Raw genomic sequence first — 120,469 nt, 5'->3', positions numbered from 1 at the left:
TAGTATTTTATTTCCTAATATGGAAGTCAATGGGGTACATCAACTGTCTGATTACCAACATTTTTTCATCTTTTGTGTTTAGCAGAAGAAATATACTCATACAGGTTTGAAACAACTTGAGGGTGAGTAAATGATAACAAAAGCGTACCTATATGCCATAGATAGTGCCTTGATTTGGTAGACACAATGTACCTACCTATTTAGGCATGAACATTTGCCATATTATGCTTGTTAGTGACATGTTGTCTATTTCAGTGCTTCTTTATCCTATCTCCACCCTTCAATGAGGACCTCCACCCTGGTCCTCATTCCACCCTTCAAGTCCATCCAAAAGTTACTCCTGGAACGTGTCATTTGCCAGCGTACCTGTAAATAAAAAAAATATATATGAGACCACACAAAAATGTCATATGGATACACAAATAGCTCTTCTTGTAATTCTCATACTTATTTTAATATATAATTAAATCAAATCTAATAATAATAAGTCAGTAAAGTCACTTCTTTACCTGGGATGAATCTGTTAAGGTGCAGGTGAAATGACTGCATCACATAATGATCACATTTTAATCTTATATATTATGCTATGTGTCTGTATATGTTTCCAAAAGGCTAAAAATGTTGGTTTACATATCAGAATTTCAGAATGATCCCAGAGTAAGAGGTCATTTTTTCAATAATTATTATGCGATTGTTATACCACTATTTTCCCTCTTTGAAACCATCTGCTCTATTACAAGAAAATGTCATACCTTTAAAAATGTTAGCCTACTTAGCTAAAACAAATAAGTTTAGCATAAAAATATACTAAAAGTACTAAAAAGGGGGTTCTTGACGTTGATTGGTCAATTCTTGGTGAGTTACTAAATTGAATCCAGAGCCATGTATTGATTGAATCATGGTAGCTAACGATACGAGCCGTGATTGGCCATAGCATACGAATCTTGGTTACAGCCTGGAATGTGATTGGCTGGCATAACCACGATTAAAGGATTAGTTCACTTTTGAAAAAAACTTTTGCTGATAATTTACTCACCCCCATGTCATCCAAGATGTCCATGTCTTTCTTTCCTCGGTCGAAAAGAAATTTAGGTTTTTGATGAAAACATTCCAGGATTTTTCTCCATATAATGGACTTCAATGGGAACCGGATGGTTCAAGGTCCAAACGATAGTGTTTATAACAGTTTCAGATGCAGCTTCAAATGTCTTTAAACGACATCAAACGATGAATAGGGGTCTTATCATGCGAAACGATCGGTTATTTCAAAGCTTATTCCAAAAATTTAACTTTTCTAAGGACAAATGCTAGCCTTGTAATATATTGTGAGGCGCGTTTGCAACGTCACGTAATACGTAATTACGTTCAAAAGGTCACGGGCGACGTAGCCGGAATTACAGAATCAAAATCGTCCGACATTGTTGTTTTACCTTTTAATTCCTTTTTTGTAAACGGCGTTTTAGTTAGTTTTCACGCGTTCAACTTGTAAACACTCTGACTCTGTACTTCTGGCTACGTCGCCCGTGACCTTTTGAAAGTAATTACGTATTACGTGACGTTGCAAACGCGCCTCACAGAATGGAGAAAGGCTAGCATTTGTCCTTAGAAAAGTTACATTTTTGGAATAAGCTTTGAAATAACCGATCGTTTCGCATGATAAGACCCTTATTCATCGTCTGGTGTCGTTTAAAGACATTTGAAGCTGCATCTGTAACTGTTATAACTGTCGTTTGGACCTCGGTTGGACCTGGTTCCCATGGAAGTCCATTGTAAGGAGAAAAATCCTCTAATGTTTTCATCAAAAACCTTAATTTCTTTTCGACTGAGGAAAGAAAGACATGGACATCTTGGATGACATGGGGGTGAGTAAATTATCAGCAAAAGTTTTTTCAAAAGTGAACTAATCCTTTAAGGAGACGGATTCTATAAAATATATGTAAATATCTCCAAACTCCCAAGTCTGGTACTGGTAACGTTAGAGACTTTGCCTGCTTCAAAGCAATGAAAACATCAGCGGGTGTCGTGTATGGATCACACGTTCCAAGTATGTTCATCTTTTCTTCAAATCTAATTGTAACATTTCGGGGACATATGGTCTAAATTGTATTGAAAATTTGCAAGGCTGCAACTCCCCTGGCTGGGCACTGTTTACTCTCCTTTCCATAGTACTTGTATTTTAGATACCTATTGGTATATAAAGAGAGTTCAAACAAATTTGGGGAAAGGTATTTTAGAAACAAACCGCCTACCCTGTCTTACACACATTTTTTCTTGCGATTCTTTTAAAACTAACGTTACATACAACTCGTGGGCGTGGCTATACAACAAAATATTTAATTTCGGATCAAAATGCCGAAACCCGGGATCGAACCAGGGACCTTTAGATCTTCAGTCTAACGCTCTCCCAACTGAGCTATTTCGGCGGTTATTCTCTCTTTTTTTGTGAAGTTTCTCTGTATAAACTCCCAGCAGGGAACTACTCATCTGTACATGTGGTTGTATACAAAACGATGTTCCACTAGAGAGTATAACTCTCTGTGACTGACTGACCTGCCATATATTTAAATTAAACGACAATCTACCCAATTATTTTAAAGGGATCGTCCGCCCAAAACAACTGTCGTGTCATTTAACGTTACACACTTTCATGCTTTCTGGAAACCTCTTTGACTTGGTTTAAAATGACCATACCCTCAATCTTTGGTCGCTGTTGCTCATTTCAAAGGCTGCTGCGCCCTCCAGTGTTCGTATTTGTCGGCCGTATACGACATCGAGAATGTTATATAAATTTGACAAATTATTGTAATTAAAATTGTTATTTATTATTATTATTTTTTTGTGTAATTTCTTTCTTTGAGATGTAATGGTTCCTTTTCTGAGGCAGTCTCGATAACGTTTACTGTGGACAAATACGACCACAGGAGGGCGCTGCCTTCGAAATGAGGCACAAATTAGTCATACTACTTAAAGTCACGTGATTTCTCCCCAGTCAACGGGCCAGTGGCGCAATGGATAACGCGTCTGACTACGGATCAGAAGATTCTAGGTTCGACTCCTGGCTGGCTCGCATCTTTTCTTCATCCTATTGATACTTTGTAAGCATAAAATCACGCATTTCCTCACATATTGTGCCGTCTGTAAATCGTGGTTATTTTTGGTTATGACAGCCAATCACGTTCCCCGCCGCAACCAAGATTCGTACTATTCTTGGTTATGACAGCCAATCAACGTTCCCGGCTGCAACCAAGATTCGTACGCTTATGGCCAATCGCGGCTCTTATCGCTACCATGATTCAACTTAGTAACTAACCAAGAATTGACCAATAAACGTCAAGAGTCACCTCCCCCCCTGAGACATGCGAATTGGGACCTGGAGAAGAGGATGACATAATGGATAACGCGTCTGAACGGATCAGAAGATTTTAGGTTCGACTCCTGGCTGGCTCGCATCATTTCTTCATCCTATTGATACTTTGTAAGCATAACATCACGCATTTCCGCACATATTGCAGTACTTTAATATTTTATTGGGGCAGCAAAGAATGAGTTTACAGAAGTGCATTAATCAGCAATCAATCATTTTATCACACACACTATTGTAGCAGTTTTACTCTGGTTGTGGTTGTTTTCTATTCAATGAACACAAATATGAAAACAACAATAATTAAGTTTTGATGAAGTGCACTAACAATCTTCATTACATTTCACATTTTTTTAAACCAGCTACACTATGTTGCATTACTTTAATACTTTATTGTGGCAGCAAAGCCGAGCTAACAGAAGTGTGCATTAATCACCATTCAATCCAATCCAAAAACAAAAAGCTAACAAGCTAAAACAAAAAGCTAACAAAGCAAGTATTTTTTTTTCTGTTGGTACTGGTAGCATATTTCACAATATTTAACTGCTGTGAACAACAGTTACTGTGAACAGCGACTGGTCCTCTTGTCTTCAACAGCTACTGGACTCTCTGCTCAGTCACCCTGATAAAAGTGAGAATATGCAATTAAATTAAAATGTATTCAATTTAATTAGCTAAAATTAATATGCATATGCTATGAGCGTAATATTACAACCTTATCCTTGCACTCAGGGACATTTTTACATGGTTTTCTCTGTGTTTGATTTTCCAAACCCGCACAATTCAACTTTGGCTTCCCTGAGAATATATTGAGGTCTTTGACGCTATGAGAGATAAAGAAAACCAAAGAATATGTACACTGACTGATTGTGAAACAATACACACACCTATAGCATTTATGTAATGGAATTGCACCCTTGTATGATTTATTATAGACTGAATTCTCTTTCATTTAGTAGCATGAGATGTTTTCCCCTACCGGTATTCAGAGATGTCAGGAACACACTTTTTTTCTCTTGTTTGTACAGAGTCTGGTCCACAGTCAGGTTTGCAATAAGTCCACTGGCTCCACTCTGACAAGACACCCGTCACTGAACATAGTAAGAGAGTGTTATTTGTTTGAAAAACTGACCTTCCACCTGTGATGTTTTGGAAAAACTAGAAGAAACCATAATCTATTCATCATCCTTCACAACGTAATGAATATCCATTTAGTTTGAGATGTAATAACATTAAGTTTGTAAATTTGTAAAATGTTAGACATATTGATGCTAAACAATAAAAATGACCATGAGTTGTATTTATGCAGCTTTCGAAACATGCGCTGTGTCCGAATATGCTACTTATTTACATTGTATTCAAAAAAAAAGTATGCCAAAAGTGTAGTATCTCCTAATTCATAGTATTCGTAAAACAGTAGGCGGAAAGTACACGGATGACCAACTACCTCTGCCAAGTGCGCATCCAATGGACAGTTTACAATACCATGAAGCAACAGCTGCAGAGGAATTGTGAACGCCAGAGAAGTGTCGCAACTGACACCAGTAGGTCACGTGACGGTGACATGGCAGAAATACTTCATCCGAAATGTATTCATACTCTACAGGACATACTTTTTTAACGTTTGTGAAGTAAGGTTCAAACCAAATGTAGGACCTACTAGAGAGAATGCAATTTCAGACACATGTATGAATTTTCTTTGCACTCACTTATACAGCCATCAATGTCATAGCAGCTGCCGTGTTGAATAATCTCTCCATCACAGAAGTTTCCCTCGTATTTTCTACCATCACAGACCCTTTCTCGCCTTCGGGTTCCATCCCTGTTTCTACAATTGATGTTTCTAGTGGAAGGTGACTTACATTGTCCCCACTCACTCCATTCGGTCCACATTCCATCAACTGACAAAAAGAGAGAGAAAAATTAAGTTAAAAGGTTCACCCAAAAATGAAAATTCTATCCACCCAAAACGTTCATAAATGGAATATAAAATAAATTCATATGAATCGAAAGGTTTATCTTCTGAAGAGACATGATCACTTTATTTGATGAGTAGATTTCATTTAGGCTTTTATTCACATAGCAACATGGCATCATGACTTTTGCGTAAACATACATGCCACTTTCAAGTCCACCGACTTTCAAGTTAACGTTAAGTCAACGCGTTCATAAACACGCTGAAAAGCTATTATGCGTGTTGATACTTGATAGCACGCCAAAAATGGAAATACGAATTGGTGTGTCATACATACGCCATTTCATGAGATCAGTCTGCACATATAAACATTGATCAGCTAATATAAGCAATATATATATATATATAATGTAAACATATGAATTTATTTTCCGATTTTACAATCTTTTAATGAATAATGAGTTTTGGGTGATTAAACTTTGAATAGAGGGCCAAAAATCTTCATTAGATTTCATTAAAAATATCTTCATTTGAGTTTCAAAGATAAACAATAGTCTTATGGGTTTGGAACGAGAAGTGAGTAATAGATGACAGAATTTAGATTTGTGGGTGGACTATCCCTTTAAGAAATGAATACCTGTATTATCACACATGCTTTTTTGTGCGTTTAGATCAATATTTCATTGTCACACCACTTACTTGGACAAGGGACAGGAATGGTGCAGAGACCATTTTTTAGCTCTTCACCTCGACACTGTCTGCCACCATGTGTGGGTTTAGGAGAATCACACAACCGTCTTTGTGTCTGCAGGCCCACTCCGCATGTCACAGAGCAGGGTGTGGAACCTGACCAACTGCCCCAATTTCCATCAACTGTGGAGTAGAGATATAAAGCTCTGCTTTCTACAATTCTCATCTTTTAGGGAGTTTTGTAGAAAAAAAAACAAAGTATATTACTTGGGCAGAAAGGTAGTCCGCTGCAAGGGCGGGTGTCTGTGTTAGAGCCCTCGCAGTCTCTGCCACGTGGAAGCATGGATGGAGAGGGGTTGGTGCAAGTCCTAGTACGACGTTCTTTCTGAGTGTTATGTCCTTCAACAATACATGTAGCTGGACAGGGACCCCAGCCTCCCCAACTGGACCATCCACCATGAGCTAGACATTGAATGGCAGCATGTTCTTAATTTTTAGTATCTTCAGTAAGTAGAAAAAAGAAAACTACTTACTCGGACAGATTATTTCAGTGTCGCAAGAGACGATTTCTTTCTCTTCACCGCTACAGGAGCCCCCACATTGTGGTGATGGGTTAGAGCAGGTTCTTTGCCTTGATTTTAGTCCCTTTTCACAAGTGACTGAACATGGCTGCCATTTCCCCCACTCTGACCAGCCACCTTCCACTGGACAACACAAATGTAATTCCTTAATTATGAGAAAGCTCTTTATGTCTAAATGCAACAATTACTTAATGTTCTTTTTACCTGGGCAGCAGTTTTCTTTCACACATGGTTCAGTTTGAACAGTTCCTAGATTCTTAGGGTCTGAGCAATCACCATTTCCGGAACAAGAGCGTCGCCTTTGCCTTACTCCCTCTGTACAACTCACCGAGCACTCGCCCCAGGAAGACCACAGAGTCCATGTTGCTGGCCTGGAGGTCAACACACAAGACTCTTCTAGAGGATATGGGCGTCATTTGATCTCATTCGTTTGAGATCAGCTGATTCAGTAGCTTGAAGTCTTAGATTAAAGTCCCCATTAAATTTTATGGAATATTGCAGTACCTGCCAGCGTTTTAAATAATACATAAACATGAAATTCTGAGAAATAAACTCACAATTGCAAGTTATAAAGTCAGAATTGTGAGAAATAAACTTAAATGTATAACACGCAATTGTGAGTTTATATCTTGCAATTCTGACTTTATAACACGCAAAACTCTCCAAAATTTATTCGTAAAAAGTGCATTATGATTTGAAAAGGTTTCCTCAAAAAAATGTTAACGTTGCATTATTTTAAGTTGCAATGAAACAGAAGTACAGATCTCTGCCGTATTGTGACGTACATTTTGTGACAGATTGTCAAAAAAGGTTGTCGGTTGGATTTTAAATTGAAAGCTTACGGTTCATTGTGAATGGGCTGGGATTAAGTCAATTTAATGATACATAAGTTAATGATCCCCCAGAGAGAAGTTATTGTCAGTGTCATATTCACTGGAAGATCAAGTGACATTATGATTAACATCCAAAAAGTAAAAATTAAAACATAAATGAAACAGACATGGATGAACCGTTAACAATAAAATCTACATGCATTTACAAAATTGATGGGGTGAATTTTCATTTAATGTCATTTAATTTAGGCTAATATGAAAATGTATGCAGCGTTACTTTCTTTGTGGAATGAACGGTTTTATGAATGAACAATGAACCAATGTGTTAGGAAATAGTTCTCCCATCTTAAGATCATCATCTGGAGTTTTTCTCTCCATTGAAGCTCAATGTGGCCTTTATCATAATAGGATTTTGAACATGAACATCATAAGCATCATATCAATGAAACTTACCCACAGGACCTACACACTCCATCTGCCTCTGTGTAGCCATAGTTAGGGTTCAGGCAACATAAGTCTTTTTCAACCTGACCCAACAGACCATCACATTTCCCAGTGGATACCAAAAATGATGAATAACACGATATCTGTGAAACTTCAGAAAGACACCAAATGAATTAATGACAATTAGGGTATAATACAACTTATTACACATATTGTCTGCTATCTGTTATGGCACATAATTGCATTATATTCAAACAATTAGCTTGATTCAGCTGTTTCAGAGATTACATTTTGATTCTGATTCACAAACACAGTGAAGTTACACCAAGTGAATTTAGTATTCGGTACAAAGGGAAAATTTAGTCAGCAAGCCATATTATTTCTTAATATTAATTTACATATTACTACATATTTATATATAGTCACAAAATTCTCCAAACCTGATTGCTGGGGATAAGTCCCAAGTAGCACAATCACCCACAAGATCAGATTCATGGCTGAATCTGTGTGACAGAAATTCTTGATTCTGAATGTGGAAAGTCTTGTAAATTAGATTTAAGCCCGTGAGTAAAACACACTGGCTATTAGCAAAATGTTATCAGCAATTGTTGTTTGCAGTTTTTTTTTACTAATATGACAAGTCAATATGCAAACAATAAATGTGGTTGTGGGTATTGATTAATAACGTTGATCAAACAAATCTTTAAAGGTAAAAAGTTAATAGTAAGCTCAAATGTAAAAGTTCATACATTATAAATTCACTATTTTAACCACTTACCTCACACACTTCCCTTTCTTATGCAGTTAAGAGGCAGTAAAGGCGAGTGGTTTCGCCTTGCCTCAGTGACTTTCAAAAACCAGAGACCTGTTTACGAAAACAGGAATTATTAATTGTGAAACTGCTTAACAGTTTCCCTTATTCGAGTATGATTTTGCAGATTCATCAGCATGTACCTGCTGTAAAAGAATTAAAGTAGTTTCAGTTCAACTTCCACCATCCTTTCAGCATTTCAGCACAACTGTCACATACGGTCAAAAGGTTTCTCTGGCCTCGTTTACACTGCAGGTCTTGATGCCCAATTCTGATTTGTTGCCTATATCCGATTTTTTTAACTGTCTGTTTACACGTTCTTTAAATTGTGACCCGCCATATCCGATTCTTGTGTTTACACTTGCCATATAGGCTACTGTTTCTTCAAATGTATAACCCCCACAAGGCCCACATGCATCCGTATATTTTGGTTAAAAGCCAAATACTGAAATCAAGTTTTAATGCAAAATATGTGCAAGGCTACGGGGTGATCGGTCAAGAACGTAAGACCTCCGCAGACCTAAAGCCCATTTACAGTTATGATTATTATGTAAATATAGCAAATGTAAAAGATAATTAAAAAACATATTTAGCCGTTTGCCAAAACGTTATTTTTTTTTAGCTTATAGGCTTGGGCCTTAAAAACATATTTTTCCACTAGGCTATAGCATCTAATTAGCCTATTTTGGGGAAGGCAGAAGTGCTACTTTGTCCTCGGGTTTCCTCTCGAAGTGCAGAGGAAGAAAGCACATTGTTTTTTTTATGTTTGAATGAATCAAGAACAAACAAACCATCACAGCCACGCACAAAAAGAGAAAGAAAAAGACTGCTATACCAAATGAAAGCTGAAAGTTTTTTCTCTTGAGCAGCATATTGCGCAAGCCACTTTTTGTCTTTTTTATGCATTGTGAAATCATTTGTTTTCTTAGCGGTTATGCGCTAAAATAGGGTGACCGCAGTCTTCTCAGGACATGTTCTGACATGTTTTCACGTCCTGTCCTGGCAGTAGCCTACGGCATGGCTGTTTTTATAAAGTGTTGAAAATGTCCTGATTTTCAAAAACTGCTGGGAAAGATCAGCTCTATACAGCAAAAGATGGGCAAACCAGAATAAAGAGGAAGAAAACTAAAGATATAAATATATTTTTGTTAGTTCGTTTTTGTAAGTTTGTGAGCTATTTTTGTTCAATTTGGAGGTATTTCTTTTAGTTATTTATTATTTATATATTTATTTTTCTAATACAGAACAGACATTATTTCTATCATTATTTCATTCATTATTTTTTAAACCTGTCATAATAAAACATGTTGAGTAACCTTGAGAAGCCTATTTGAATTTGTGTCTTGTATAGCCTAACAATTTTTTTATCCATACAGAGGAGGCATGGCCTACTTTAAATGTACTGAAATTAATAAGGCATCTTTGAGTAACTTTGAGTATCATTTGAGTATCTGTTGCCGGGCCGAGTGTCCTGGTTTTTGTTAATCAAAATATGGTTACCCTACACTAAAATATAGCACCACAAATTTCAGCCCCATTGCATGATATGACGTTAAATGTTTAAGCTAATTTGATTATTTATGTAACTAAGACGTTACATAATGTACTTTAAGAAGCCTATAGCATATATATATATATATATATATATATATATATACTCTTTAATGTCTGTATGATATCTGAATGCAGTAACAGAGCTTGCTCATTTAGCCCGGCTTCCAGAAATGAAATATCGATTTGTTTTGTGTTTGAGAAAGGTCTCCAAAGTGTTGAAACATAAAGATGTCATTGAAGCCAATAGTCTAGGGACCATTTCTTTGGTAAACGCCTTACTTTCCAGTAACTTTCCAGTTACTAAAGTTTACCTATCCTTGAGAGAAAGAAGTCATTATCTTGATGTTTTGAGACGACTCTCCTGTTTATAGTTAGAGCCTGGCCAAATCCAACCTTGGAAAAGCAGTGTGTCGCTGTGTGTGTTAGTCTTCTTGTTTGCAGGTTAAGGAACCGGCATTATTGGAGATGGACTGAGTTGTTGTCCTGGACATGCTGGTACCCAGCAACCCAAATCTGCGACCTTGAAGGTCATGACGAGCCTCTGAGTCTCAGCTGCATAATCGATGGATATATGCTTCCGTCTATCTGCATATGTGTGGAAAATTACTGTGTTTATCTATTTCTTAGCCAATGAGAATCATTCAACGTGTAAGCAATGACATAGCTTAGACTCAACTGTGATCCTTGTAACTGTTAGAGAGGCGGCCTACGAACTCCTGTGTGAGTCTTGAAGCTGACTTCTGCTGATGAAACTGCAAACTACATTCAGTAAAACTTTTCTTTCTTTCTTTTTTTTATTACGAACGAACATGGACATCCAGGTAACTCTTCTTGATGCACGATCACCTAACTATTTCAAACCATCTGTTTGATCAAGTCCATCGACTCCTGTCTAATGGCCCCATCTACAGGAGCACTTTGGAACTACGATCGTATTAATACATTGAATTGAACTTATTTGTTAATTTTACTCATAAAATACTGCCTAAATTTAATTAATCTGCATAAACATTTAACAACTTTTATTATAAGTAATTTTTCAGTAGTTGAGAGCACAGTCACAGGAAATAACATTTATGATTCATAGAGCGTTATTAATTATTATTGAATCTAGCCACCTTGTATTTGGAACCTTTCACGCCATGCTTTTTCGTAACTGTCAACCACATAAACGCCTGTAATACCCATAGACGGTAATGCCAAGGAAAACATAGTCCCCTGACTATTAAACCTCTTATAATCGAGCTGTCATTGGACAAACAAATATCACCTCATTAGGTCATACGTCAAAGGAACATGTTGCACTCAAGTGGATTTTTCTACGCGTATTAAATATATAAAATTACATTTTGAATACTGTGGAATTTTGAGTACTAAATGTCAGTGGTCAAAAGAGTTCGATGTTTTGCTCCTTATTGATTAGTGAGTGAGTGACATCGTGGACTACTTTGGGCCGAGGAGCGACCCCTGCAGGTAAATTTTATATACACGTGGATCTTTTCTAGTTCATTTATTTCTGTCATCCCTGACAACCGAGTAATCAAAGTGAATGGAGTTCCTAGACCAGATTGAGCAAAAGTGTAGGAATATAGCTCGATGGTCATAGCTTCATCCGTATTCTGATTTGATTTTAGAAAAATGGATATAACAAGATATGAAACGAACCGCCTGTTATTTTAAACTTAGCCCTATTCATAGTAGCAATTGTTTGACCTGGAGAAATTTGAAAGCGTGTAACGTTACAACAAAATAAAAAAAAAACATGTTAGCGTTAAGCTAGCTAGTGCTAACCTCGGACTAGCATGTGGAATAGTAGACACGGGGACACAGTGATGACAAAACTGATGTAAACCGACGGACTATGGGCTCATTTGAGTCTCAAAACAACTTAACTTCACGTAAGAAGAGTTTATTTATATTTGATCGACCGTTGGGAAACTTCGAACCTGGCCCGTAAACAACAAGGTAAACCAAAACAGCTAACTTAGTTAGCCAAAGCTCGCTGTTTTTCTGAAGTAAAGTCTCGTGTGTACTTTATCTGATTAACGTTATTAGTAAACTATATGTGTCGGGTCCATATTAATAAATGTATGTTGTAGTCTGTTCTGTGCAAGGCAGATTTGGTGTGTCTGTCAGGCTCTATCTGGCTAACGTTAGATGCATGGCTATTTTGGATTGTGTCAACACACATTTGTTAAGGTTAATCAGCAGTGGGTTTCATCTAATTCATTGTATCTTGATTATTTTTAATTTCTCCACGTGCATTACATGTAAGCTTTGCCGCCTCGGCTAAGCGTTGTTCATAACTTAAATTAAATTTAAACCGCTAACTATTAACACACAGTAAGCCCAGGAATGGATTAGTCAGCACATGCAACATAGAAAAGTTGTTTGTATATATTTGAAATATTTGTTTTTTTAAACTAAAACGTTTTTGCTTGCAAATATTAAAAAAATGGTGACTGGCAAATTAAAACTAACCAAGTTACATATCATTATAGGAACATTAGCAATTGCTTGCAGTACTGATTTCTGGATTAAACTGACACCATCACGTTTAAGAGATTAAAGTAAGTTTTGAGGAAGCTTGTTGTATTGTTAAGTGTTTATTATTTATACTGCTTAGAAAAAGTGAAAATTTTGTTTTTTTCTATTTGAAAGGCTCTTTGTAGAAGTATGAAGTGTGACCTTACGCAGAACACAGACTGCATACTTTCACTCTGATTGCAAAGTTAAAGTTTTTACAATATTGGTAAATATCAACTGTCTGGTCATGGTCAGCAGTTGTTTTGTACATCTTGTCATAATGCATTTTGTTGTGCCTTGAGTTTTTTTTTTTTTCCTACCTTTTATTTTTAAGGCAAGACTCCATAACCTAATATATATCACCATACATCTTTAATTTTGTGAATAATAATGTTTTTTTACATAGGGGACTTTACCTCTTTTTACCATACATAAAATCAGAAAATGTCAGTAAGGAAAGGAAAACACTAAGGAGTAAGGAAAACATTTTCACCATATTTTTAGGAATAAAGTGATGTATAAATCAGGTGAATGATAAAAAACCTTCAGAATATAGATGGGAATAATACTGAAGGTTTGTATACTGAAGTTGAGACTACTGGCTCAGTGAATTAAAATCTACATATGCAAATACATGAAGTGTAATAAAATAAACTCTTAAATGTGTATTTTAAATATTTTCTTTCCAATAGTCTAAAAGAAGGCGTGTTATGGAAGCAAATTAGTCCAACATCTCAAAATTGAGCAGTGCATGGGGGAAAAAAATGTGCATTGGTTTTGCTTGTAGTGTCTTCCCTTAAACGCAAAGCAATTGAGAGATCCAGAGGCTGGTATGTGTGTCTGTCATATCCTCCGCACACTGACTCATTTAGTTCCTCTGTGTGGGTCGCCACTTGTTTTCAACCTTGGTACAATGCAGATAAGCTGAAAACCAGAACGACAGGTTGAATGCTGACAAGTCTGAACACTGGCTCAAAGCATTTCTGATCGCTTCATTTACTGTGCATCTTTCCCATGTTACCCAACTGGGATCTTACTAAATTACTTTGTCTTTGTTTCGGGCTAGTCACATCGATGTCCACATCGTAATCCTCTTGTCAGAATCCACGGATTACAGTCTGTTTGGTAGTGGTTTCCATCCTCTGTATGACCCTCACTTCTGTTCTCATTGTCTGCCTTGCTGAGTGCTAGACATGGACATGACCTTATTTACCCGAAGTCGAATAGCGTTGTCCCTCATGTCATTCCAAACCTGTATGACTGACTTTCTTCTGTGGGGAGTTTCTTTTGTCCATACTATGAAAGTCAATGGGGTTCAATGTTGTTTGAACTCCAATTTCTCTTTGTGTGTTCCCCAGAAAGTTTAGCAGGAGATGAGGCTGAGTAAATGATGACAGGGCTTTCATTTTTAGGTGTACTACGCCTTTAAGACATTTTATTACTTGGTAAGTAGAGTACACTGTCAATCGGAAGCAACGCATTATTTCTTGACCTTTGTATTGACTGATTTTTTTTTTAATTCTGTTTGCTCATGCAAATAGGTCTTTCGCCATTGATACACCATTCTCATTCAGTCTCTTGATTATATAAGTTTTGAACAACCACATTTTTTTTATATATATTTGTCATAACATCTTCCTACAGGAGCTTTCTTCACAAGGTTATCTTATCTTTTTAAGTAAACAACCTAGTAGTCTCTCATAATGGATTTATCACCTCTCACTCTATGTAGACTAAATATACCACAGACCTGTAACTGCTGACTGTACAGTTTGCGACTGCATGGTCTGACTGCTTCAAAAAGATAAAGGTCAAGTATTCGGAAGTGGTGAATGAATGAAAAGCCAGGTAGTTAAGACAAAAGCTGCTTTCTTTTTTTCTACGTTTATGGATTAGCTTTTCATAAAAAGGTTTGAGCCAGCCCTAAAACAGTAACAGCAACTGTAACTGCCCACTTTTTCACTGGCCTTGGTTATGCATTTTCCCATGAATTTGTTTTCATAGGGATTTAATAAAGCTCAATGACATGAACCGAACCAACCAACACTGAGATAACAGATTAAAACTTATATTTGAAGCAATAAGAAAGAACTAAATTAAATTCAAGGTAATTACAAGTCTTTTATGAGGGTGTGAACTACTCATTGAAGCTGCAAATATTGTAGTTATAATCATATAAGCTACAATTCAAAAGTTCTGGGCTCAGTAAGGTTTTTAATTTGTTTTTTTATTTTTATTGAATGCGTCTTATGTGTCACTACGGCTGTGTATTTGATCCAAAACACATTAAAAAACAGCAATGTTGTGAAATTGCAGTTTAAATATTTCAAATGTGATTTATGGTGATGGCAAATCTGAATTTTCAGTCTTCAGTGTCACATGATCCTTCGGAAATCATTCTAATATTCTGATTTGGTGCATAGAACATTTATTATTATTATACTCTGCTTCGCATGGTGCTTAACAACGCCCTTCAGCTGTTACTTATTCACGATACAGCACTTGTCTCGAGTACCTTATTGCTTTTATAAAAAATGGTAACCACACAATAAAAATATTAAAGTAAAAAAAAAAAAAATGTATTAGTGCAAGTTTCATGAAGTAAAATCACTAAAAGCCTTCCTTCCGCTAGAAAAAAATAGTCCCTGACCGTGAACAGCAATAACGTTCCAATGTGTGTAACATGCATGAAAGCTAAAATAAAAAAACAACAGGAACTGTAGTGTTGCGCAGTGATAAATAGAACCATTGGGTGAAGCGGTCACAGTCATGTTTTATCATGAATAAAGCACAGCTATTGACCAATCAGAATCAAGGATTGGAACTAACCGTTTTATGATTCTGCTTAATATTTTTGTGTAGACTGACCCCAAACTTTGGAACAGTAGTGTGTCACCATCAGCTTCTGATTGGTGGATCTCATGTATGTTTGTTTGTTTTGTTTATTGTTAACAATTAATACATATGCAGTGAAAATGTGTACTTCCAGAACTCTACTTTTGCAGTTAATGTTTTGAAATATCAGACCCTGCAATCAGATTTTAAGAAATAAATTGGGTTTCTCTTCCAGTGTCAATAAGGCCTTCCTGTGCTTGATATTGATGCTGTCATTCATTTTTGTCTTTAATTTTATTTTTGAGTCAGCAGAGAGGTGATGGGGGTTGGGTGGAGTCAGGAAATGAGACTAGCAGTATTGGATCTCAGGTCAAATTCAGGTCACCTGCACAATCTCTGGAGCATGTGCACTACACTCTAGGTCACTTCTCCAACTGTGATGGTCTTATTCTGATACGGTGTTGTTGTATTGAGGCACTGTTGCAATAATTTACCTCCCTTTTCCTGTCTTTTGTCTTTGCAGAGGCAATGTCACTTGATGGATGGTTATGAGATTTAGCAGCCAGACGGGAGAACCATGGAACAGGTTGAGCAACCTACCTCAGAAATGAAATGTGATGGCCCATTAGATGGAGTGACGAAGGGCCAGTCGTCTCCACGGACAGATTTGAAGTCTGTCCCGATTCTTGAAGAATCAATATGGAAGGCAGTTCAGGAGGGTCATTCTGCATCCTTGGACTGTGAAGGGATGTCAGACCTACAGGAGCCGGGCTCAGCTTCGGGTGAGGAGGTTGAAGGCAGCGAGACGTCAGATGCCACAGGATTAGCGCTCTCGCCCGGCAGCAAGGGATCATGGGGTGCGAATCTACAGAATGGAGACGGAACTCTGCAGGAGAGTCCTCAACAGAATAGTGACACTTCTGTAACAGGTAATCTTGTGGGTTTTCTGCAAATAGCTCTTTTTTATAGTTTCATCTGATCATAGAACATGTGTCTGACATCTGAATATGCTGGTGTTTGTTTTTGGATGAGAGCAGAGGATTTTTCTGGATACCCTCCAAAACAACTTGTGGGGATGTAGGTGCTGTTAGATCTTTTTTTGAGGCTTTCTGACCCCAAGACTTAAGTATGCTGCTCTGCAATTCTCCAGCTGTGATCCTTGGAGAGTCTTTGGCCACTCAAACTATCGTGCATTAAGACAATAATATAGACACGCGTCCTCTTCCTGGCCGATTTGTAACTTCTTAATTTTATTGCCCTGCAGTGGTGGAAACAGTAATAAAATATTCTACTCGTGTAAAAGTACTAGCACTTTAATGAAATTTTACTTAAGTACAAGTAAAATGTAGCTCATTTGAAATTTACTCGGAGTAAAAGTTACTGCGTTACTTTTTTAACAGCGGGAGTGGGGTGGGGAACTCTCCTGTATAGGGTTGTAATTATAGGAGATTTTCACAGTATGATAACATCTCAGAATATATAATGATTTCCAGTATTAAATAATCAATTATTAAATAAATAAACGTTATTATTAAATTATGGTTATTAATATTATTATTATCATCTGTTAAATTGGTTGAACAAATGCTTTTAACAAACTTGAAACCATTTGTTAGTTTTGTTTATTCAAATTTCAGTAAAACATGTCTAATCAATTAAGTTAAATAATTGATAATGAATTAGATTAATAATAATTTATTAAAATGTTTAAGAATAATATAGTCCCATGAAATGTATTTTATTCAGAAAATTATTTTCTTTTTATGATTTAATCTAAATATATTATCAAAAACGGTGGTGATCAAATGAACATTTAAACTTATGTCCTTTTATTTTTGTGGGAAGCGCTGCAAAAACAGATTTACTAAATGAAACCATGGACAAAAAATATATGGTTTAAATGGTTTAAATAAATTGTATTATTGTTGTTGTTAGAGTTTTCTTTCTTGCATTTCAATAGACAATTTGACTGATTTATGGCAGATTATACAATAATGAATAGTTAGTTAATGTTTTATAGTTTGCTTTGTTTTCTTCATAAAACATATACTTTTGTAGTGCTCTCATAAGAGATGCTTTAAGTAGTTTCTCTCTGTTTCTCTCTCACTTTTATAGATCCATTACAGACACCCTCTCTCTCGTTGTCAGACCAGTTACGGCTTGGTCGAGATGACCCCAGTAGTTTGGGCCTGAACGTTGAGTGCCGCATATGTGGAGATAAAGCCTCGGGATTTCATTATGGAGTTCATGCTTGTGAAGGCTGCAAGGTAATTTTCCTGAAATTTTGCAACTACTGCAGTCAAGGTTTTTCACAAACCGTGGGAGCATTTATGGCCTAAAATAGACCATTATCTATTATAAACCAACAGAAAACTTACCGTAAGCGATAGGCCTACTACCTGACATATATTACTGAAATAGATATCCTGAGAAATAACACCTGTCTCTGTGACAGCCCCAGTTTCTGTAAACAGCCAATACATTTTTTTTTTAACCATTCAGAAATACAGTCTGTATGATGTGATTTCACTGACATAACTTCTTAGAGGGAGGCAGGGTGTGGGTTTCATGGGATGAGCCTTCTAATTAAAGTCTAAAATCTCTTTCAGCATCTTTAAAGGGGTCATATAATGCCATTTTCAAGTTAATTTGATTTTTTAGGGTCTAAATGAAAAGTTTGTAATATACTTTAAAGGGACACTTCACCCATTTGCATTAAACTTTGTATCTTTAGAAACCCATTCATATTTTTGAATGGTCATGGTTTATTCCCTTATTTTCTCCTGAGGTGGGACAAATAAGGATCTTAGTGTTTTACTTTCTGGTTATTATGCGTCAATTTGCGTCATAAGCAGGAAGTCACATTTCATTGAAAAGTGAAGAGACTACAAACTTAGCTCCTCATTATTCAAGGGTGTGGGACCCACTCATCATACAGGCCTATAATGTGTTTCTTAGAGGTTGAATTCATATCAAAATCTGCCAAACTTCCCATACTACTTCTAAATAGGATGCCTACTTCATAAATTCTATGAAAATTGTGGAAATAATGGTTCACTCTAAACACATATGGAAATGGAGGTGCCCTTATTGGGCAGTAATGGACTCTGGTTGTCATCCAGTGAAAAAGTTTGGTACTGCGCACAAACAAAATCTTACTTTTTTTTAGATTAACCCTAAACCAACTTTTTTTAGTTAGTTAATGAACTGTAAGAATGGCTCTTTATTAATACCAGTCATTGATTCGAGTAACTTTTTTGACATTAGTGTATAAAGTGTTTTATTTCTACAATATATGGTGTAAAAACGTCTTAGTGCTGCCCTCTTCAGGTTGAACGGTGGCTACTGTAGTTGAATTTTCCTATTGGATGTTAGCGGTTCTTCGTGACGTAAGCATGTTTCAGCTCACCACGCTCTTGGTACAAGCTACGCTCTTGGCAGTATAAAAACCAGCTTGTTTCCTCAAAACCACTGTAGCGAGTCAGGAGTTGGAATTGCGAGTATTGAAAACGATCAACGATTTCATCCCCTCTATCTCCGCTGGGGTCTGCCCACTTTTTCGGCATTTTTCAAATATTGCCAGTGGGTGGAGTCAGGCTCTGATCATGGGGTCAGTTACCCTTTAATAAAACCACTCTGTTTCTTTACCTTTACTCACTGGGCTTCCTAATGCTCAGTTGCATTTCCATAGTGAAATAATTCAGCAATTCAAGCACATGTGTGCCTTGCTGTTTTTCAGTGAGTCATCTTTTTTTTTTTTTAAGGGTTTTTTCAGACGCACCATTCGTATGAAGCTGGAGTATGAGCGCTGTGAGCGTGCCTGTAAAGTCCTGAAAAAGAGCCGGAACAAATGCCAGTACTGTCGCTTCCAGAAGTGCCTGGCATTGGGCATGTCCCACGATGGTGAGAAGCCTACATGCTGCTCTTTTTACATTCACTTAAAAAGTGCAAACTTCTTATTGATAGTCATGCTCAGCAGTTACTTTTTTGGTGTACATAAATTGCTTTTTGAATATATGCTGAGCTTGTTTTTGTTTCTTTGTCTCAGCAATCAGGTACGGACGTATGCCAGAGGCAGAGAAGAAGAAGCTGGTGGCAGGGCTCCTCGCCGGGGAGAACCTGAAAAGCTCTAGTGGGGCTGACCTCAAAACACTGGCTAAGCACGTCAACACCGCCTACCTGAAAAACCTCAACATGACCAAGAAAAAAGCACGAAGCATCCTCACGGGCAAGACGAGCTGCACAACGGTATGCACTCAGCTTTTAGTAAGATGCCACCAATGTTCTCATTTTATTTTAGTATATAAAAATTCAATATTATTTAGATGTTATTGTTGTTTTTGAAGTATTATTGTTATTTGTTTTGTATTTTACACAAAAGGCATTTTAGTTCTTTTTAATTGTGTTCTCATTTCATCTCCAGCCTTTCGTGATCCATGATATGGACTCGCTGTGGCAGGCAGAAAACGGGCTGGTCTGGAATCAGCTTAATGGAGCACCACCCAACAAAGAGATTGGGGTCCATGTCTTTTACCGCTGCCAGTGCACCACAGTGGAAACTGTGCGAGAGCTAACAGAGTTTGCCAAAAACATCCCTGGCTTTGTGGATCTCTTCCTAAATGATCAGGTGAGAACCATCAATAGCCGTAAAACGCAACATTAAAGACGGTTTATGTTATTATTAGAAGTTTAAATATGTTTTGGGCCGCCACAATCTAGTTAATGAATGGGAAGCACTGAAATCTATTTGTGGAGGTCAATGTTGATATTGTGACGACACAAAAAAAAATCTATTTATTGGAAACAAATACCATAGTGAATCAGGGTAAGACAAATACACAGAAGAAGGTTTTTGAAGAAGAACTGATGTATTGAAATTTTGGTTATTTTAAACAATAGTTACATATTGTACCTTAATATTAAGTATTAATGCATACTCTTCCACTAAATTCGTCTCACATCCTTTCAGGTAACTGTTTCTGGTTAGTTAACTCTGGTACTCTTTCAGGTAACACTTTTAAAATATGGAGTCCACGAGTCCATATTTGCAATGCTCCCATCTCTCATGAACAAAGACGGGCTGCTGGTGGCCAATGGGAAGGGCTTCGTGACGAGAGAGTTCCTGCGTAGTCTACGCAAACCTTTCAGTGAGATCATGGAGCCCAAGTTTGAGTTTGCGGTGAAATTCAATGCCCTGGAGCTGGATGACAGTGACCTGGCTCTGTTTGTGGCAGCCATCATACTGTGCGGAGGTAAGGCCATGCTGTTTGATTGACCAGCATGTTTTCTTATGTCCTTTGTTGTTATTTATACAATTTACATCCACATCTGTATTTGTTATGGGGTAATGTCTGGCAAATGAAAACACAACAAAGAGATAAACAAACACTTGTTTATCATAACAGGGTAAAAATAGCTAATGGAGAAAATGATGGCTAAAAGGGGTCTTTCTTTGCTCTAGATCGTCCTGGGCTGATGAACGTGAAGCAGGTTGAACAGATTCAGGATGGTGTCCTTCAAGCTCTGGACCAACATCTTCAGGTGCACCACCCTGACTCTTCTCATCTCTTCCCCAAACTGCTCCAGAAGATGGCCGACCTCCGACAGTTGGTCACAGAGAACGCCCAGCTGGTTCAGATGATCAAAAAGACTGAATCTGAGACGTCCCTTCACCCGCTTTTACAGGAGATCTATAAAGACATGTACTGAGCTTACAGACTCAAGGACCTTACTACAGAATGCTCTTCAACTTCCCTCCTGAATGGAGAGTGCACACACCTTTATGGCGCTGCGGTGCCATTGTTTTTTTAAAATGAATTTTTGTAAAGGACTTTTACAAATATTGACTTTGAATACTGACATTTTCTCTGATTTTGTGGAGTGTTTTTTTTTTATTTAAACTCAAATCTGTTCTTATAGGCCTATACAGGATGCAGAACATCTAGTCATTGTTTACTACTTCTACTAGCTTCATGTTATTCTTCATGTGCTCAATGAGGCTAACACATTATGGTTTTAGTTTTGCAAGTACATTTAAGTAATATCTAGGATGTTTCTTTAAGGAGATCAGAGTGCAGTCAAGCCCTTGAAATGCCACTTACTGTATGTGTTTAACTTAGTCGGGCTTTTATTTTTGTGATTGTCCTTGTCCACCTGATTCTGTTTGATTAGGCGCTTTTACTAAAGTAAAAGGTACTCCACACATCTGTACAGAAGTCAGGTACAGCAGTCAGGTATATTATTTTGGAATTATGTTACTTTCTTGAGGATGTTGTTTTCAGCGTCAGCTGCTACAAATATATATTGGTATTGAAAACTGAAGACAAATCTATGTTTATTAATTCACTTTAATTCTTTGGGATAAACATGCAAAAGTGTGATCATTTCGGTTATATGGAAGGAAATGTTTTTTCACTTTGTTCATCATAATAATTATATATAAGTGCTGATCCCTTTGTTAAGCACTGGTACCTTAATGGTACTTATATTTTTGCATACTGTCCAGTAACGGTCGTATTTCATATTCTGGTCTTATTTACCGAATTGAGACACGACTTCAATTATGTTTAATTTCTCCTTGATACACAGTTATATTAAATTAGGTCTTCCATTAGTATGTTGATTGAAAATGTTTATGATTATATATTGTGTGATTGAAAACAAACAAGCAGGATGTGGTTACATTAAGGTCTAGAACATTATGGTCAAATTGGTTTATAGTACTCAACTTTAATTCATTCTCTAAATCAGTCGCATTAATTAAGTTGATGATCATGTCTTGATGGTTATGTTTATTGAGTCAGTTTGAGGAAAACTTGTGTTTTATACTATAATTTGGAATATAATAATTTGGAAGTTAAAAAAGCAGTTTTAATGTTAAATTAACATTAATATGGAAGTAATATGATGTGCAACACATCTGCCGTTTCACATCCAGGAGTATCTCGGAAATATTTGAAATGTTATCTTATGGCTGATATTTGCTTTTCTGATCTGTTTATTGAAGATAGAACTTGATGTCAGAGATATATGGTCATGTAGAAACATGTTACTGTGAAACTAGAGCACAAAAATATGAAACATTTTTTTTCTTCCTTCTTATTTTTAAAATGCATTTTGCCACCCAGTTTCACTCCAGACATCGGCCAATATCTTTCTACCTTTCTGGTCTGACCTGGCTCAGAAATTTCTTGCTTCATTAACAAGATCAGACATAATGTAGGCTACAAGTGGTATTGTTTGTGAAATATTATTTTGGATCAAAGTAAAACAATTCCTGACATCACTAAGTTTCTTGTGATTTATGAAAAGCTTTAGATATACCAATATTTCACTAGCGTTTTGCAGTCATAATAATCAAATATTAATGTTTAATCTTTAATTTATGGTTTAGCAAACTATTTAAAATGTGTGAATAATTATTAAACATTTTAATAAGAAACAATTCGTGTCAATGAATAATCCTTTAATTAGAGACCAAATCCCATTTTATTCGGTACTTATATTTAACAATTTACTTTACGTATATGGGCCTACTGCAAGTCATAGTAACGAATCGTTTTTTTTTTTTTTTTTTTTTTTTTAATGAATCGATTCAACCACTTAAACTAGTTTGGAATACTGAATAGTGGTCTCACTCTGAATGATTCGGACTGAAGCGGTCCTTGCGGTACTCGAGTGATATTGAATTGAGAACCGACTTATCAGAGCTCAGATATATAGAATTATTTATTAGCTATATAAAATTTGTATTAACCATAATAAAAGTTTATTTTTAAAAAAGTATCTCGTGCGTGATGTCACTAAATTGACTTTCTGAACCCTTGCTGTTTAAAACACGAATTTACTGGAATTGATTTGGACCATCACCAAGCATCACGTTTGAGATGCGTCCCTGTCCATCACGTCCAAATGGGAGGCCCCTCCCAACAATTATAAAAGTGTGTATGTCATTAGCTATTCATCAGACAAAGAGGGACAGGCGCAAGATGGAAAGCGACGCACAATCACCCAAGGGTTCAGGAAACAACAGTGCAGTTTGCAGGTGGGTATGTTCACCAGCCCCAAGTATTTGCACTAGTGTGCAGATCAGTGCCTCTAAGCAAACAATTAGGATAAAAAACATATCAAGAAAAAATGCAGTGTTAATTTAAATTTAAATTAATTCTGCGATCAAGTGTCATTTGTTTAGATGTCAGCTGGCGAAGTGGAAGTTTTTTTTTTTGTTTGTTTGTATAGAGAAGACACGGACGTCCCTGGTTGGCCAGCGCGCGTTCTGCGTGACGTGGGTCTCCTGCGCTTCACTCTCGCCAACTCTTCTATCCGTTTACTCGCTCAGACAACTGAATAAATCAGTTTTTGTAGGCTTTAAAAATGGATCGGTATCGCATACCTTATAGACATTCGAGAAAAAACAGCTCAAATGTCGAAAGAGAAGTTTGCAGGTAGTTTTGTGGTTTAGATTGGATGAAAAGTTCGTTTTTAGCTCCGATCATCTGTTTGAAAGAGTGACTTTTCCTGCTTTAACGTTTCTCGGCGCTGATGTTTACATCCGGTTAAGGCAGCGAGCAGTTTCAAACTCCTAGTAGAGAGAGTAGTTCTGTTACAACAAACTATTACAATATACTTTTGTCCTAACACGTAAAGTAGAAGGAAAAAGACCGTTGTAAGATTAAAGTTACTGAACGTGTAAAGACCAACAGTTTGAGTTTACGTTTAGTGCCGTGGTCAATAACAACACGAACGATCGAGGGCTCAAAACGACTCCATTGTTTCCCCTTTTTGCTTTTTTTAATTAAATGCTGCTGCTTTTCGATCATTTGTGAAACCTGTGTGCTGCAGTTGTCAACAAATGTTGTGTTTTGCAGGCAGTTCATAAATGGATCGTGTCGCTATGGTCCGAGCTGTTACTATCTCCACGAGTTTCCTGCAGCACCGTCATTCCAGGTTCATTGTAGGTACTTCCAGAAAGGTGGCTGCTGGTATGGTGATCGATGCAGGTAAGCACTCACTCAGCTGCCCTTTTTTTCAAATACTGTATAAGAACAGCAGGATCCAAGAGTTTCATCCTTCAAACTGCAGGTATCTCCATGTCCCGCAAGGGGGTGAGGGCTCTTCAGGGACCAACAGACGTGGTTCAGCTCCTGCCGTTTTCCCCTCTGCGCTCGCAGGCCGTTCTCTGCCTTACCGGCGGGGATCTGAGCCCTTTCTTCCTCCTCAAGGAGCTCACAGCCTGAATCGGAGGGGTTCTGAGCCCCTGGTCACAAGTATGAGTGTGCTGCAGCAGAATTTTGAACGCTTGACCACAGGAATTGCTGAGGAGGAAGAGTTCGGGGCAGTGGAGGATGTATCTCACCGGCAGGGTATTACTGTTTATCCAGTTTTTTTTCTTTGAAATTGCACATCACATTTTCCTTGTATTGTTTTAATTATGTTGTCCTCTACAGGGGCATTGAGACCTCAGCAACAAAGCGGTGCTACGCACTCCACTTCACATAATGCCTCAGCTGCCTTCGTTTCTGGTGCCGCACCTACTGAAGTCCAAGAAGTAATCACATCTAAATCTAAAACACTGGTTACAAAGCCGATGCTTTTTTGGGTTTCATCAGTCTGGGTTTAATGAAGTGTTATTGGATTATAGGTGACCAGTTCAAGTTTGCCAGAGAGACCAGATCAGGGTGGTGCTGGAGTGTCAACGGAGCAACGACATTCAGGGGATGTGGCTTGTGGCATCTGCATGGACAAGATTTCTGAGAAGACCACCGCTCAGGAACGGCGTTATGGCATCCTACCCAACTGCAATCATGCTTTCTGCATCAGCTGCATCGTTACCTGGAGAAAAACGAAGGACTTCCAGGAGGATGTCATCAAGTTAGTTTAGTCTCACTCCCTTCTCCCTTTTTCTTTTATGAATGTTTAGATTAACTAAGTATTTTCTTTTTTTTCTTTTTAACAGGGGCTGCCCACAATGCCGAGTGAAATCCTCCTTTTACGTTCCCAGCAAGCACTGGGTCTGTGATGAGGAGGAAAAGGCATCGTTGATAGCCTCTTTTAAAGAAAGAAGCAGGTTAGACTGGTTCACATTCATGCTGTCAAGTCTTCTGTAATGGTTAAATTGACCCTTAATATTGATTGTGGAATTGTTTCTCTAGCAAATTAAAGTGCACTTTCTTCATGCGTCACGGATGCTGCCCCTTTAAAACGGAGTGCATCTACAGTCATGACATGCCGCCTAATCACATACACCGTCGCAGGCGCTCGACACACAGGGTAATCGTCTTTTTTTTTTTTTTAATGGAAAAATGTCTGCTATGATGTCTTGCCATGCTATCAGTTTTCATCAATTTAATCTGTTTTTAGGACACAGCTGATATGTTGGAGGATTTGGGGATTGATGGCCTCCAAATTTGGAGCTACATTTTTGCCCTAACTCTGTTGGATGAAGACGATGATGACTTTCTGGATTTTCTTGATGACTAAGGACCTTCTGGAGTCATGTATATGTTGGCTCAGCCTTGAGTGAGCTCTGCTTATCTTCTGCACTGAAACGTAATTGTCCCTTTTAGGGTTGGTTTCTCTTTAGCTACCCCTACATGTTTGGCTAATTGTTTAGCCATGTAGACTTAGTATGTGTGTTTCTGTATGAGTGTGAGGTCTTTTGCCTTAAGTTTAAGGAGGTTGGTGAAAAGGTTTGAATGCTCAGATCTCACATTGAGTCTGCATCTTCAGGTTTAGTTGGGGAAGGGACTATGGTAAAAAAAAGTTGAGGAAAAAAGTTAAAATCAAACGCATGGTCACTTATTTCAGCTAGCTTTTTCACTTGTTGATCTAATACTTAATCTGTGCTGCTTCCAGATTTCTGCACCCTCTTTGTTTGATACCTTTTGTATGAAATCAGATTTTAATATTGTGTACTTCCTAGTTTATATTATTGCCAGTATTCTTTCAAACACTAAGTGTGCAACCTGTCAGCAGGCTTTTGATGTACTGTTCAGCAGTGTTAACAGGTCATACCAAGTCTTGATGTCATATTTTATGACTTTTAGTACATGTTTGTATTCATTCAAAGAAAAGTGAAAATAAAAAATTGTTCCACTGTTTGCCTCACTTACTTGATCCTCTCCTTTTTTGTGTGTGAGCTGCCAGTCATGTAGCAACAAATTAATTGAGGAAGGTGGAGGATTCATTTAATGGTTTTAACCTGTATTTTAACAATTCCGTTTTTAAACGGTTAATTCAAGGTATCAGTTTTTCTTTCAGAATGTCGCGAGCTAGGATTTTTTTTTCTTTTTTTTTTGTAATTCACCTCCAAACCTGCGGATGTCGCCTGTGTGCAATGAGTGCTTGTTTAGAGCCACAGAAAAAACTCATTCGAAACATTTCACACTAGTTTGTATCATGTTTCTGCTGTATCTGGGACCGCTACGATTTTAGTTTTAAAAATGATAGTAACTTAGCAAGCTTCGTCGTTGATCAGATCTAGTGATGGATCGGAAAGCTCTAATGCGGCGTTTTGACGGACGGTCCCGGTTATTGATTCACGCTCTGCATCTAGGAGTAACCGGGGCGAATAATGCGCTGACAGTTTTCAATAAACAGCGCAGATGTGATCCAGATTTCACCCTTACTCCGTTTTTAGAGACTTTGTGCCAGGAGGAAGCATCTGTGCGCGAGGACGCACTGGTTCTGTAAGCAGAGTAAACTGTCTGAGTGTTATGCTGTCATAAATGATCAGAAAATAACGTGGTTTTCCACTTTCTGTAAATAAATACCTATCAAAAAAAGGTTAACTTATAAAAAAAAAATGTGCACAAATACCTACATTTGCACTTGTCAACAAGAGTTTTGTTTGTTTTACAGGAGACCTTTGGTGTGCTTGTTTTCTGAAGGCTTTCAGCGAAATCTGCTTTGCTTTCTCCATCTGATTCACCCCGGACTTCCTAAAGACCGTGTTCTCCATCTCCTTCACTGTCTGACTCGGGATGACAGGGAAAATCAGTGGGCTTATGCCTTAATCAAGCAGCTTCGAAGAGATATTGAGGGCACTAGGGAAGGGACCCTCCTCACCTCAGACTGCACAGAGACACTAGAGAGTCTCTGTGCGAGATTCAGGAATGCTAATGCAAAGGGAAGATGGGCCTCTTGTTTTGAGGGGCTTAAAACAGAGGGTAAAGAGACCGACATGTCCATGAAAAAAAGGAAAAGTGACAACATGGATCATGATGGAAATGCCCTGGAAAAGCATCAAAGTAAAAGGGTAAAGGTGGATTACTCTCCAAGTAAAGATGAGAGCTTGACTGAAGAGGAGAAACAAAAAATGACAACAACACAGCAGAACCAGAGTGCTGCCTCTGGATCACAGGCTCATTCTGATCTGTTGGGGTCTTCAAAAAACCTGCCAGACAACATGAAGGTAAAGTGAAGTGCAGTTAAATGGATATTTAATACCTTAGTAAAATCTAATTTCAGTTAATCCATCAACTAACATGAACTAACAATGAGCAATATGTTGTTACAGTATGAATGTTCATGTTAGTTCAAAGTGCATTAACTAAAGTTAATAGATACAACATACAACCTTAAAATGTTTTAGTAATTGTTGAAAAATAAATATTAACTAATATTAATAAATGCTGTTCATTTTTAGGTCACTAAATGAATCCTTATTGTGAAGTGTTACCATAATCTGCTCATGCATGAAAAAAATTAATTATGTATTCATGTTCTTGAATTAATGGGTGAATTTTTATCATTTTACATTCCATTTTATAGGCTGCCATTCCTGTGATTAAAGAATTACTGGATCCAGAGTCAGTGGTAAGATTTTTTTTTTTTGTTTTTTTGTTTTTTTGCAAATTTAACTGCTATAAATCATCCCATTTATATAATTTAAATTATTTTCTTCACAGTGGGATGAGAGCTCTCTGTCCGCTCTGAAAGTATTTCATGAATGCGACTCCAATGAGGTTTGTGGTGTTTCCGTTGAAAATGAAGTACTTTTTGGATTTGTTCCTCCATAAATGCATTAGTATAAATGAGTTGTATCTGATCACAGGTGGAGGTATTGTGTTCACTGCTGGGTTTGTCTGAAGCATCTGAACAGAGTTTACCTCAGTTCTGTAGCTGCCTGTTGGAGCTTTCTCCAGACCTCAGTCACAGCACTGCTTCTGCTGTGATCACACACCTGCTGCTCGACAAGGTCAGTACCTTCATTTGCCATAGGTAAAAGATCTTACAATGATTTCAATCATAATATTGAGCCTCGGAACATCAATAAATGAGTAATATATACACTAGGGGTGGGCGATATAGCCTAAAAATTATATCACGATATTTCAAGAATATTTGCGATAATGATATTTATCACGATATAGAAAAAATATATATGAAACAATGTTTTATTGGTGATTGCAGCTGGCTGGCAGCAGCATTAGTGCAAAAAAAAAAAAGTATAACATAACTCCTTATCATTTTATTTTAACAATAACTACAGTAATACATTAACAATATTAACAATAACTTCAGAAGCCTGCACAATATTGTCACCTAATAAAATTTACCTAAACTTTGAAGTACAAAAATAATAGTCTAATAGTCTGCCTGCATAGTTTTTGGATTAGCATCAAATGAGGTATACAATACCTAATTTATACAATAATTGTATAAAATTGGAACATTTAGGGAAAAAAACATTTAGTGGGGAATAAATAAGAGACAATTGTAACACTAAATCTGGTAAAACTTTACACATTGCTCTTTGTATTGTACATTCATGAAAAAAAAACAAGGTAACAAATCAAAAGGATTAATTATTATATAGCATAGTCTACTATAAAATTGAGGCATGTTTAAAATGTATAGCACAGCTGTTTAATGAGGCAGCAACATATGATCGATAGGACAGAACAAAGGCTATTAATAATCTTTTATTGCGCAAAAGTATTATGATATGAAAGGCTCCAATATATCGCACAGCGCTTATGCGCATCCCGAGCGCTGAATGATGCGCTTGAAGCAACACGGAGTCACAGCGCGCACGCGCAGCGCGTCGAATACTCCGCACTGAACAGTTCAAAGCACAAAGTAAATAAATATTGATGCGTAGCGTCGTGTATAATATACAGCATCTAGCTGTGCAATCGTTTATCGAGTCCTTTCTTTTAACAGTTTTACATTTCAGTTACTGTGCGCGTGATGAACAACAGTGCTCTGACTCTAGTGTTTTGCTCTAGTCTAACAGACACCCGGCCGGTAGAAAGTAACATGATGATTTAACGTTACAGCAATAAAGTCCAGCAAGATAAAGTTGTGTTATGCGAAACCATAGACCTTTTATTTACAAATATAATAATAGTAACATTGAATCATCTTAGAAAGAGTTTAATCGTGTTGACTGTTGTACCCGAACTGCGGAAACTCTGAAGGAAGATTAGGCGAATGCAAAATGTACGCTAGTAGGGAAGTGGTGAAACGAGTTTTCATGCATATTTGACAAAAAAATAAATAAATAAATTGTGTTGTTGGAGATCTGACCTCTTGTACTCAAACAACTTCCATACTATTGAAGTAGCGCCCTTTTTAGGAACTAAATCTTGATCTGATCCGGAGGCTTACATGCTGCTGTGTTGTGCACGCGCTAAGTAACGTAAATACGCCATACGTCATCATATCATCAATATCGCGATATGACAATTTTTTATCATGTAAAATTTTATACCGGTATTATCGTGGACGGTATGATATGGCACAGCCCTAATATACACACGAATACAGCATTGGTAAAAAAAATAAAAAAATAACCAGTAAGATCTAAAAATCTTAAAAAATCTTAAATATCGTAAAAATCTTACCCCCAAAACTTGGTTTGTTTCCTTTTATGATTCGTACAGAAATACTTTAATATAATTTGTAGGTGTTATGATTTAAATACTTTTATTTTATATTTGATAATTGCCAGAATAAAAGCTTAGTCACACTTATATTTATGTATTTCTCTGTCTCAGATTGTGTCCCTTGCAGAAGCTGCCTCTCGTTGTTTGGTATCAGTTGTAACGTCTCTTTGCACTCGTTACCCCAGACCGACCTGCCAGGCGCTGATAGAGCCAATTTTACGGAAGGGACAAACTGGTATGATTTTGTATTGTTTTTTTTTACCTGCATATCAAAGTTAGCATGCATTTTGTTTGTTTTAGACCTTTTTCATTTAACCCAATTGTATGTTTTTTTTTAGGAAGCGCCCAGGCAGAGTTACTCTGTAGACTGGTAGTGGACTGCCTTGAGCCACATCACAGGCTTCTTGTATTTCGGTCAGTCTGAACAATTTAACTGTCAGAAAGAAATTGATGGAATATACCATGTTGGAGTAACTTAACAGGTTGACAGAGTTTTACTAACTATAGAAATTTGCATTCAAATCTTAGGACAATACTTGGAGTGTCCTGGGATGAGGGTGTGTTATCAGTCATCCATGCATTGTTGGATTCAAAGGTACTTCAGAAATCTTTTTTGAATCTTAAACGATGGTTTTGTCCTATCTTAATGGTTTCTGTTGTAATGCTCACAGCTTGATCTGAGTGAAGAGGATTTCTCTCTCTTCACCGACCAGCTTTGCAAACAGTCTCCACATTTTAGCAAATCTATGAAGTTTGCCAAGATGTTGCTGAGTGTCTTGACCAAATATCAGTCACATGTGAGTATAACTGTAATATGGAAATTGAAAAACACCTGACCATAGCCTTCAACCACACCAGTATAATTAGATGGTCCTTGGCATTATTAATACTAAGAAACATAATTATTCTCCATACACAAATTACTAAGGCATATGATATTAACTAATAAACATCACATTAATATCTACATGTTATTTTTTTTAAAGCTAGTAAAACTGCTAATTAATAAGGTTTTTTTTTTCATTCCAGGTGAATTCTTCATGCCACCATACACTTTCCAGTTGCCTGTCTTTCAATGAAACCTTCCTCAAGAAATCATTGCAGGCTGCATTAAAACGAATTTCTCTTTGAAACATACTATTCTCATGTTAAATGGCACTTGACTTTCTTTTGATCTGATTGTATTATTTTGTAAATAGATTTTGTAAATGTAATAAAAATGTATAATACTGTATAGTTTTTTTTTTTTTGGGGGGGGGGGGGGGATAAAAATATAAATTTGCAATGGGTTAATTTCCATATGTAATTTTCAGATTATTTATAAAACTTCATATTTTCAATTAAATCTTAATTTGTATTATTTAAATGCTTTGTACTGGAGACATTTGAACGATTAAAGATACATTATTGTGATATGTTTATAAATTAAATATATATATATATATATATTTGTTTCCATCGTACTCATTTTGTTACATTTATTGTTATTGTAAATGGCGAACAGACTCATTTGACACTTTACAAAATAATAGTTTGTGAAATGTAAAGTTTTCTCTTATGGTGTGGCCACAACAATCATGGCGGCTCCGGAAGTCCTTTATTCACATCTGGCGGCGCATATATTCAGCGCAACTTCCCTTCATTCTTCCTTTTTCCGAGCTCCGTGTGAAAGGAGAGACATCACGGCAAAATGAGGCACGTGAGAAATATTCATCTATATTTATATATAACGTGTTTAATTCCACATTAATTTATGTTTCACTGTTTAATGGGCACATGAGCAAATATATCATCAAGCATAGCCAGTCAGACATTGTAACATTTCTTGACAATCTCAAACAAGCTTGAAAGATGCCACGCTGTTTAGCGGGCCATCTGCAATGCAATCCGGTTTAATCTGCGGATTATTTAACTTCATCTGAAATTATAATTATTTTGACAGCTGTTATTTATCGGTAACATGATTTATATTGAAATATTGAAGTGTTAAAACACTGTTTGGAGGTATGTTAATGATGTATTCACTGGTCAATCATCAAACACAGTCATCGATACATTATGTGCTCGTGACACTCGGAAGTAAACTGTAGTCATGCTATTAATCATATTTTTGTATTTTTTAACAGCAAGGTCTCGAGAGACACTTTGTACGAGGCTGTTCGGGAGGTCCAGTCTGGTTCCCGTCGTAAGAGGAGAAAGTAAGACTCGGACAATGTTGTTTTTCCTAGCCACTGACGTCTAAAAAATGTTGTAGTGCAGGCTATTCGCATTATACTTTTAACTTTTTTCGATTATTTATGTCGCATTCATTTTTTTTAAGAAGCAAGTATTTTAATGGTGAACAGTGCGTTTCAATACTTACATTGTGGAGAAATTGAGATTGGTGCTAGTATCCTATTCATCATACTTCATGACCGTATACATGTACTAGTAAAGCTTGAACATGAGGTTATAGCTAAGTTATTGTTCTTAGTTAGCCAAGTATGTAGTACTACCTAATGAGTAAAGTTGGCAACTACTGATATAATGGGTAGCAACAACAGTTGGAATTCATTCATGTTGGAATGTAAAGTTTATATCCAGTAGTAATGTCTTGTCACTATTGGGATAGGGATTTGTTTCAAAGCAACTAGTGCTTTTGAAAGGTAACTTCTGGTGAACAGATGTTGGATTACTTGATATATAGATAGATTACAATTAATTAAATGGAATAATTGTTTAACCTATTGCTATAATGTGTAGAAATAAGCCTCTGCCTAAACTGTATTTTAGTTAACACCACTATGTGACCGTTACTTGCATATGGGATATTTATAGTGACTTTTATATTTAAGGTTTCTTGAGACTGTGGAACTGCAGATCAGCTTGAAGAACTACGATCCCCAGAAGGACAAGCGTTTCTCAGGCACCGTCAGGTTCGGACCTTTACTGTATCACCCAGCCTTCCCACTGCTTGCCCTTTGATTTGCCTTAAATCTCTGACTTTCTTTAATGGATTAGTTATCCACTTGATTAAATTGCATGAGCGGGCAAGTTAAAGGCAGGCGTTGGAGAACAGTCTCGGGTAGTCTGTCTGAACCACCCATTCTCAGGGTTGGTGAAGCAGGCGGACCCCTACCCTGGGTCTTAAAACATGAGGGGAGGCTATAGGTGACTGCTTTCATGCAGTCATACCTAAGCCGACCATTTTGTTAAATGCCTGTGCAATCAACACCTGATGCCAGCTCAGGTGGTATGGGTAAGACTCTTCTGATCTGCATCACATGGGTCGAAAGGGGTCCGATATGCTTATGCTTTGTCTGTCAGTCTAATCCCTCACTCCTTGTAGGCTGAAGACTACCCCACGCCCCAAGTTCTCTGTGTGTGTCCTTGGTGACCAGCAGCATTGTGATGAAGCCAAAGCCGCAGAGTTCCCACACATGGACATCGAGGCTCTTAAAAAGCTTAACAAGAACAAGAAAATGGTCAAGAAGCTGGGTGAGTTTGCTCTGAAGATTTGCGGTCAACAGCACATTAGCGAGAAGACGTGCATGTGCTATAGCTCGTTCTGTATTGAGTCTACATATTGATTTTGTGGTTCTTTTTAGCAAAAAAGTACGACGCTTTCCTGGCCTCCGAATCTCTGATCAAGCAGATTCCTCGTATCCTGGGACCTGGTCTTAACAAGGCAGGAAAGTTTCCTTCTCTGCTCACCCATAACGAGAACCTGATCACCAAGGTGGATGAAGTAAAATCCACCATCAAATTCCAGATGAAGAAGGTATGTTTATTCATGACATCGTATCACTTTTTTTTATGCCAGCATGCATTAGCGGTCAAAAGTGTGGGCTGCCTTTTCTTTTCTTTTATTTTAAAGCTTTTTACCACATTGATCAATTGATAGTTTAGCTGTTCTTTGGAACTTTCTTTTCGCCAAAGAATCCTGGGGGGAAAAGTGCTGTTTCCATGAAGCAGCACCACCATTTTTAACATTGTTCAGAAAAGTTTGAGCACCAAATCAGCATATTAGAATGATTTCTGATAGATCATGTGACACTGAAGACTGGATTAATGATGCTGAAAATTCAGCTTTGCCATCACAGGAATACATTACCTGTTATTTTTATCAAACTGTATTGTTCATGAAAATGATTCGAGAACAAAATAAATTGCATGCTCTGAAGCTGAAGAGAATGAGCACTGGTAAACTGAAGTACTTTTCTAGCAGGTTGTTTCAATCAGCGAAAGCTCTTTAGGTTACTCTGCATTGTTCATTAACTCAAATTAACGCATCCTATGTTAGATTAATTGGATATATATTCACAAAATAAACATTACAGTTTACAATGGCACAATTCTCAAGCGAACTTGACTGTGCTCGTCATGAAGGCTAAACTTCATAGATGCACTCTTTTCGCCACAACGCGCTCGTCGTGATGAAACACTGGCAAACAGGAATTCTCAGTTCTTTTACAGGTGTGTTATAATGTTATGAAGCCTATGTGACAGATTTGTGCTGCACATGTTTTACTGAACTATATTTTCCTTTTCGAAGTGATTCCAATCGTGGCAAACAGTGCCCATCTCTCAACTCAAGTAAATCGAATCTATTGGCTTTGATATATTGACCTAATTTTGTTATCATATTAATAACTATAACAAAAAAATGACCATTTGTCGGCTGATATCATCAATATGGGGTCTGTATTGTGCATCCCTGAAATATAAATTGTTTATTTTGAATTTTGGACATGCATAGTATTGTTTTTTATCTTCAATCAAATGTATGCAGCCTTGATAAACTATTATTATTATTATTTTTTTTTTTTTAGATCGTACTACCCCCCTACATTGTACATGCTGATGTATTTATCCAACTGGGAAAATTGGGCTTGAGTTTATATCTGTCATCTGTCTTGTTCAGGTTCTGTGTCTGGCTGTGGGAGTTGGTCATGTCAGGATGACTGAGGAAGAGCTGGTCTACAACATTCACCTGGCTGTGAACTTCCTGGTGTCTCTACTGAAGAAGAACTGGCAGAACGTCAGAGCTCTCTACATCAAGAGCACCATGGGAAAGCCACAGCGCCTCTATTAGAGACTTTGTTCCATCATTTTTCCATAAATAAATGTGGAGTTGGTCCAAATCTTGTCTTGTTTTAATGTGTCATTCATGATCTTTAAAATAAATTGAATCTGTTCAATCTGCACCTAGTGCTCTTTTACAAAACATGGGATCAAAATATCTTGTCCAACTTAAAAAAATAGTTAATCAAAGGTTTTTAGCTTTTTTATTATTATTTAAAAAAATAAACTGATTTGGTGCGAAAAGCTTCATGTAGTTCACAGAAAAAGCTTGATTATAAGAGGCTCCATGCATACAGTATGTTTTTGCAGTTGTTTTGTAGTGTTGAATTTTTGTGAATGGCATTGTCATACTAGTATATGTGGCAGCCATGACATGTCTGAAACAGCCTTAGCCTCATCTATCTCTTAATGAGATTATGCAGTGTCTGTCGGGAGTAGGAAGCGGAGAGCAAGAAATCACGGTAAATGTCATGGTAAGCAAGCGTTTGTCTTCATTTACCATACTTTGATTCATTGTGGTTATCTTGAAACCGAGCAGTAAATCTTGTCCAAATCCAATTATTGTGGTCTGAATGAATCTGTAATGTTGGAGAGCCTTTGTTTATAGATGACAAGAATATGTAGGCAGAATGTCAGATCTTTATTTGTAGAAACCTTGGTGTTAAGTGTACTGATTCTCCATGGTGCTGGAGAAATAAGAATGCACGTAAGTTGAGCTTCTATATTCCGTATATAGTGTAGACAATTACAGTTCTTAATTATTTTGCAACTAATATGCAGATAAGTTGATTAGATTTTCATTAACTCAGATTGAGATTTAAAATGGAAATTAAATCCATTTATTAATGGTGTTGGTTTTTTTGTGTTTGTTTTATGTTTTTTGCTTACTATGTATTACAATTTATGTTCTTTTAACGTTAATGGTCAGGCCTGTGAAGACCAGCAAGTGCTGAACAACATCCAAACAGAGGATGACTCTGAGGAAGGTAACACTTAAACAAAACCATTTAGGCTGCTCGCAATACATTCTGCTTATTCTTAAATGGTATATTATCTATTTTCTTCTGAAGGACTTAAACATGAGGACCAAATTTCTTTAGAAGAGTCAGTTATTGAGAGGCTGGGTCCTAACAGGTGATTAAAACTAGCTTTGAATAGATTGTTAGTGTTATTACTATTGTTATGTTTATTTTTGTATCATTTACTGTATTTTGTTGATATACATGTGAAAATTTTATAAAAATGTAAGTTATAAAAATAGCTTTGAAGTCCCCCTATTAATTTGTATGGATATACAAACATTTAATTCTTGCTTTGTGGACATAAATTCTTATAATGTCTTATTTTTCTCCTTCATAGTGTTGATATGACAGCGGAGGAACTGGAGGTCAGTTCATTTTTGATTGAAATTCAAAAATGTTGCCCCGGTTTCACAGACAGGGATAAGATTAAGCCAGGATTAGGTCTTATATCAATTAGAGCATTTAAGTAGCTTTTAATAAACATGCCTTTGAAAAAAATGAGATAAAACAATGGCAGCGACATATCTTTAAAAATGTCAGAGCAAGTTGCTTTCACTTAAGGCAGCTTGGTAACACTTTAGAATGTGGTTCATTCGTTAATGAATAACAACACAGGAACTATTGAGGAACACAATATTAACAGTCTGGTAACTATTATTAACTAACAAGAAATTCTGATTAACTTCCGATATTACTTCTCATATTAAGTAATAGCGCCCAGATGAAGTATAGTTCACTATTAACTATTTTAATAACTATTTTTTTTAATGATTCCCAGAGAACTATTGAAAAAGTTTGTTAACAATCTAGTAGCTACTATTAAATAAAAAGAAACGCTGATTAACAAATTGAAGTAATAACGCACAGATGAAAGTGGTACTTCATATTTCTATGGGAATTACTAATTATCTGGATCCGTATTCTAAGGTGAAGATCATGGGAACTAACTAGTAATGAATGAAAATAATTTCAAGCCTTTGAGATTTTTGGTAAACTTTTTAATAGTATAATTTTAGAAAATTTCTTTAGAAGTATGTAGTAACACTTGAGTCATTACTAGTTAGTTAAATACGGATCCAAATAATTAGTAATTCCCATAGAGGTATGTAGTAACATAACATTTGAGTGACTGAGCAGATTGTGAAATACTCAGACCGGCCCGTCTGGCACCAACAACCATGCCACGCTCAAAATTGCTTAAATCACCCTTTTTTCCCATTCTGATATTCAGTTTGGAGTTCAGGAGATTGTCTTGACCAGGACCACACCCCTAAATGCATTGAAGCAACTGTCATGTGATTGGTTGATTAGATCATTGCATTCATGAGAAATTGAACATGTGTTCCTAATAATTCTTTAGGTGAGTGTATTGAATATTCTGATTATTTCTGAATACATTTTCCCCTAAATTTTTCTTTTTGCTGCGATCACAGGCTGCTTTCTCTCGGCTGTCTCTGGCCTTTCAATGTGACCAGTTCACGCTGTGTCAAAGGCTGGAGACAGAGGAACACGCTCGGGACAATGCTGAGGACAACCTCAAACTGGAAGTGGAAAGAAGCATGGAAGTGATAGAAGTATGACTACAGTCTGATAATAGATTTTTTTTTTATTATTGATTTTTGTTTGTTATGGGATTCAGTCATATGCCGATTCTTGGAGTGTATTTTTGTCACAGACACTCAAGGGAATGTGTTTAGATATCAAACGGACCAGGCTCCTTCAACGTCTTGAGCTGTGTCTTAACATTATCGGGGGCACCATCGGACGAATCTCCAACACAGCAGAGGTTCTTGGGGCAGTGCATCAGGTATCGATCCATACTCGATTTTACTCTGGTAGCAAAGCCATGGACATTACAGTGGGTCCTACTAAGTTGGAAGTTCAGTAAATGTCCTTTTAATATGTTAAATACCATTCTGTCTCTTTGAGTAGGAGGCTAAAGTGAGCCATGCAGTGGAACTGATGGTGGCTCATGTGGAGAACCTGAGGAGCCGCCATGAGAAGAACAGTGTTGTATTGGAGGAAATGAAGAAACAGATGGAGAAAAGCAGCAGAGAGCGACATTTCTGTGAGCAAAGGGGTAGGAGAACACCCATTAGGTTCTCTCATGATGTTAAAGTGGTGATCCATCCACTAGCATTTAAAAAAACCAACTTTTTTTTGTGTTTTACTGCAGAGGAAATTGACTCTATTGAAAAGCTGGAAAAAGACCCACAGAAGGTATTGAATGCAAACTTGTTCAGTTTTATCCTGATAAAATGTTTTTTGTTGTTTGCTTTTCTTGTATGTATTTGTAGTTCAGGTGTGTATTAAATGATTTGTTAGAGTATCATCTGATTGATAATACCTGTCTCTTTCTCTTCCGCCTCCCTCTCAGCCACAGTTACGGCGTAGAATCAGTACAAATGTCATCACAAAGCAAACCCAGGTCGGTGCACAATGAGTTTAATTCACTCAATTACATTTTAACCACAATAAACATCTGATGTTATCTGATTTACTTTTCTCTTGAAGAGACAAAAAGTAAAGGATTCAGAAGCTATATTATCTTCAGTGACCAATGAGACCAGTGAATCATACTCAAAGAAACCAGACCACACAGAAGACTGCCTTCTAATGGATCAAGGGTAATTTGAATTCAGTTTACATTTTAAGTCTGTAAATAAATAATAAATAAAAGCTTTTACTTTGCATTTGCTAACAAGTGGCTAAATTGGACTGCGCAGATTTAGTCAGGAACATTAAACTATTAAACTCATCTACTCTCTACTCTGCTTTCACAGCCTTGTTGTGTTTATAATCTCGCTCTAAGTCAAACTTCTAGTGAAAACGACCGAAATAGTAGTCGAAAGTAGCCTGGATGCCAGCCTGAACTCTGCCCACAACATTTTTTTTTTCTTATTAGAAAATGAGTACGATGAAGTCAGGCTAAGTCAAAAGCTTAATGGTGGTGATATTGACGTCATGCGACCGTACGGAGGCGTATTGCATTCACTTGAAGAAAAAAAATCTACTCTGTTTTTCTGAATTAATGAGTTAATTTTTCATGAGAAAAAAAATTGCTCTGTTTTTCTGAATTAATGAGTTAATTTTTCATGAGAAAATTTTTTTTTGCTCCGTTTTTCTGAATTAACGAGTTAATTTTTCATGAGAAATTTTTTTTGCTCTGTTTTTCTGAATTAATGAGTTAATTTTTCATGAGAAAAAAAGTTTTTCTCTGTTTTTCTGAATTAATGAGTTAATTTTTCATGAGAAAATATTTTTTTCTCTGTTTTTCTGAATTAATGAGTTAATTTTTCGTGAGAAAAAAGTTTTTGCTCTGTTTTTTTCTGAATTAACTCGTTAATTCAGAAAAACAGAGCAAAAAAAAAAATTCCATGAAAAATTAACTCGTTAATTCAGAAAAACAGAGCAAAAAAAAATCCATTAAAAATTAACTCATTAATTCAGAAAAACAGAGAAAAAAATATTTTCTCATGAAAAATTAACTCATTAATTCAGAAAAACAGAGCAAATTTTTTTTCTCATGAAAAATTAACTCGTTAATTCAGAAAAACAGAGTAGATTTTTTTTTCTTCAAGTGAATGCAATACGCCTCCGTACGACCGTGGTGCAGTTTTTATGCAATTGTATTTAGGCTTCACAATTTTTTAAAGTTTAATAAAACATGCAAAAATCGAACTTTTGTTGGTCAGAGAGACCTTATTTTGTGAAATAATCAAAAAGCCAATGGAAAAGTCCTATTTTGGTCATGCTAATTTCCGGGTTGGCCTTCCAAAATCATCACCACAACTCTCTATTGTGATGTACATCTGATTGAAACAGATTATTGACAAAAACAAACAAACAAACAAACAAACAAAAAGACGTAGGGTGGAGGCTTGGTTTGTCTTTAAAAGAAATTAAACATACATTAATGAACAGTTCTCAATAAGATCAATCTCATGCTTTATAAAGCAGATGGGGTTAATTTGTGCCATTTCATCAACATGCAATTTAATTTGAACCTTGATTTTCTTTACGTTTTTGATCTGAAGTCTTGTCCTAAAGTTTTTCTTACATCGTTTGCTTAAAAATACATAACATTTTTGGAGGTCAATTTAGTCTGACAGCTTTTATGGTCTGATACCACATCTAAAGTCTCACATTTCTTAAGGCAAATAGTACCTCGAGAGGACAGTCCCTCACAAACTGCCATGGTGAATAGGCCTGAGGAAACATCCTCTGCCCAAATTGTTCCCATCCAGACTCTGAGACTTGAGCCAGGCCCTGTCTTTGTAAAAAAGTAGGAGAAGAACTTTCATGAATAAATTCAATTTAATGTAGCATTAGAGACATAAGGAAACCACATGCATTTAGTGGTAAGAGACTGTTGATTTTATATCTGCTACAGTCAAAAGAGAAACACAAGTTCACTGCCAGTGTTACCTCATCAAAGACTGAAGAGCAAGGCAGCGCTGGAGCACAGTCATGCCTGGCTCAAGAGATCTGAGCGCTACCTCAGAGACTGTGATAGATGTGTCATCAGCTTGTGAGTTTAAACCCTTAAACTCATTTTCCTTTTATTTATTGAATCATTAATGCATTAATTTTTCGGAACTCACTTGTATGGTTTCAGACAGCGCCCCCTGATGCAATGGATGTATCACTGCCGCTGGATAATCCTGGTTATCTACCTCACTGTTCTTTGCTCAATCATAATATTAGCCATACTAGTGTGGCTGCTACAAACCCCTGTCTTATGGATGTGAAAAATTATTATAAATATCCATAGAAATTAAAATGGAATGAATCTGTTAAAAGTACTGTTGATAGCTTTTGGTTACCATTTGGTACTTTGTTTTAGGGGAAACTGTTTCATGTATAGCTTGTAAATTGTCTCCGAATAAAAATCTTGCACTAGCACTTGTTTTCTGTTTTACTAAATGTAAATGTAAAATATTTGAAAATGTGACAAAAAAGCACAAGACATACTAGTGAGGATCTGTGAGATTGTTTATTAAAGTGTATTATAAATAATATAAAATATATTTCATAATTAGTGTACAAACATGAAGGAAAATATCTGCATTTGCCTTTGTTAAGACTAACAGATGGATTATTATTACAATGTATATTACACTAGCAGAGCAACACTTCTTGAAACATTTCACTTATTTAAAAAAATGTGTTAGCAAAGGGGCAATATTAATTCACAAATAAAAAAACAATATGGAAAAATAATATATTAATCATAATGTGTTAAATAAAATAAAATAATGGGGAAACTAAGACATAACGTAATACTTTAGTTATGAAGAAATGTGTACCAGACACAAATATATACTAAATTATGTCATGTCCATGAGGCCATTCATCAGTCATTTGCAAAAGTGAGCAACACTCTCTTGACATCAATAGAATTACCATTATATTATACATTCATCATACATATCTGGCATGATGCCTTACAAGGAAGTCTTAGACTTTAATCACAAATGTAGGCATATATGGAATTGAGGCATGTATTTCACTGGCTCAGCTCCAACTTGGTCAAAAAGTCTTGGTGAGAATTAACATAATTTTCACTACCAGGCTACATCAATGAGTCCATTGGCTCAATAAATAAAAACAAAGGAGGTGTACAATGAGTTCACTTATTCTCAGTGTAATTTCCTCCAGGTTTCTTCTACCTGGTTACACCTGACTCACGATCTCGGAGTCTTCCTCTTCAAACCACTGCAGCGGCGTGCCATCGGAAGCCCTTTGCAGAATCACTTTCTGAGAAACCTGGAAAGAAACACAAAAATGTTCATTATTTAACTGCCAAGAACAGATTTTATTCATGATGATCAGTTTATAAAATTGGTATTGATAAACACACATATTGTACACGTCTTTACCTGTTTTTGAGAGGGAATCTGGTGATAAGGTGGCGGCTCTGGGCGCTTCATTCGAATCGATCCTTGTCGTTCAAGTGAGCGATGTTTAGACACGGCTAAATTGTTTTTCTGATGCCAAGTTTTAAGCTCTCCTGATACCATTTGGAGAGGAAGCATCCGATCGGGATGATTGGGGAATTCTCTTAGGGACGTCGTGCGGACTACCTTTGTGTACGGCGGGGGAGGCTTGAGCATCCGTTTGGGTGAAGTAACCTCCACTGGTTGGGGTTTATTAGCATGCATGGTCCCAGATTGTGAATTCGGTCCGAGTTGCAGCCTCCCCATGTCCCCATGAAGAAGTGTCCTGTTGTTAATCTTGACTTGACTGGGGCCGGACATGAGGTGAGGTGGGTTGTTGTTGTTGTTTTTGATTGTGTTGTTGGTGTTGAGCTGGCCTGGTGCTTTATTTGGAGCAGTGCGATGGTAGCCGTATGGAGGTGGACAGGGTTTAGGTGCCTCAGTGGTTGTCTCTCGGCTGGAGGAACTGCTATATGAGGAAATGGAAAGCTCGGAGCTGCTGTCTTCAGAGCTGCACTGATATAAACGTTGAACCGAGTAGGCTAACGCAAATTCAGTCACTCGTCGACGCGGCAACTTGGTCCGGCCCCGTCCCAGGTCTGAGCTGGCCTTGTTCAGTTCTGGTTTGCTTCTAGGAAGTCTATTTGATAGGAGATAATATCAGATCAGTGAGTAAGGCAAAACAAATTTGCTATGATAAAAATGTCCAAGACGGCAGATGTTGAAACGAGTGACTAAATTAGTGCTGTCAATCGATTAAAACGTTTTTATAGGTTTATATTATATATTTTATAATGTAATCATTTCCCAATTAATCTCCAAATTAATGTAGAGATAACATGAAGACAGTAAATACTTGTTTAAAGGGATAGTTCACTTTGAAATTAATTTTTGATATGTTCAACTGAACCGTCTCCAAAGTTACGCCGGAAGTGATCTCGCGCGTCTACATCACGCATTGTTTTCACGGAGATTTCGGAAGTGTTACCTTTCACTAAACATATTTAGATATATTGCGATATAAATATGTTTAGTGAAAGGTAAAACTTCCGATATCTCCGTGTAAACAATGCGTCACGTAGACGGACGCGCGAGAGATCACTTCCGGCGTAACTTTGGAGACGGTTCAGTTCGGTTCAGTTGAACATCTGATTCAGATCAGCTCGACGGCTGTTAACAAGAGGTAAAAAACTATAGAAATACTGTTCGTTTTCTCACACAAACCGCTCGTTTTGTTTCTTAGGCCATCAGTGTGTACTTACATTTACGAGTCATTAAATCATATTTAATTTGGACTTCTCTGTGCATGGAACTCTACAAGCCTAGTCTGGCTTCGTTCCCTCCTTGCATTGTTCTTTACTTGTACTAAACGTGCTAAACAAATAAACTAAACTAAACATTCTCTTTTATATGACTGACAGACAACAACGGCTTGACCCAAAAATGTCAAAATTGAAAATGCTGTGGAAACAAAGACACCTACATCTTGGATGCCCTTGAGGTAAGCTAAAACATATCAAAAAATAATTTCAAAGTGAACTATCCCTTTAATGGTATCTTTTTATAAACGAATGTCGAATCACAGTTAATAATACAGCTACTGATGTCTGGATTTCCCCCAATTTTAAACATTATCCATCCTACAACTATAGCCATCCAACATTTCAGTGTAATTGAAAGCTATCAATTGTTTTTTTTTTTTGTTTGTTTGTTTGTTTTTATATTAAATAGGCTTCAAAAAATACTTTTACTTTGAATTCAAGTGAACTTCAAACAATCCTCACATCCCCATAATAAATGTAATATTTACCCTTTATATGCCCTTTCAACCCGTCAAACAGGTAGGAGATTAAAATTGAATAAAGTTGTGAGTCTGCACTGCATAAATTATAATTTAAATATAGACTAATCCTTTTTAAAGCTGCAAAAATTCTTAAGTCAAGAGCAGAGAGTAATTTTTCTTTGTTTCCTTTGTTTTTTGATTAACTTCACTGAGAGAAAGCTTTAAAACCAGCCTCTGCTGGACATGACTAATTTATTGATCTAATTTAAGACTGCTCTTTTGTTATGAGGATACTTGACAAAACATTCTGGCATAAATATGTGTTTTATTGTTTGTTCAAGCACAAAAGAGAACTGTATTCTGGTGCGCTGTCTGTGCGCACGATACTGGTGTGCGTCTTTCTGTGCGTCTTGTGTGCATCAGGCAGTGCGTTCTCTTCTGTCTTGTTGCTCTTGAATGGTTTAAAGGCATTAAATAGGAGCGGGATCATATAATGTAAAGCTAGCCAAAGGATAACAAAAATGAATGGATGCTGCGTTAATTGTATTAATTGTCTCATTAAAGATGAACCGCATTCAGACAAATGCCAGTGCTGACTGTTATTTGTATAATACTGACCTAAAGGACTGAGAGAACTGTCGGCGCAGTGGCAGCTCTGGGGTGGAGGGGGCGCTGTTTGGCTGATTGTTCCTCACTGGTAGACTTTTAAAAACAAACTGAGGTGCTGGAGGAAGTTCTGCCATTCTCGTGTCTGTTGGTGAGCCTGTTGGACTGCTGCTGACACAGAGGAAGCAATTCATGAGATCGTTATGAAGATTACATACTGATAATAAATGTATCTAAAATAGTAGACACGTAGTTCTTTGTTAGAATGTTTTAGCCTCAAACCAGCTCACAGGATGAACAGTGTAAAAAAGCCGATTTGTTCAGTAATGGTTGTGTAAAAGATATTTGTCAAAAAACAGACATGTGGCCTATTACACTACCGTTAAAAAGGATTGGGGTCAATACTTTTTTTTTATAAAGAGGTTAATACTTATATTCAGCAAGGATGTATTCAATTGATCAAAATTGACAGTAAAATACTATGTTCTATTTCAAATAAATGCTAAAATTCAACGAAAAAGCTTTTTCTGTATTTTTTTAATCAATGATCAAAAAATAAAAAATAAATGCAGCCTTGCTGAGCATACGTGACTCAAGTCCCAATAAAACAGCTCTGACAACACAAAGTAAACGCTTACGTTATATATACTCCAACTAAAAAATCTATCATTTGGCTCAAAACTAGAATATCCCATAATACCTTGAGCGGCTGCTGCAGGCAGAGTGAGATGGTTTTTGTTTTTGGTAGGGCTGGTCCAAGCTGGATTCCTTCCACGGAGAGTTCTGGATGGGTGAGGCATCATAGTCCAGACTGGAGCTGGAGCTCGATTGCTTTGGGACATTATTGTTTAAAAGTGTCAATCGCTGGAAGCCGCTGTCTGTGGAAGACCCCAAAACAGTCGGAGAAAAGGGAGTAGAGTCGGAATCTGTTGATGAAGAACAGTTTTTAGACATTAGCAATCTCTTACAGTCTATTAATCAAATGATCATATAAAGTGGGGTGTGAAAGTTTGAGTTTAAGTTTCTGTTAACCAGAATACAAAGGGTCGGGACTCGGTCACCTACCATCGTCCAAGGCAACAGCGTCAGACAGCGAGCTGTCATCAGACATACAAGGATCTGAAATGGACCAACAAATAAGATTGTATTATTTAAATGGATTGACAACAATCACTTCTGTAGTGCTGAAGTTTAGTTTATATGAGAAACATTGGTTTCTGATCGGCTGACCTCTTTGTCTAGATGAATAGCAGGTCTGAGGTGAGACACAGCCGTGGTTGATGCGGTGTTTCAGTATCGCATCCTGCAGCTCTTTCAGCTTCTTCTCTTCCCGTTTACACTGCTGCAGTCGGCTTTTCCTCACCGGTTTGCTGATGTGCTCCTCGAGGGAGAGCTTTCGGGCCGCCTCATAAATCTGCCGCTGCAGGGCGAGATCAGCCTCGAGCCCGTGCAGCTCAGACTCCTGGAGACAAACATTTTAGGGGGTGACCGCATGATTACAAGCTGAAAATAATGAAATAAACGCACCTCGTAAAAATATTTTCCATATAAGTGGAATGGATTCAGTTTAATAATAATACCACTTAGAACAAGCCAGGTAGGTTCAAATAACAGCCAGTTGCAGCATATCTATTAAAATAATCTCCGTGTAGGAACTGCGGCCTGTACCTCGCCATCTTGAGAAATAAAACCCTCGTCCAGTTTAAAAGCGGCTCCGATGCGTCGCCGAACTTTCGGAGGCTTCTCGTCAGGCAGGAGAGGGTAATCGGAGGGCAGCTTTCCAGTCAGCTCCTGTTAAAACAAAGCATTTTAACCATGAGAGGACTCAAAGAAAAGCAATGACAAAGAAAACTAACTTTATGTTTGTTGATCAATACAAAACAAAACAAAAAATCTTTGAGCGACCAGATGCTCGTCTTTAAATTGTCGAGGTGTCCACAAAGGGTGATGATTAGGCCCTTAAATCTTCCCCCTGCTTGGCCAGGAGTGAATGACAGACATGTGGGCTAACATGCAAAGAAGCATCTGTTTCCTGGCCATTGGCTTTATTGCTTCTATTGAAGGGCTGCCTGTATTCAGAATAAGAGAAGCCCGGCTTAACTAGAGCAATCTGATTTACCATCGCGGGCCAGCTGACTTTCCTACTGAAACTTTACTATAATATAATCATATTTTTTTTGTCTTAAAAAGCGATGAAGACTGTGGTGCTTCATCTGCTTTAAATATCAAAACCTAAAATTACTGGAACTCCATATATAATATACAAATGATTTTATGAGCAGCAGTTCAGCTCTTCGATCACACAATAAAAGAGTCAGTGTGCGGTGCTGCTCACATACTTATACCGTATATTGTTTATAAATCCTGCGTTTTATATGTATTAATGAAATGATGAAGAATGATGGATTGGATGGTTTTTGTGTTGGATGGCAAAACGTGTTTTTTTATTCTTAATTAAATTTGCATGTAATACACAGTAGTGTTCAAAAGTTTGGACTTTTTTATTGTTTTAAAGAAATTAATACTGTTATTTTGCAAGGATGTCTGTAAAAAAGAACAGCATTTATTGGAAATATATATTCTTTAACATTGAATTTAGTGCTGAAAACAGTTGTGCTACGTAATAAATGTTTCTCGATCATCAAATCAGCATATTAGAATGATTTTAGGATCATGTGACTGGAGTAATGATTGTATTTCTGTATATAAGTATTTTACAATAGCCTATATTAAAATAGAAAACAATTATTTTATATAGTCATATTATAGATTTGACAGATTTTATAGATTTCTTTTCACGGCTTAAAACTCTATTGCAGAAATTTCGGTAACACCTTAGTTTAGGTCCAATTCTCACTATTAACTAGTTGCTTATTAGTATGCATACTAGGATATTGACTATTTATTTGTACTTATAAAGCACATATTGATTTTATTTTCTGCTAATGTACATCCTTAATTGTACCCAATACCTAAACCCAACAACAACAACTACCTTACTAACTATTAATAAGCAGTAATTAAGAGTTTACTGGGGCAAAAGACAAGGAGTTAATAGTTAGTTATTAGTGAGAATAGAGGGGAACCTAATCTAAACTGTGACAGAAATTTCTATAAAGAATATTAAAACGTCATGTTGCCTGCGAGTTTTTTTAAGTGGATTTTTCTACAGACCCTCTGAATACTTGTGATGGTTTGCGTAACCATGAATTAGAGTAATTAAACCAAATAAAGCCCCCATGTGGAGTATATTGACATTTAAAATATATGCCCTGTGCTTAAACTAAAAAGCATGTTTCATGAGGGTAAGATGGCAGCACTGATGGCTTGTTTTCAGTGTCACTCACAGCCTCTCTAATGCAGAGTTTCTTGAGCTCGAGGACACACAACTCCAGTCTGTCCTCAAGGGCCTGCTGCTTCAGCCTCATGGTACGCGTGTGAGTGCTCAGGTCCTTCACCGGAGATGTGGGGCTGTCTGGGCCTGGACAACACAAGAGATTTCATTACACTAGAGTATTTCACATCCTCAAAATGAAAACGATCATTTCTTTGAGCCATGGCCTAGCAGTTGGCCTGCCTTGAAGTTGATGCACTGAACTGTAGTGCTCATGTGGGAAACAAGTCACATGACTTTTCCTCCACCATTTCTTGTGTTCTTTAGATTATCAATTGTTAAAATGTGCTGTAGGGATCATGTGAGAAACGAGAGCTTGTATCGCACATTATCTGACTCTCCTCCATTTCCTCTATTCTTTAAATTACAAATCAAATAAACAGGAAAGCTTCACCAATATTCCTTAATTGTTTGACCAATAAAACGTCTTTTTGTTATTACACCACCTAATTTAGCTATATACTTTCTGCTCCCTGCTAAATATTATTTATCATTGACATAGAAATGAAAGCACTCACCAGAGTTTAAAATGATCCCGCTATCAGAGTCACTAATCTCCTCCTTACAATCCATGTTTGTTTTTGTAATTCTGCAGTTTTTTGTTGGAAAAAAAAATCCCAAAATCCCAGTTCAGACTGCAGATGTGACCTGTTGATGGGAAAGAGAAAAGATTCAAATCTGTTGTTTGATTTCAAGCGTTCTCCATTTACTCTACTCCTCTCCAGTCCAGCAACCACTAAGTAAATTTGCGTTTGAAATAGTGGCTTGTGGCCGTGCGATTATGTAAAAACAAATCTACCGAGGAGAACCCTGCACAGGCACCTCAGCGTCTCCTTAACATCTGACAAAGCAACTGGTCATTCGCCCTATCCAGCCCTATTTCAGTCTGCACACACACACGCACAACCCCCTCCCCAAATCTTTGAATGTCTCAAAACACAATAGCCGCCTGCCCGGAGTTGAACGCACACATGTGGCGGTCTTATTCTTCCCATACAGCACCATAGCAACCGGGATCACTATGACCAAGCAGGCGTGTGTGAATTGTGATGGAGTGTGTTTGGGGGGAAACTAGAAGTCAACAGATGGCAGAAGGGGCTCTTCCCCTTCCAAAGGCTGCACCTGTTCTTTCCAAGAACCCCCTCTTTTTTTCTTTCAGCGCACACTCGCCACAGCTTTGAAGTGGAACAATGTGTCAATGCTGATTCAGCTTCAGGCGGGAGATACTGATAACTCAGATAACCGTGTCAGGGTTTCTTATTACCATGAAGAAAACTTACAGGCAAAGTGTTCCTTAAGGGTTGTTAGGGATAACATTTAGGGTTCTCAGACTGTGACGTCTCAGATTTCGCAGCCTCGGTAGGGAGAGAGTGAGATGAGGAGATGCTGCTGTGACATTTACGTAAAGTCAAGTCTTATGCACTGGGAAGAGTTTGAATGACAGATCGGTAAAAGGATTCAAAGATTCAGGAAACTTGTGTCTATTTTAATTGTTTTGTTTAAAGGCGCGTTTCCCCCCAAAATGAGAGGGACAACAGACTTTTTTCAAATTTTTGTGTTCCACGGTAGAAAGAAAATCATACATGAGGGCGAGTAATTAATGTATCTTCTTGAGAATCAGGAGGATTACGAAGGATCCTTTTATATCCAGTGCCAAGATATTAGTGTATCTTATGACATAATCTCCAACACTGCTTTTTAGGAGTCCTATTAGTTAAAGTAACCTCATTTAGAAAGATGTGTGTAGAATGATCCTAAATGTAGAAGTTGTTTTTGAAATGTTCCTACGAATTAATGACTTAATCTCAGTGATATAATTATCACAAAGCAGTATAAATGTTGCCAATAACAACAAATTCATACTGTGATTTCCTATTTATCTTTACAAATTCATAATCAATGTTGGATTATTTTAATTAATGGTATACGAGCGCAAAACATTTGTACGGATGCTTTTTAGTTGCTGTACTCAAGAACATTTTCACATTTGTTCTTCACTTTTGACATAGGAGGAAATCCGTTTGTATGCGTGTATGTTTTATAAACAGTGTTGGAGTAACGCATTACAAAAGTAATACATTACAGTAACATATTACTTTTTGCTGTAACGCAGTAGTGTAAGGCATTACTAATCAATTTTCAGTAATATTTTACTCGTTACATGTTCAGTGAGGCTTGTATTACAGTTGTATTACAGTGTATGCTTTTACTTCTTTAAGGCAACAGACTATGTGAAAGTTTTAAAGCAGTCTTTTAGTGCCAGTTCAGAGCGGTCGCGTCTGTAACATTGTTTTTTCCTCATAAATGCGAACACGAAAACTAAAATAAAATGAATATTTTAAGTTCTATGGAGACTGGAGAGCCAACCCTTCCTCATCCGATTTGCGCAGTGTAATTAACAGAATTACAAAAAATATACAGTATTTTGACTCCTATTTTTTTTTTGTCACGCATGAATGTGTGTCTTTTCCCTAATATTAAAAATAAAACATAGACTGATATTTGTCTAATGTTTGGAGTCCTTTAAGGAAGTAGCCTATACGTTTCAATACATGTATTTTCTGAGAATTTTTATTTCAAGTTTTGACTGCAAATGTCATGTCCATAATGCTCCTTAACTAGTTTTGTGGTGTAGGTCTACGTATTTTATAATGTTAACTTCAAATAATACTAATAGCCTAATTTAAAGATAAGGCAGCATTGGATCTGGACGGTAAGGAGAATAACGCTGGGAGTTGGAAGAGGTGTGTCGCGATTCTGTAGGTTCGTGGATCTGAGTCGTGTGGCGAATCGCGATTTCGGTTTCATATTGCATATCGTTACAGCCCCAAAGTTAAGTTCTACTTAGTTATTTTGGTGAAAGTAACTCAAAAGTAATACATGAGTAATGTAACGCATTACAATTCTGAGACAGTAATATTGTAAGGTAATGAATTACTTTTAAATAACAGTAACAAGTAATACCTAATGTATTACAGTTTGCAAGTAACTTGCACAACACTGTTTATAAATAAGGTCAATAGTTCCTTGTATCTAATGAGTGCTTGTATCATCCACAAAAACAAAAGGGCAGACGTATTTATATAAATGCTATTTTGGGGGAAATCTAGTTGCCCACCCATATCACAAGGGACAACATCCTTGCTAATGAGTTGGTGTGGATCTTTATCATTCCTCTTCCTGAGCTCTGAGTAAGAAAATTTAACAGGATATGATTGTGGCACTACCGAATGCTCTATCCTCATTCAGTTCTGTAACTCATGTGGATGGATGTAGCTCAGCACAATAGAAACTTGCCTGCTCCGTCAGACACCCCGACGACTGAAAAAATACCAGCAAAGCTCTCTGTCAACAAGCCCTAGCAGCCAGTTGGCTGAGAGGACAGTCTCTGCTGATACAACAAGACTTAGTCGGTAAAAGAGGGCAAAAGAAACGCTGATGAAACTGCGGTGGGGATTAGGTCACTGTGACAAACTGTGCTTTATGAAAAGCAACTCCTTATTTTGCCATCCTTTAATTACTCATCCTCTTGTCATGAGAAAATACTTTCTTCCATGGATCACAAATGAAAAGATATTGAAAACTGTGCTGGTTGTCCCTTTCCATACAATTACAATGAAATTGTGCAATTTTGGTCTTTTACTCACACAAAGCTATTGTATGAGTTCAGAAGACTTTCAATATACTTAGCACATGGGTTGAAGTTTGACACATTTATGGTGCTTTTGAGTTATTGTTTACAATGAGTGGAGAGTGAAGCTTTCAAGCTTCAACAAAGATTTAGGGCTAGGGTAGATGGTTCACTTGAATTATTATGAATGGGAGAAACTGCAATGCGCAGTATGCGGAATAAGTCCCATCTTCAAAATAAAATGAGCCATAAGCTCCCATTGAAACTGTTATTGGGTCTCAAGGTGGAATTACTGTATAGTTATGAGAATCCGACTTGTGAAAAGCATTGACGTCCTCATAAAACAACTTGTGAACGAAAAAATTTCTGAGAGCTTAAACTCAAAATGCCTGTGGCTTCTCGAAATATCTCGAAATAATTCTGTTTAATAATTGTATTAACTATTGTTAAAGTCTTGAAGGCATTGCAAATATGGCCTCTGAGTGAACTGACGTTCCCTGATAAGGACTTTGTATCTGCGTGTAAAAAAAGAAGAAGCAATCAACACAATCTTCAGAACTTCTCCTTTTGTGTTCCACAGAAGAAAGGAACTCATACAGGCTTGGGATGAGTAAATGATGACAGATTTGAATTTTTGGATGACCTATTCCTTCAAACCCACATACTGCACTCATAAAGAGCTCCACCCTGAAAGCACATTAGGCTTCTTGATCATGAAGCACATTAAGCTAAGAAGAGCAGACAGGACATAGACTTATCAACAGCGATCTCGGCAGCAGAAGGATAACACAACAGATCCACCCATCCTCTCACGCAGTCAAGCGTAAAAAGATGAGACATCAGCGAATAAAGACATTTTCAGTAGTCTGCAATTCTCATGTGCTGTCTATTCCATCTCCACCAGATTCCCAACACCCTTTCCCATGAGCCTGTGGGGCTGTGATCTATTGGAATGCCTACCCAGCCAATTTCATTACCACTGTGGCCAGGTCTGGAATTCCCAGAGAGGGCCAGAGCTTGGAAAGTCTGACAGGAGACTTGAACATGACCCAGAATATATGTGGAGCCTGTTATTATAGAGATGCTGAATCGTGTGGATGCAGATGTAATAGGAGCGACAGAATTTAGTGATTTTTTTTCCACAGTTGGTGCAAAGCCAAAAACCAGTTGAATGTTAATTTGACATGCAAAACATGGCGCAGAGTGACTGAGAGAGTGAGAGAATGAGAGGGAATGAGTGAAGAGACCTGAAAACAGTCTTTGTGATTCCACTTCTCTCCTTTCATCATGCCACTCAATGAATATTAAATGACTAATCAAAAGCATGACAAAAAGCCTCTCACAGACAAGAACGCCTTTAGCTAATAAATTAAAGAAAGATATGTTTAAACAGTGTAAAAACAGACTCTTTCTACTTTGTGAATTAAAAAGTGATGATAATAATAATAATAATAAAGATTTACCATGAACCTCTAAAAAAATGTATAAGCCCATTTACAAATAACAATGGCTGTGCCTGTGATTGTATAGGTAATATGTTCCTTCTTAACTTTAACAGACTACAGAATGGATCAACCAATATCAGTTTATCTAGATCAGTGTTAAACACTTGCAAGCACTAAGAAGAAACAAAATAGGTTTTATAAATACAGCATTTTAAAGAAAACATGTCTTTATTATTAATGCGTGGAGCTTGAAAACAAATGATACATCACTTGTTTACATTGTAATAAGCATTCCATCTAATCACTCATATAACACAATCATGCCATCAACAATCACAATCAACTCGAGGCCCAAATTGCATGCAGAATACATTAAACCTATGCTTTGAAGGATTGGACGGCCTTACTAAGCAGAAAAAAATCTGCACTGGTCCATGCAATTAAATCATCAGCCTTTATGTTTATTGAAAATGTACTTTCAGGTGACAAAAAAAAAATACAAAAATGAAAACTAGTGCAATAAAAGCTTATCAAAATAATATGCGCATGCCTTTAAATTAACGGAATGCATAGCTTTAACTAAATATTATTTAAATATGGTAGCTTACTAATTATGTGCACAAGTAACATTATACAAATACAATGTCATATAAATATTTAGCATCTTAATCATACCTTCCTTTGCTGTATCCAGCCCAAAACACACCCTCCCATTCATTCCATTCCCGCAGATGCGCGTGTGCCGGTGAACTCCACAGTGCGGCTGGATGTAGACTCGAACTCAAGCTAGCCAAAAGCCACTGGACTATACCAAACCGCACCCTCGCAGGGGTGCATGCCATGTAGCTGAAACATTCCCCAGTTCGTATTTACAAAGTAAAATACGTTTTCAAATGAATAGGCCCCAGCCTAAAATTATATCTTTGAACATTTTTAAATTGTGTATGTACACAAGTTTAGAAGTAAAAACAGGGCGATACCATTGTAAATAGGCTACTCCGTCAATGTTTGTCTAGAATGCTTTGTAAGCGTGTGTGTGTGCGCGTGTGTGATCTTTTGAAGGCAGCACACGCTTCTTCTGCTATAGGCGTGTCACCAGCGGGAGAAAAACGAGACAATAGAGTTAAACAAGAGGACAGCTGGTGAATAGTGCTCTGGACTATATGAATAGTGTCTGAAATGGCATGCTGCCACAACTTTATTGTTTTCCTGCGTGGCAGCATGCCTGATACTGCTCAAAGTAATTTGCTGACAGAATTTGTCGTAAATATCCGCAGCCTTTAAAGATATATATTGAGAACACAACATGGATTGAGTTTCTTCATTTCTTTGTCGCGCTTGTTTCCCATTTGCCTCCTGTCGTTGCTTTCCTGATATATGCAGGGTACGGCAGATGGCCAGGCTTTCTTTCCTCGTGGCTCTCTGTGAATTTAAAGATCAGCTAATTAAACGGGGACATTTCCATTTGAAAGGAAGAGTCCGTGGAGATTTCTCTCCCGGCTGGCAATGTGCAGAAGTGCTACCTGTAAATGCAAAGGCAGCAAGACACAAAACTGATTTGGGAATAGAGGGGAAACAAAAAGTTAGGTCAGTGACTATTAATAATTTTAAAAATCAAATAAAAGTCCATGCTATGAGATTTTGGTGGTGAGATACGGCTGGAGATCGAAGGATGTAGGCTAACGGTTCCCTTTATATATATAAAAAGTCAGTGGAACCTTATTTTTCTAGTTTGGTCACTTGTCAAACCTTGTATGCCCAATATGATATCAACGTCCTAGTATCATAACTCACAAGTGGGAATATTGAGTTATGTGCTCATTTGTTTTGTAAAAGAAAAGAGGGAGGACACCATATTATACAAGACGTAACTTTAATTCGACTCAAATGTACAGTAAATTGACCTCTTAAATATAGAGCCTCATTATTAAACTAAATTATAGCTGTATTTAATTTCATAACCTCAAAATATTTTGTATATGAAAACATTAGTAAAATTTACAAAGCACATTTTTTTCTCCATATCCTTCAGTTTTGTTGGGTCAACTGTATGTGGCGCAGATTCTCCTTCACTCGTACAAATTCTGGAACATTTTTCTCATCCTCTATGCGTCTTTGTTCCTCCATCTCATACTGTAAGGAGACATTAAAAAGAGCAGTGAACTTTACAAAATGCTCAAATATTACATGAAACTTTAGTAATGGGAGTAAAACATACAGGTCAGGTGTACAACTGTCCATTCAAAACACATTGATTCAGTTCATTAAAGACAATTAAATAATGCAATGCATCTAGCAAAACTCTCGTCCCTCTATTCCAGTGATAAGGAACATGTGGACAGAAAACGGTCAGTACCTCCTGCAGTTTCTGCTGTCTCTTACGAAGCTCCTGTTCCAGGTCAGAAGGGGGTTGGAGGGCAAGTTCCTCCTCTCTGTGCAGGTCAAGTCTCCTCTGCTCTAGCACACGCTGCAATTCTGGTTTCTCCTCCAACAACAGCCCTCTGAAAACAGAAAGGTTCGAAAGCCTTTAGATCACTTTAGTTTAGCGAACCTTGTTCAGATGAGTAGATTTTAAGAAAAACTGTTTACTGCAAGCATAATGGCATTTAGATCTTAATTATATCTTTCAACTTTGTTTACTATTCTTGGCAAATAAAGTACTCCAAAGTAATCAAATACTTTACTAAGTAAACCTCATGTTGACGTTTCTCTTCTTCACCTCTTATGGCCGAGCAGAAGCTCTTTATGGAGATTCTTGCGACTGGGACACTCGCCGGGTGAGCCATTCAGTTTCTTGAGGTGAATGAGCTCATCTCCGCTGTCTGTGCTCTGCTGGGACACAGGAGGATGACACGCATAGATCTCTAAAAGACAGAGAAGGGAAACATTCAGACTCGCCTATATGAAAGTTAACAAATCCTATTATTTTTAATGCTTTAGTTTATATGACGTGGTGATGGCGCAGTGGATAAGACACATGCCTTTGGTGTGAGAGACCCGGGTTCAAATCCACTGTGAGACACCAATGTGTCCCTGAGCAAGACACTTAACCCCTAATTGCTCCAGAGGCGTGCGACCTCTGACATATATAGCAAAATGCAAGTCGCTTTCGATAAAAGCGTCAGCTAAATGAATAAATGTAAAATGTATACGAGACGCAATGTCACTGTTTATATGATGCAATGTAAATTCAAATCACAGCAAAGTCAGAGCCTGTACCTTTTTTGTGATGTCTGAATCCTGGCCGCTGGAGAGAAAAAAAATTTAAATGTGAATGCATTAATAAAAAGTACACATGCCAATAATACACTCAAATTAATGAGACGCTTCTTAATACATTCAGACAGCAATTTAAATGGGGTAACTCAGTGCCAAAATGTCCATCCACCTGCTGAGAAAAGCACAGAATCAAATCCTCTCAATGGACTGAGATGGCACATGCTCTGCCTCCTAATGTACATTGGCTTGATTTACTATCAGAAGAATTAAGAGGACCATTTATAGCTCATCACTGGAGTGTCCTCAAGTTATTTTTGAGCTCATGACTTCTGAGACTGACTGAAATTATACAACTACTAAGCCAATAGGATCGAGAAAAGGTGTAAGTGGCCACAGTCTGTGTTTCATCAATATGTTTGGCAAATAAATAATGAATTTAAGTTACAGAATAGGAACATTTTAGAAACCTATTGAACACTACTGAGTGAGATATTAAGCTGGGCATCCAATTTATTGGTTAAAATAAATTACCAGGATAAATCAGCTTAGTCTGGTCCTACAGTGCCACACTCAGTGGCCATCTGTGTGTGTCAGCCACACACAAACACACCCATGTCCCACCTCCCCATTCCTGAACCAAAACAGACTTGTCTGAAATACACAATTCATGCAAATCATGATCACCATATTATGTAATAGTTTGTGATAAGCTCATATAAAATAAAATTGACTAGAATTGATGCCATTGAATTGGAGCAAGATTTACGTTTCATGTGAAAACTAACTGCATTACTAATACAATTAACTTCAGAAGCCTTTTAACTCATGATTGATAGGTTACAAGAGGCAATGAGCAAAGTCAAATCGACTGATGAAACCAAAAGTGTAGCCTATGTCAGATTCCCATATGGGTTCATGTACCAATTACCTGAATTAAAAAGTATTTCAAGTGTTTTTCCACTTGAAATTAACTATGGAAAAGTAACTGGACACCAAATAAATTCAATCCCCATTCCTGTGACATATAGCTAAAAACACAACTACACTTAACTGCTAACTTTGTAGGAAACACCGAGGGTTCACCAACTACACTTAAAATTATGTCACTACATTTCTAGACAACGCTCACCTCAACACACACAGCTGATTGTTTTTTTGTTGTGTTCAAGAAGTCCAGCATTGTGCGGCTGGTGTCGAGACTGTGGCTTTCGCTCACTGTGTTGCTCTGTTTATGTTCAGTGATGCTTGATGCAGACATTGCGTTCAATCCATAGACAGTATAAGAAGTTCAAAGTTCAAACTCATTACGACATTCCAGATTAGCCTTCAACTAGGCCTATACGAGGCACACAGGATGCCAGATTAGCTAATTAATGCAGACATCAATGCTGTTTTTAACTCTTTTCCTTCCTTGGAAACATCGACTCTTGATCTCTTTATTTCTTCATTTCTTTATTAAGACTAAATTAAATTAAATTAACAGGTGTTTGTTTAAACCAACAGGTATCGTCTAAATTGTGTAGTTTATTCCTGCGAGTTTAGAAAATGCACTTAATTAATTAATATAAAAAACAATATAAAATAAATAAATGAGATATAAAATAGTTAATATTATATATATATATATATATATATATATATATATATATATATATATATATATAACAGGTTAATATCGTCTAAATTGTGTAGTTTATTCCTGCACGTTTACAAAATGCACTTAATTAATTAATATAAAAAACGATATAAAATAAATAAATGAGATATAAAATAGTTAATATTATATATATATATAATAACGAACGCTCCTCATCTTTTATAAAACGTTACCAACCACAAGAGGGCACTGTGAGATTTGGTGTTGTACTGTTGTTGAAAAATTTCCCATGATTCCAAAGTGCCATATACTGACGTCAACCAGGACGTGAGGTCATTGAGTGAATGTGTCGCGCGTGTGTGAGGTGAGTGGTTGTTTGTGTGCATGAATGTTTGTGTTTTGTGAAAGTGTGTGAGAATGAGACTTTTGTTTTTGTTTTAAATAATCTACACCATGATCTTATTTGATCTTATCCGAGTTGTTGCCCTGCTCGGGTACAGAAATGATAGTAACCGACTCGGGAGCTTCTGTAGCGATGATCGTGAGGCTTTTTCACTGAGGGCACCACAGTTGAAACTGTGGTAAGAAATGATGATTCGATCAGATATACTAGAGCAAGCAGGGTGCTGGATCTTGTTCCAATACGCCCTGTTTGTTCATTGAGTATAATGGCGATTCTGATCTCACAATAACAATCAGTGAGCCTCACGGAGCTGCACTCTAAACTATGTACCCATTTTAAGAAGAGACTACACCAACATGTCTTCATTTCTTTTATTTTTCTATCCTTGGTATATTGTTTGTGGCGTTTCGTTACATAACCATCTGGAAAACAGGTTGTCATCTTTGTATTCTGTCAAGTAGAATAAAAGCCGCCATCATGCTTACGTGAGTAACCTCGGTTTGTAGAAGCGGTGTGATGAGACTCTGTAAAAAAGAAAAAAACACGGAATTTATTTTCCTCCCCCACAATATACTAATTTTCTTATGGGTTGAATATTAATTCTCACCTATGGACCCTTTAATACTGTATATAGAAGCCTTCTGGATGTCGACCCACACTCTTATTCCTTTGTTGTCGTTCTCATACACGGAGTCTTCCGATTCTCTTTTTTTCAGGGTCCTGTGTAAAATAAAAAGCATGGCTGAGAGGTTTAGACTTGCTAAGCCTTCAAACGAAATGAATGATTACTTTTGTTTTAAAGTGACAATAAAACATATTTTTAAGAAGTGTCCATTTCCTTCCGTACAGGAAACACGTGTGTTTGCAGGCTTGGTTAACATGTGAAGTGGATCAAAAAAGGTAGCCCTCAAACCGTATTCACTTTATAGCCTTTAATCCTGTAATTGTGGACAAATGTGGGCACAAAGGACTCAGGTGTGATCCTAATTTTTATTTATTATGAATGTTATATCACTGTCTTTGATAAAGTTTTGTCTAGGCCTATCTATTTATGGTGTTTTTTATTTTGGGGATATATATATATTTGATTTTTTTTTTATTCAAAAAGTACAATAATTTCTATGTAAATTATGCTTATTTTTATGTTTTATTTTTTTCCAACTACATAAAAATATCATTCCAATAAGTTCTTAGAGCTAAAACCTAAAGATGAAGACTTATTTTAGAATGCTCTAAATTAGTTTTTCCCATTCATTTCTATGGGTGCCATTTTTGACCGAAATACAAGATTAAGGAGGGTTTTTTTTCACCCATTTAACATTGTAGAATTGAGTAAAAAAAAAAATGTGTGTGTGTTCAGGAGGCAAACTTGTACTGCTCAGATCAAGGGAAGTATTTTTTTTTTTTTTTTTTTGCCCACATTTGCCAAGAGTACGGTTTTAGGGTTAATCAAAGTTGTCCTAAGACAAGAACGTGTATTTTTCAAAATTAATTTATAACTTTGATGAAAAGTCAAAACATAGAGTAACCAAATGTTGGTTACCCTATGTGCATAGTGTGTGTGTGTGTGTGTGTGTGTGTGTGTGTGTGTGTGTGTGTATAGAGAGAGGGAGCCTTACGCATTATCCAATGCAAGAGTTTCTTTCTGCGTCACAGTTTGACTTTTGTTTTGAAATAATCCTAGGTGATGGTCGTAGGCCGATTTTAGATGAATGTCCAGACTGTCGTTTGGTGCCTTAACAAAGTTTTGCATTTCAAAAACACAGTTGCTTTGAACCAGAACATATTTGCACACTCATTTAATTTAGTTACAGTACGTTAATTTAAGTAACATTAAAATTCAAATCCTCCTTCGAGGTTTAATAAACTTACTGAAGCATCATTATGAAAGACATTTCGATGAGAACTGGCCTGTGTGTTCGTGTTGTGGAGTCTCCTCCAGGGTTCATCATTTTGTGCGAGATGTGTTGGCTTGTCATACGGCAATTTCTGATTGACGAGATAATAAGTGAAACGTGACACATGTAAATAAATGTGTTTAAGTTAGCCTATATCAGAAACTACGGGGCCAGTTTTAAAGTTTGAAGTTCATATTTTACCTGAATTGCCTTCGTCCCTGTGTATGTTTCGTCGTTTTCATTTCGCGGGAATGGAAACGGATCTCGTTCTTGTGGCATAGCTATTCCCACAGTATCCAGATGAGTTTTATGGAATGTAACAACTCGATGTGTATTGGGATTTTTTTACTTGCAACTTTTTGTTGTCCCTCCCACCGTCGCCTAGAAACCAACTGAGCTTTGTTTCTGCTGCACCACCACACACAGCGCGAGGCGTAAATAAATTATATGCTTACATTACAAACAAGCTCACCTGTGTGTGAAATTTTATATTAACAGTTGATTAACTGAGTATTGACCCCGTTGTTTTTTTTTTTATAACAGCAAAAAAACAAACAACAACAAAAAAATATATACTACGTAGGGTGAATTCAGGTTGATTGGGAAACTTTTCACAAGTCATCTCAATGCAAAAAGTGTCCCGATGTGTTTCCCAATTGAAGATCAATCTTATGCCATGATTGACTCTTTGCTCGTTATAAACACAGGGACCAATAAGATTGTGTTCTCTTGTCGTTGTTAAGTCTTGACGAATATTCATCTATTTAGATATAGCCTATACGGACACGTTTGCAGTTGGGACTCCATCCCAGGGCGACTGACCAATAGGAGAGCTGAGCGCACGCTTAGTATGTGCAAACAGTGTTGGGATAAAAGCGCAGCAATATTAACAGCACGTCTGTTTTATCACACGCCTTGCCTGAAGGAACATATCTTTTGGAAACAGCTATGTTTTTAAGCCACGTGCTTTTCACTGCTGGAACGCAAAGCGTTTCTGTCATATTTTTGCTCCATTTACTACTTTTGACGGACACAGCCGAATTACCCAGCTGCAAAGAGGTAAGATACTAATTTGTTGTGCATTAACAGATTGCTACGCTACAATAGTAATCTTTTAAACGCAATTTCATGTGTTTTGTTCTATATATTTATTATTAATTTGCTGTTTATTTGTGACAGCTGCTACATACTTATTGACTGACAGACTGTACTGGCTGAACTCACATTGACAGAATAACACATTTGTGAGCTGTTGCTGATGCAATATTGATCCTTATAAACACCAAACATTATCATACAGGACTGGGGGATTAGGCCAGTACTTTCTATATAAATAAACTGCTAGGTCCATAAATAGAAATACACTCAACATAGTTTCTTCCCAGATCAGAAATTGAAAGGCACCTGTTTTGCTCACGTGCCAAGAATCATCTTGTACACACATCATCACGCAGTGAAGCTTGTGTTTCACATTATGTCACTTTACAAATAAGAAACCAATGAAAACATTCAAACAAATGCAAAAACATTGCAGTCCACCTTTATATTCCACTCTCTGTCCTCAGTTTTCTCAAGACAATAATCATGTTTGAATAAGAGTGAGGATATGGAAATGAGACGTGTCACACATTTACCTTATCATGTCCAGATAAGCTTGTCTGTTGCCTTAGAGAGCTGTGTGAAATGGACATCTGCTGCAGCAGGGTCAGTTGACAAATAGCAGTATTGCTGTTGGTGTTCAGTACCTGCATTGATACTTGTCTGACTTTCAATTTCTTAATTATTTTGTTAATAATATATGTGTATATATATATATATATATATGTATATATTAGTATGTATATATATATATATATATATATGAAGACCTCCAATGCAAAAGCCTCTAAATGCCACCTATGACAAAAATTAGATAATAATATTGAGTGAATGCTCTCCGCACATAGTATACGTTCATAAAATACTTTTACTTCAAACTCACTAAATCCCAGCCTCAGTTTATTCAGAAATATCGGTACTTGGGTAGAAACCTATAAGAGCCTGTTAAAAATCACTCTTTTTTCCTAACTTATTTATTTCAGTCCCAAACTGGATCAGCTCATTGCAGCACACAAAGGGATTTTTCTTAGCCCTCCACCTTCCCCTGCAACACCTGCCTAGATCTGCTAGGTGGTTTTCCTCACAGCAGCTTGATTCTATTCACTATATTCATGTGCATTTTTCATCTGTACCCTCACTCATGCAGCAGAAGCAGCATATTTAGCACCAAAAAGCCGGGGACACACTTAACGACTGTAAGGCCGATTATGAATGTAATTAGGTACTTACGACTGATCATGGCCAAACACACAGTCGCGTTCAGCCAGTGTTAACAGTTTGCATTTAAAATTCGTTCCAGTCATTCGTCCCCGGCATAAGCCTATGCACATTTTATCAATAAATGATGTATATATATATATATATGTGTGTGTGTGTGTGTGTGTGTTTGTGCTTGCACAGAAATAACATTATTGTCTAATTTTATTGTTATAATTGCAAACATAATTGAAAATAGACCTTGCCAATGACCTTGGGAAAAAAACATCAACAACACAGACAGAAAATGATTTATGTGGGAGTAAGAGATTAATCAGGTAATCTGACTCCTACAAGACACCATAGAAACAAATGTCACTCTGTTCTGTTGCCTTGGTTTTTTTGTTTCATCATTTATATGGATGTGGAGATTATGATGTGGACTGCTTGCTCAGAACAATCTTTCTTTCTTTCTTTCTTTCTTTCTTTCTTTCTTTCTTTCTTTCTTTCTTTCTTTCGTTCTTTCGTTCTTTCTTTCTTTCTTTCTTTCTTTCTTTCTTTCTTTCTTTCTTTCTTTCTTTCTTTCTTTCTTTCTTTCTTTCTTTCTTTCTTTCTTTTAGACATAACATAGCTGAATTAACACAAAGCACATAGAGGAACCACTACCACTTGTCATGTTAAGGTTTTGTTAACAATTAATCTTGTTTCATTCCACATGGGTTGTTCTGATTTGCTCTGTGAAGGGTTTGCTGTTACCTCAGGTGCCATTCAGGTTAATTTAGATTCATGATTCTTTCCAGCTGCCGGTTCTTTGGGGGAGTTAGCTGCCTGGACTGTCAACATTTAAAAACCATTGGTTTCATTTAAACTGTGTCTTTAGGCATTTAAGTATCTCTTATATATAAACAAAATGTTTAGAGGTGTTAAAGGTTTATTTACTCAAGATTTTATTTCATGTGCTTCTCCCTCTTCGCACAATGGTGAGTAAATAATAGGCAACACGTTAAAAACTGTCTGTTTAGACAAGGAAGACATCCTTGAAGCTGATCACTAGTGGGTGGATCCGCCTACAGTGCAAATATTGATCCGACAAAGTGTTTTAATAGGGGATAATCCAGAGACATATATTAATCACAAGATGTTAGTAACTACAACATCAGAGGGTTGGTTTCCACAGTGACAACAAATTTGTCTGTGAAGCACAAAGTAAAAAGTTTTGCATCTTAGCTAATAATTGTACTGAAAATAACGAAAATGCCTTGTTGATGCTAGAGGTCAGAGGAGAATGGGCCGACTGATTTAAGCTGATAGAAGAGCAACTTTGACTGAAATAACCACTCGTTACAACAAAGCATTTGTGAAGCCAAGCACAACCTTGAGGCGGATGGGCCACAAAAGCAGAAGACCCCACCGGGTACCACTCATCTCCACTATAAATAGGAAAAAGAGGCTACAATTTGCAAGATCTCACCAAAATTGGACTGTAAAAGACTGGAAAAATGTTGCCTGGTCTAGTCAGAATTTGGCGTAAACAGAATGAGAACATGGACCCATCATGCCTTGTTACCATTGTACAGGCTGGTGGTGGTGGTGTGTGGGGGATGTTTACTTGGTACACTTTAGGCCCCTTAGTGCCAATTGGGCATTGTTTAAATGCCATGGCCTACCCGAGCAATGTTTCTGACCATGCCCATCACATTATGGCCACCATGTACCCATCCTCTGATGGCTACTTCCAGCAGGATAATGCACCATGTCACAAAGCTTAAATCATTTCAAATTGGTTTCCTGAACATGACAATGAGTTCACTGTACTAAAATGGCCCTCACAGTCACCAGATCTCAAACCAATAGAGCACCTTTGGGATGTGGTGGAACGAGAGCTTCGTTCCCTGGATGTGCATCCGACAAATCTCCATCAACTGGAAGATGCTATCCTCTTCATATGGGCCAGCATTTCTAAAGAATGCTTTCAGCACCTTGTTGAATCAATGCCACATAGAATTAAGGCATTTCTGAAGGCGAAAGGGGATCAAACACAGTATTAGTATGGTGTTCCTAATAATCTTTTTGGTGAGAGTATGCTGTAATAATGTTGCAGCATTTTTCTGGCTAGGTTGATTGTTTTGCACATTGTAGTGGACTGTTTTTTTTTTCTTCTTAACTGAAGCATAATATACAGGTACATTTTTTTTTATTATTCAAACTGAAATCAACATTTCATGTCCACATTTTATTTAAATATTTTGTAGCGTAATGGCTTTCTAAAAAACTCTTTATTAGTTTATTTTTCCTGATCGTAACTGGATGACTGGACAATTTCTTCAGTCATTACTGATTAAAGTTGATGTGGTTGACATTTCTACAGTTGTGCCAACAAATGTATTAACCTTACAAAATATTGTTTGATTTTTTTTTCCATAGTCCTATTTTCATAACCGAATGACACAGAAAGACACATTTTAATTCAGTTGTTATTGTATATTTCTTTATTTTGCAGTCTGATTACCATTTTGAGTACACAGACTGTGACGTTTTGGGCTCTCGATGGAGAGTGGCGATACCCAACAAGCCAGAGACATGCACTGGCCTACCTGATCCAGTCAAAGGCACTCAATGCAGTGAGTACTTACCACACACACACACACACAAACATTTTGTTTTCATGTTTTACTGTGACTTTCCATAGACATGATTTTTATACTGTACAAACTGTATATTCTATCCCCTTACACTAACCCATACCCCTAAACCTACCCAATCACAGAAAACTTTCTGCATTTTTACATTTTCAAAAAACATCACATAGTAGGATTTATAAACTGTTTTCACACATGGGGACCAAAAATGTCCATAAAAGCACAAGAATTTCAGATATTGCCATATCTGTGCGAACATTTTGTCCCCATACACACAGAAACTAACTAGATACAAATGATTAATGATACTGTCTATATTATAACATGCTATGTTACAAGTTGTGTAGTTTTCGAATCTAGAAAGCCATTAAGATACTTTAATTGTGTTGTGTTTTTTTCTCGGTTGTTAGCGTTCACCTGTATTGAAGGCGAATATCTGGACATGAGGACTCAAGAGTGTCAGAAATGCGTCGCAGGGACCTATTCTCTTGGGACAGGTGTTGCCTTCGATGAGTGGGACAGTTTGCCAACTGGCTTTATCAGCCATGGCATCGATATTAACTTTGGAGACACTTACACAAATTGCTCCAAGTGAGTGTCTCATTTGTATGTAAAATGAGAACTACTGCAAAATCTGCTCAAAATTCAAGATCAAGTGGATGGTTGAACCCTTCAACATTCACTTAACTGTAATTGCATGCACATAATGTTTAATAGTAAATGTAAAAGTGCTTGACGAGTCACGACCTTGAGTTATTTGAATTTAGATTAAAATGAAGAACAGACATTTGTGGAAATTTGCTTTTATGGGAACCCATTGCATGTGTTTTTTTTTTTGCATTTGCATAGCTCAACATGGATCCCGAAAGGTGACTATGTTGCCTCTAACACAGATGAATGCACTTCAACTCTTTCCTATGCTGTGAGTTTGAAGAAGCCTGGATCTGTGTCCTTCCAGTACTTCTATCCAGACAGCCACATCTTTTTTGAGTTTTATGTAAGTAAACATAGAATACACATGCATATTTATATAATATTTAAATAATATTGTAGACAATATGAAGGTAATAAACTGAGTTTTATAATAACCAAATGTGTTTCTGGTGGTATATACCCTGATAATGTTGTTATGCATGATAGGGGATATGACAACGTAAGTGTGTTAACAGGTTCAGAATGACCAGTGTCAGTCTACAGACTCTCAACGTCGCTGGATGAAGATATCAGAAAGTGATTGGGATCATCATTATGTAAGTGTGTATCTTTTGAGAGAATATGTGGAAGTTCCAGGCCTCAAAATCTTTTCTTTTTGCTGTATAACCAGGTAGAGCTGAGTAGTGGTAACAATGTCTTGTACTGGAGAACAACAGGTTTCACTTTGGCTGCCAACACTGCCAAACCAGTTCTGCTGAAGAACATTAGCATCTTGGGTATTTATCCATCCATCACAATTATTTGTGTACTACTTCAAACAAAGATTGAATACTTTATAAATGCATGAAAAACAAAATTAAAAAATAACAATCGACCTTTTTTCTTCTCAGGGGTCTCGTATACGTCGGAGTGTTTTCACTGTAAGCCTGGTACCTATAGTGATAAACCAGGGGCTGCCCACTGCATCCCATGCGCTGCTAATTCATACTCTAATAAGGGAGCCACTGCATGTCAACCCTGTGAGGCAGACAAATATTCAGGTGTGTCTCAGCATCTTTAAAGCAAAATGACCATGAATGTTAATTCAGGTCAGCCATCAGGGTCAGCAGCTGCTGTTGTTTGTACTCCATGTGATGTCATCTTCATCTCTGCTCATAGTTTTGATTTCCTTTTGTCTTTAGATGTGTGTGAGGATGTTTTCTGTTAGTGGAATGGTAACACTTTACAATACGGTGCACTAATAAGCATTAATTCATGCTTAGCTAATGCACAGATAATACTGCATAATGTGTAACTAATGATTATCTAAGCTACTCATTAATGATTACCACATTAGGAAGTAATTAAGAGTCTGTAAGGTTAATGTATTAGTTCATTCATGAATTGTTTTTAATTAAAAATGTAATTTTGGATTCATTCCATAATAACTAATTTTTTTAACTAATAGTGTTAATTAATATGTTAATTATCAGAATGAGCCAAAGCCTTGTATTTCAACTTCCAGATAATCTGACGGGGACACTAATATGCATTAATACATAATTAATTACTATATTTTTTTGTGCAAATTCATGTGCAAATTACTACAAAATGACTAGTTAATAATGATGTGCCTCCACAAGTAAAGTCATAACACAATGATACCTTTGCAAATCATTAGCTAATAATTAATTAACGCAGACAACTGGAAGTTGCAGTGCATAGCTTTGACTAATTGTGGTAATTAACACATTAATTTACACTATTAGTTAATAAAATTAATCATTAATTAATTGTTTAGTTCTTCATGAGTTATACATTAACTCATGATTATCTGCCAGTTCACCCGTATTGTAAAGTGTTACCATGTTAGCTATATTAAAAGGACTTAATTGTTAAATATTTTGTTGTTAAAGGGGCTATATTTAATAATTTAAATGTATTAAGTGATGTTTGTATTGCCAATGTGTGAACAGTTTGTAACAAAACTGAAAAGAAGGAAAACACACGACATTGCCACATTTCCTGACTGCCTAGCCTGTAGACTGGTTTCACAGGAAAAATCCAAAAATGTAAAGGTTACATTCTCAACTATCATAAAAGTGTTGTTTTAATGACCTACCTCATCTGTCACACGACACGATGCCTGTGAATCACAGAGCTGGTGCAAATATCCAAATCGCTATGACCAGATACTTTCTAAACTGCCGCTTTCTCACCCGTCATTTTTTGTGGGTTTATTTTGTTATTGAGAGGAAAACGAGCAGCACATGTTTGCATATTCATCTAAACATTCTCTCAGCAGCGTAGATGGCGTCGGGATGTTCGCTGCAACTGTATTTCCATTCCGACATTTTACTTTTAAGCAAAGAACGAAAAATTTCGCAGTCAGTCTCATCTCTTGTATGTAATGTTTGCACGAGTGCGAGGCTGTGTGTGAGTGTGAGCATGATCAATAAGTTCTTGCCTGCAGTTCACTTAATGGCCACCGATGTCGCTAACAAGGGTTTCTAAATTCTAAATATAGCCCCTTTAAACCTGCTTTAAAGGTTAAACTAACAAATAGCCTACTGTATATCATTCATATTCTAGAAAAAAAAATAGCTTTTCTTTTTTTTACAAAGCATTTAATCAAATGTTTTTTTTAATGACTTGTGGTCACCCTACAAACGCCTTGTAAAGAGTTTTGACTGTTTCATCTGCATAGATGTGATGAAACATTTAAATGTAACCACATGCAAGTACATGTTAATGTAAATGACCTGGAGGCCCCTGTGCCTGTACGCTGTTGGATTTGCCTACTGTGTTTTATCACTTTATCTAAACGAGTGTGTGTGCGTGTGTTTTTCCTAACGCCACTGGCGTTTTCCTCTCCTGTGTGTGTAACTCTAGGGATTGGTTCTGGAACCTGTCTACAGCGACCGCCCTGCAAGACGACTGATTACTTCTATACTCACACACCATGTGACTCCAGCGGTCAGGTACCATTCTTTTTTTAAATTTAATTTTATGTATTTTATTTTATTTATTTAAGGCTGTGTTCAATCACACTTGTAGGTCAGTTCTCTCTCTCTCTCTCTCTCTCTCTCTCTCTCTCTCTCTCTCTCTTTTTTAGTCCAGTTCAGAAAATTATACATTTAGTCGTATTTTTAACCGAACCTAAAGATACAAAAAAATGCTTTTATACCAAACATACAAAACAACGCTGTGTGCTAGACTAAATGCACTCGTTGTATGCATGTACATGGTATTTTTAGATAGACAGAACTCAGAAAAAGCTTATAAAATGTGTAAAAGAGTCAAAACAGCACCTGGAATTCGAATATCTGCTGCAAGGAGATGGAAGATCCCGACACCTGTACTCAAATGTAATAATGAGAACAAACAGATAAGCTTTTTAGGGTTGCATTTTTGTGACATCATGCCCTGGTTTTGATTGGTTTAGATGTATTTGGTCTGTAGTGTATTGCGTTCACATTTCATTCAAACTGCATGTTACCAGATGGCAGTGTTCAAGCGTAAACACATCATAAATGTCCTTTTATACATTAAATCATCTCCATCTGACAACTGACTTTTTGTGTGTGTGTGTGTGTGTATTTAGACACAGCTGATGTATAAGTGGATTGAGCCCAAGATCTGCAGTGAGAGTGTGGAGGAGGCCGTGCAGCTCCCGGCCTCAGGAGAGATGGTGGCCTGTACTTCATGCAATCCAGGATTCTTCTTCAGCAACACCTCCACCTGTGAACCCTGCCCACATGGCTTCTATTCAAATGGGACAGGTAGAGAGACACAGCCAACAGGACAGAGAAAAACAAACATTAAACTAACCTGTGACAGGATATGCATCAGTGTCGTATCTCGAGATTAAATGTGTGCTTTTGTGTATTATTCAGTGCATCAATAACAGAATTCAGTATTAGAAATCACCAACTGTGTCACATGTGTTCAGAATGTTCTGAGTGTCCCGCTGGAACGGAACCAGTTGTGGGTTTTGAGTATAAATGGTGGAACAAGATGCCCGGCAACATGAGGAGTTCAGTCTTCAGCTCAGAATACAGCAGCACTGAGAGGAGCACAGGTACATTTTGATTGAGCCATTGATTGGGGATATAGTTTTTTTTTTTAGACATTTTTTTTTGTTTTGTTTTGCCATAGTTGTTGATGTAAAGGGTTTTCGTTGTATCAGGCTGGGAGGTTGCGGGCGAGTACATCTACACCACACCAAGCGATCAGGACTCTGATTACATGCTGCTGACGCTCACAGTTCCTGGATACAGGTGAGAACACACTGCTCTCATATGTTAACAAACAGCAACTGCATCTTATTAATGATCTCAATATGTTAAATGAAGCATCAACATTACTAATACCAGAGACAAAAAACCTGGGTTAATAATTTACTCTATATATGTCATTTTGGTCTTTCCTTTTTTTCAGCCAGCCTCATTCCCTGAGTGAAGACAAAGAGAGAGTCGCGCTTTCCAGAATAACATTTGTGTTTGAAACGAAGTGTACAGCTGATTGTAAACTTTATTTCATGGCAGTGAGTTTGACCATGTCATTGTTTGACCACGTTTGACCAAACATTTATATTGTGTCTCATATCTTTAACTTTTATATATAATATCTGTTATCTTACTTTTCCAGTATACTGAGGAGTGTTTTCTTTTATTGTTTAAAATACAATAAGATTGGAGTCAGTAGGATTTTCAAAATGTTTTTGAAAGAAGTCTCATGATTAAAAAAAAACAGTATAAACAGTAATATTCTGAAATACTATTACAATGTAAAAGCTTTTTTTTATTTTAAAATGTCTTTTGGTCCTGTGATGAATTTTAAGCTGAAACAACATGGTGATTTGATTTGGTACTTAAAGGGTTAGTTCACCCAAAAATGAAAATTATGTCATTAACCTCCGTTCATCTTCGAACATGGTTTAAGATATTTTAGATTTTAGAAAATGTATGTACGGTATACTGTCCTTATCCATAAAGACATCATCAAAGTAGTCCATGTGACATCAGTGGGTTAGTTAGAATGTTTTAAAGCATAAGGAATACATTTTGGTCCAAAATTATCAAAAACTATGACTTAATTTAGCATTGTATTAACTTTCGGTTTTACGTTCACGAGTCTGCTGATGTGTTACACATTCTAACTCACCCACTGATGTCACATGGGCTACTTTGATGTCTTTATTTCCTTTCTGGACAAGGACAGTATACCGTACACATTTTCAATGGAGGGTCAGAAAACTCTCAGACTAAATCTAAAATATCTTGAATTTATTTTAAAAATAAATCTATTGACCCCAAACTTTTAAGTTTTAACGTATAATATAATCATTATAATATTTTTGCCTTTTCTTTTAGAGTTTTAATGTCTAAAATTTGTCTACATCTCTCCTCAGGGTCAGAATGAAAGGAATAATATGGTCGTGGAGGCTTGGTCAGGCACTATAGGAAAGCAGTCCTATTCTTATCTTATTAAAAGCAACAACACTGTTAGCTTCACCTGGGGTTTTCAGCGCACTGTGGCCTTCAGCATGGTGAGTTTAACCCGACATCTTTCACTTCCTGTTTTGTTTTTACTTTTTTACTGTTAAGTATCAGACTATTTAGACTCTAAAAGCCTTTGATAATCTATGAATGTGTGTCTGTGTTACAGCAAAATGAATACAGCTCTGACCTGGCTAAGATCTACTCAGTTCACCTCACTAATGTGATTGGGGGCGTGGCTTCAGAATGTCGACAGTGTGCCTTGGCTCTGGCTGACTCTGACTCTGCCTGCGTTCCCTGCCCTCCAGGACACTACATGCTGAACGGCACTGGAGTGTGTAAAAGCTGTCCCTCAAATACCATCATCAGGCCCGAGCAGCCAGTCGGAAAGGAAGCCTGCATACCTTGTGGACCCAATACTTACAGTAATCAAGTGAGCACTCCAAATGATTAACACCACTATATCTATAAAACAGTTCTTTCTGGTTCTCGAATCTGATTGGCTGAGAGTCTTTTCCAGTCATGCGTTATCATGCGATATCCAATATATTTCACCATTTACCATTTATTTCACCATTTGTATAACTAGGCTTAAATCTTTTTTTACAGTCTATGAGCAAATCCACCATATTTTTTTTTACAAATACTACTGTTGTTGTTTCACAGAATGTAGTTTTAAGAGTTTTTTTAGGCGAGAATGTAGTTATTTAACCTCAAATATGTATATATATATATATATATGTATATATATATATATATAATGCCTATTTTACTATTTGTTTAGAAGTTTTTGGAGATTGAACTCAAAGCCATTCAGCAGCCGTTCAGGGCTCATGTACCTGCAGAGAACAGCTTCTCGCACACATACACACACACACACACACTGTATATTAAGCAGTTATGATGAATATTATTGGGTGGTAAAAATCTTTTATATCCTTACCACTATCCAAAAGGACAAAAAGAGAAGTAAACTGATATAGCCTAGACCCCTGTGATCTGATTGAACTTAATACAGTGCATCAAAGTGGAGTAATATTTTGATAAGTAATCTGTCCATTTTTGTATTGTGGATGATGGGAATACAATGTTTTCAATGCACCTTGACCTATAACAATCTGCTATTGAAACCATTTTGTATAAAATTAATTTGTATTTATTTGATTGAGTTTTGACTGACCATTCATGATAGCGCCACCTAAATAATAATTATTTATAACAATATGATATGAATGATTCTACATCGATCAATGCCTTCAATAGCCTTAATTTATTGCAATATAATTTTAACTTCCCCAAAACTATAAATTTACACGGTTCCATTGTAAACTGTGCAGTTTATTAACCACAGACTAGACAAGACTTAAGTTCTCAGTATTTTTGAACAGTTTTTATTAACTCATTACTAGCTTTTGGAATCAATAATGGTTTACTGATGCCTGTTGATTGACAACAATCCCACCTACTGGCCGGAACAGGTACTGTTCATCAGCTATAGCTATGAATGTGAGAGGGCTTTAAAACTGCAGTGAGCTGAAAGAACAGGGGCTGCTCACACTGAACGGAAAAGACCACATGGTCTTAAAAGTTTTAAAAGGTGAACTACTTTTGTATAGATAAATTAATTGTTGTTGTTACTCTATCACCCATGCATATACTAAAGTGAAATAATTCATACAAATTCTTCAAAATTAGTACAAAATTATTATATATGCATATTTATATTCACTTTCCTTACAATGATATTTGCAAATATTTTACATATCCATCCAGTTCTTGTTACATACGTTTGTTTTCTTTGTCCACAGGGCCGTTCTGCGTGCATGAGTGACTGTACATTAGCACTGCATCATAAAGGAGAGACCTTGCATTATGATTTCTCTCCGCTGGCAAACGCCACAGGCTTCCAGAGCAGCCCACGCTTCACCAGTAAAGGGCTGCAATATAACCACCATTTCAGTGTGGCACTGTGTGGAACAGAAGTAAGAGAATAAATTAGACCAGATGAAGTTTTAAACTGTGAAGTCTGAGTAGTAAATAAAGTGTGTCTGTCTCTTATCTAGAACAGGGCTCTTGCATCCTGTGTGGAGAATGTCACTGAAAGCAAGAGGGTTGTAAAAGGCTACATCTGTCAGTTCACTGTAGTGCCTTCTGAGATCAGGGGTCAGAGCGTTGTGTCCTCTCAGCCCTTCAGTATTGGAGACACTTTAATTGGTGAGTGCTACCACTACTTTGAAATCGCTATCAAATAAACCCATCCTAGCTGGGCATAGGGATTCATCCGATGCTAAATGTTTTATACACAGGAGTGAGCACCGACCACAAATTTGATGACATCTCGTCATTGGACGGCAACTTTCCTGTTGAATCAGAGCTGCCGGATGTCATATTCTACTACAGGTGAGTACTTGCTTTCGGTGATATGTTCTCTCGTTATTCTAATGCTTTTATTGTGTTCACAGTAAACACAGTATTGTGTTTTCTTCAGATTGATCTGTAATGTTATGTTCTTCTCATTAACAGATCTAGAGAAACTACGCAAGCATGTAAAAATGGAAGATCCACCTCCATTAGGCTTCGATGTGATCCCACTGTAACACTGAAAGACCTTGTTTCCTTACCAAGGTACAAAATGAAAATGTTTACTTTTCACGTGTGATCAGTATAAAACCGAAATTGTGATTATGGTTTAGTGTGGTTATCAAATTTAATTACATAAATATATGTGCTGCGTGTTTCAGAGTGAAGTGTGCCACTGTGTTCTTGTACACATGGGCAACTCATAATCCAGTGTTTTTAGTGCCTCTGAGCGGCTTGGTTCTTGCTCCACATGAACTCATCTCTGCATGTGTTCTGAGTTTGGTACATTTGGGAATGCAATATGCAGCAACCGTCTTCTAAAGCTTGTAATTTGAAGCATTTTTTTTAAACTGGCTGTTGCCAACAAAAGATAAGCTTTAAGTCCTGTAGTTTTCTGCTAAAATAAAAGCTTGATGGTGTCACATCTAATATTTGTTCAAGGGACTTTTATTTTGATTTTCATTTCACTCCTGTGTTCATACTTAGTACATGTTTTCTTTGTTGTCATGGTTTCTGATATGATTTTCATTTCTTTCTGTAGTTACCGATTATGTTTTAGTTTAGTTCTTCACTATCCTGTATAAAAATACTCCTTAGATTATTTTACAACGCTGTCACTTTTTAGTTTACATGGCGGATTATTCTTGTTCTCTTCATCGTCTTCTTGTTTGTTTAGTTATAGAGATTGCTGCACATAGATCCTCACCTCTACTCTAAACATGGTTAAATATTTAGATATTAAGAAATTAAGACAGCCAAAAATATAAAACATATTGTATTTTTACAGTTGTAATGTAAATAAAAAATAATTTATTTTATTTTTATTTTACTGGAAATGTTTTAATAATAATAATATCTCTTAATTATTTGAATAATATTTTATTTAGTAAAAAATCATCATCATAATGAAAATTTTGACTAAATTGTGCTGCTTTGCAAACAAGAAATGTTTGAATTTTCTGTTCGAATGAAAAAATTAAGATTAATAAAGACATTTGATTTGAATGTGTGAATATTGTATGAATTTGGACTCAACTTTAATAAGTATGTAATCCAACTCGGATGGAGGAATATCATTTTTTTTATTGCTTGCTTTGTTTCTGTCTGGTGTAGTAAGTGCTCAGAGGGCACCTGTGACGGCTGCTCTTTCCATTTCCTGTGGCGTTCCCAGCATGCCTGTCCTCTCTGCTCTGAGAGAAACTATAAGGAGATCGTGAGTGCTTGTATCCAAGGAATTCAGGTACATGTCAGCTTACATCCTGATACAGTAACTGAATTATAACAAGAATTTCTCTCTGCTCTGAAATGGACCATTTATTGTAGAACAGGGGTTCTCAATTCCAGTCCTCACGCCTCCCTATTCTGCACATTTTGCATGTCTCTCAGTCTTATCTGACATGCGCAGTTGAGGGATGGGTTACATTCAACTGTGAGTCCGCTGCGAAGTGGACTTAAAAGGGCATTTCGCCATCTTAAGATCCTAAACAAAAGCAGGTGTCACGGGTGTAAATCAGATGCGACAGTTACAAGTCGATCATGGTGACGGGTTAAATAAGATAACACGACATTTAAGGCAATATATAAGGGTTAGTTCACCCAAAAATAAAACTTCTGTCAGTAATTACTCGCCTTCATGTTGTTCCAACCCCGTAAGCCTTTAGTTCATCTTGGGACACAAATTAAGATATTTTTTATTAAATCTGAGCGCTGTCTCATTCCTCCATAGGCTTCTATGTAATTTCATCTTGCAGGTCCAGAAAGTTAGTAAAGACGTTGTTAAAATAGTCCATGTGACTACAGTGGCTCAACCTTACAGACGAGAATACTTTTTGTGTGCAAAAATAACAACTTTATTCAGCTATTCATTTTCTTCTGTGTGGGCCTCTGGCGTGAGTTCACGAGAGTGCCACGACGCATGCGCAAGAACTAAGAAGATCTCACAGTGCATTGTGGGATTTTTGGGTATTTTTGGGGGGATTATTTTGCAATTGAGACAGGACTTAAAATGGCAACTGCCTGGTCAGTGCCCTGACTACTGAACTTGGGAGCAGATTTAGACGCAGCCATACAAACTGTTCTGAGCGGACTGGAATTGGGAACCCCTGTTGTAGAACAATCCTGTATATTATGACTTAATGTAGCTCAAATGTGTTTGTGTTTCTCAGAGGACTACCTATGTGTGGCAGCAACCTCTGAGGTGCACAGGCGGGGTGTCGCTGCCATCTCAGCAGATTAGTGCCTGTGTGACACTGGACTTCTGGCTGAAATTTGGCGTCTCCATTGGAACTGTGGCTGCCGCATTGCTCATTACACTCATCTGCTACTTCTGGAAAAGGACACGCAAGTGAGAGTCCATTACTGAACGTGATATAGTTTATTATTTTTCAGAAAACGTATGGATATGCATATAAACATGGTGTAAAACACATATAGATGCACAGAAATATTGTCTGAAAATTATAACAAAAACTGTTACTTTAACATCCAATAGAGAAAGTGGAAAACTAAGCAGCCTACATGTGAATTTTAATTGGATCTAATGAAAATTTAAATGAAGATGGAGGATGTATTGATGGAAAAGAGTCTACAAAGTATTGACTTTAAGTCACCATGAAATCAAAATTGAAGTAATCGAAGCCCTGTCTGTGAAACCAGGCCTATGACTTCCATGATGACACAATAATCTAACCATCCAATCAAGTTAGGCCATTTCACTTGGATATACAGTTGTAATCAAAATTATTCAACCCCCATTGCAGATATATATATATATATATATATATATATATATATATATGAAACCCAGTGTGTCTAGAATTTTAGGTTTTGATCAAGAATTCATGATCTATCCACATGAATAGAGTATTTATGCCCTCTCTTTAGGCTGCAGTATAAGTACTCTAAGCTAATGATGACGGCAGGAGATAAGGAGTGTGAACTTCCAGCTGCAGATAGCTGTGCCATCATGGAAGGAGAAGATGCAGAGGATGACCTCATCTATCTCTCAAAAAAATCTTTCTTCACCAAGATCAAGTCATATTCCAGAGAGGTGAGGAGGTCGCAAGACAGACTTCATTTTTCTATGTAGCACACAGATATTCTTGGTGACACTATACATTTTTTAATTTTGTACATTTTACAATAATATTTAATAGTGTTAACAGACAGATAAAGAAATTTTCTTAATAAAATGCTGTTCTTTTACAGAGAACGTCAGATGGGTTTGATTCTGTTCCTCTTAAATCATCAGCTGCCCAGGAGATGGAGATGAACTAGTACTTCTCAGACGCAGGGAAAGCCAGCAGGAAATGTTTGGCCTGTCGTATGACGTCCTTGACACTATAGTGGACATTATAACATCAATACTGCTATTCCCAAAGAGATTGAGGGAAGCAAATGATTCAGAAACAAGTTTGCCTTATTCGTGAGCTCCCTTATACCGGTTGGTTTCTCCTAGATTTAGCAAATCCAGTCTACATGCCGACCGAAGGCAAAATTGGCATGGGAAGTTTTTATTTTTTATTTTTATGTGAGCTTTTTTGTTTTTGTAATTTGCCTATAAGCGTACACACATTTTATACTAAACACAAATGATGTTTCACTACAAAGTTCGGGAGGAGCACGTTCAAATAATCAATCCAATGAACTTGTCATCAACAATCATCATGACTATCCCATCAGCATGAGAGGAAGCATATAAAGGCATTCAGTCGACTTACCTACAATTCTTGACAGTTTTTCCCTCCACCACCCCGACACTCTCGGCTTGTTCCTTTCACAGCCAGGAATATGGGGGGAGTACTCTGGGTTCGGGCCAAATACCGAGCCTGGAGCCCTCTCCTCTGACGGCATGCCAAATATGTATGCTATTTTTTCTATCTGACTTATTTGGTAATATTCACGTAATATTAGTCTGATTACGTGAAATGCTTGTGAAAGATACATGCTTGTGAAAGATACATGCTACATGCCCATGGGTTACACTTTATTTTAAGTTATCCATGTTACAGTGATGTTACAATGTAGCTAATGGCCTACATTTAAGTTTGGAGTAATGAAAATTAACTTGTAGCCTACTTAGGAAAAGGGACTGGTTTAGGGTTAGTTGCATGTAATTATTACTATTGCCTAGTAACTACATGTAACAAGGACACTGTAAAATGAAGTGTTAACCCATCCTGTTAAATATCAGATATTATATTTTTCTTTTCTTTTAGGTCAGTGATATGTTGTTTTCATGAATTTGAGAGCTAAACCTGCCGTACAAGTGCTTGCAAAATATTGAATTTTTCCATTTGTAAATCACTCGAATGTTTTGACATACCAGAATTTGTTGTGTGAACATTTTTTTGTTCTTTTTTTATATCGTTATTTGTATTTTAGGAAATGTCGTTGTCTAAGATAGTCTGTTATGTTTTTTTTAGTATATATAAAAGCCCACTTGATATTGAAAAGCTGCAGTGTCTATTGTTTATTATACACCAAAATTACAAAAACAACTATATAGGGACAAAAATAAAAACGCGTGTGTCTAACAATCCCATTAAAACTAATATATTCAATAGTGACTTGGATGACCGTTTCTATAGAAACGAATGTAAACAGAACGAATATCATGAGCCAGTGCAGGTCCAAAGTTATTTGATAGCTGCTAGTCGACTCGTCCGAGGAGCCGAAAGATGCCGAAAAAGAAAGGAAATAAGGGCAAAGGAAAAGGGTGAGAATGAACGATTTCAGGTGATTTAATACGCTTTTTCATATTGATATCTCACATTTTGTTTACACTTTATTTACAGAAAAGGTAAGAAAGAAGGCAAGCAGGAGTCTAAAGCCGACAGGGAGTCAGAAATCGAAAAGTTCAAATCGAACGCAACTTTATGGGAGGCGAAGTTTGACATCACAGAATTATCGCGTGTCGAATATCGCGAAGCTACTCGCGCGCTCGCCAAAGCCAACGAGGAGCTCGAGAACCAGCAGTACAGAGCCAAAAAAGACACGGATGATATTATTGCTTTCCTGAAAAGAACAGATCGTGAAAAAACAGCAAAGGTTTGTCTGCATTTATGTTTCATCTCCATCATAAGGCTGAGAAACGAGCATACGTTTATCCATCTGTCTGTGCTGTTCATTTCCCACTATTTTCCCTATAAGATTGCTGCACTAGAAGAGCAACTGAATAAGGAAAAGGAAACAACTTCACAAGAGAAGGACTTATTGGTAAGAGTTTATAATTTTACACACAAATGTCAAGCTGCCTGGAGCAATTCTTGAATTTCAGATTGCGCACATACGTCTGCAAGTTGTCTGTTAAAGATCATTTCATCTGTAGGCTAAAGCATCTGCTATTTACTAACATCTGATAGACGTCTTTAAGATGTCAGTTTTACATACATTCTAAATCATAAACATCTTAAAGACATCTTCTAAACGTATTTGACATCTGACAGGAAACGTGAGACGTATTGCAGAGCAAACACTCTAAAATATATGTCTTCCAGATGTAAACACGCACACATCAAATAGACGTCTTTGTGATCTATGTGTCAGTTATTGCCCGTTTTTTTCTGAAATTCAACAGATTCTGCTGAATTTCACCCCTTTTGCAGGTAGCTGAATACATGCAGAAGATTGATGCGTTAGAAGAGAGGTTTAAGCAGAGGTCTAGCGACTTCCAGAGGATGCAGGGCGAGCTCAAAACCATCAAGCATTTTCGCAAAGTAAAGGCCAATCTGGAAGAAGACCTGATCAGTGTAATGCACAACACAAACTCCCATTTCATATTGAAAATAATGCATAAAAACTCCAGGCATATAACGTGTTGTGTGTTTCTTGTGCTTCTAGATGAGAGAAAAAATGTATATCGCTGACCGTGCACACCAAGAGAGTCTGGTGAGAACAGAGTACAAGTTCTACACAGCAAGGGTAAGAAAAAGCATCCATAATCCATCCATAAACAAGACAAGGAAATATTTTGCATAAATTATAGCAAAGTGCATTTAATTACCGTCAGATTTAAATCCTTTTGTTATAGAGTTTTAGATGCTTTTGCCACTAAATTGCACACTAGAACGGTCAGCAATGTCTTTTTATACAGATTCACCTTGAGAAGGAAGCAGAGCAGAAGATCACTGAGCTTGCAGAGCGAGCGCATCATGAAGCTATTGTGTGAGCAGCCATTCTTCTTTTAATTGCATGAATGGATCAGTAACTCATTATCTTAATTTTGTTTAAAGACTGCATATAGCACATACGTGTATGATTTGTGTTTACGGGTGTATAGAATCAAATGATCAGTTTTGGCTCCCAACAGGCAGCTCGGAACAGCATCACATACTGTGGTGAAGGAGAACGTACGATTGAACGAGGCACTGCATTATCATGTGAAAGAGGCGGAGGAACTGAAAAGGATAAATGTAGCCTTGACAGAGAAGAATGCTTCCCTTGCTCTATTGAAGGTGATAATGAGATATATGATATGATATGCTCATATTTTCCATTGTTTTCAGGACATTGCATATGTCCAGTGATGACTCTACAACTGATTGATTCTGCAGGAGACGAATGAACTGATGAGAAAGGAAGGAAATTCCCAGTTAAAATCCCAACAAAATGAGAGCTCTGAGCTAAGGGCTAAATTGGTCACACTTGAGCAAGCTCTGGGCATCATGTCTGGCGAGTTTGAGCTGGAGAGAGAAGAGCTGGAGCGGCGTGCCATGGTCAGCGCACAGGCCAACGGCACAGACCTTGAGAGGTTGGAAATGCTTCTTGCTGTTCGAGAGAAGGAGCTGGGCCAAGTGAAACACCTGGCGCAAAGCATCATGGAGCAGCGTAAAGAACTCGAGCTCTTCTTTCATGAAGCTCTTGACCATGTGAGGAAGGAAATAAGAACACAACAACAGCACTACAGGTTAGCTTAAGTTGTGAAAAGTGAAATATTCTCAATAGGGGATTGTGGAAGTGATTTCCGTATTTGAAGATGATCTTGTATGTATAGACAAGAGGCTCTGAAGGCCTATCGCTGGAGAATGAATGAGGCACGGGCTGGAAGATTGGTGTACCCTCGTATACGGACCTTCTCTAATGCCCCACACAGCACCAATGATGTCCTGGCTGATCTGGAAGAGGCTGACAAATGGTGTGAGAGTTTTAGGACAGAATTTCTAACCACTCTTCAGGTGCATCTCTAATCAAGATGACAAATGAAAATGCTATGGTGTCATTTCAGGAGCAACTTGAAAAGCTCCAGTGTGGATATTTCAGATCTAACATGGGAGCAGAAAGAGAGACTGCTCAATCTGCTTTTTGCTAAATTGAACGGACGAAAAACAAGGTAGATTTATAATTATTACAAATAATAATTTGTTATACTAATTGTACAATTTTACTTCAGACATACTTTAAGTTTTTTTGTGTGTATAGAATTTAAAACTTCAAATTAATGAAATCATTCATCAAGTTAAATAAATGAAATCAAGTTATTTTTTTTGTAGCGTTAATATACATGGAATTCAGTATTTATTTTAAATGTATTGTTCAATAAAATATTGCTTTTCATTTGTATTTTTTATGATTTGTACTTTATTGATTTTCTTATTTGCAAACAAAACAAGAAATTGTATAAAGAATTTGACATAACCAAACCACTAAATCAAAAACGCACACAAAACAAAACAGTTAATCATACCAATTGAATTTAATTGTACCAATATAAATAATAAGTGAATATCTAAATCAATAAAAACAAAACAACAACAATAAAGAAAAAAAAGGGGTGTTAAGTTCCCATCATATTTGCCATTACCATTTTTTTTCCATCTCAACACATGCCACTAATACTGCGGGTACAGAAATGCATTTTTTCCCCCATTTATCAAAATAAATGTCAATCCCCTTGTGCAGACGAGGAGAGTTTCTCAAGGGCTTCATTTGTATTTTTCTATTAAATATTAAAATGACAAACAGAGAAAGTCACTGAATGCACACTGGGTCTGAATGAATTAAAAGGGATTTGGATATTACATTTTGTTCTGTAGGCTAAAATACATTTTCTTGAAATGACAGTACTAAATAAACATTCTTTCTTTTAGATGTTTAGCACTGCCATGCTGTCAACCAATGTAATTGCAACTTGATTTCAGATTTAAATGATCTTAGGCCTGGATTTCTTTGCATTTCACAAGTTCCTTTTGAGGCAGTTCTGGGTCCCAAATGCTCATTTCAGCAGTGTCCTGGGATATGTTGCGACAGACAACAGTGCTATGTGGCTTTCATGGGTCTCTCTACAATTAAAAATATTTTTCTTGTTTTTCTTTATACCATCTGACAGGAAACCAGCCCATCCTCCTGCTCTATCAACATCTTCCTCAGTGAAGATTCAGGTTAGAAGTAATGCAGGGTAAGGGTCCAATACTTGACAAATGTTTTTTTTTGTGTGTGTGTGTGTGAAGAATAATTATACTGCTATTTTGTCATTTAATATGTTCCTATTCAAAATTTAAATCTAACAATGTTTTCTTTACAGGTTTACAGACGGGAAACACAGTCTGACCTTTATAACCCAGATGCCAAAGGCAAATACCTCTGAACCATGTGTCCTACCAGCCCTCAAGAGCACATGACTGAATATTTCATACAGAATTATTCAATTATTTCCTTTACAAAATACAGGATAAATGTCAACTCAACACTATTAAGTCTTCAAGTAGTGGTCTTCTCAATGCCCCAAGCTTCAGACTCTTTTCCATGGGTGACAGGCATTTCAGAGTAATGAAAGTCCCTGTTGTAAAATCTCCATAATGTCACAAACATCTTAGATTTATTTTGTTATTGTTCTATTACGTTAAGTATGCAGTGTTCATTTATGGTCCATATTTAAAATAGTTTCTATCAAGTTTCTATATTATTAGTTTTCTTATTGTTTTCTTTGTCCTTGTACAGTGACATGAGTGAATGAAAGATATAAATGTAGAACGTTTTGATGTAAAATTAAAATAATTATCCCATAAAAAATAATATGGTCTGTATTTGTTTATTATATTTTACACCTGCTTCTGTAATGGACATCTTTATGTTCTCTCTAATGTTATTGTGCATTGTAAAGTTCAAACCACCTAAAACTTTTTAGTGTGGGAACAATATCGTATTCAGATATTTGCATTAAACATCATGTCTCTTTTAGTTTGTGTTCTACATATGCTAGGTCTACAACCTCCTGTATACGTGTGAATGCATTGCAGGGGGCGCGCTTGGGAACTCGGTTTGCTTTTTTACTGCGTCTTTCATTTTTAGCAGCAGGGAGAGAGAGAGGCGCAGACGGGATAGCGCTCGAAACCACCGTGACCCCGGAACCGAGCAACTTCCGAACAGTCACACATTCCAGGAGCATTTGGAGTCGCTGGAATGAAATAAACAACGGGGCGGTTCGTTCCTGAGTATCCGCGTGCACGATCGACTTTATCGGGTGGTTAGGTTACTTTCCATTTTTGATTGTTGCAGGAAAACTCCACCACCTCGAATCACAGGCAAGCAAGCCAGGGAAGCAGAAGTATCTATTCTAGTCGTCTCCCGGGTGCTCGTTCTGCAGGCATGTCGCAGAAAGAAAGACCCACTTTCTATCGACAGGAGGTCAACAAGACGATATGGGAAGTCCCTTTGCGATATCAGAACTTGTCTCCCGTCGGCTCTGGTGCATACGGAACTGTTTGGTAAATATCTATCTGTTGTTTCTATGGCGGAACGATGTGTCCCATTCATTCTTACGGGCCCGTGCAGCATTGCTCTGCGTTAGCAAAACTTGCTAATAAGACCAAAGTCCGCGCTTTGTTATGCTAGAGGGATTGCTAGTCATAAAATGCGGGTTTAAAGTTCTTGTAGTGTTGCAAAGTGTTCTAACTTGGGTGATTACGCTTTATAAACATTTAGTCTCGTGTGTTGCAAATGCCACCTCGCGTGCACGCACGCACGCATGCCACTTCAGTTTCAGAGTGAAGCTTGCGGGCAAACATGCACAATAATGTGGTACGTTAAAATGGTTGCAACTTGCAAGTCGAAGAAATGAACTCGATAAAAGTTGTTTAAACCTGGTAAACTGGTAATTCTTCAATATATAGAAACACGCTTTCTTTATTCACCCTATTTAGTGGACGGTGTAGGGTCTTAATGAGGACATCTGGTGGGGTCTGTCCTGAATGAGGTCACCCCATGACTAAGTCTGTGTCTTAACCAAGGGAGCAGCCGCTTTTGGGTACCTTGATGTTAGGTAACTCGATAGGTTTTGATACGCAACCGATGAGTCAGAGCTGCGTGTAATTTCACGACTGTTGTTCGTGATTCATGGCACTTAATTTTCTCGTTTGCTTGTAGTAACACCCAGGATGAGACAGAAAACCTCATAGGTCTTGTCGTATGTTATTATCTTAATCTCGTGATTGATTCATCTAGATTGCTCGGTTGATTTGTTCAGTTGCGATTAGGAAGTTTGTAGGTTGTTCTGTACTTGTTTCCTGATACCTTAATGTATGATTCACTTAAAGGTGCGCTCAGTAATTTGTATTAACAAAGCATTATAGGCAAATAAATAAATCAAAATAAAGAAGTGTGAAGTCCGCACACTGAAAAGGTAACTTACTGCTCCAAAAATGTATTAAAAAGCAACGTTTCGACCCTCAGGTCTTCATCAGGCACCAGACTTCACACTTCTTTATTTTTTTATGAGCCCAATTTGGGTGTGGATGTGCACACCTGTTTTGTATATTTTTTGACTCTTCAAATAAATAAATCAACCACACTTTTGAGAAATAAAATTCAAAATTAAATTTACACGTAAATAAGGTGTTGACTCATTCACGATTTATGTCATTTTGAATGCTGTGTAGAGCCATGTTGACATCACATGACTAATAAAACATATTATTGAGTTGCACAAGAGTGAGCTAAACATAAAAACCTACAGCTTGCACATTTAAAGGGATAGTTCACCCAAAAATATAAATTCTGTCATTATTCACTCTCATTTTGTTCTAAACCTGTATGAATGTCTTTCTTGTGCTGTACACAAAAGTAGATATTTTGAAGAATGTAGGTAACCATACAGTTTCTCTGGTCTCCATTGACTTCCATGGTGTTTCTGTTTTACTTTTTTTTCTATACTATGGAAGTCACTGTGGACCAGCAGCTGTTTGGTTACCCACATTATTCAAAATATCTTTTTTCTGTGTTCAACAGAAGAAAGAGGTTTAGAACAACTTGAGGGTGAGTACACAATGGCATCATTTTCTTTTTTGGGTGAACTGTCTATCCCTATAAGGCTAAACTTTGTTATTTCTGCAGCATGGAGAGCCACCAAATGGAATTTAACAAAATGATTGTTTTCAAACAGGTTTCCCAAACACACTGCAATTATTTGATTGGGCTATTGGTAGAGACAAAGTTGTGGCCCCAGAGGCCTGTTGCATGAAGCTGAACAAACTAAGAGTAGTTTTACAGTTGACAAATCCATATAAATCTAACCTGGTTTAGATCAGGTTCAACAGTCTCACAAAGCTCGGTATAAACTTTCTCAGCCAATGCAGGTTTAATCCAGAGTTTTCGATTAATTCAGAAGCGCACACACCTGAAAGTGTGTTATGTACAACTAATATCCAATCACACGGAACATGGAGAGTGTCAGTTTGATTCACCTCTCGTGAGAGAGCGCACAATTCACTGAAGATTAAGAGATCATTATGACAAAAGTATCATGAAATTAAATTAATTTACATGTCAGGAAAAAAACACAACACAAAAAAAACAACAAAAGTTTGAGAAGGCAGCGTAAAGAAAAATTCTGACTACATCAATGCATGTAAATCAAACTAATAGCTTAATCTGTTTTATATAAAGCTTTATATATGAATGCATGTATTATTTATTTTATTATAAAGAAGGTTAGTCGTGTAGCATAAGGTACCAAACCAATGAAACCAATCCATCTTCTTGAGCCCAAAAAACCAAAGTTTGTTCAAACTAATCTTGAACTTACATAGAAACTGAAACCGGCTTTGTGCAACAGGCCACAGGTGCTCAAACAAACTGACACACTGTTTTTAGGAAAATCAACATAAAAACTTGTGTCTACTTGTAGTTGACTTTGCATATTAATGTGGAATTAGATAAAAAAAAGACTTTGCCAAAAAATGCTAATTTCATCTTAAATTGTTGTGATCGGAAACATGCTGATTATGACGGTATGTTTTACTGAGGAAATGCGATCTTGTTTTATCTAGTCATATTTGTGCACATCTAAAGAGTTCTTTTGTTTCTTTCTTCCTTAAACTCTAAAACAAGCGTTACCTCACTCTTTAATGTTTGCAAATGATTTTCAGAAAGGTCTCTGACTGTCTCTTAGACAGACAGGTGTTTGAAGGCCAGGCTCATTTTCTAAATTACTTCTCCTCAGTGTAGACAGGTTGTTTATGCACCCAAGTGACTGTTAGAAATTACGATGCTAGGCAACCGTGCTATCTAGATTATGTTTCATGGGCTTCCTTATTGTGTCTGTGTAATTGAATATCTGATGAACAGATTGCACTGGGTTTGAAGTGCCAGGCTCATCTCTCAGCCTGTGCAGTGTATTCGAAAAAGCGGAGTCAAGAGATTTCAATCAGGTCTCTCAGTCAAGTTGTGCATATAAAAATATCCTTTGTGTCTTGAAAGGTTACATCATTACATTCACTGTTACGTCTACTACATAGCACGTGGTGGTCAGTCTCTGTGATTAAACACTAAACAGTTCTGTCCTTTTAAAGTTATTTTATGATTGGTTAAAATAGATATGTTTTACCCTTTAGTTCTGTCTGTAAACATCTGTTTTTTTTTAAAATAAGGAAGTGAAAGGCTGACCAGCTTTTGTTTCAGTCTAAAATGGATGGCAAGTTAATTCAATGCTGACTCTTACTTCCAACCGTCTTTAACTTTGGTCCTGTTGTAGCATGTTGGCGTTTCAGTTGTGCAACAAAGAGTAATGGCATGCTTGAATCATGTTGTTCTGTTTTTCTCAGTTCTGCATATGATGAAAAGTCCGGATTGAAGGTCGCCGTGAAGAAACTGTCAAGGCCATTTCAGTCCATCATCCATGCCAAGCGGACCTACAGGGAATTGCGGCTACTCAAGCATATGAAACATGAGAATGTGAGTTTGGATCCCTGGTATTATCAAACTGACAAGGCCAATATGCAGAGTAACGGTTGGTAATCCTAATGGTTAAAGGCTAAGTTCATCCAAATGTTAAAATTATTCCTGAATGACAGAGGTTAGACTAGAAGTCTATTTGACAAGTACAATCACAGCGAGCATTCAGATCTGCCGCTGAGCCAGAGAGAGCAGTTGTCATGTATAGGTTATGAAACAGCTTCACAGTATAATTATTTCAATTTTACCACAGAAGTACTGGGACATTTTGTCAGAACCTCTAGTACGGTGGTTTTCAAACTTTTTCAGTTCTGAAATTGACAGCAGCCTAATATACCTGCTGCCGTCTGTCATTAATGTTAATCAAACATCTCTCTCTCTCTACTCTTGACTGAATAATTTTTGTAACTTTAAGAATAAATGTATATTTAATTTACACAGTTAAGAAAACTATGCTTTTTTAATGGATTCGATTACTTTTAAGTGCTTAAAGTTTTTCGATAGGTCTGTTTTATTTGTGTCTTAGTTCTATTGTCGTTTGATTTCCTATTTGCTTGTAATTAGTTTCTTATTTTATCACTAATTGTTTACTAGTCTTTAGCAAGCTTGAGAGGTTAATTTTTATTTTGTTAGGCTATTAGTTTTTTGTGATATTGAATGTGAATTCTGTCTGACAGGGAACTCTAGAACTTCCTCTGTGGTAATTATAGATTTACCTGTCAGGTTATGCAATACTGTACATGCAGTCCTAAATGATCCTGATTTGTATTCTTTGCACTTTGTGCTTGTAGGTGATCGGCCTGCTGGATGTTTTCACACCTGCCACCTCCCTGGAGGAGTTTAATGATGTGTAAGTCAGACAATTTCTTCCACTGAGATGTTATATACTAGACTGGCTCTACCCTCCTACGTACTTCCGCTCAATTTTAATTTTCCTTCCAGGGATACGTCACCTCTAGAGAGATGAAAGTGTATTTAATGTGAGAAACAAGAAATGTGAAATTATTTTTGAATTTGGAGCTTTCTAGACTGAAAAAAGCCAGAAAATGTATTTTTGGCTTATGTGGATGAAAGACAACAACTCCCAGAATGCACTTGTTTCGCTGCCCTATCAGGCCACGCCTACCGGTAACAGAGCGCAGTAGTTAAACAACAAGTCTAGGCTACTAGTGAGTCTCCGTGATGAGTCTGCCTGAAAATGTGTTTCGAGATCGCCCAACGTGTTCGGGATTCGGCTTTTGCGTTCTGCAGTCGCCATTCATTGTTTACTGTGGCGAGAAGGACGAGGCTAGGGCCTGTGAAACGCACCGGTCTCATATCTCTCACGGAGAAATGGGAATTTTTGCACCCTACAAAACACAAATCAACAATCACTTGTTTAGCTTTCATGTAAACACCATATTCAGATTCACCAATCGGAATAAATTCAGCTAGATTGAAACAAAAGGTGTGCATGTGAACAATGAATGGTGACTGCAGACAGCAAAAGCTGAATCCCGGACATCGATGGCCGGACATGTCCACAGAACAAGAGCCTGCTAGCTTAGCTTCCAAAAAAAGATGGCTGACACTATGTGTACATTCTGTAAATGTGAGATCCCACCCTATGTGTGGGCGTTGAGAACGTGCAGGACAGCCCCTACTACTGACTGTTGTCTTTAGCCGTTGAGGGTGGAAAACATGGTAATTCGAAAATACTACAGGTTTTCTACGAATACAAAGCTTAATGCAAAATCCTGAAGTATCCCTTTCAGTACTACGTCTGGGATTGTGGTGTATTTTTTGGTTTTTACCGGTCCAATCAGCTAACAGAGGGAGTGGCTAAGAACGATGACGTTGATGTCGTGTGTTAGTTTAAATGGTTTGAGTCGTCATACATCACGACCAAATGTCAGCGATTGGTTGATCCAATAGTTTTAAACTTCAACAGAGTACCCGCCTTCAAGGAAGTTAACACTTGTCAATGGAGCGAGGCCAGACTTTCTCTACAAATGTACAGAAAATGTACGTGAGTCTGGTGGCACCAGGCTAGTTATTGACTGGTTTGATTAAAATCTCTGTCACTCTCACTCTCTCTCATATATATATATATATATATATATATATATATATATATATATATATATATATAAATGACAGTAAAGAAGACATTTATAATGTTAAATGTTAAGCGGCACTGCTGTTTTCAACATTGATAATAATAAGAAATGTTTCTTGAGCAGCAAATCAACATTTTATCAACATCAAGGATCATGTGAGACTGAAGACTAGAATAATGATGCTGAAAATTCAGCTTTGCCATCACAGTATAAAATTACATTTTAAAATATATTAAAACAGACAACTTTGCTTTTAAATTGTAATAGTATTTAACAAAATGTCTTTTTTTACTGCATTTTTCATCATATATATATATATATATATTTATATATTAGTTCTTTTTTTAATATATATAATAAGCTGTGACATGTTCTTTTGTACGGCTTTATTACAATCACTCCTGTGTGTTTAGTCCTAATAACTCATACACTAAACAGAATAATGCATTATTTGTCTTGTGCTCTTTGTTAGATGATTATAAATGGACTGCATTTATATAGTGCTTTCACAGACCCAGTGGCCACCAAAGCGCTTTACATTTTGCCTCACATTCACCCATTCACTCACTCATTCATTATAAGCATTTTTTCAGGCTCTCATGGTTTTATGGAGCCTCGGGTCCACAGTCAGAGCTTTTTGTGCTGCCTGGCTCCAGGTTTACAGCCGTAGGTTAGTAGGCAATGCTAAGGATACAGCCAGGTTGTAAAAGCAGATGCTGCTGTGACTTAACATCAATTCTGCTGCCAAAAATAAACATGACGCACACTGATACATGAAGGGCATCCGCACTCTACTGAAACCAGCAGAAATGTTTGTGTGGCGACTTAACTCCAGAGCTCCAGGCTCTTCCAATAAATATATAAATTCTCAGTTGACCATGAGTAAATGTGTGGTGTCTGAATCAGTTTGCTTTAGCTTTTCATTGCCTGTATGTTGAAGTGATTTTCATTTGTTTATTGTCTCTAATCTGTGTTTTTTTCCCCCTAAATCTTTGTGGGGGTGGGATGTATTTGTTGATTTATCTCGAATGCTGAATGTGTCTATTGGGCGGAGAGTGTTTCTGGGATTAAGTATGGCTTATTTTAAGCTCTGCTGTGTGTTGTATCACAGTGGCTCTGTTTGACTGGTAGCTCCACCCTCTTGCTAAGAGTCAGTGCTTATGTAGACTTTGCTGTGGGTTATCGTGGGGTGTTTGTGTGATAGGTTGAAGACTGCAATAAAATCTGATGATACTGTGAGAGCCCAGTCAGGTTCAGTGGTCAAGACAATTAACCATATCATCCTATTTTTTTTTTTTCAGTTCTACCCAGTTCTACATATGTGACCTCTTGAGTTTGACAGTCCTTAAGTACAAATTTGTATAATTTTTAATTTTATTTATACTACTGTTCAAAAGTTTAAAAATATTTTTTAAGCCAGGCTGCATTTATTCAATTAAAAATAAAGTAATAACAATAATATAGAAAACAGTTGTGCTGCTTAATAGTTTTGTATTCTATCAAAGAAAAAAATTGTTTCCACAAAAGTAGAATAATCTATTTGATGAATAGAAAGTTCAAAAGAAAAAGCATTTATTTAAATAAGAGGAATAAATACAGTGTAAAAGATATTAAACTGCTTAGTAGTTGTTGCATTATTGACCTGTTGAAGATTCTATGAATGCCCAAAAATAAGTCAAGGTTTATGAATTCACTATCGTAAGGAAAAACATATTGTGAAATATTACTTATACAGTATATGATTGTATATCAGCACAACCTTAGTTTATATTTCTCTATAGTTTCCTGTTTACTCTCTCACGGTCCCAACCGTAAACCTTAAAATATGTGGAAGCAGCTACCACAGTATATTTACAGGACAACTCATCCAGTGGAACATCTAAATGTTGGGCAGTCACTCCTTACACAAGGTTAAATACAGTTGGCAGGTGAATAACATTCTTATTGTGTTCTGATTTGCAGGTACCTGGTGACTCATCTTATGGGCGCTGACCTAAATAATATTGTGAAGTGTCAGAAGCTGACCGATGATCATGTTCAGTTCCTTATTTACCAGATCCTGCGAGGGCTTAAGGTGAAATTGCACTTTCCCATCCCGTAATGAATACAAACCGGAATATCAGTTCTTAAAGCTGATGTAAATTCAATAACAATGAGCTGAAAAGTATTATGTCTTGCACACTGTTTTAAATAGTATCTAGACATTTATTTGACCAAGTTTTAGTGTAAATCTTACAGCTGGAATTTTATTATCTCACATAACTTTTTTTCTCTCTCTATTTTTCTTTTAATTTTACAAGTACATCCATTCGGCCGACATAATTCACAGGGTAAGTGCTCACTCGGTGCGTATATGAGAAATAACCATGTTACATACTCAGGTCTGCTTTTGTGTAAAGATTAAAACTAGAAATTGATATAAATTAGTCTAGTCTTAAAGAAATAGTCTGTGTTATTTTCAGCTTGATATGTGTGTACAGCATCTTTTCCATGCTGTTGATTACCACAGAAAATAATCATGACTTATTCCTACTTTAGTAATAAAGAATACATTTTTTATGAAGTTTATTTACTTTGAAAAATAGCCCAAATTGAAAAGATTTTGACTTCGTTACAGCTCAAAAAACTTTTGTTTTTTATTGAATTCAGGATTAAATTTTATTAAGTCATATTGGTTTAATAAAAATAGTTAGTTTTTGTTTGTATGAACTTGGTGACAAGTTGAATTGAAATGCCAAAAGATGTCACATCTGTAAATTGAATTCATTAATAGCTGCAAATATTCATTTTAATTGGTATAATGAGACAGTGAACTAATATCCAATAATCATTTTCTAGGACTTGAAACCCAGTAATCTGGCAGTAAATGAAGACTGTGAACTTAAGGTTAGTCTGTCATATTTTTTTCATAGTTGTTATACATTTGCTTGTAATACTTTAATTGTTATTAACAGGAGGGATGTATTTTCTTTTTTTTTTTGTTTTTGTCTCAGATCCTTGATTTTGGCCTGGCTAGACACACAGATGATGAGATGACAGGGTATGTGGCCACAAGGTGGTACCGCGCCCCAGAGATCATGCTTAACTGGATGCACTACAACATGACAGGTAACACAACTACACCCAGGCTTTTTAGAACCAGTTGGTGTACTCTACCGTTCAAAAGTCGGACATGTTTTTAAAAGAAGGCTCACCAAGGCTGTATTTATTTGATCAAAATACAGTAACATTTTTAAATTGTAATAATATTTTACAAAATATAGCAGTTTTCTGTTTTCATATAAGTATAATTTATACCTGTGATGGCAAAGCCGATTAACTCCAGCCTTCAGTGTCACATGATCCTTCAGAAATCATTCTAATATGCTGATTTAGTGCTCAAGAAACATTTCTTATTATTATCAATGTTGAACACAGTATCTGCTTAAATGTGACATTATGCCAATTTTCACAAGATGTTATAAAAATCTAAAATTTTACCCCCCCAGATCATTTATTATAGCTTGTTAAATGTACCCCTTTTTGGGTGTGTGCAACAGCGCTCCATTTTTGTGTGTCCCCGTTCAGAAGACGGCCAATCCGTTACGCGAGCTTTGGATAATCTCCGGCAATAACAAAACGTGCGAATTTCACTCATCCTAAATTTCAAATATAACCTGTAGCGTAGCATAGCGCAACCTTAGAGAGACTCTGGACTGAGGTTGCAACTTTTAGACTGCACCTGGACGTTTCTGAATGGTTAGTGGATACGTTTATGCAGTTGTTGTGGAGTTATATTGATTCATCTCATTGACTTTTACACATTTTTGTTTGCAAAACCATTGCCATTTTTGCCATTGCGTTAGAACTGGTTACACTATTGTCATTTGCGAAAACCAAATGGTGGAAATGTGGGTGGAAATGTGCATAAGGGGTGGTAATATTATAATAGGACTATTATAAAAAAAACAAAATGTCTGCCACTTTAGATCAGTTTAATGCATCCTTCATTCTTAAAAAGAAAGGTTCCTTGTTGGCAAATGCATTGGCATTGACATCCATAAATCTTTTCCATTGGACAGGTTATTTACAGTGGAACAAGTTTCTTCAGATTTTTTAAATGTTCTTCATACTATGAAAAAAAGGTTCTTCTAAAACACCATTTTACACAAGTATGTTATGTTCTGACCCCAAACTTTTAAACAGTAATGTAGACTACTCCCAGAACAAGCTAACTGACCCACGTTAACCAACCAGATCTAGATTGTCGCAGTTGATCTATTTTTTTCCCTCCCTCTGTGACAAGAGAGCTGGGTCAGGACACAAGAGTGGGGACATGTGCTTGCTGCCTCTCTACTAATGTTGTTTCTTGATTTCTTTTCAGTGGACATTTGGTCAGTGGGCTGCATCATGGCTGAGCTGTTAACGGGAAGGACTCTGTTCCCTGGCACAGACCGTATCCTTTTCCTCTGGTTTACCCCTCATTGACTTTCAAAACGCTCTCTGTAAATTGAACCACGGCTCAAAGCCAGAAACGTCCCTGATTTATAGTGTTTTTTTAAGAGCGTGTTTTGCTCTCATACTGATTTAAACAATCTTATTTTCTCTCTGTCGTTCTCTGTATTCCTGTCCTTGCAGTGTGTATGTGTGCTACGGCAGAAGCTGGCAGATCTGTCTGCCTCTTCTGTCTTACACTGACCTTTTGTCCCTTTCACTTAAGCTCTGTTTTCAAGCTGTGCCCCAAGACTCAACAGTGATTTGAAGGATATATGATCCATCATTATGAGAATGCCATAAACTCCCTGCAGGAAATGACATGCCTCTCTCTTTCTCGCTCTTTTTTTATTTCCAATGACAAATGTTGTCCACATTTCTGCTCTTTCAGCATGTTCTCCCCCTGGCTTTGCATATTTTACACTCTCATATCTTGAACGGCTGCCACTCTTAATGCTTCTGGTTCCACACCCCATGGACCAGAAATACTTGCCAAATATTTTCCCCCTCTTACAGGCAGAGCACACCTGTGCGGCTACTTCTGTCATGCTTTTGCTGGGCAAGCTGAAAATATTCAACCTGTGCTATTTTTACAAGCTCGATCGTCTTTCCACAGATGTGACCAAGACTTCTTTGCTTTCCTGTTGTTTAAGTACACATGAAACCGAAATCAGCGTTTCCTGCTTTGTGGCGTGGTCCATGTTGAGCCACACTAGTTTTCCTTCATCTTGTTTTACTAGACATCGACCAGTTGAAGCTTATTATGCTTCTGGTTGGAACTCCAGGACCTGAGCTGTTAATGAAAATATCATCGGAGTCTGTGAGTTTAATATATTTAGGGAGAGAGCACTTGCTGAAAACGCCTGTGTGTGTTAATAAAAAAAATGGAAAATCCAATTTTCAAAGTTTTGAAATAGCATTTTGTCTGGTCCTGGCTGGACACTAACGGTCGAAAGTTTGGGGTCGGTACAATTTTTAAATGTAAGTCTATTATGCTCACCAAGGCTGCATTTGTTCAAACAAAATACAGTGATATTGTGAAGTATTATTAAAACTTGTTAAAGTATTATTAAAAGTATTATTTTTGTGCTGCTCAATATTTTTGATGAAATCGTAATGCATTTTTTATTTCAGAATTCTTTGTTAAAAAAGTTTTAAATACATTTTTTGTAGTACTATGAATATCTTTACAGTCACTTGTGTTCAATTTAATGAATTCTCGCTGAACAAATGTGCTAATGTCTTTGAAAAAAGACCAAACGTTTTAATAAACAGTTACTGGTCTTTAACTGGTGCAAACTGGGAGTCCATCTTGGCCCAGTGATGGTCAAACTATCTTAAATTGATCAGGCTAGTTTTTGGAAAACGTTGGCTGGTTGACCAGCTAACGATCTGCTTGGACCAGTCTAAGCTGGATTTTCTAACAAGGAATGTGTGTTGAGTGCGGCTGTTTTTGACTGCTAATAAAAGTATTTTCCCAGTGCTCTCCTGCTAAACATTGACTTCACTTTTAGATGAAGATCCGAGGTTCTTTGTGTGACTGAATCTTGACGTCTAAACTGAAATTAACAAGTCTTTTTTTGTCTTCCAGATCTGCTAATGGCAGCTATATTTCTGAGCAGATTCTAATACACTTATCAAGCTCTCTGGCTATCTAATGCATGACGTTTCTCCTCTGCTGTAAATGAATGCAATTTGCATGCCAAACTTTTCCTCTTTCTTTCTTTTTTATCCTGTCCTTTTCCCTAGAGTAGTGGAGAACCAGACTATATTGTCCAGATCATTTTTTTTTATAGATATGCATTAAACTAAATTTGTGGACCGTGACCTCCTTGACCTGGCCTTCAAAGATATAAACCAGCTTCAACAGATAATGCGACTTACAGGAACTCCACCTGCCTCTCTAATAAGCAGGATGCCTAGCCATGAGGTGAGCTCTCTGTGGCCCAGCCCCCCTGTTTGTAGAATACCCATCATGCCCTTTAATTAGCAGGCCTAATGAGGTCTCACATTTAGTAGTTTTAAAAAAGATTTTTAGCATATAATAAAAATGTTAAACAGTCATGTTATGCAATCACTCCACTGTCTATTTTCTTTCTTCCCACTCGCTGGTGAAAGAAACCCTGGTCCGGTTGTTCCTGTAGAAAACACTGTTACTCTGACTTCCCAAAACCGTTTTCTCTTACAATGCTACATACTATGTTCCTAAACATCAGAAAGGCAGACAAGCAGAGGGATTCAAACAACAAAACGTTCCAGTGCTGTTTGACTAAATATCCACTCGGCCAATCAAAATGTAATATTAATTAGAACATTTTCAGGTCAGGTTAAAATGATTTCATATGGAGAATATAGACCATTTCACAAGATGTAAACAACACTGGCCCAGAAGCACTTCCTGTTTCATTTTTTTAACACTACATAAAAGCTGGGATGAAATACAACCAACAGAACATTTAAAACTGAATCAAAAAGTTAAACAAGCATCTTTAGGATGTTTTCTTTACATGTGAAATAAAGAAAACAGTTACAAACTGAAACAGGAAGTGCTTCTGGACCAGTGTTGTTTACATCTTGTGAAATGGTCTATAAGGAAAGGTAATAGTGAAGTAAAGCAACCGTTTACACCCAACAGAGTTCCTTCGTTTTCTCCACTTTCTCTTCGGGTGACTGCTTGCCGCTGAAGCATCATGCAGTTATTCACTGATCTATGCGAGCTGAAATCACTGTCTGTCATCACCAGCACAGACCTCTCTCTCTGCATTCTGAAGCTGTTTGTTTTTGCTGCATTATTCAAATGGCACTGCATACTAACACCACAATGTTATGATTCACAGGGTTAGCAATCTATGTGCAAAACACAAGCAGTTGTCATGGGGACCGAACTACTAACATTATACTAAACATGATTTTATTACCTCTGCTCATGGTTGACCTGTTTCTTTCCACAGGCTCGTACTTATATTAACTCACTTCCTCAGTTGCCCAAGAGGAATTTTGCTGATGTATTTATTGGGGCTAATCCTCTAGGTGAGAGACGCATGTTTAGACACTGAAATGATTTGTGGGTACCCTACTGTTCAAAAGTTTGCGGTCGATAAGATATTCTTTGAATGGAAACTACAGAATAGCATTTCTTTGAAATGGAAACTTTTTCTAAATGAAGGTGACATAAACCCGTCACACTGTAATCACCCAGCTTTTGTAAATTCACTGTCACTTTTGATCAGTTTAATCTTTAATTGATACTTTTATGTGAATAAAAGTATCAATTTCTTTCAAAAACAACAAAAAAAGAACTTTGTGACCTCAAACGTTTAAATGGTAGTGTAAATGAAATTGCAGTTTATTTAGTATGTTTAGTATATATTATTGTAAAGTACATATTGTTTAGGAAATAAAAAAGACAAATAAAAAAAAAAAATAATTCCCTGTTATTTTGTTGATTGACAATTTGAACAAATTTATAGAATATATGCTGCCAATATTTAATTTTGATCATATATTTATATAATCTGTGTGTTTTTAGCTGTGGACCTTCTGGAGAAGATGCTAGTTTTGGACACAGATAAGCGTATCACAGCAGCGGAGGCTCTGGCGCATACGTACTTTGCCCAGTACCATGACCCGGATGATGAACCTGAGGCAGAGCCTTTCGACCAGACTTTTGAGAGCCAAGAGCTTGATATTGAAGAGTGGAAACGTAAGTCAAGTGAAGAGTTTTTGGTGTTGAGCTTTATGTGGAAAATGCTAGTTAGTACAAGTTAAAAGCGCTTTAAGCTATTTTCGCATTTTTGCTCACTTGACACTGAATTAGACCGGCCTACATTTAGGCGACCATGAACTAGCCTTATTTTAGATTTATTTATTTATTATTTTAGAATTATTTATTCATAAATATTACCCTATATTTATTTACTATTACTTGAATTGGCCTTTATTTTTTAGTCTGTTTAGTTTTTGTTCTGTGCTTTTGTCATTAATTTTTGTTATTAGTTTTCATTTTAAAATATTAATATTGTATTTTTGTTGTAGTTTTAGTTTATTTATTTCCAGTTTGTAATTTTAGTGCTTAAACTTTTTGTTTAAAGTTTTAAATCCATCCATCCATCGATCCATCATTAAAAATAACCCTGTTCTGAAAATGTAAAGGAGCCATGGTGGTTCCGTTTTGTTAAAGACATTATTTAGGATGAGCTAGATTTAATGTATGTTGCAGTTAAATCCTTCATTTTTTGTATTCTGTTCCTGCACAGGTCAAACGTATGAGGTGGTGATCAGTTTTGAGCCTCCAGTCTTTGATGGAGATGAAATGGAATCTTGACAGTTTCTTTGGGATGGAAATCAAACCAACTGTACTACTTACCATACAGTAATGCTCTAATTTTGCAGTATTGTAATCAGCCACTCAGTAGGATATTTGACTTTTCTTTTGCTTTCTTAATTTTTTTTTAAAAAGTTGTCTACTTGGCCAAACCGAAGGAATAGATGCCATGGAAAATCATTGGATCTCTCCAAAAGAATAGTCTGAGAATAAGAATATCATACACTTATTTTTTTTTTAACAGTTTGCTCTGGTCAGTTTTATGATGTTCATGTATGACATTCATGCAAGAAGATTCAAATGTAATATCTCCCTGAAATTTCTTAGTATTTAGTTGTGCTGTTAGGTTCTTTCTATGTATAGTGTACCGCATTTGCAGTATAAGTTTTTTAAATGTTCAAGAGAAAACTCTGGTTGAAAATATAAAACATTGTTCATCTAGTTTGTTTTAATATGTATCGTTTCCCAATTAAATAATGAGCATTTTATTTAATGATTACAGTAAGATCTTCATTAATCAGATTGAAAAAGATGAGATTTGTTGGAGCTTCTTTGGGTATAGCTTGGAAGAATATGTAAATTGTGGCATTGGGTATTAGTAATATGTTCAGGCTATTTGTAAATATACCTTTCATTTAGCTTTTGGATTCTTTAGCTGTTTTATTTCTATTCTGATATTTTTCACATATGTGTATGTTTCCTTGGGGGTGAAAGTGTGTGTGTGTGTGTGTGTGTGTGTGTGTGTGTGTGTGTGTGTGTGTGTGTGTGTGTGTGTGTGTGTGTGTGTGTGTGTTTCCACCTGATGTTGCTACTGTGATTTGAATGCAATCTGAAAATATGATTTTGTCTCCAGTAGCTGTTTTTAAAAAGCTGTTAACTGAATGTTCAAATATGAAAGTAGAGTAAGTATTTATACTGTTGAGGGGTATTTATGAACCTGCTAGGCTGCAATTGTCTTCTTTATTACCTGACATAAAAAAAAAAAAAAACACTGAATCAAACTTACCATTGTTTACTTAAAATAAAGGCCGATATTTTTCAGAAACTTCTGCTTCCTTGTTTTGATTTGTGGTTTTATGTTGAACAAGAGAAATCATAATTGAACTTTTCATTTTCAAAGAACCACTTTAATGCATTTTATGACCAAAGCACCTTTAAAATGGGTTTTCTGGATCTCTTACAAGAAAATCTCTTCCTATGTCGACCATACCATTGTCTCATGGATTTACCTGTGTTTTGTTTTTGTGTTCGGTCATTTTGTGGTTGAAATGCGCATGTTTTAGTTAAAAAAAAAAAAATAGTACGGACTGTGGACGCGCAGTAGTCAAGATGCGCGTGTCCGGGGGCGCGCGCGCATGCGCAGGGCCACCCAAGCCGCCAACTGAAGGGGCCAACATGGAGAGAAAAGGTAATCTATTCCTTTACTTTCTCTGAATAAAATTTGCCTTATTTTGAACTATAACGTTTATGCATGAGGCAAGATGACTAACTTACAATCTGACTCAAAGTAGTAGTGCAATATTAAAGCGTAAATGCCCATTTTGCTCGTTCTTTGAACGCATGGGTTGGTGTCTTTAGCGTTAGCATTTAGCCGCTCAGTCTGCAGCTGAAGTGAGCTGAATTTATTTTCATCACGACTCAGAGGCATATTTTATGTTTGGTTTGTATCGCCTTCGCTTAAGAGATTTTACTTTTCTTTGGTTTTTGATAGACGTTATGCGTATGAGTAACGTTAGGCGCGTGCGCGTATCAGCTGGATGAGAGTTGAAAGCTTTTTTTTTTTTTTTTGCTGTCGTGGAAAGTTCAGGAATTTATTTCCTTCAGCCTTCAGTTTTGCATCATTGTTCCTGATGTTATTAAAACCGATAAAACATTCATGTTGTTAAAGATACATGTATTGCGACTATTTAAAGTTCAGTTCCTGTCACAATGTAAACATCCACCCAGCTGTTTATTGTTTATGTGCATTACATAAGATCAACATCAGCGGTCTGTGTGTCTCCTGTATTATTGTCAGGCTATGTTTGGCTGTCATTGAGCTTACTGAGTTTAAGTTTTATAAATGGTTTCATTGTCACCTAATGTTTTCTTATGTCATCTCATTTGTCACACCAGTTCTGGCACTTCAGGCGAGGAAAAAAAGGGCCAAAGCCAAGAAGTCGACCAAGAAGTGAGTTTTGTGCCTCCCCCTTCTATTAAATAGACCACAATTCTGTCCATAGAGACTAAAAATCAACTAAAAAAATATAAAAATCTTTATTATGTCCTTGAAGTTGCAGAGTGTGCTCTTAAACCACTGTTTTGAATTGTGATTACATGCTTGTACTGTAGTATATTATGAGTCATCCTGAGGTTGCTGACTTCGCTCTGTTTATTTAGTCTTATTTGTTGAACCGTGTTCAATTGACAATAATGTTTAACATTTTGGCAGAATGAAGTCATCCTTTTGGCATGCGCAGTATTAAGTTGCACTTTCTTACACTTAGCCTAAATGTTTGTGATGATGTTGACACAGGTGTTATTCTTGCATAGGTTAAACCAAAAATGGATAGATGCAGTTAGTAAAATGCTTCCCAACACTGGCAGACTTTTAACTAATATTATATCAGCATTATATGTAACAAAAGAGCTTATTCAGTAGAAAACAAAACACTGGTTGTGCATGCATGGTGCCTCGTGGATTTAGATTCAGACTGATCTTGGTGCATTTCATGAAGTTTAAAAATAGGAATGTTTTTATCGAGGCAGGTTTTTTTAAAATATAATGTGTCTTGCAATACAGTGTTTACAAGCAGTTTACAATAGTAAACAGAAAAAAAAACAACACTACCACAAGATTGTTTAATCAGGATTCAACAGTTTTAGTTAGAATTACAATTTCTGTTTCACCAATAAAGCAGCTCTACAGAAGATGATATAGTTGCATTATTCAGGTGACTTCAGTTCAATAGATATAGTAGTAATATGCAGTTTTTATGCAGGTCCTTTTGATTGTAATCTATCAGAAATGTAAATCACATGATGAAACGGTTGTCTGAACATTTATACCATGTAAAATCGGCATCAAAGAGTCTATAATGTAAGAGGACTGTACTGTAATGCGTGTCCATTGACCTAAATGAAATGTACTATCATCCCTCAGGCCAGCACATCCTCCACGCGGGGCATCACAACAGCAGCAGCCTCCTACAGAGACCCAGATACAAGCTGAGCCCGAAGAGGAAATCCTAGGCTCTGATGATGAAGAGCAAGAAGATCCCAATGACTATTGCAAAGGTGGGAGACATGGATTTATATATCCCATTTTGACAGCAGAAGTTACTGCTTATAGATGAGACTTGCTGAACAGCGCAACCCAGAAAGTAAAAATAGACAGGCGGCAGTTCCTTGTTTCACAGTTATTGTTTTTTTCTGTTGTATCTGTTGGCCAAACTCTTCCTTTCTAGAAGTGCAACACATAACTACTGTACCCTGCAAAATAAATCTACTGGAAATAGACAAATCATTTGTGTTTATACCCCTATGGTGGGATCTCTATATCAATGATATCTTTTTTGTTTTATTTGTTTTTTGTACTTAATTCAAAACGGAAGTGACATTATTATTTTTCAATTTATTATTTTATATATTTTTTTGCTTTATTAATTATCTACTTATTTTAAAATATCAATAGTCTTTCTATTTTTGGCCTAAGCATGCTGTAATTGGATTGCTCAATCAATCCCTAAAAAAAATGACAATCAAAGCAGCTCTGAAGCGGCCTTCCCACTACTGGTTGCCTACAAATATTTATAAATGACATTCACAGATGTTATTCCATATGGTAGACACCAAATCAGTTTTCTTGCAGCTAAAAAAATAATTTAGATAGAAAATACTTAAAGGTTTAGTTCACCCAAAAATGATGTAATTTATGACTCGCCCTCATGTCATCCCAAGCCCGTATAACCTCGGTTCATCTTCAGAACACAGTTTAAGATATTTTAGATTTAGTCTGAGATTTTTCTGTCCCTCCATTGAAAATGTATGTACGGTATACTGTCCTTCTCTAGAAAGGAAATAAAGACATCATCAAATTATAGATAACACCAGATAACATGTCGCCAGCATCACTGTGGACTCGTGAACGCGGCTTGACAACAGAACCGGAAGAGAATACATTGCTGAATAAAGTCGTAGTTTGTTATTTTTGTATTTTTGATGCTTCAAAACATTTTAACTAACCCACTGATGTCACATGGACTACTTGGATGTCTTTATTTCCTTTCTGGACAAGGACAGTATACCGTACATACAGTTTCAATGGAAGGACAGAAAGCTCTGGGACTAAATGTAAAATATCTTAAACTGTGTCCTGAAGATGAACGGAGGTCTTACAGGCTTTGGACGACATGAGGGCGAGTCATGAATGGCATAATTTTCATTTTTGGGTGAACTTACCCTTTAATATTAGAGATGAATAAGAAACTGTAAGTGCTCTTTCCTATCGTGACAAATTATCTGCAGCACAAGTGCTGGTCTATCTGGGTTTCACGGAGCCATTCTCCTGAAAGTCGTTCATCAATTGCATGAAGTTAAACATATCTTAATTTTGTTGCATCACTGGACATGCCTACATTCTGTCGCCAATGTTCAGTAGCTACGTTTCCATTACCCTTGAAGATGCGAATTGAAAATACTCCAAATGGAAACACGTCAATTTCGCAAAACTCCCAGATATCGTAAAGAAAGGTTATGCTCTCGTGAGGGTTTTTTTTTTTTTTCAGGCAGTTGCAAAACTGCAATGGTAACGAGGCTACTGTGTCGCCGGAAATCTCTAGCTCTCTGTTAAAACAAATGGGATCATGTCGTTTTGACACTGGCAGTGTTAATGCTTCTTAAAGGATAATTGATGAGCTTTCTGAATATCTGCTGAAGGATTACTTTTCTTCTTTGGTTAGGAGGCTATCACCATGTGAAAATAGGGGACCTATTCAATGGTAAATACCATGTGATCCGGAAGCTGGGGTGGGGACATTTCTCCACTGTGTGGCTGGCCTGGGACATCCAGTAAGAGCTTTGTCATTTCGAAGAACCTAAGACGCATTCTAATGTGTTGAAATCGCATATGCGTGATATTATTTTTCTTTTTCCTTTTTCTTTCCTCAGAGGGAAGCGGTTTGTTGCGATGAAGGTGGTTAAGAGTGCAGAGCATTACACTGAAACAGCTCTGGATGAAATAAAGCTACTCAGATCTGTAAGTATCTCGATAAACATCTGAAATGCTTAAAATAACCAAGAAAAATAAAAAAAAGAATGAAACAATGAAGATTAAAATCTTCATCCATAAAATATTTGTATGTTTTTATTGTTTTTAGGTCAGAAATACAGACCCTGATGATCCAAACAGAGAGATGGTTGTGCAGCTACTGGATGACTTCAAGATCTCAGGGGTCAATGGGACTCGTATCCTTGAATATGAAGAATGTTGTGTGTGTGTGTGTGTAAGAGAGAGAGAAATAAGTCAAGAAGTCTTCAAGCAGGTGTCTCGTGCTATTTTAAGATACCCCACATTCTTTTACAAGGGCACTTGTGAATGCTGACTTTGAAACGGTTATAGATTATAGAGAATCTGTTCTGAGATCCTTCTACATTTATTTAGAACTTCTACATTTATTCTTACCAACAAGATTCTGTTTCAAAAGCGTTAGACCTTTACTTGACTTTTCAGATGTCTGCATGGTGTTTGAAGTTCTAGGGCACCACTTGCTTAAATGGATTATCAAGTCCAACTATCAAGGCTTACCTCTGCCTTGTGTCAAGAGTATCATTCGACAGGTAACACAGCAGACCATCACACACATCAGTGTATAGATAATTACGGTCTGACTAATTAGCTGCTGTCCTGGATTTACTGGATCAGTTACTGACCGGGTTTGAAATTAACTTTTCACTCACCAGCCAATTTGGGTACTAAATCTTTAAGTTACCAAGCCATTCAGAACTTCTCCTAGCCAAAACAAAAATATCGGAAATAAACCATAATTAGATTTAAATATTATTTATTATTAAATCTGATTCATTGTATTGCTTTTATGACAGTCAATCTGTTTGTGGGACTCTTTACACATTGTTTTGCTAATGTTTCAGGCCATCCAAAGTAATAGAACATTACTATTTACGCAGCTTTAGGGTTTTGGTGTTATTAAATGTTAAGAATGATTTACTTATTAAAATATTTCTCTTTTTGGATGAAGTAAGGGATAGTGTACACCACTGTTCAAAAGTTTGTGGTCATTAAATTTTTTTTTTGAAGAAATTAATTTTATGAAAGATTCCAATTTTTAATAAATGCTGTTTTTTTAAACTTGATTTTTTTTAAATCATATTTCCCCAAAAATATTAGGCTGCAAAACTGTTTTCAACATTTATAATAATAATAAATGTTTTGTGAGCACTAAAACCAGCATATTAGAATGATTTCGTAATGTGACACTGAAGACTGGAATAATGACTGTTGAAAATTCAGCTTTGCCATTACATAAATAAATAATAAATAATATTATTTTTTAATATATTGAACATAGAAAACACTTATTTAAATAGTATAACATTTAACAGTGTTATTGTTTTTACTGTATTTAAAAAAAACTCCCCCAAAAAAACCGCAGCCTTAATGAGCATAAGAGACTTCTTTCAAACACTTTAAAAAGTCTTACTGACCCCAAACTTTTAAATGGTAGTGTTTCTCAATAAAAATCAGAAGCAATCAGAATCATGTTATAGAGAGCCGTAAATAACCAATAATAATAATAAAACTTTAATATTTTTATTTATTCATTGCTAGATTCATTCAGTTTTGGGATTAAAATTGTGTTGTGTTGCTCAAGTATGTTTGTTTGAAAGAGTCTCTGTATTTTTAAAATCTCTCAGGTTCTTCAAGGTCTGGATTACCTGCACACCAAGTGTCAAATCATCCACACAGACATAAAGCCAGAGAACATTCTCATGAGTGTGGATGAGGTATATATCCGGCGGTTGGCTGCAGAGGCCACTGAGTGGCAGAAAGCAGGCGCTCCCCCTCCATCTGGGTCAGCAGGTACGGCACCTCTGATCTCTGACACCCACATACACAGTGAATCGCACTTATTACACGGCTACAGTCCATTTCAGATTATTACGTGCCAGCGTTTCCCCGCTAGATTTTAGTTTAGGTAAGATCACTTGCTCTCTTTAACAAAACTTGTTGGTTTACTTTCATACCCTCCAGCATACTGCTCTTAAAAAGAAAATTTGTTTGCTTTGTAAACTGTCATTGTGTTACAATGTTTTGTGTTGGTCTTTGTCTTCCAGTGAGCACTGCCCCAGCACCTAAACAGGTATAGTATCCTTCTTTTGAATTTTCATGCTATGCATTTTATTTCAGAGAATGAAATGTTTTTTTAAGTAATTTTAAAATGTCCCAAATAGAACCAATCCAGTCAGTCTCACACTTTCTGTAGTTCCCTGAAGTTGTTAATTAAGTGAAATATATTTCACATATTTATCCCTTATATATATGATTTTATTGTGTTTTTCGCATTTAAAACTAAACTTTTAGTTGGAATTCTTTTATTTTAATTCTTAAAGAAGTTTAACCAACTTCTGCTGTTGGTTAGGAAAACTGTAGTTGACAGAACGTTTATATTGAGCTTTGTGAGCCCGCTGAACCCAAGCTATAGTTTGGGTTTGCATGGTTTTATCAACTCTAAACTTACTCTGAAACTTCATGCCACTGGCCACTGGAGTGTTTCAGGTAAGATGATTTTGCTTTTTAGCATTAACATGATTACCCACCTTTTCTTCAGGCACCGAAAATGTCGAAAAACAAGAAAAAGAAGCTAAAGAAGAAGCAGAAGCGTCAAGCAGAGCTCCTGGAGAAGTGCATTATGGACTTGGAGGAGATGGAGATTGGGCCTGAAGGCAGAGAGGAGGATGGGGAGGAGGATGACCCAGAATCCCCCAAATCCCCCACCTACGCCCCACTCCGACAGGCATCACTGCAGGATATTGCTACTGAGAACACAATAAGTTAGTTTCTATTTGTATGATCAATTTTGTTATATTTATTATAGTTGATAGTTAAAAGCTTGAACATCCTTTTTGTGACTTTTGATTAAAAGTACAAATCATCTGCCATTAGCATATCTCAATCATGTTTCTATTTCTATGCATTTCTCATAATAGTGGAGACCAGAGAGAGACTAACATCAGATGCCTCACTTGAGCTCAACTGTAACGGCTGCATGCACTCCAGTCAAAGGCAACCTGAGGAGGATGATCAATGTGACCAGCAACATGGCCAACTTCTACAGGAGGACCACCATAATGCGAACACAGGCCCAGAGGACACCGTTCAAAGCATGTATGAGTACTGTAATGGGGCAGAGTCCCCGGAACTGGACCAGGCCAGCTATAGTAATGGCACCTCAGGACGAGAGCTGCTGGAGGAGGCAGAACTTCCATCTGGGGAGCAAGATCAGCAAAAGACTAGAACCAGAGCCAGGGAACAGAACAAGGATAAGCTAAAGAATGGTCAGTGTGTTTTCTAGTATTTTAGTGAGGATTTTCAGAGAATATATATTAATGTTTTTTTTTCTACTTTAGATATGCCTCAATCATGCTGGCAACTTTTTGTATTAAAGGGATAGTTCAGACAAAAAATGTAAATTATGGACTTTTTGATGAGTCAAAAAGTGCGAATTTTTGATGAGTCACTCTACAATGATCACATGGCTGTTGTTTGATTGGCTCTTTCTTCTCTTTCAGATAAGCTGTCAGCTGGAAGCCTATTGGTCAATCCACTGGATCCACTTAACTCTGAGCAGATCAAGGTCAAGATCGCTGACCTTGGCAACGCCTGCTGGGTGGTAAGGCTCTTTAATAATCAGATGAAATCAATATTGTTTTCATTTATGTACAAAAACGCAGATAAACACCATTATATCACAATTTATGCGCTATAATATATAAATATACAATTTCAAATTATGAAATGTACACTACCATTTGGTGTCAGTACAGGGTTGGTTTTTAAAGCAATTATTACTTTTTTCAGTTAGGGCCCATTAAATTGATCAGAAAATGACAGGAAAAATGTTTATGATTTCTATATTAAGCAGCACAACTATTTTAAACACCAATAATAATAATATTTCTTGAACACCAAATCAGCATATTAAAATGATTTCTGAAAGATCATGTGACATTGATTGGAGTAATGGCTGCTAAAAATTTAAGCTTAGCCATCACTAGAATAAATGACATTTTAAAATGTTAAAATGGAAAACATTTATTTTAAATGTGTGTAATATTTACAATATTACTCTTTGCAGCCTTGGTGAGCATAACAGACTTCTTTCGAAAACATCTTACCAACCTTAACATTTTGGACGGTAGAGTACTTTTTTTGGGTCTTGGTCTCCAGACCATTTTTTTTAAGGTCTTGTCTCGGCGGCATTTGTGCTGGGTCTGGTCTTGGTTACAAACTAAGAGGACTCTGGAATTTATCTCAAAACTAGTCTAAACAACAAATGGAGGAATAACTCATTTCTAATTTGATTTATTTTATTACTTTTGTTGTGGGTCAGAAATCAACAAGGGATTGTGTCAAAATGTCACTAATTAATAAAAAGGCCCACAAAAATCAAGATATATTATTTTTATAACATATGATAATTATTCAAGCAATATCACAAGAGCAAGAGAGCTGTTTTCACAAATGAGCATGATTGCAAGTCTGATTTAGATTTTATTAAAATGTTCAATAAACTACGTTTTTTTGAAGCATTAATCTCAACATTATTTATGCATTTGATTGTTAACATCTCTGTATAGTGTCCTCTTCTAATTGTATTTATTCATTAAATATAAGATATTTCTTATGCAGTAAATGGATCTTTTAGATTATTTAAACAGTGCTGGACCTTGGTCTTGACTCAGTCTCGCCCTGCCTTGGTCTCAACACACACTGGTCTCGGTTTAGGAGGTTTGACTACAACACTAGTGTGAACCTTTCTGTCCTTCAGCACAAGCACTTTACTGAAGACATTCAGACCCGACAGTACCGCTCCCTGGAGGTGCTGCTAGGATCCGGCTACAGCACACCTGCTGACGTATGGAGCACAGCCTGCATGGTAAGAAACTGCACATGCTCTTTCATCAGTCATACATCCACAGACACTCTGGTGAGCAATGGTCAGCCAATTTGGCAACAATTCAGACTATTCAGGTGTTTTTTTTCTCTCTCTCTCTTTTCAGGCGTTTGAATTGGCCACTGGCGATTATTTGTTTGAGCCTCACTCTGGTGAAGATTACTCCAGAGATGAAGGTAATGCATTGGTTCTTTACATTCACGATTTTCTGTCTGAAATATGATCAAAACGATGAATTAAATGAAATTACTTAAAATACATTAGGGCTCCAGACTAACTTTTTTTACTAGGAGCGCTGTTGCCCCTGACTGAAAATTTTAGGAGCGCAAGCAGAAAATTTAGGGGCACACCTTAAATAAGCTTGCAATGCAATTATTCAAAATTCCCCCCAAATAACTGTAATACTGACAAATTATTTAATAATAAATAGACTTAACATTATGATATGCTGTTTTATTTTAAGTTCACAGGGCTCCAGACTCAAATTTGAGGGCAGCACCACCTCAAATCAGAACTCGAGTTATACAAAAAAAAAAAAAAAAAAAAAAAACTGGTAGCACTGGGGCTGACAATAAATCACTTAGATTAATTTAGTTATCCTCTTATAATGTCTTAATATTAATTAAAAACAAAAGGGGAGAAAACATGTATAAGGATTTGGAGTGAATAGCCAATAAACATCTTACTGTTTACGATGTTTTTTTTTTTGTTATTTTTTTTAAAAATAATAATAATAATAATTTTAATGTTTAAATAAGAGTTTTCCAACATCTTAAATTTTTTCGTTTTAGGACAATCTTTGAAGAATGAACAAAAAATGTGTTGATCATCACAAAAAATACAAAAAATAAAACATTTATATATGATATTATCGTTTTGAAGAGCAGGACAAAGATAGGCTACGTTGTAAGCGTTTGACATCATATTTATGGTTAGAGTTAACTTACTAGCCTAAATCCATGGTGAATGTTGCTGATTTGTGGACTGAAAGCCTTCTATAAGTGTTTCTCCTGGTTTCCACGTTGTTTGATCTGATATGGTTATAACAGAACTCTGCGCCGAATCGGAATGTTTCTCACTGGATCTCGTAGCGATTATGTTATTAATTCTGAGGTGAATTCAATGGATTTATTCACTGGATCTGCTAGTAACAGTGTTGCGTGATCGAGATCGGCCCGCGACTGGCAAGTTCGGGGCTTTATTACTGTCAGTGGTTCGGGGGGCTCCACTATGCGCTGCTCTGTCTATTATGTCCAACCTAATAAAAACGCTAACGGTCCGTCCGTGAGTTGCGCATTTTAGTTCCACTTTCATTTTGTTTGTATTCGCTGCTAGGTAACGTGTCGATAGATCGCTTATTGCTCAGACGCACTTTGCAGGTTGTGATATTCGTCTCCTTCCCACAGACGTTTATTCGCGCTATTCTTGTCACGGATTCATTGACGCGTCCCTTCCACGCTTACCATGCGTTTAACGTGTGGCAAATTTACTGGTCGCAAAATGCGACTATTTGGTCGCAGTCTGGAGCCCTGTACATTTATTGAGGAAAGTTGTACAGTAATACACGTTTATCTATTAAATACCAGTGCATGTTTACAATAAGACACTTGCCTAATGATTTTTTTGATATGACTGGCAATATACTGTCTGAAGTCATATTAATTTATTGCTATGTAATGGAATTAAAATACCTAATTATTGATTTTGTTGTTTTCTGCTTTACTGAGATGTATTGACATTACAGTGCTGTAATGGCTATAATCCTGTGGTTATTTCCCTACTAACAGTCAGAGCCTTCTGTTAAAAATGTATGAAAATGGCCTCTTCTTTAAACTTCCTCTTTATATTGACTTCCTCCTCCACCTTTCGCCCACTTCTTCTGCCTCTGTTATTGACCCATGTTTCTTTTGTTCCTCCTGATCTTCTATTCTTATTTTATACTCTTGCTCAACTAAGACAAAGATATATTTTGCATGCTTTAGAAATTGATTGATAGTGGTAATATGTTATACAATTCAAACCTAATTTATTACCATTATCAGTAAAGCTTAGTTGTTTCTAGGAAATTCTGACATTTGTCATCTAATTGTGTTTGCGCTAGGCTGTTTAAACACCTTGTCAGTTAGGTTAGTCATGATCAGAATTTGCATGTATAGAGCCACAATATGTTTCCTCATTTAAGGATAATACATCCAAGTAATGAGATACTCTACTTCTCCTGGTAGAGGGACATTTCAGGTTGATTGCCAGAGTGAGTCATTTAATGGGTTACAGCATTTGGTAGTTAGTTGTGTATTGTGGTTTCCTCACTGTATTTGTATGTCTGCAAGGTACAGTGGGACAAAAAGTATTTAGTCAGCCACCAATTGTGCAAGTTCTCCCTCTTAAAAAGAGGAGAGGGGCCTGTAATTTTCATCATGGGTACACTTCAACTTTGAGAGACAAAATGAAGAAAAAAACATTTCAGGAAATCACATTTTTGATGAATTTTTAATGAATTTATTTGCAAATGATGGTGGAAAATAAGTATTTGGTCGCCTACTTACAAGCAAGATTCCTGGCTCTCACAGACCTTTAACTACTTCTTTAAGAGGCTTCTCTGTCCTCCACTCATCGCCTGTGTTAATGCCTGTTTGAAGTTGTTATCAATATAAAAGACACCTGTACACAACCTCAAACACTCACACTCCAAACTCCACTATGGCCAAGACCAAAGAGCTGTGAAAGGACATCAGAAACAAAATTGTAGACTTGCACCAGCTAGGAAGACTGAATCTACAATAGGTAAGCAGTTTGATGTGTAGAAATCAACTGTGGGAGCAATTATTAGGAATGGAAGACATACAAGACCACTGATAATCTCACTCGATCTGGGGCTCCACGCAAGATCTCACCCCGTGGGGTCAAAATGATCACAAGAACGGTGAGCAAAAATCCCAGAACCACACGGTGGGACCTAGAGAATTACCTGCAGAGAGCTGGGTCAAAAGTAACAGGCTAACATCAGTAACACACTACACCGAGAGGGACTCAAATCCTGCAATGCCAGATGTGTCCTCCTGCTTAAGCCAGAACATGTACAGGCCGTCGGAAGTTTGCTAGAGAGCATATGATGATCCAGAAGAGGATTGGGAGAATATCATGTGGTCAGATGAAACCAAAATATTCGAACTTTTTGGTAAAAACTCAACTCGGCGTGTTTTTGGAAGAGAAAGAATGCTGAGTTGCATCTAAAGAACATCATATATTACATACTGTGAAGCATGGGGGAGGAAACATCATGCGTTTTTTGGGGCTGTTTTTCTGCAAAGGGACCAGGATGACTGACCCGTGTTGAGGGAAGAATGAATTGGGCCATTTGTTGTGAGATTTTGAGTGAAAACCTCCTTCCATCAGCAAAGTCTTTCAGCATGACAATGATCCCAAACACCAGCAACCGTGTGTGAAAACCTTGTGAAGACTTACAGAAACGTTTGACCTTTGTCATTGCCAAAAAAAGTTATATAACAAAGCATTGAGAGAAACTTTTTTATTGACTTATTTTCCACCATAATTTGCAAATAAATTCATTAAAAATCCTACAATGTGATGTCTCTCATAGTTGAAGTGTACCTATGATGAAAATTACAGGCCTATCTCATATTTTTAAGCGGGAGAACTTGCACAATTGGTGGCTGACTAAATACTTTTTTTCCCAACTGTATTTAGCAGAATCTGGTCAGACAAGAAGTCAAACTGGAGAGACAGGCAGATACCAGAAAATATGCTGTGTTCTCAACTTACTCTTGTGGTAGACCATGTTGCACTTTGATACGCTGATGTAATTTTCCTTAATATCAAGTGTGCAGAATTAGATCACATATTTTTTTTTAACTACTTCCTTGCCCTTCCTAAATCGCCTCTCTATTTCTGATTGGCTTAGAGAGATCATAACCTGTAGTTATCTGTGTGTCTCATGGTTTTTCCAGTAACCGTTCCATCTCTTGCTCATTCTTGTTCTGTTTATGTGCCACTGGAGGAGAGACACTCAGTTGTACTTCTGCGGTAGTGCTGAGCATTTTCAATGATGAAAACAAGATAATTAAATAAGCTATTTCAAAATAACCTTAAGCAAATATCAGTTGATGTCAATCCATATTCTGTACCGTTAACTTATGATGCTTAAAATTTTGCTCTTTGTTTTTTAGTGTTTTTATATTTTTAAAAACCAAATAGAATTTTGTATTAACCATTTTAGAATTTTTATTAACCATTTATCTATATTTATTTAGCTTAACATAAATAATTATTGGCTAATCGGGTTTGACCTGAATTTTAATATTTAAATTTCCCTTTAGGATGAGTGTGTTTGAAGTTTAATGTTCATAATGCAAAAATATTTGATACAAAAATGCCATCTTGTGCTCACTTATGTTAGACACCCTGTTTAGCTTGTAATCTGGCATTCTGACCCACTGTCATTTGCCTAGAGTTTGTCCTTTTTCTATTTTTTGGATCCTGACCATGTTCTTCCTGCTTGTCCCCATTCCATGTTCATGCTCTCTTTCTGTCTCTGTCTTCCCCATCTCTCTCTCAGACCACCTTGCTCTGATTATTGAGCTTTTGGGGCATATCCCCCGTCACTATGCTCTGAGTGGGAAATTTTCACAGGAATATTTCAGCCGGAAAGGTACGCCTGTCAGTCAGGTAGAGCCCTACCCTGAGGGAGAGGTTTGAAGGGAAGAGAGGAGATTCCAGCAGCTTCATTGACAGCACAACCTTGTCACACTTAGTTTTCTGAAAGTTTGGCTGAAAATCTTCCTCGGCACAGTAGTCCAGTAGTTCTCAGTGAGACTCTTCTTAGAAGTGGGCCCTAAGCACAACAGACGAACTGTTGTAGCTTCAAAGCCGCAGAAGTGTGGCATGACTTCGCTTGAAGCTCTACCAGAGGCAGCCGAAGCTCAAAAACACACAAGTCCAATTCTTCTTACAATCTTTAATCTGGAAGTTCTTCAGTGTGTGACCTCTATCTGTGCTGTCCGGACATGGCTCCTCGGCTTCCCTTTCGTCTCCCTTCTCTCAGGATGGGTGAATGACTGTATTAACACTGTCTGATCAAGTTGTCCATTGTTTCATCCTCCCCTCCACCTCACCACCCCCCTCCCTGCCTGACGCACTCTGTGTGTGATGGTAGACCACATTGCTTTGATCATTGAACTGCTGGGGGCCGTCCCACGCAAACTCGTATTGACCGGAAAATATTCCAAGGAGTTTTTCGGCAAGAAAGGTAACATGGTCATTATGAATAACTTTTATATCTAGTCCTAATGCTTTCGCTTCAGATTATTAAGTTGCTTTGCAAACTAAAATGTGTATGTAATGTACGCTACTATTCAAAGGTTTGGGGTCAGTGATTTTTATATATATATATATATATATAACGGTTAGTTCCAATGCTTGATTCTGATTGGTCAATATCTGTGCTTTATTCACGATAATACATGACTATGACCGCTTCACCCAACGGTTCTATTTATCACTGCGCAACACTGCAGGTCCTATGTAGTTTTTATTTGAGCTTTCATGCATATTACACATTGGAACGTTGTTGCTGTTCACGGTCAGGGACTATTTTTTTTCTAGCGGAAGGAAGGCTTTTAGTGATTTTACTTCATGAGACTTGCACTAATACATATTTTTTTTAACTTTTTTTTTTATGGTGTGGTAACCGTTTTATAAAAGCTGCTGATCTGGTGCTCAAGATTTTTTTTTAATCAATTCTGAAAACGTATATTTGATTTCTATTTTTTGGAAACCATTATAAATTCAGATTTTCCTGATTTTTGGATGAATAAAAAGTTCAAGAGAACGGTTTCTATAACGGTTTCTAAAAGATTTGTATTTAAAATGGTCCTTGCTGAATAAACAATATTAAAAAAAAATCCTAGTGACCCCAGACCTTTCAACAGTAGTGCATCTTTTTCTAAAACAAAGCTTCATGAATAATTTTTTTGTGTCTTTGGATTTCGATACATTTTACAGACAGCAATTATCGAAGTTTGAATTTAATTCACCATGCTGTTCTTATTTTATGCAAATCATTGGTGCACAATACCCCCCCCCCCCCCCCCCAAAAAAAAGGTCTATGCAATGAAAATGTATTAACTTGCCCTGCCTCCTAATGTCACCTACTTTTAACATTCATTCTTGTTGAATGTATTTTCACTTTGAAGTGCATCACATTATCAATTTAAAATTGGTTTATTGTTGTTTTTATGGGGCTTTTTTGGGCAACATGTTTATTAATGGCAAATGTTACTTGACATAAAAACACATTATAAAGCTATAAAAATATGTAGGGGTAAATGCATGGAATGGGAAGCTTGGAACCTTAAAGGGACACTGTTTTTATCTTATTATTATTCCCTTTACTAAGACGAGTTGATGCATACCCCTCTCGTCTCAGTGCGTGCACTAAATCGCACAAAATCGTGCACTAAATTGGATCCTAAGGAATGAACTAGGCTAAGCTAAGTGCTATAAAAGTTTCATCGCAAGACAGAGCGATTTAGTGCACGCACTGAGACGAGAGGTATGTAACAAAGGGAATAACATAGTTTAATATAAAAAAAATGGAGTATCCCATTAATTGTGTGCTTTCTGTAGGTGAGCTGAAGCACATCACTAAACTGAAGCCGTGGGGTTTACTGGAGGTTCTGATGGATAAATACGAGTGGCCTCGTGAGGAGGCCGAGACCTTCGCTGATTTCCTGCTTCCTATGCTGGAGCTCCTGCCAGAGAAAAGAGCCACTGCTGCCGACTGTCTGCGACACGCTTGGCTTGCCCTCTAGTGGCCTCTTGACCTCACTGCACATACTCCAGGCACTCTCCAGAGACTGCAACAGATCACTTTCCAGTTTATAGAGCATATCGGCATACTTATTTTTCTTCGGTTTATCTGAGTGAAATCTTTTGCTGGGTTCGCCAGAGGAATAGTAAACCTGTCTGTTTTTGTTCTAGCTGTTTTTTTTCCTACTCTTTTCAGACTTAAGATTTTTTGTGTGAGGGTCACACCTGCTGTGATCTTTCTAACTTCCCTTTTATCTTGGCAAAGGATGAAATGTAGACCTAGGAAATGCCTGTTTAGGTACCTGGGGAATTCTCAGTTTTAAGTTATAAAATATTAAGATAAGGGTCTGTTTTTTTGTTTTGTTGCCGTGCTTACTTCTCCAGAGTGCTGACAGCTCGGACTGCAGTGCGAGGCACAAGAGATCATTTTGTTACTTGTAGTGAAAAAAGAAAAAGAAAAAGTGGTTTCTGGAAAGGGAATTATTTGGTTTACCTTTTTTGACTGTAGAGTATAAATTAAGATGTTCTGTCCTGCGTCAAGACTCGCCACACTTCTGTGTTTCTCAACTATACAAGTGTCTTTTGTGTGTGTTTATTAGTTCAGTAGGTTTTGATCTTGTCTGTCTCTGATTAGATTTTGAAGAGCTGAAATCTTCTCACTCATGGTCAATACATTTTGTGTACAAGACGCTTCCACGTAAGGTGAGTAACTGTCAAAGGGCCACCAAAAAAATTATATTTGTGGGGGGGAAAAAAAGAAACATTTATTGTCTGAGTGTGTGTTGTACGTATGTGTTTGTGTGCGCGCATGTGCATGCGTGTGTGTCTGTATATATGTGTACCAAAGAGTTTGCCTTGATCTGTATATTACAGCCATGTACAGTTTTTAAAAAGAAAATCCTACTATTGCATCTAAGCTAAGATTATTTAGCTGGATAGAAGTGTTTTAATAAAGCATTTGGAAGATGGGTGTACCTGTTTGTCCGTCTTGCTGTTCTCAAAAATAATTAAATGCTATAAAATGCAGGTTACCTTTCACTGTAATTGTCACCAACCTTTTGGGTGGATATTTGTGCAAAACAATAAAAAAGTGGAAAAGGAAAAGAGTGCTGGTAAACAAATCACGTGCTTGATTTGATTTCATTTTGGAACATTTAATACATATAAACCAGGATTTTTCAATCTGTGATGATGGGGGTTAAGGAAAATGCTACTTTACAGACAATTTTACTTGACAACCTTTTCATTCTGCTCTCTAAAGACTGGAAAAAATAACCTTATTGTGATCATATTTACAGCTATAGCTAAAATGTGTAGATTTTGTTAAAGGTACATTCTGTAAATTTTGGCGCTCTCTAGCATTTAAAGCTGCAGTAGGTAACATTTGAGAAAAAGTTGACTTAAGGCCTCATTATGCTTCTGCGTCAACTCCACGGTGTAGCTACGTCGTCACTACTACGTCGTCGTGGCCGTTTTATACTTCTGCGTGAGGTTGTGGTGCTTCGCGGTGCATTTCGCCGCCAGAACGCTAGGGGGGTTCGCGAATCTCTTTGGTTCCGTGCGTCGCGAGCGAAAGAGAGATAATGTTGTTGCAGCTGCCAGCTGGAGCTAATCGACGTTGAATAACAAGACGACACAAAACTTTATCCCCACAGAATCAACACGGATGTCCAGGGCCCGTTCCACCCATAGACGGTAAAATAAAGGTTCCACCCGAGCTGCCATAACGATAGCTGTTCGGAATGACTTGAAGGATTTTTTCAGTCTCCACATGGAACTGTGCTATGGCAGGATAATGTGTCCCGTGGCAGACTTGGCTAGTGCTGTATTATCAATGATGTAACCGTGAACATTGTATTGAAAATAAACAACAAACTGTGTTTCAAAACAAACGTTGATTTATTGATTGGTTGAAGTTTATTGTGAGAAAGAAAGAAAAGAATATAGACATATATTAACAATGAAATAAAAAACAGTTTATTTTTAGTTTAATTCTTTATTTAACGTTACTTTCTTTAAGAGTGTTATAATTAAAAGAACGAGGGTGCAAATGTTAAAAAATAGCGCTATAACAGGAGGGGGAAATCGGAAAAGCTACACTCCTGAAATTATGTTTAATCTGACCAATCAAAGCCCCTGCTGTCTGCGTCGCCTCGACGCGTAGTTACAAATTTTTTGGAGGTGCACGTCGAGCTACGGCGGAGGGGTCGGAGAGGGGTTCGCGTCGACGGATAGGTGTCTGCGGGGGTACGCCGTCGATTCGACGCAGAAGCATAAAACAGGCTTTAAGGCCCGTACACACCGGGACGAATATCAGCGCACGATATTCGCCAGCGTTTTTCAACGCGTTTTTTGTGTTCACACCCAAGCGATTTTCGCTGAAAGTTTTTTTGCTCGCCAATTTTCTCTGCAATACCACTCCATATCAGTTTTCTTTTATCAAGATGTTTGTATTTGTAGTCCCTGTCGTGTTTGTCATATAGTTCTTTATGTTCTAACACCAATGAGAACAGCAGCTCTACATTGATCTTGCCTTACATCTTCCTCGTCCTTTTTCTACCTGGCTGTGTAGACGGCGACGCTACTTGGCGTATATCGTCTTCTCTGTTCCGTATATGTGCTCGGCAAGACCGTTTTTAGTTTGAGCGCCCCCAAGTTGTGTTTTACTGTAAATTCAGAAGCTCCAAACACGTGAGCATTGGTCGGATAGTTTTTGACGCGGCGCGTCAAACAAAAAAAACGAACCCGAGGCGTTTTTTTAAAATAGACGCTTTTACGCGTCGGTGTGCACACTCACACTGGCGCCCTTTGTTTGGTCACGAGGCGTTAAATGTCGGCGAATATCGCGCGCGAAATTCGTCCTGTTGATCGCGAGAGAGAGACCCGAGTGTGTTCGACAGTCTGATTCATATAGTCCTGATTGGTTGTTTCTGACCGGGAGCGATCTATTTCTGCAAATGGCAATAGGACCACTGGGAGGAGCTTGATTTTTTTTTTTTTTTTTTTTTTTCCTTCTTCCCACAGATCTGTCTCATAGTCTACTATCAGGACACAATGACAGTTGTAACAAATATGTAAAAAAAAAACAATACTTGTTTACAAAAGTTACCTATTGGGGCTTTAATAAACAAAACTGCATTCTTTGTTTATGTCTATGACGAGTCACGCATGTACTGTGCTACTATGGACGGCTGTCCTCACGCCAGGTTAAAATTGTCTGAATATTAACACTTATTATAGGCGTACAGTAGTGATTAAGGACAAGACAAAAACATGGTGTGAACAGATTCATGATGTAGTTGCTCATACATTTTGTAAGTTTTGGGCAAAAGAAAAAGTTATAACAGTAATTTATTACTTTACCAAAAAAATAACACTATAGTATACAATATGTGTCTCCTTTAAAAACAGACCAAACTTAAGTCTGTGCCTCAAAGTATAAAAGATTTATAGCAGTCTAAGAGTCAAGAGCCAGTCCCTTAGGCAGTCTATCTAGGACTGATCTAGCTCTCAGATTCAATAGAAAATATCTTTATTTGTGTTCCGAAGATGAACGAAGGTCTTACGGGGTTGGAACAGCATGGGGGTGAGTAATTAATGACTTAATTTTCATTTTTGTGTGAACTAACCCTTTAATAAGATTTTATGATTTTGTTTTGCTTTAGTACGAATGTCCAGTTCCCTGTCCGCTGCAGATCTCCTGTTGGGTTTAGGTTTTTTACCTACAAACAAATGGAAACATCATCATTACTAAAACCGTATTGTATTTCTACAGATTGCATCCTACAGTCGAGAATAAATATTTAGTAAATAATTCAAATAAATCTAAAAAAAAATCAATTCCTAATGATTAATCATTCCTTCTCTTACCTCATCCTTTGTTTCCTTCCTCCACCTCAAAGTCGTCCGGCAGCAGTTTGTCTTGCCGGCTGCCCAGAGTGAAAGCAAGCAGTGCCAGTAACCCTGAGTCCAAGATGCTGATAATGCCTAGAATATAAGCCCAGCGAATGGTGCAGTTTCCCAGTGTGTACTTGTCCGTCCGCTCGCCACACATTCGCTTTACCTCTGGAGCATCCCAACCATCCGGATAAATCATACAACCCATCACCATCAGCACAGCTACAGCATCAAGGTAAACGATAGAATTTTCATTTTTGGGTGAATATCACTTTAAGAAAGTACACGTCATTGAATGACTTTGCATCTATCTGTCATTTGTTGTTGTTGTTGTTTAAAGCATCTTTAAAGCAGCATTACTGTATTTCTACGTATTAGCGAGTCCAACTGGAAAACTATTAGCCCACCTGAAGATGTTTGCATCCATGCGCATATCTTGTACACACTTGCGGAGTTGCAGAAGAAGAAAAGACCCAAGCACACGATGGTGCCTACGATAAGGAGCATTGAGGTGCCAACAAAAAACATAGCAGTCCTGAAAGCCCCAGAGGGGATCGAGGCAAAATCAAACACGCTCCCTTTACAGACCAATTCGGAGGTGATGGGGTTGCCAATACAGTAGTGAAAAAGCCCAAAGTATCCAGCCTGTGGGGTGTTAACACTGTCACCAATCCAATAGGGCTGAATGAAGACCACGACAGTAATGATGGCGAAGCATAAGGTGAAAACAGCCCACAGGACGCCGATGGCTCTGGCATTTCTCACATAATTGGTGTGGTAGATTTTGGCAGCCTCTTGGGCTGGAAGCATCTTCTCATTCGCCATTATTCGATCGATTTACGTTTATCTAGCAAGGTTAGAAATCTGGAGATATTTTTCAAGAACAAAACCAGACTATGAGAATCTATTTCCGGATCCAGCAGCACAGACAGCTTCTATCTTACCGTAGAGTCCAAAGGCTGCTGTGAACAGTGTCAGAATCAATATCGTTGCCAACAAAGGTGTCAGTTTTTAAATTATTAATGGTAAATTCAGTCAAGGAATAAGGTGACGACAATAACCGGTTCTCTTGCTGTAATCAGATATGTTTGTTACTTCACAGTAAAAGAATAGCTATTGTGTTCTAGGCCCAACATGAACTCTTTATCTTTTATAAAGCTGCACTCAACACACCTTGCCAAATCAACACAACTTTGTGTCTGCCAGATTGACAACTTTATCATACAAAGTTTTACAATTATAAGCATCACGTTGAGGACTCTTTTATTAATATCTGATGTCACACCCGATCTTTTAAGGGCATTACTATCAATTATTTAACCATTAAAATACACTACATGGCTGTTTGTTTACATTTGTGGACACCAAACATACAGGCTACTCTATGTAAAGCGTGGCGGAGAGCAGGGGGAACATCAT

At 37.1% G+C, this 120,469-nt stretch overlaps 14 protein-coding genes and 3 non-coding genes across 26 annotated transcripts; 11 read left to right on the top strand and 6 right to left on the bottom strand.

Annotated features, from left to right (window-relative positions):
- Positions 1-2,350: 2,350 nt before the first annotated feature.
- trnaf-gaa (transfer RNA phenylalanine (anticodon GAA)) lies at positions 2,351-2,423 on the bottom strand. The gene has a single exon. It is a non-coding gene; the product is annotated as a tRNA-Phe (tRNA).
- A 571-nt stretch (positions 2,424-2,994) lies between these two features.
- trnar-acg (transfer RNA arginine (anticodon ACG)) lies at positions 2,995-3,067 on the top strand. The gene has a single exon. It is a non-coding gene; the product is annotated as a tRNA-Arg (tRNA).
- A 439-nt stretch (positions 3,068-3,506) lies between these two features.
- LOC120469238 (properdin) lies at positions 3,507-8,689 on the bottom strand. Its single transcript, XM_039658094.2, has 11 exons — positions 8,603-8,689; positions 8,265-8,327; positions 7,834-7,975; positions 6,752-6,918; positions 6,500-6,670; positions 6,234-6,428; positions 5,976-6,149; positions 5,071-5,262; positions 4,341-4,452; positions 4,077-4,185; positions 3,507-3,983 (listed from the first exon to the last, which is right to left on the bottom strand). The coding sequence occupies exons 2-11, from the start codon at positions 8,317-8,319 to the stop codon at positions 3,975-3,977; spliced, it is 1,326 nt and encodes a 441-aa protein (XP_039514028.2). The 5' UTR covers positions 8,320-8,327; positions 8,603-8,689; the 3' UTR covers positions 3,507-3,974.
- A 2,825-nt stretch (positions 8,690-11,514) lies between these two features.
- On the top strand, positions 11,515-22,835 carry ppardb (peroxisome proliferator-activated receptor delta b). Of its 6 annotated transcripts, none has more exons than XM_039657998.2 (9): positions 11,725-12,154; positions 15,860-15,971; positions 16,074-16,479; positions 17,666-17,817; positions 19,315-19,453; positions 19,599-19,798; positions 19,974-20,177; positions 20,559-20,802; positions 21,012-22,835. In XM_039657998.2, exons 3-9 carry the CDS (start codon positions 16,128-16,130, stop codon positions 21,257-21,259), a joined length of 1,539 nt encoding a protein of 512 aa, XP_039513932.2. In that variant the 5' UTR covers positions 11,725-12,154; positions 15,860-15,971; positions 16,074-16,127; the 3' UTR covers positions 21,260-22,835. The 6 variants fall into 6 exon arrangements, with proteins under 6 accessions (XP_088975751.1, XP_039513932.2, XP_039513931.2 ...); XM_039657997.2 differs by having other exon boundaries at positions 15,856-15,971; XM_089119626.1 differs by lacking the exon at positions 15,860-15,971 and adding an exon at positions 14,074-14,160.
- A 600-nt stretch (positions 22,836-23,435) lies between these two features.
- Positions 23,436-26,656, top strand: mkrn4 (makorin, ring finger protein, 4). Of its 2 annotated transcripts, none has more exons than XM_039658103.2 (8): positions 23,436-23,594; positions 24,418-24,549; positions 24,632-24,912; positions 24,997-25,097; positions 25,191-25,420; positions 25,506-25,616; positions 25,702-25,819; positions 25,910-26,656. In XM_039658103.2, the coding sequence occupies exons 1-8, from the start codon at positions 23,437-23,439 to the stop codon at positions 26,027-26,029; spliced, it is 1,251 nt and encodes a 416-aa protein (XP_039514037.2). In that variant the 5' UTR covers position 23,436; the 3' UTR covers positions 26,030-26,656. The 2 variants fall into 2 exon arrangements, with proteins under 2 accessions (XP_039514037.2, XP_039514038.2); XM_039658104.2 differs by lacking the exon at positions 23,436-23,594 and adding an exon at positions 23,629-23,994.
- Positions 26,657-26,886: 230 nt separating this feature from the next.
- Positions 26,887-31,695, top strand: fance (FA complementation group E). Its single transcript, XM_039657773.2, has 10 exons — positions 26,887-27,237; positions 27,410-27,962; positions 28,322-28,366; positions 28,459-28,515; positions 28,605-28,748; positions 30,553-30,676; positions 30,780-30,855; positions 30,970-31,036; positions 31,113-31,238; positions 31,471-31,695. Exons 1-10 carry the CDS (start codon positions 27,035-27,037, stop codon positions 31,570-31,572), a joined length of 1,497 nt encoding a protein of 498 aa, XP_039513707.2. The 5' UTR covers positions 26,887-27,034; the 3' UTR covers positions 31,573-31,695.
- Positions 31,696-31,991: 296 nt separating this feature from the next.
- On the top strand, positions 31,992-35,569 carry rpl10a (ribosomal protein L10a). The gene is made up of 6 exons (XM_039657934.2): positions 31,992-32,136; positions 32,568-32,639; positions 33,276-33,356; positions 33,770-33,918; positions 34,029-34,201; positions 35,345-35,569. Exons 1-6 carry the CDS (start codon positions 32,132-32,134, stop codon positions 35,513-35,515), a joined length of 651 nt encoding a protein of 216 aa, XP_039513868.1. The 5' UTR covers positions 31,992-32,131; the 3' UTR covers positions 35,516-35,569.
- A 1,295-nt stretch (positions 35,570-36,864) lies between these two features.
- irag3a (inositol 1,4,5-triphosphate receptor associated 3a) lies at positions 36,865-41,421 on the top strand. Its single transcript, XM_089119624.1, has 10 exons — positions 36,865-36,892; positions 37,961-38,101; positions 38,203-38,334; positions 38,460-38,607; positions 38,704-38,747; positions 38,905-38,955; positions 39,042-39,154; positions 40,684-40,812; positions 40,921-41,058; positions 41,146-41,421. The coding sequence occupies exons 1-10, from the start codon at positions 36,872-36,874 to the stop codon at positions 41,276-41,278; spliced, it is 1,050 nt and encodes a 349-aa protein (XP_088975750.1). The 5' UTR covers positions 36,865-36,871; the 3' UTR covers positions 41,279-41,421.
- A 110-nt stretch (positions 41,422-41,531) lies between these two features.
- On the bottom strand, positions 41,532-54,125 carry inavaa (innate immunity activator a). 2 transcript variants are annotated; one of them, XM_039657928.2, is made up of 10 exons: positions 54,001-54,125; positions 48,768-48,897; positions 48,203-48,336; positions 46,524-46,646; positions 46,086-46,317; positions 45,921-45,974; positions 45,556-45,781; positions 44,868-45,026; positions 42,410-43,106; positions 41,532-42,296 (listed from the first exon to the last, which is right to left on the bottom strand). In XM_039657928.2, exons 2-10 carry the CDS (start codon positions 48,820-48,822, stop codon positions 42,204-42,206), a joined length of 1,773 nt encoding a protein of 590 aa, XP_039513862.2. In that variant the 5' UTR covers positions 48,823-48,897; positions 54,001-54,125; the 3' UTR covers positions 41,532-42,203. The 2 variants fall into 2 exon arrangements, with proteins under 2 accessions (XP_039513862.2, XP_039513863.2); XM_039657929.2 differs by having other exon boundaries at positions 41,533-42,296; positions 44,868-45,023.
- Positions 54,126-55,179: 1,054 nt separating this feature from the next.
- On the bottom strand, positions 55,180-57,890 carry LOC120469156 (protein FAM107B). Its single transcript, XM_039657935.2, has 5 exons — positions 57,674-57,890; positions 56,545-56,572; positions 56,045-56,189; positions 55,682-55,826; positions 55,180-55,458 (listed from the first exon to the last, which is right to left on the bottom strand). Exons 1-5 carry the CDS (start codon positions 57,800-57,802, stop codon positions 55,354-55,356), a joined length of 552 nt encoding a protein of 183 aa, XP_039513869.1. The 5' UTR covers positions 57,803-57,890; the 3' UTR covers positions 55,180-55,353.
- Positions 57,891-58,441: 551 nt separating this feature from the next.
- LOC120469285 (small Cajal body-specific RNA 2) lies at positions 58,442-58,827 on the top strand. The gene has a single exon (XR_005620355.2).
- On the bottom strand, positions 58,566-60,868 carry cfap276 (cilia and flagella associated protein 276). Its single transcript, XM_039657763.2, has 5 exons — positions 60,644-60,868; positions 60,417-60,533; positions 60,164-60,279; positions 59,152-59,264; positions 58,566-59,068 (listed from the first exon to the last, which is right to left on the bottom strand). The coding sequence occupies exons 1-5, from the start codon at positions 60,719-60,721 to the stop codon at positions 58,998-59,000; spliced, it is 495 nt and encodes a 164-aa protein (XP_039513697.2). The 5' UTR covers positions 60,722-60,868; the 3' UTR covers positions 58,566-58,997.
- A 421-nt stretch (positions 60,869-61,289) lies between these two features.
- elapor1 (endosome-lysosome associated apoptosis and autophagy regulator 1) lies at positions 61,290-78,544 on the top strand. The gene is made up of 22 exons (XM_039658106.2): positions 61,290-61,501; positions 65,238-65,358; positions 65,787-65,967; positions 66,226-66,373; positions 66,546-66,626; positions 66,701-66,806; positions 66,921-67,070; positions 68,902-68,990; positions 69,614-69,791; positions 69,962-70,090; positions 70,199-70,289; positions 70,450-70,555; positions 71,423-71,560; positions 71,680-71,943; positions 73,319-73,492; positions 73,574-73,724; positions 73,817-73,910; positions 74,034-74,135; positions 75,204-75,330; positions 76,256-76,434; positions 76,974-77,139; positions 77,298-78,544. Exons 1-22 carry the CDS (start codon positions 61,391-61,393, stop codon positions 77,364-77,366), a joined length of 2,955 nt encoding a protein of 984 aa, XP_039514040.2. The 5' UTR covers positions 61,290-61,390; the 3' UTR covers positions 77,367-78,544.
- Positions 78,545-78,711: 167 nt separating this feature from the next.
- On the top strand, positions 78,712-82,779 carry bbof1a (basal body orientation factor 1a). The gene is made up of 12 exons (XM_039658107.2): positions 78,712-78,807; positions 78,887-79,139; positions 79,242-79,307; positions 79,697-79,840; positions 79,932-80,012; positions 80,185-80,255; positions 80,401-80,545; positions 80,645-80,997; positions 81,085-81,225; positions 81,316-81,420; positions 82,417-82,485; positions 82,612-82,779. The coding sequence occupies exons 1-12, from the start codon at positions 78,770-78,772 to the stop codon at positions 82,706-82,708; spliced, it is 1,563 nt and encodes a 520-aa protein (XP_039514041.2). The 5' UTR covers positions 78,712-78,769; the 3' UTR covers positions 82,709-82,779.
- Positions 82,780-83,314: 535 nt separating this feature from the next.
- On the top strand, positions 83,315-99,198 carry mapk14a (mitogen-activated protein kinase 14a). Of its 2 annotated transcripts, none has more exons than XM_039657761.2 (12): positions 83,315-83,794; positions 87,128-87,257; positions 88,049-88,107; positions 91,319-91,430; positions 91,657-91,686; positions 92,195-92,242; positions 92,350-92,464; positions 93,720-93,791; positions 95,680-95,759; positions 96,781-96,859; positions 97,359-97,532; positions 98,086-99,198. In XM_039657761.2, the coding sequence occupies exons 1-12, from the start codon at positions 83,676-83,678 to the stop codon at positions 98,151-98,153; spliced, it is 1,086 nt and encodes a 361-aa protein (XP_039513695.1). In that variant the 5' UTR covers positions 83,315-83,675; the 3' UTR covers positions 98,154-99,198. The 2 variants fall into 2 exon arrangements, with proteins under 2 accessions (XP_039513695.1, XP_039513696.1); XM_039657762.2 differs by lacking the exon at positions 95,680-95,759 and adding an exon at positions 94,570-94,649.
- A 268-nt stretch (positions 99,199-99,466) lies between these two features.
- Positions 99,467-116,274, top strand: srpk1a (SRSF protein kinase 1a). Of its 2 annotated transcripts, XM_039657758.2 has the most exons (16): positions 99,467-99,561; positions 100,269-100,323; positions 101,296-101,429; positions 103,094-103,202; positions 103,302-103,389; positions 103,511-103,598; positions 103,864-103,970; positions 105,066-105,231; positions 105,486-105,511; positions 105,980-106,202; positions 106,359-106,706; positions 106,941-107,041; positions 108,200-108,307; positions 108,432-108,501; positions 113,499-113,591; positions 114,971-116,274. In XM_039657758.2, the coding sequence occupies exons 1-16, from the start codon at positions 99,483-99,485 to the stop codon at positions 115,153-115,155; spliced, it is 1,980 nt and encodes a 659-aa protein (XP_039513692.2). In that variant the 5' UTR covers positions 99,467-99,482; the 3' UTR covers positions 115,156-116,274. The 2 variants fall into 2 exon arrangements, with proteins under 2 accessions (XP_039513692.2, XP_039513693.2); XM_039657759.2 differs by lacking the exons at positions 113,499-113,591; positions 114,971-116,274 and adding an exon at positions 112,902-113,257.
- A 2,750-nt stretch (positions 116,275-119,024) lies between these two features.
- lhfpl5b (LHFPL tetraspan subfamily member 5b) lies at positions 119,025-119,913 on the bottom strand. Its single transcript, XM_039658110.2, has 2 exons — positions 119,458-119,913; positions 119,025-119,272 (listed from the first exon to the last, which is right to left on the bottom strand). The coding sequence occupies exons 1-2, from the start codon at positions 119,873-119,875 to the stop codon at positions 119,025-119,027; spliced, it is 666 nt and encodes a 221-aa protein (XP_039514044.1). The 5' UTR covers positions 119,876-119,913.
- Between the last annotated feature and the right edge of the window lie 556 nt (positions 119,914-120,469).

This window comes from Pimephales promelas, chromosome 14 (assembly GCF_988280905.1).
Source record: "Pimephales promelas chromosome 14, fPimPro1.hap1.1, whole genome shotgun sequence".
NCBI classification, from domain to species: Eukaryota; Metazoa; Chordata; class Actinopteri; order Cypriniformes; family Leuciscidae; genus Pimephales; species Pimephales promelas.
This window is presented reverse-complemented; position numbering and strand designations above follow the sequence as displayed.

Coding starts and splice junctions, on each gene's coding strand:
- bbof1a (XM_039658107.2), top strand. CDS start 78,770: ATGCCGAAAAAGAAAGGAAATAAGGGCAAAGGAAAAGG. Junction 78,808..78,886: donor AATAAGGGCAAAGGAAAAGG/GTGAGAATGAAC, acceptor CTTTATTTACAG/AAAAGGTAAGAAAGAAGGCA. Junction 79,841..79,931: donor TGGAAGAAGACCTGATCAGT/GTAATGCACAAC, acceptor TTGTGCTTCTAG/ATGAGAGAAAAAATGTATAT.
- fance (XM_039657773.2), top strand. CDS start 27,035: ATGGATCGGAAAGCTCTAATGCGGCGTTTTGACGGACGGTCCCGGTTA. Junction 27,238..27,409: donor CGCGAGGACGCACTGGTTCT/GTAAGCAGAGTA, acceptor TTTGTTTTACAG/GAGACCTTTGGTGTGCTTGT. Junction 30,856..30,969: donor CACAGGCTTCTTGTATTTCG/GTCAGTCTGAAC, acceptor TTCAAATCTTAG/GACAATACTTGGAGTGTCCT.
- LOC120469238 (XM_039658094.2), bottom strand. CDS start 8,319: ATGAATCTGATCTTGTGGGTGATTGTGCTACTTGGGACTTATCCCCAG. Junction 6,150..6,233: donor CGGACTACCTTTCTGCCCAA/GTAATATACTTT, acceptor TCTACTCCACAG/TTGATGGAAATTGGGGCAGT. Junction 4,186..4,340: donor CCTGACATCTCTGAATACCG/GTAGGGGAAAAC, acceptor TATCTCTCATAG/CGTCAAAGACCTCAATATAT.
- mapk14a (XM_039657761.2), top strand. CDS start 83,676: ATGTCGCAGAAAGAAAGACCCACTTTCTATCGACAGGAGGTCAACAAG. Junction 92,465..93,719: donor GATGCACTACAACATGACAG/GTAACACAACTA, acceptor ATTTCTTTTCAG/TGGACATTTGGTCAGTGGGC. Junction 95,760..96,780: donor GCAGGATGCCTAGCCATGAG/GTGAGCTCTCTG, acceptor TTCTTTCCACAG/GCTCGTACTTATATTAACTC.
- ppardb (XM_089119625.1), top strand. CDS start 16,128: ATGGAACAGGTTGAGCAACCTACCTCAGAAATGAAATGTGATGGCCCA. Junction 16,480..17,665: donor TAGTGACACTTCTGTAACAG/GTAATCTTGTGG, acceptor TCACTTTTATAG/ATCCATTACAGACACCCTCT. Junction 20,803..21,011: donor AGCCATCATACTGTGCGGAG/GTAAGGCCATGC, acceptor TCTTTGCTCTAG/ATCGTCCTGGGCTGATGAAC.
- inavaa (XM_039657928.2), bottom strand. CDS start 48,822: ATGGATTGTAAGGAGGAGATTAGTGACTCTGATAGCGGGATCATTTTA. Junction 46,647..48,202: donor AACTCTGCATTAGAGAGGCT/GTGAGTGACACT, acceptor TTGTTTTAACAG/GAGCTGACTGGAAAGCTGCC. Junction 46,318..46,523: donor TTATTTCTCAAGATGGCGAG/GTACAGGCCGCA, acceptor GTTTGTCTCCAG/GAGTCTGAGCTGCACGGGCT.
- LOC120469156 (XM_039657935.2), bottom strand. CDS start 57,802: ATGTCTGCATCAAGCATCACTGAACATAAACAGAGCAACACAGTGAGC. Junction 56,573..57,673: donor AATCAGCTGTGTGTGTTGAG/GTGAGCGTTGTC, acceptor TTTTCTCTCCAG/CGGCCAGGATTCAGACATCA. Junction 55,827..56,044: donor CTTCTGCTCGGCCATAAGAG/GTGAAGAAGAGA, acceptor TTCTGTTTTCAG/AGGGCTGTTGTTGGAGGAGA.
- mkrn4 (XM_039658103.2), top strand. CDS start 23,437: ATGCGTCCCTGTCCATCACGTCCAAATGGGAGGCCCCTCCCAACAATT. Junction 23,595..24,417: donor AACAACAGTGCAGTTTGCAG/GTGGGTATGTTC, acceptor TGTGTTTTGCAG/GCAGTTCATAAATGGATCGT. Junction 24,550..24,631: donor TGGTATGGTGATCGATGCAG/GTAAGCACTCAC, acceptor TTCAAACTGCAG/GTATCTCCATGTCCCGCAAG.
- irag3a (XM_089119624.1), top strand. CDS start 36,872: ATGACAGCGGAGGAACTGGAG. Junction 38,608..38,703: donor ACATTTCTGTGAGCAAAGGG/GTAGGAGAACAC, acceptor GTTTTACTGCAG/AGGAAATTGACTCTATTGAA. Junction 39,155..40,683: donor TGCCTTCTAATGGATCAAGG/GTAATTTGAATT, acceptor ACATTTCTTAAG/GCAAATAGTACCTCGAGAGG.
- elapor1 (XM_039658106.2), top strand. CDS start 61,391: ATGTTTTTAAGCCACGTGCTTTTCACTGCTGGAACGCAAAGCGTTTCT. Junction 73,493..73,573: donor TGGCACTGTGTGGAACAGAA/GTAAGAGAATAA, acceptor TCTCTTATCTAG/AACAGGGCTCTTGCATCCTG. Junction 74,136..75,203: donor GACCTTGTTTCCTTACCAAG/GTACAAAATGAA, acceptor TGTCTGGTGTAG/TAAGTGCTCAGAGGGCACCT.
- rpl10a (XM_039657934.2), top strand. Junction 33,919..34,028: donor GAAAATGGTCAAGAAGCTGG/GTGAGTTTGCTC, acceptor GGTTCTTTTTAG/CAAAAAAGTACGACGCTTTC. Junction 34,202..35,344: donor TCAAATTCCAGATGAAGAAG/GTATGTTTATTC, acceptor TGTCTTGTTCAG/GTTCTGTGTCTGGCTGTGGG.
- lhfpl5b (XM_039658110.2), bottom strand. CDS start 119,875: ATGGCGAATGAGAAGATGCTTCCAGCCCAAGAGGCTGCCAAAATCTAC. Junction 119,273..119,457: donor ATGGATGCAAACATCTTCAG/GTGGGCTAATAG, acceptor TTGATGCTGTAG/CTGTGCTGATGGTGATGGGT.
- srpk1a (XM_039657758.2), top strand. CDS start 99,483: ATGCGCGTGTCCGGGGGCGCGCGCGCATGCGCAGGGCCACCCAAGCCG. Junction 103,203..103,301: donor TGGCTGGCCTGGGACATCCA/GTAAGAGCTTTG, acceptor TTCTTTCCTCAG/AGGGAAGCGGTTTGTTGCGA. Junction 107,042..108,199: donor TTGGCAACGCCTGCTGGGTG/GTAAGGCTCTTT, acceptor TCTGTCCTTCAG/CACAAGCACTTTACTGAAGA.
- cfap276 (XM_039657763.2), bottom strand. CDS start 60,721: ATGCCACAAGAACGAGATCCGTTTCCATTCCCGCGAAATGAAAACGAC. Junction 59,265..60,163: donor ACTCTTGCATTGGATAATGC/GTAAGGCTCCCT, acceptor TATTTTACACAG/GACCCTGAAAAAAAGAGAAT. Junction 59,069..59,151: donor CAGTATTAAAGGGTCCATAG/GTGAGAATTAAT, acceptor TCTTTTTTACAG/AGTCTCATCACACCGCTTCT.